This window comes from Magnolia sinica, chromosome 1 (genome assembly GCF_029962835.1).
Source record: "Magnolia sinica isolate HGM2019 chromosome 1, MsV1, whole genome shotgun sequence".
Classification (NCBI taxonomy): Eukaryota; Viridiplantae; Streptophyta; class Magnoliopsida; order Magnoliales; family Magnoliaceae; genus Magnolia; species Magnolia sinica.
Window position 1 is genome coordinate 5,306,971 of NC_080573.1, and position 144,179 is coordinate 5,451,149.

General features: G+C 39.8%; 9 protein-coding genes, 1 long non-coding RNA gene, 1 other non-coding gene and 1 pseudogene across 39 annotated transcripts in view; 6 read left to right on the forward strand and 6 right to left on the reverse strand.

The window, feature by feature from the left end:
• Positions 1–2,272, forward strand: part of LOC131237406 (DAG protein, chloroplastic-like) — a 4,155-nt gene extending 1,883 nt beyond the window's left edge. Inside the window, exons 2-5 of the mRNA XM_058235145.1 lie at positions 1,240–1,337; positions 1,428–1,493; positions 1,592–1,768; positions 1,855–2,272. Coding sequence (XP_058091128.1) covers positions 1,240–1,337; positions 1,428–1,493; positions 1,592–1,767 — 340 coding nt within the window. The 3' untranslated portion in view covers position 1,768; positions 1,855–2,272. The remainder of the gene's footprint in view (positions 1–1,239; positions 1,338–1,427; positions 1,494–1,591; positions 1,769–1,854) is intronic.
• Positions 2,273–24,094: 21,822 nt separating this feature from the next.
• Positions 24,095–25,814, forward strand: LOC131237413 (uncharacterized). The gene is made up of 2 exons (XM_058235154.1): positions 24,095–24,645; positions 25,495–25,814. Exons 1-2 carry the CDS (start codon positions 24,192–24,194, stop codon positions 25,545–25,547), a joined length of 507 nt encoding a protein of 168 aa, XP_058091137.1. The 5' UTR covers positions 24,095–24,191; the 3' UTR covers positions 25,548–25,814.
• Positions 25,815–30,414: 4,600 nt separating this feature from the next.
• Positions 30,415–43,564, forward strand: LOC131237417 (xanthotoxin 5-hydroxylase CYP82C4-like; annotated as a pseudogene).
• LOC131237425 (protein ALTERED SEED GERMINATION 2-like) lies at positions 32,707–39,774 on the forward strand. 29 transcript variants are annotated; one of them, XR_009167235.1, is made up of 8 exons: positions 32,707–33,008; positions 33,154–33,299; positions 33,424–33,591; positions 35,991–36,064; positions 36,790–36,885; positions 37,069–37,147; positions 37,281–37,479; positions 38,537–39,411. XR_009167235.1 is itself a non-coding variant. In XM_058235235.1 (8 exons), exons 3-7 carry the CDS (start codon positions 33,187–33,189, stop codon positions 37,124–37,126), a joined length of 504 nt encoding a protein of 167 aa, XP_058091218.1. In that variant the 5' UTR covers positions 32,707–32,863; positions 32,965–33,025; positions 33,154–33,186; the 3' UTR covers positions 37,127–37,147; positions 37,281–37,762. The 29 variants fall into 29 exon arrangements, 14 of the variants coding, with proteins under 14 accessions (XP_058091218.1, XP_058091181.1, XP_058091214.1 ...); XM_058235235.1 differs by lacking the exon at positions 38,537–39,411 and having other exon boundaries at positions 32,707–32,863; positions 32,965–33,025; positions 33,429–33,591; positions 37,281–37,762; XR_009167274.1 differs by lacking the exons at positions 36,790–36,885; positions 37,069–37,147; positions 38,537–39,411 and adding exons at positions 33,669–33,778; positions 34,795–35,160; positions 35,451–35,648 and having other exon boundaries at positions 32,708–33,008; positions 37,281–37,762.
• LOC131237519 (uncharacterized) lies at positions 34,124–35,736 on the reverse strand. Its single transcript, XR_009167296.1, has 2 exons — positions 35,620–35,736; positions 34,124–34,332 (listed from the first exon to the last, which is right to left on the reverse strand). It is a non-coding gene; the product is annotated as an uncharacterized LOC131237519 (long non-coding RNA).
• A 5,779-nt stretch (positions 43,565–49,343) lies between the features above and the next one.
• LOC131245368 (F-box/LRR-repeat protein At3g48880-like) lies at positions 49,344–50,012 on the forward strand. Its single transcript, XM_058245164.1, has 2 exons — positions 49,344–49,759; positions 49,879–50,012. The coding sequence occupies exons 1-2, from the start codon at positions 49,374–49,376 to the stop codon at positions 49,988–49,990; spliced, it is 498 nt and encodes a 165-aa protein (XP_058101147.1). The 5' UTR covers positions 49,344–49,373; the 3' UTR covers positions 49,991–50,012.
• A 2,574-nt stretch (positions 50,013–52,586) lies between these two features.
• TRNAS-AGA (transfer RNA serine (anticodon AGA)) lies at positions 52,587–52,668 on the reverse strand. The gene has a single exon. It is a non-coding gene; the product is annotated as a tRNA-Ser (tRNA).
• A 5,795-nt stretch (positions 52,669–58,463) lies between these two features.
• LOC131224650 (probable proteasome inhibitor) lies at positions 58,464–78,181 on the reverse strand. The gene is made up of 9 exons (XM_058219956.1): positions 77,995–78,181; positions 75,190–75,376; positions 74,916–75,071; positions 71,967–72,059; positions 62,166–62,246; positions 62,045–62,079; positions 61,897–61,957; positions 61,731–61,808; positions 58,464–58,575 (listed from the first exon to the last, which is right to left on the reverse strand). The coding sequence occupies exons 1-9, from the start codon at positions 78,179–78,181 to the stop codon at positions 58,464–58,466; spliced, it is 990 nt and encodes a 329-aa protein (XP_058075939.1).
• Positions 64,143–65,964, forward strand: LOC131237534 (uncharacterized). Its single transcript, XM_058235356.1, has 2 exons — positions 64,143–65,140; positions 65,443–65,964. The coding sequence occupies exons 1-2, from the start codon at positions 64,420–64,422 to the stop codon at positions 65,475–65,477; spliced, it is 756 nt and encodes a 251-aa protein (XP_058091339.1). The 5' UTR covers positions 64,143–64,419; the 3' UTR covers positions 65,478–65,964.
• A 1,488-nt stretch (positions 78,182–79,669) lies between the features above and the next one.
• Positions 79,670–104,589, reverse strand: LOC131224715 (probable proteasome inhibitor). Its single transcript, XM_058220045.1, has 12 exons — positions 104,274–104,589; positions 102,051–102,237; positions 101,766–101,921; positions 101,444–101,573; positions 101,270–101,359; positions 99,076–99,209; positions 98,801–98,893; positions 83,611–83,691; positions 83,490–83,524; positions 83,342–83,402; positions 83,176–83,253; positions 79,670–80,019 (listed from the first exon to the last, which is right to left on the reverse strand). The coding sequence occupies exons 1-12, from the start codon at positions 104,455–104,457 to the stop codon at positions 79,905–79,907; spliced, it is 1,344 nt and encodes a 447-aa protein (XP_058076028.1). The 5' UTR covers positions 104,458–104,589; the 3' UTR covers positions 79,670–79,904.
• A 2,549-nt stretch (positions 104,590–107,138) lies between these two features.
• On the reverse strand, positions 107,139–120,490 carry LOC131237523 (probable proteasome inhibitor). The gene is made up of 9 exons (XM_058235350.1): positions 120,187–120,490; positions 119,839–120,025; positions 119,558–119,713; positions 115,072–115,164; positions 110,308–110,388; positions 110,187–110,221; positions 110,030–110,099; positions 109,864–109,941; positions 107,139–107,439 (listed from the first exon to the last, which is right to left on the reverse strand). The coding sequence occupies exons 1-9, from the start codon at positions 120,356–120,358 to the stop codon at positions 107,370–107,372; spliced, it is 942 nt and encodes a 313-aa protein (XP_058091333.1). The 5' UTR covers positions 120,359–120,490; the 3' UTR covers positions 107,139–107,369.
• A 9,671-nt stretch (positions 120,491–130,161) lies between these two features.
• LOC131224771 (uncharacterized) lies at positions 130,162–130,500 on the reverse strand. Its single transcript, XM_058220163.1, has one exon. It carries the CDS (start codon positions 130,498–130,500, stop codon positions 130,162–130,164), a length of 339 nt encoding a protein of 112 aa, XP_058076146.1.
• Between the last annotated feature and the right edge of the window lie 13,679 nt (positions 130,501–144,179).

Sequence of the window (144,179 nt, forward strand, 5' to 3'; positions counted from 1 at the left end):
ATCATATCCCAGAATTTACACCGATTAAACAACATTTGACTTCTCTATTTGAATGGGACCACTGATCATATTTATAGCCATCTCTTTTATAACCACAAATTAGATGGTTAGAATCATTTTATCAGTGTGGCTTTAGTCGATCTTCTGTCAGTGTGAATGCTGAATGTCTCGCCTGTGTTGCCATTTAGGACGACTGGTATGCATTGCCATATTGGTGCCCGCATGTTGACATGATCTCATGATTAGTACCATCCATCTTCTAGACGTTACTCTATATGGACCACCAAAAGAATCTTAGGGTGAATGGATGATTCTACCATCCCAAGTGTAGATGAGTATGGAACACTGAAATGAACATTTTCAGTGGTTCACATTCCACATGGAAAACCGAAGAGCAGGATTACTGTTGAAGCATGATTCTTGCAACATAGCTCATTTATTGGCGCACTGGAAAGATGGAGGGTTCCTAATCAACTGACCATCTCTGCATGTGAGACCCAAGGAGCCACACATGCTGGCAATCCCAAGTAATGACATAGGCAAAACGAACTCTTGTGGGGAGTAGCTTTTATGTTTTTACTATCATGAGCAATTTGATACTCTGGTTGAGTACATGATGCCATGCTCATACAGATCATCATCTAAGCCTTATCACAACTAGTCGGGATTGGCCGTGTGAATCATGTTCTGCCATTCCATGCTCATACAGGTAAAAATTGCTAATAGTGTCATACATGAACCTTAAAATTAGACTACTGAAATAATGCAACCCACTGTAGATGGAGAATATACCCAAAATCAGATTGATTAGAGGATCCTGATCTTAGATAGGTGGATAAATCTTCATTCAATCTGGATTGTTGGCTATTGTCTATTGAGCTTTCCATTAGATAATTTCCACTAATCAGTCAATTACCACCATCTTTTCAGTAGATTTTTGGTTTACAGCCCATATATGGTAGCCAAAAATTGGGGCTGTTCACTTGAGGCACATGTTTTCCATGTGCACCATTTTAATCTGCATGTATATGAAGTATACCCCCACAACCATGATTTGGTTCTTGCAGATCATGTACCCTTATTTTCAGATACAGTTTGTTCTGGACGATAATGTTGCCATTTGAAAAGGAAGAGACCTTTTGGGGAAGGAGACGGTCTCAAGCTGAAAGTTGGGGGTAGTTACTGAAATTTATTTGATAGTTGGGTCTTCATTTCTGATGGAAGTTATATCCATTGCAGTATGGAAGAAGCCAAGAAGAACATGTATGCTTTTAGTACCACCACTTACACTGGATTTCAATGCACTGTATCTGAAGAAGTATCAGAGAAATTCAAGGGTAAGTGAACATCATTTGGCATTCTATTCCCAAGATTTCTTGTTTACATGTTAGAGTTTTTTGAGAATTTATTTATGGTCGTTTTCACAGGATTGCCTGGAGTTCTTTGGGTATTGCCAGATTCATACATCGATGTGAAAAACAAGGACTATGGAGGTTTGTTATTTTCTGCGTGCATAGAGAATGTTTTCTAGTTAAAATAATTAATAGATCAGTGAGTGTTCTCTCCCTCTGTTGTTTTTGCCTTCTTTCAGGAGATAAGTATATTAATGGGGAGATAATTCCCTGCAAATACCCAACTTATCAACCGAAGCAGCGCAGCAATTCCAAATACGAGAGCAGAAGATATGAAAGGAGGAGGGATGGCCCTCCACCAGAGCGAAGAAAAGCCAGACAAGAGGTGCCTCGGTCAAGCTCACCCTCTGAATGAGGTTGGTTTCCAGTCATGTTATGGTTTCCGCATCTTATCCACAGAAATGCAGCTTTGACTGTTTTTCCTTTTTTGTAACATTTTCAGGTTACGGGATATTTTCTTTTGAGGCTGTTGGAACCTACGTACTTTTATGATTCATTGCTAGTTCATGTGATTTGAGATAGAACTGTCATGGTGGGCCATTTAACTGGAGATTAGGATATGATGTAGGGTAGTATTGTTGTTAAGTGTTTGTTCATATTTATCTTCTATGACATTCAGTTTTGTTCTCCATAGTGTTTCCATTTGGAGAAAAAAGATGTTTTCTATGAGTAAGTTTTGTCGTGAAACTTTTTCTACCCACATATTTAATACATGATTTAACCATGTAATGAACTGCCTTATGCATGATTCCCAGCTCTGTTAAGCCGTAAGAGTCTAAGACTTGTGATTTGTTGCTAATCCAACTCTGTTCGTATTGTTATATTAGTTTTCATGTTAATGAGAATGTTACATTGAATCATGTAATTTTATTTTCGTATCATTGTGCGCACATAGAAATAATTCGGTAAAAGTCATATCACGATTCTTGTTTTCAGAAATTGTCGAACTCGTTTCTGTTTATGATCCTTTTGGGTGTGGATGTGGGTGTGGATATTCATCTTGGCCCTTTTTAATTTTAGTAAAAGAAGGTTAAGTGGAAACAAGTTTCATTACCACTGCTGGTATTAAGTTGAGGTGGTGTATGCTAAGAAACCAGATGGGGAGGCATCACCTAAACATGCTGGTAGAAGCTCTTTCAAGTGCATTAGCGAGTGCATTAGGGATTTAAGATTAGGAAGAAGCTGTGGGGATTACAAAGTATGGATTTAAACAACAAGAAAACTCCTTATTCATGAATAACTAGCAGTTGTGTTGAATTTAACAGTTGACTTTGTGAAGGTCCATGGTTGGAGAATTGCTCATCCATGGCGGGGAATAATCCGTTGTTACAAGCACTTCTCATGATGCTTGGTAGAGCTGTCAACGGGTTGGATACTATGGTACCCATATCTGGGCTAACTGTGTTCGGGTCTTGCTGGATCCTGGTTCAGGTCTAGTTCTTGAAGGCCTGGACCCAGATCTGATCAGTTTGGGTACCCATCGAGTACCCCATCAGGTCCATGGACTTAGGTTTTGAGTTGTGTTCTGAGTCAAATAAGAGCATTTACATGTTTAGGCCCACCCAATGGATGGCCATGATCGCACACATGTGCCACTTCAACACATGCATGGCATGCTAACAGGGCACTCTAACATGTGTCTTGGGAAACTTCATTCTGTTGCTATAACAATCAATGTATATGGACCAACGTCCCCCACCTTCATGGGGATGTTGCCCAAAGCTTTTAAATGGTGCACACGGGTGACCTATTGTCAATCTGAACTGTTCACTCATACAACTAGTAACAAGCCATGGTGCAAAAATCATCCCAATCTAGTGATCTTAATCTTCTGATCAAGAGCAAAAAAATTGGATATATATATGGAAAAGGTACTATGCGCTCGAGCTGATGGGACCGCCCCATGAGGTCGAGCTGTGTGGGCCCCACTGTGATGCGTTTCGAACATCTACCCCATCAGTCAGATGCACCATTCCATCGTAGGCCTAGGTTTCAAAAATCAAGTCAATCCGTGACTTGCGTGGGCCACACCACATACAGAAGTGGGGAGGGGCCGTGCACCATTAAAACATTCATAATCATTTTTTGGGCCCACCGAGATGTGGTTTGAAAATCCAGCCCATCCATTATGTGTGTCCCACTTGGATGAGGGTTCAGACCAAGTTTCAGCAGCATTCAAAACTCAGGTGGGCCCCACCAAGTGCTTTTATATGTTTTTGGCATGTCTTCACATGATTTTAGATGGTATGGCCCACCTGAGTTCCGTATACGGTTGATTTTTGGGATATCCCATAATTTAGAGGGAAACCATCAAATGCACGGTGTTGATGGTTGACACGCATCACGGTGGGGCCCACACAGCTCAACCTCACGGGAGCTTGTTGTAAGGTCGAGCGCATAGTACCTTTTCCCACACACACACACACACATATATATATATGATTCTAACCATGTGACATATAGCTCATAAACAATGGATGATTGTAACAAATATGTCCCATTTTAAGGTTCAAGATCATCCTAACCGCGTGATTCTTGCGAAATAATGTTTTGGAACGACATTACGTAAATCCCGTGTGCCATTTAAAAGATGTGGGGTGGTTGTGGGGATGTTAACAAAACCCATACATAAGGCGTTGCGTCTACCACAAGTTAGAGTCTAACCAGTGGATAAACCTTTCATGTGCGTACAACATCTAACCTAATATTGGATCTAGACTGTTGATCTGATGGATGCTTGGACAGACCTTCCAGAGCTAAGACTATGATTGGTGACCTTCAAATTGTGAATAAGAAAAGGGAAAATAATCCAAATTCAATTGTAAAAGAGCCAAAATTGGATGGATAGGTTCTTCCCATCTGAGAGATTTGTGGAGATGGCCCATTAATTAACTGTTTGAAACCACATACGAACTGAAAAACCAATATAGCAATTATTAAAACAATCTTGAATGTCTGTCTGATTTTGCTCCGTGAATTTGGACTGATAACTTCTTTTTACGGTTTGTTGAATGGGTAGGATTTGTCCAATCAGCACATTTTGGGATATGTCCATTCACAATGGAGCCCACAACTTGTGCACGCATGTAGACCATGAGACCCCCATAGGCAGGTCAATATGTGCCTTTGTGCTCCTATTTTTATTTTATTTTATTTTATGTTTTTTTCACTTCTTCCTTTATAATTGAAAGGATGTTTGCCTATCAGGGATATGGACGGGCTGTGTGGACAATTGGCTTTTAAGCCCACCGATTGTTGGGACGGCTTCTGGTCCTAATGACCCATGGGTCACTAAAATATGGTCGAGCCTGGCCCACAAAAAGCAATGGTCCTATTAATTTCATATTAGTTTGAACTACCTCCAAATTGCTTTTTGGTGGAATACATCGGTGTAGATGTGTATCTGGGAAGCACTAAACCTGAACATTGGGTGGGTAGGTTGGTCATTTGGAATAGGAAAATAGAAAACAGTAACCCGCCTGTAACATTTAATCAAACACGTCATGTGCTTCAAATTAGGTCGTGATGGTTTGGGCATGAATCTCTAAATATGGACTGAGAACTGGGCCAGGTTTAAATTTTAGGTATAAGACCGGGCTTGAAATTTATGTGTCCGGTCAGACTGGGCCAATGATAAATAGCCTGCTCTGGCATGGCCCATTGGCCCAGACCAATCATTAAGTATGCCCCCATCATACAAAAAGAATGGACGGTTCAAAGACACCTATGAGAGATTCCCATTCACCATATACGTGTAGTTTGAGGACACTTGTTGGACTTGGGTCATGTTTTGGTAATCCAAACCATTTTCATGTCGAAATATTTTATAATTTTAAACATCTAATACCTACCCCCAATCTGATGGTCAGATAATTTGAACATTTGATTTAAATTACATGTGCCCCATGCATGTAATTTCTAAAGTATGTTTTAAATGCCTGCGTGTCATCCATCACAATCTGTCAGAGTATCAAAGTTCTCATCTAGAGGGTAAAGGAGGCCGGTTCTTCTACAAGTCCATGTAGGGTAAGGGGTCGTTGTTTGGCACCATAAAGTAACCAGGGCTTTTAAATCCAGGGGGTTTGAAATCCAAGGTGAGACCTTGGATTACATCTAAAATCATTCCCATAGTTGCATGTGTGACATGTGTATCACCAGACTATTAATTTATTGGACACATTACCCACTAATGATATCCTAAAATAATTAGATTATCAATTGCATCACTATAATTACTTTAATATGATGATCAGCACCATCCAAACATTGTCCATGTAAATCAACAGTTAAAAATCATTGGTTATTCATTCAGACATGATCTTGTGCTTGTGGCCCATACAAGACTTGGAATTTCATCATTTTTTGGCAACGTATATATTTCAGCGGGCTTATTACAACCATTGTGTCAAAAATTACATAAGTTCACTAATTAGAGATATTAAAGTTGATTTAGTAATTAAATTCAAACCCCTACAAATATTCTATGAATAACTACTTTTGGATTAAAGTTGATTCTCCATCTAGGGTGCCAAACACAAAAAGAGGATTTCAAATCCACGCTCCCAAACAGGCCCTAAGGTGGAGCTTGGGCCCACCAGTGTCCAGAAGGGTTGCCCCATTGCAAAAGTTGGAAACCGAAAAATCAGGCTCATCCAACTATGAATTTGGAGATATTAAGTGTTTGTGAATTGTTTTCTTTGGTGTGGCCCACGTTATCATTGAATAAGCCCCATTTTTTTAGCATTTCATCATCATGGTGGGTTGCATGTTTTTGCATGCCATCAAAAGAATCTATTAGACGCCAGAACAAAAGACGCCCAAATTCAAGCCATTACAAAAATTGGGTGGTATGATTCGTTTGATGTGGATGTTCAGACCCCCAGGAAGACTCACACCAGATGCACGGTTCGGATCTTAAGTACAGGCCCATCACGTGTGGGCCCCACAGAGCAAACGCATGTGATCATTCCCCCATCAAGTATAAGTCGCTTCTGAAGGACACAAATCCCCTACACGGCTAAACCGCTCGTACGCACGTGAGGCCCACCATTTTCTGTGTGTGACATCCAGTCCGTTCATCAGGTGGGCCTTCTTAGTTGTTAAACTAGATTAAAAACTCAGGTGGGCCATGCAGTGTGGAACAATGTAAAATCACTCCTAAAACCTCTAACTAGAAGCAGTCCATCCTCGTGAGGCCAACCTAATGAACGAACTCGATGGAATATACACAATTTGTAAGCCCCACAGACAACCTGTGGTTGGTTTTCCTACCTCCATTGTTCCCTATGGTGTGGCCCACCTCAATCGTGGATCATGATGAATTTTAGGGGAAGGGAATAAGATCAAATGGCGCTGCTTCCAACAGCTGTTGTAGAAGATACGGGTCCGCATCTTGGACTCTCTAAAAAGCTATTAACAGGTACACCGGCAACGCTACGTTACCACACAAACGTTAAATAAATATCTTAGCTGCATTTAGTTGCATGGAAACATTTACATACATATAATTGCATTTGGAATTGTTGGCATCCACATCACTCATCTGGACCGTCCATTCGATCCAGTCGAGTCTTCACCTGCTGTCTTGTTAAAATCACATTCATCCATTGGTTCCAAGCATACATAAATGGATAGACAAGATCATTTGTATAAAATAGATACAGTCGTGGATGTCCACGATTTCCTTGATATGTACATAATATTGAACAGAGTAGACTGGACGCAATGAACGGCTCGGATAGGCGATGTGGACACCATCGAGTCCAAATGCATTTAGGTGTATACAAGTGTTTCCATAAAGTGAGCACACTCAAGTAATTTCTCAATATCTTAAGCACGTTTGGCATCACTAATACCTACTCATTAAAAAAAAAATGCAATTTGGAGATGAGATAAAAACAACACAACCCAATGCAATTTTTTTAATTTTTTTATTTTAAAATGCATAAGAAACAAGGTTTGAAAGATATAAAAGAAGAGTGTGAGTAGGCCATGGCCTAGACACGTATAAAGCATTTCAATCATTGGGTATTTTAGGGCATGATTAGAGAAGCCTGGCTAAGAGAAGAGAGCTATTGCTAATTAAAATATTTTATCAGACATTCTTATTTTTATGTTCCTTCCGAACTCGAGCTGATTAATTAAATAACAAATGGTAGTGGATGGTTTTCTCGAGATGCCTGTGACTCGATCAGCCGCATTGCGGAGATGCCCTCACTTTTTGAATAGAAGTCCAAAAAAGGTTTCACCATTTTGGTTTAGGGTATGTTTGGATGTGTTGATAAGCAGCGATTCATTTGTTCATTTATGTTGGCATGTGTAGTTGCACGTGTGGAGTGGATAATGGTTAATTTTGTTCCATTTCTTCATTTTGCGGGCTTGCTTTGGAAATGTGGATTTGAGTGTATTCTACTACAGTTAGAATCCGAAAGTCATTTTGTTGTGTTTCGAAATCTCCTTGATCTCAAATGTATTTGAAATACATAATTTTGTTGTGTTTTGAAATCTCTTCCTTTACTTTGATTTAAAATCCAATGTTTTTTTTGGCTTTTTTTTTTTCTTCTTTCTTAGGTACGTGAGTCACACATGCAACAAAGGTGCTATTAAGTTACTAATCCAATGTACACATGACACATTAATAATATTCCAAAATAATTAAATTATTGGATGCATTATTAAAATCACATTAATAGAATGATATAAATAGTCTAAAAATTAGCCATGTAAATCGATGGTTTAAAAAATGTTAGCTAATTGTTCATTAATAGTCCTATGCTTGTGGCCCACTAAGGTTTAGAATTTTGGCATTTTTTGCTAAAGTGTATACTCCAATGAACTTTTTACAATTATTTTGTCAAATATCACATATGTATGTTAATTTAGATATTAAAATTAATTTAATAATCATATTCAAATTTTTACAAATATCCTGTAGAATTTCTATACATTCCTAATTTTGAATTTTATTGTATTTTTTAATACAAATTGTCCAACACAATAATTAAAGATTCAAAATCACCTTGATTTTGTGATTTGGTTTCCAATGCATTCCAAATACATTCTTGCAAATGGGCTGTGATAGACATGTATAACCCTTTTTCATTCTCTTTAGCTCAACAAATTCCATTTGACTATTTTTGATGTGACGGTCCATCTCCCCAACTAGCCTTAGGTCGCTATTGGGGAAACACACTCACTACTACTATTGTTGCATGTAATAAAAGTAGTTTTGGTAGGTAAGATATACTAAGCAATCCTTTTTAGTTAAGGTTTTGGTTAAAAGAGTATTCAACTTTGTTTTATAAGTGCTTTTGCATCATATTTCATACTTAAGCACATAATGAAATGAGGACTGATCCTAACAATCTTTTTTAGAATAAGGTTTTATTTTTTCATGACCTTGTTGGTGGGACTCATCGGGGTTTGTATATTGAAATTCAACTCGACGAAAAGGGTCACTCATCAAGAAAATGGGATGTCAAAAAAAAAATAAAAAAGCCAATCCATCCATCATGTGGGCCACCAAGTGAAGTTTGAAGTTTCACAGTGGATGTCCATTGCTATTTATGTGTGGCCGAGATTTCCGCATTTTCAAACCATGCCCATCACAAGCTGAAGATTCAGGTACAGCATAGCTGTAGTTGTACTTTGAGATCATGATTCAAAACGTCCTGTATTATATTCATATATGAATTTTTAATCTCCATATCACATTGTAAATTTTATAGGCCAAAAAATATTGAAAATTGCTGTGTATAGTAATATTATATCTATTCGTTTTTAAAATAAATAAATCATCCTAATATGACTTGATAAAGGAGGTCAATATGTATTTTTTTCTTTTTTAATTTTTTTCTTGTAAATTTTCTTTGATGCATGGTTTGCATTGATTGATTATATATGTAAGTCAATTTGTGTTTTTATTTTTTAAATAAATAAATAAATTTAATAGGGTTTTGGTAAGCGGCCAACACAGTGGGTTTGTTCTCTACAAGTATGGAATTAAGTCCACTTCAAAAAGATATGGAACACCTTATATTGTAAAATTTTAAAAATAAAAATAAATAAAATAAATAATCCTTATATGAATTGATAAAAGAGGTCAATATGTATTTTTTTTTCTTGTAATTTTTCTTTGATGGATGGTTCATATTGATTGATCATGTAGGTCAATTCGTTCAGTTGTTTCAAAAAATGAAATCGTAGCCACCCATATTTTAAATAAATAAATAATCCTTATACAAAGGAGGTCAATATGTATATATATATTTTTTTATTGTGATTTTTCTTTGATGGACGGTTCGTATTGAGGTATCATGTAGGTCAATTCATATGCGTCGATATGAAAAACGAAATCGTAGCCACCCATATTTTTAAACCATACTCTAGATGCTTAGGGATAGTATCTTAATTTGGGTTGTTGTAGCTACTTTGCCATTTTTATTTTTTTATTTTTGGGAGATAGTCATTTGGTTAGAGATAGGTCCTAAGATTCCTTTCCTAGGGACATGATCTGTTGCATGAGATGGGACCTTTTATCTACTGGGCCCTATGGTTGATGCACTTAACGAATATTCACGTGGGCTTGTTGATCAGCTAACGGTTTGGATTCAATGGATACAAGCTCTCTCTACTGTATAGGATCATTAGAATTTTCAATTTCTTAGGATGGGCCCAGTAGATCAGCGATCATGATTTGGTAGGAGATAAGAGCGATCAAACCGTTGATCAAACAGGAACTAACAAAAGGTAAATAAGGAAGGAAATCAATCAATTACAACCGTCGATATCTTAGATATGAACGGTTGATTTGTTTTGAATTTACGTCAATGAGATGTAACCTAAAAGTGACGCTGATCAGGTAATCCTAGCAACTGATTAGACTGAAGACCGTAATTGGGTGGTTAGGAGAAGGTCTAACTAACTCCAATCGGTGTCCAAATTGGTGAAATGTTTGTGATATGATCTGACCACAGAAGGGCCCACCAGATGAACGGCCCAATGGATTGTTGGTCAGTCCGATGGTTGGGATATGATCCGTCCACAAAAGGGTCCAACAGATGAACGGTTCCGGATCGTTGCTTAGATATTGGCATGCCATGTCAAATAATTACCTCCATTCCAAAATCCATAATGAGAAAAGCTCCATTGCTAGTGGGCATTGGTCAGTTGGATAGTCCAATCGATTGATCTGAACCGTCCATTAAGTGAAGAACGCATTTCAAGGGCAACCATATTCTTAAATAAACTGATCACATGATCAAATCCGTCACTAATTTGGTCTTACTTTTGTAGCCATCCTTTTTTATTATGCCATGGATGGATGGTTACGATTGCCTAAAAGAAAGTGATTCTTTACAATTATAAGCAACCCATGATGGGATCTAACAAATATTGATTGGACCTATTTTGTCTAATCAATCTTGACCATTGATATTAAATGCTACTGATAAGATGGTCAAGATTATCACATTGGTCTGATGCTTAAATGGTTGCCCATGAAATGAGCATTGAACCTAACGAACGGTCTAGATGAATGGATTAGATTGTCTAATTGTCCTAATGCGACTAGGAGCACTATAACTGATACTGCTCTAAGAGCACTGAAGCATTTCTCATCCATAATTATCCGTGATTTCAGAGCTTTGTTAAGTCCGCACGCGTGTGCAGTACAGCTCATATGTACACGCCAAACATATGACATCATGGCACGTAGGGCCCAGATCCAATGCATCCATAAGGTTCATCCGTTCTTTTACATGTTTTCCAAAAACTAAATTTGATTAATACATCAGGTGGGCCCTAGTACTGGAAACAGGTGCCCCTGTTCGAGAACTTCAGCCAAATCTTTCACAGTGGTACATTTGTATTGGAAAATGTGGCCCCCCTTATCACTGGATCAACACTATTCTTGGGCTGAGCCATCAATATAGTGCTTCCCTTTTAATGGATGGATTGGATCTCATATTTACCAGCCATGTTTACCCGTGTGGCGCGTACATGAGATGTATCTCACACGCGTGTGGGATTACGAAAGCTCCAAAATTTTTATTCATGAATGCATTTTAGTTTTACTCATTGGCTCGATCGCATCCCGACGTTTTGATGATCCAAACCGTTTGTACTATGCTTCTCACTTTCTACGGTGGATATACAACAAACAGAAGCTCTCTCAATTATTTTCAACCCTTTAATAATTTGGTTCTTCTGGTTTGAATATGGACAGTCACGGTAGCATCTATATGATCATAGGGTTGAAAGAATCAATCTAAATCAAGGGCTGGAGTTCTTCGAGGAATCTCCGATCCAAGGGGAATCCTATCACATACACCATTTGGGTCATTTAAAAAAACCCAAATCAAGCGGCTAGATTCCCGATGTTTCTTTATTGCAGTACGTCGGGATGTACTCAAATTGCAAGAATTCTATATTTGGTAGGACATAATGAAATCGGATTGCGTACTGAGTTACTCTGTTGGCTCAGTATGAATGTATGTGATTTATCCACTCCGTTCATCCGTTTTCCCAACTCATTTTAAGGTTTATTACAAAACTTAAGTGTATATAAATCTCAAGTGCACCACACTACAGTAAACAGTGACAATAATGATTTCCATTATTGAAACCTTCCTTTGTAGGCCTACGGTGATATTTTTAACCTCCAACATGTTAATAAGATCACGTAGGCATGGCTGAAGGGAAAACACAAATATCAACTTGATCCAAAACTTCTTTGGCCCTCAAGAATTTTTGAATAGTATACATTCAATTCGCACGGTTTCATGTGGTGTGGTCCAGAACTTTTTATATCCTTCATTTTTGGATTCAACGTATAAAATTATCTGATAAAATAGATGGGCGGTGTGGATATATATATATATATATATATATATATATGATCACGGTGGGTCCGACAGAGTTTACTCAGTACCCTTTTAGCGTACTGAGTTACTCAGTGCGCAATCCGCTCCCGGACATAATGCACTGGATCTTAGTCCATGCGTAGCCATTCCCACTCAAAAGGTTGGGCCCACCATTTTGAATGTGGCATGCGGATTCAGTGGATCGATTCTGCCAATCAGATTCTATCCTCGATTCTAGGCTTGATCAAAAAATTCAGCCAGATCCACAGCTTTAGTGGGCCACACCACAGGCAATAATGGGGATGGGATGCCAACTGTAGGTTTGTTTTGGGGGCCAACACGGTGTATATATTTCATCAAACCCGTTAATCAGGTGTAACTAATCATACTGAAGTGAATATAGAAGAAATTAACATGGTCCAAAACTTAGGCGGGCCACACCTGGTGAATTTAGAGGTTTTAGGAGTAATTTTACATTTTTCCCATTGGGGTGGCCCAAAGAAAATTTTTGCGGGTTGATATTTTGAATGTACAGTAAAAATAAGGTTTGACACCTGATGGACGGAATGGATTTATATATATAAATATGGTGGGACCCACAGAGGTTGGTGATAGACAATTCCAGTCCACCAAAAAGCACTCCATTTAATAATAAATATTATATAAAGTCCGTCAAAGCCGTGCATTGGATACCATTTACCAACTCTTACTGTGCTTACGTTGGACGAGCCACATATGGACCATGATCCGAAGGTGTTCAGACCTTGAGCCCACCATCTGCAAGGGAGCTGTGTGGTCCACTTCAAAGGTATTTAAATCTGGTTGGTTCTTCACGGATGGGGCCGTGATTCAATACGGCTGGCTTGGATCTGTTAACCCATCGCATGCGGGACCTAGACAATCAAGGAAGCGAATTCCCTGGTGGCAGGCATTGTAGCCAACCGTGATGTATGTGTAATATTCTGGATTTTCACTATTTTAGATTTTCAAAAAAATTCTTAAATTTTTTTTATTAATTAACTTATAATATCACTTAATGACCATTAGCACTGAATGTTAGTTTATATAGGGGCGGTACCAGTAAAGAACCGTACAAGTCCGTTTAATCAACTGTAGGAAGCCAACGAATCCGTCCGATCATTTGAACAACAAGTTTAGCCCCATGATTTACTCACTTTGGGCCCAAATCTAACAGACCCATCGCTAATAAATCAGGACAATCATAACTAAATTAAAGATTCAACCGAAACCCAGTCAGACAAGGCCCGGATCTTGATTAATAGACCAAATGAACCCTGTTACTCTTTTAGCCTAAAACCAACGGCTTAGAGTAATCATGACCAAATCTTCACTTTCATTAGTTATAAATAAGCCACACCATGAACATAGTTAATTCAAACCCTAATCATTACTCACAAGAAATCTCACTACCAAATTCATTCCGGAAATGCCCCGATTTTCCAAACAAGCTCTAGATCGCTCGTTAGTGGGCCACTAATTTCAAAATTATAAAGTAATGTCCGTCTTACTGGGCTTGACGTCCATCGCTAGAGTCGGACCTGGGTACTACCCAGAACTGCTAAACTTGAGCTAAAGGATGAGTGCATGACAAGTGCAAATACCTCAAAGAAAGGAGATGAAACTTAAGTGAATTGGGTCATCCACTCTTATGCAATGTTGAGGATTTCGGACCGTCGGTTTGCGACCAAACTTCACACGTGGAGTGAGGATATTTTCCTACTCATATCTGTATAGCCGCGGCCCCGATCGACCATCGGCGACCATTGAACAGACTTCTCATCATATCTGTCGATCGACGCATCCAAATGGCGGGCCGATCATATCCATACGTAGATCATCATTAGGGCTAACTATCTTACGGTGTATATTGACTTGTGTACCCCATAGTGGGACGCGAATTTCCTGCGAAAGCCTTTCACAGGAAGTTCCTGCGCAAGAATGCTGTGTGGGGCCCACCATCATGTTTTTGGGAAATGTAATCCGTTCATCCGTTTGGTGAGCTCATTTTAGGAAAATTGAATAAAAACGAAGTGGATCCAAAACTAAAGTGGGCCACACGAGAGGAAAAGAAATACCTACCGTTGAAAGCTTCCTGGGCTCCACCTTGATGTTTATATGCCATTCAAACCGTTTATAAGGTTATTAACACAAGGATGAAGTGAAAATATAAAAAAATTAGCCTGAAACAAAGCTTTTATGGTCATAAGAATGTTTCAACGGTTCTAACTGAACCCCTACTGTTTCCTCTCGTGTGGCCACTTGAGTCTTGGATCCACCTAGTTTTTTGTATCTTGTCCTAAAATGAGCTCACAAAACGGATAAACGGATTACATTTCCCAAAAACATGATGGTGGGCCCCACACAGCATTCTTGCGCAGGAACTTCCTGCGAAAGGCTTTCGCAGGAAATCCGCGTCCCCCATAGTGGGCCCTAGAGGCTAGAAAAACCCTCTCATAGGGTTAGTATAGTAAAAAAAAACTCAATACTTAGGGCCATTGACATCAAATCTAACATTATAAAAGGGTCCTATTTGGGACACCCCTATTCACATACAATTTTTCATCTTCAAAGGGGAGAAAGAGAGAAAGAGGGAGAGAGTAAAGAGAGAAGAGAGAAAGGAGAGAAAGTGTAAGGGCCGTAAATAATTTAATTAATAAATATATATATATATATATATAATCTTATCTTTATTATTATTTATTTATTTTAAATCTACCTTATCTCCTATCTTATCTAAATCTTTAACTCGTTTAGTTTAAATATACCTCTAAACACTCCTCGCATCTCTCAAGATAAAAAGAGTTCTAGTCAAACTAAAATATTAAGAAAAAGGCTACCTGCGACAACAGAGAAAGGGAAAAAGAAAATTTTGAAGTGCTTACATCGGGTATGTATATCGTCATCATTCTAGTATTTTTATATATCTAATATAAATTGATTCGGTGAATGCAATGAACGATGTGGATTGGTTACACATTCATTGTATTAGATTATGGGTGGAGGCCCTTTAAAGGTGAGGTGAACCTAAAATTATGTAATTATGGTTGGTGCGCGTCTGATCAAATTAGATTTGGTCTGTACGGATCATATGATCCCTAAGGCCGAAATATACAAAGGCCCTAATATTCAGATCAATCTAACCATCAGATGGGCCACATTAGTTAGACGTATAAGTGTTTGATAAAGGAATCTTGGATATTTTGCGCAAGTGTTACTATCACTTGGCGTAGAAGGTCAAGATGGGCCATAGGTGAATGTTTGGTTAGATCCACACCACTCCTCAAATGCATAGAGGTAAAACATGACAAGACCTCAAGAATCTGAATGATCTGACCATTCGATGGACCACCCTGATCAAGTAATTATCATTCAATTTTAAAATCTTATAAGGGAGAAAAAAATAGAATATAAATTTGAATTATTTAATTATTTTAGATCTGGCCACTAGGATGTTAATTAAAGGTGGGCCCCACCATGTAATACAAATATATGAATAATAATACCGTTGATATAATTGATAGGACCCCGACATTCAAATCAACATAATTACATTGCAGAGTCAATACTACCAAACTCAGGTGAGTGACCCAACTTGTCTCATAATTCATTAAAATTAAAATAAATCATTGTGATTGTTTGATTTATTTACTGGTTTGAATATTTTGATATGATGATTGTACGATAAATTTATATGTGAATATTTTAATTGAGACAACTATGCCAAATAGGAAAAATACGCATTTACTTATCATCTCTCATTTATTGCATTGCATAATGCATGGTCGATCCTAGGGGCCCTCCCTGGAAGAAATGTCGATCCTGGTAGAGCGTTACCAGATGCGGGCTATGCCCAAGCCTACCGAAAGGTGGAAGCCTACCCAACGGGTGGATGCGGGTTGACGACCTCCAACCTAAGCAGATGGACGATCACCCCATCTGATGCATTCATACCTCATTTTACATTCATATCTTTGTACATGTATTTTTGCATTATTTTAATTATTATGATTATGAACCATGCTGGGTTATATCACTAAGCCTGGCCAGCTTATATTTTTTTATTGATGGAAAAACCATACAGAGGAGCCATTAGCAGATGACGTGGCGCAAGAACCGGAAGGATCTACTGTACCTGAACACGACCGACCTGAATCATGGCCATACTTATCTGAGGATGAAGTGGCTGCATTAGAAAATTTTTAATTATATGTTTTATTTTATTAGCACAGCTTAATTAACACATAATACATACTGGTATTTATTTTGCGACTTTAAGGAATTATTTAGCTTTATTTCTTTGGACCAATATTAGCATGGAATAAATATTATTATAGTATAATGGTATAATAAATGAATAATTTTAAGGTTTATTTTATTTTAAGGATTATTAAGATTTATAAATGCTTAGTTGATTGGTGTTATGTATTTTGTATGTGTGATTGAGATTATGGTGGACTTTATATTAAATGTAAATATCACATGCGATTAAACTGATTAAAGAATTAAATTGATATACTTTGTGTATAAGTTACGAACCAAAACTCGGGTCTGAGGGTGCACACTCTGTACCCGGATTTTGGGGCGTGACAGAAAGAGAGAGTGAAGGAGAGCAAGGGTGGACCATAGATCGAGGTGGGCCCAAGGGAACTCAATCTTACAACTCTCTATCCCTTCTCCAAAGGAAAAACTTACACCACAATCACAAGAATCCTTTCGTTGATCGCCTAGGTAAGATCCCTCATCTTTTTTTCTTAAAACTCTTGTGTTGAGAAGGGATTGACATTGATTTCTAACATGCAAATGTGTACTTCAGGGATTCCGGCCGATCAATCTCAAATCCACCCTCCTAGGTCGTTTCCAAAATCTCAACGATCCATAGGTGCGGACTATTATCCTTAGGTGGTCTAGCACCAACTATACTATGAGCCTAATGATTTTGATTGCTTAAATGATGTATTTGGAAATTCTAGAGAAAACCTAGGAATTATAGGTTTAGTTTAAAATTGCACGGAATGGTATATTTGTTTAGTTCTCACATGATGTTGTTCTTGCCTCTCACATGATTTGCTACAATGGTTGAATATATGTCCATGTCTTGCTTAATTCCTCATATGATGTGCCCTATAACATGTATGATTCATTGATTGTTATGCATTTTGGTTCTAAGGGATGTAGGAAATGCTTAACTTCCTCACCAACCCACACCACACACACACACCTTGTTCGTGATATTGTTAGCTTTGCTTGCTAAGAGAAATTGGAATTGTATGTTGAGAAAAATGAGAACATGATATTGTTTATGCTAGTTGATACATTGATAGTTGGCATGTTATGGATCACCATCCAAACCTTTGGGTTGGTCAGGAATATGAGGAAGTGAAGGTGGTCCTGCTAGTAGGACTATCCTGAGGCTAAACCCATTGATTTGGGCGAGGGCGTGCAGGCGACAGTAGTTAGACTATATGGGTCGCTTATACCCAATATCGTCTGTCACGTGCTTGCCTGACTCGTGTGGTCTAACCTATTTACTGACCAACCTTGATTGTTAACCATGTTTGCTCACATATGTATGGAACCTGGAACACCCTACAACATTGTAGCCCATTGATAATCAAATTGAAACTGATCCACCGCCTCGTGAGCCAGGCATGGTGGAATGAGACACTGTGTTCGAGCTGTCGACCTACGCTGGGATGCCGCGCCTCCCCATAGTGACCGCGAGCGATCCCTTTCTCTCGGCACTCCCCATATGCTTGAAGTCGGGGATGAGGAACCCAACGGGATCAAGAACCGCGGGGTCTCGGCCTCACACGTTGGGGGGCCTTAGTCTTACTACCAGCTCAGGGCATTGATACGTGGGGTGTATCAGATTTCCCAACCTACTGGATGAATGGACTTAATTAAAAACTCGGCTAATACGACCACATTGCATCGCACTAGTTAGGGGTGGCGACTCGGCAGTTGAGGTCGCTCTGAGGGAGTGTTGGTCATACGCGATCGTTAGATGGAGTCTCTCGAGGGAGAGTTGTGGTGAGGGCATGCATCATATCATTTGTCATGCATGCACATTAATAAGATTAGCTAGGTGTTTATGATTGATTGTTTTTCATTAAATTCATATTATAGCTAATGCTTGTTACAACTTAAGACTAATAGCACCCGCTGAGTTGATCACTCACTCTCACTTTGGGATGGTGTTTTAAAATACCAACCATACTCTTCCATAGGTGCAGGTGATGCAGAGCAGGAGGAGCCTAGTAGCACGAGTCTTGAGGAGGAGGACAAGCTATCCTACTTCCAGCTGATGGACGGCTCTCCACCGACCTAGTAGACAGATTTGAATCGCTGAGCAGTGGGCTCAGCTTTATTCTTTTTGACATATTATTCTTTTTGTAGTTTTGTTGGGCAATGCCTTGTGCGACTTGTTTATATTTTTGGACCAGTATATATACTAGATCTCTTTCATTTCAGTAGACTCGTGTGTTTATGCTTCATGTTCCAGGAAATTCTAGGTTGCGCATTTAAACTTAATTTAAGTGCATATTAATGAAAAACTAGTTATAAGTGATCCCGGGAATTCGGGAGTCGAGTGTATGCACGACCCCTGATTTCCAGGACGTTACAATATGTCTCTTATTTAGGCCGCCCATCTATTTTACCAGCTCATTTTATGCCATGAACCCAAAAATGAAGCAAATCCAAAGCTCAAATGGATCATATCACAAGAAACAATGGAGATTGAATGGTCATCATTAATAACTTATCAGAGGCCACCAAAATTTTAGATCTAGCTGATATTTATGTTTTCCAAGGTTTGTATGACCTTATGAATAAGTTGGATGGAAAATGGGAAGCGGATTGGCTGGTGTTTTCGCACTAGCTAGCTTTCCCTGCATCTAGGTCTATATGACCTTAATGAATCGGCTAGATGGAAAGCTATATAGCTGATGCATTGACATCAGCAAGTTTCGTGGTTTTTATCATGAGGTATGTGTTATATCCAAACTGTCCATCCATTTAGGGAACTCGTTTTAAGGCTTGAGATGAAAAATAAGACAGATCTAAATATTAAGTGGACCACACTGCAAAAAGCAGTGGGGGATTGAACATCAACCATTGAAACCCTTCGTAGGGTCATAGAAGTTTTGGATCAATATGAAATTTGTTTTTCCTTTTCATTTAGGTATTTGTGACCTTATGAACAGATTAGATGGAAAATAAATGTTATGGTGGGCCCTATGAATTTTTTAATGGTGAAAATCATTATCTCTGCTGCAATTTATGATGTGGTCCACATGATCTTTGGATATAATTAATTTTTTGAATAATACTCTAAAATGATCTCTAAAAATAGATGAATAGTGTAGATATAATAAATACATCAATATAGGCCCCACGTAACTTTGATCTCCTGTGAACCGTTCGTACAACTGGGAGCTCGAGGAGCGTCAGCGCTCGTCTTCGCCCGACACGTACCTACATTACACCAGCCAATCCGCTTCCTGGAAAATGAGCATACGGTGTGGACCCAAGGAGGTTTCAACGATGGGTGTCTATATCCTAACTTTTTACTGGGGTATGGTCCAAGTTGATGTTTTCGATTTTTTGGAGTAACGACTTTTTGTTATTAGCTTGTTAGTACACCGCACTGTGTTCACACTACACTGTCAGCCGCCCCCACTAAGGAATTGATCCCAAGATCTCAGTGTAACTCATGACTTAAAATGACCTGGAAAACGACCTGGAAAACACACGAACAGCGTGATATAAAACAAATACATCAGGGTGGGCCCGACGGTGCCTGCCATCACCATCAGGGATTTCCCTGGTGTCACCGGGGAATCCGCTTCCCGGGATCAACGGACGGTTGGAAATTTGGGTATAATTAAAATCTGTAGTACGACCATTCATAAGAAGGAAACGCTGATATTTTCCGCTTTCAAAGTAAGAAATGATAAAGATTGGATGACTAGGATCTTCCAATCTAGTGGAGAGATTAAGGCGCATGATCCATCCTCGTTGGGGCCATAATATCAACGGTCTTGAGAACTCGAGGTCATATCACTAAACCATCCGACCTTTTATTCAAACTGAGGTTCCTAAGATATTAAGATAGATGCAGGAAGCCTGTGCAACAGAGGCTCTTTAGGGCCCACTGTGATGTGTGTGTGTGACATCCACCCGTCCATGATTTGATCACGTGAGACAAAAAATCAGCCGATCCAGTGGCCGGCTGATGTGATATATTTTTATTTTTATTTGTTTGTAATCATCAAAGATCTTCTATACGGTGGGACTGTCGTATCAATGGTCCGGATTACTTAACCATGGCCCCACATGCACAGAAGTAGGATGAGGGCACCACCTACACTCCAAGTGGATGTATGCCGGGCGGGATCACTGACCGTGGGGCTAACCTTCATCTATGTAGCTTATATCCATGCCGTCCATCCGTTTTAAAAACGAATTTTAGGGCCTGACCCCAAAAATGAAGCAGATATAAATCTCAGGTGGACCATAATACAGGAAACAGTGGTAGTCGACCATTAAAAGATTCTCGTGGGGCACGAAAGCTTGGGAACAAGCTGATATTTGTGTGGTCTCTTCATCCAGGCCTTTGTAACCTTATCAACAGGTTGGATGGCAAATAAACAATCCGGTGGCCTCATGAAATTTGTAATGGTGGGGATTCAATTAAGACTGTTTCCTGTGGTATGGTCCACCTAAGATTTGAATCTGCTTCATTTTGGGGGTCATGACCTAAAATGAGCTTTCAAAATGGATGGACGGTGTGGATGTAAGGCACATACATCACAGTGGGCCCCACATCTAGGGATCCACCCGAACGGTGCTCATGTTTGCCAATCCTCCTTTCGCAGGTACAACCAGCCAATCTACACGCTGTAACACGTGCCAAAACCACAGGCCAGATGAGATCAGAGCCATCCATCAGGTTTGCCCCATCATGTACACGCCCTAGCCTAAAAGTCTAGCAACACTCATCAGGTGTAACACACTGTAGGAAACAGATGGACGAGGAAAGATCTTGCTATAGCCGTTCGTTCCTTCCATAAATTATGGCCCACCTAATCAACGGACCAGCCTTAGTGAATGGGACGGCTCAGATTTCGTAAAAGTATATATACCATATAGTCACGGGAGTCCTGGGCCATGCCAGAACAAGAAAAACATCCAACAGTGAGAGGGTTGGAATATAGTCCGAGCATTTTCCAAAGGGCAGCAGGGTAGGACCCACGGAGAGGCTGGTGAGGCCCACAGGGATATTTGAAGGGGTGCTTTTGGCGTCTTTTCTACATCAGCCAAGCATAGGAATTCCCTTCATCTGCTTCACTTCTTCTCGCTGCCTGCCAAATGCCATTCTGACACGATTCCTTCCTATCCGTCCCTCTCTCCTTCTCCATGCAAAACCCCAAACTCCCAACTCCAAACAGCTATCTTGCCAAATATCTAATTACTTATGTAGAATTACATAAATACCCCTGTCCCTTTCTTGCTTTTAATTAGATCTAATTACCCCGACATTCTCAAAGGAATAACCAAATTGCCCTTTCAGTGATGGAACCGCAAGCCTTACACGTGAGAGTTGTGAACATGTGTGAAAGATAGTAGCCGCTCCTCAAGAAAGTCGTTTATCTTAGTAGATCCACACGCATGACCGTTGTAGTTGGATGCTCTTTTCAGCACACGATGTTTTTGACATAGTAATCAAATTATCCTTTCCAAGGATAAAGATCCCTCTACCCTGTATGTGAAAGTGAAGATAATGTGAACCCTTAGATCTGGTGCGTGGCCCACCAATTCATTCACACCATTGTTCTATTTTGGTGTGGCCCACCACCCTCACAGCTGGTGGTAGCTCACACAGCCAATGGCAATTCGCCGAATGTTTTCGGTGCCGTCCCTTCGCTAGGCACTCTCAAAGCAATACTCAAGTAGCTACGCCTTTACTCCGTCAAAGGAGAGGAATTTCCTACAATTAGGGACCCGTGCGACTAAAAGCTTGGTATGGCCCACCATGATGTGTGTGATGTCCAATCCACGTGGATTGTGCACCAGCCCACGCGAAGAATCGAGCCCAAAACGGACGCGGATTAGCTACTGACAGGTTGAGTAGCGAGACGTGTTATTGAAGTGACGTCACCAAGTTCTGTGGACCCCACCATGATATATGTTTTGTATCCACACCGTTTATCCATTTGGAGATATCATATTAGGGCATGATCCAAAGAATGAGTCAGATCCAACGCTCGAGTGGACCCCACCATAGAAAATAGTGGGGAGAGTGACACCCACCTTTAAAAAGTTCCAAGGGCCACGATTGTTTTCGATCAACCTGATATTTGTGTTTTCCCTTCTTTCGTGTCAGCGTTAACATATTAACAGTTTCGATCTCAAATAAACATCACGGTGGACCTTAAGAAGGTTTCAACGGTGGCCGTCAGTCTCCCCTCTATTTTCTGTGGTGGGTCCACTCCAGCGTTGGATCTGCCTCATTCTTTGGATCATGCCCTAGAATGATCTCTCCAAATGTATGGACAGTGTGGATGTAACACATACATCATGGTAGGCCCCACGTAACTTGGTGACGTCACTTCAGTAACGAGTCACGATACTCGACCTGTCAGTAGCTAATCCGCGCCCGCCGAAAACTCAAGCTGATCCTTTAAGTGGGCCACACGAAATGGATGGGTGTATGCCCACCGTTGAAAACTTACTGAGCTTATATGCCATCTAAACCATTCATGAGATGATACCATGGGCGCGGCTTCAGTGGATTCCAGATCTACCGAGGTGGGTGGATCCCTGACAGTAGTTTCCACTGTTATGCATATGACTACATCCACGCCGTCCATCTGATTTTACAGCTCATTTTTGGGCATGAAACAAAAAATGAAGCAGATCCAGATTTCAGGTAGACCACACACAGGAAAAAGTAGTGATTGGTCATTAAAAACTTCCTGTGGGCGACATGTTTTGGATCAAGCTGATATTTGAGTGGTCCCTTCATCCAGATATTTGTGACCTTATCGACAGGTTGGATGGAAAATAAACATCCCACGGAGACCAAGATATTTTTAACGGTGGATATTCAATCACCACTGTTTCTTGTGGTGTGACTCACCTAAGTTTTGGATATACTTCGCTTTTTGTCTAATAACCTAAAATTATCTTTCAAAAATAATAGACGGCATGCATATAATTAAAACACATTAATGTGGGTCCCACAGTGATCACTCACAGAACCCTGGTACTGATCGATGAAGAAAATAATTCCCGAGACGTGCAAGCGTATTTTTGACATTTACTCCAGTCAATCTTCCTAAAACCTTAATTAAAGAGACGGTCTTAAGTTCAACTGGTTGTTTCATAACTTACTGTACGCCCAGAAAATAACCTCAAATTTTCATGTTATTTAATATCCAAACCGTTCAATAGTTTCAAATCATTATGAAGATCAAATTAGTAAAAAATAAGTAACATTCACATACTAAATAAACCACATCAGTGTATTATTATTTATCAATGGGTATAATTTATTTTCAATAGTATAGGCCACTGTTGTATTAGATGGGTCTGATTTCTCAAAAGACAATCCTGATATAAAGAAAACCTATTGGAAGGATTGGACACATGATAGAAGTTATTTTCTGAGGTATATAAAATTATTGTACAACCCGTTGGACTGGAAAACTTCTTATTTTTCCACCAACCATGGGCATTCATGTAATTTCTCCTACCGAAACCCATTTTAAAGAGTTTCTGATCTGTCGACTGCCTTTTAATCTTCTTTCTTCCTATTCTCACACCGCCGTTCTCTCCCCAAAACCCTCGTTAAACCCTCTCTCTCTCTCTATCTCTGCTGTTTTCAGCGAGAATGGAAAAACCCATCTCCGCAGTTCTGATTTTTCTATGTTTTCTCTCACTCATTTCTCTCTCGAGCTCTCTTTCTACAATCCACGACATCCTCCGAAGCAACGGCCTGCCTGCAGGGCTCCTCCCAAAAGCTGTGAAATCCTTCACCCTCAACGAATCGGGCGCTCTTGAGGTCTTCCTTGACCGCCCTTGTCTCACCAAGTACGAGAACAGCATCTTCTTTGATGCCGTCGTCCGTGGAAATCTCAGCTACGCCGCCCTCACCGACCTCGTCGGACTTTCGCAGTTAGAGCTCTTTCTGTGGCTGCCTGTGAAGGACATCATCGTCGACGACCCCAATTCCGGCCTCATACTTTTCGACATCGGTGTTGCCCATAAGCAACTCTCGCTTTCGCTCTTCGAAGATCCGCCAGATTGCAAGCCGGAGGGAGAAGCGGGGTTGGGTCTCAGATCAGGTGAATTGACTTGAAGAGATTGGATTCTTTTAAGTCTTTGATGCTGTTGGAATTTGGGTTTTTCTTCTGGAGGGATTTGAGATGTGATTTTTTCTGTGAGTTTTTAGGGTTTTCCTTTGGAGTTTCTTAACCTAGCAAGATCTGACTCTATTTTTTAGGTTTCTGTAGCTGCCAAGATCCCTTTAAAAAAAAAAAAAAAAAATCTTTTGAAAAAGTTATCTAGATTTTGTTTCTTTTTTTGGGTCTTTTTTTTTTTTTTAAATTTTTACAAAGGGATCAAGATCGGATTTTTATGTTTTTATTTAAAATGTTTTTTAATGTTTTTAAAATTTTTATTTTATTTTATTTTTAATTTTTTTGGCCTTTTTCTAAGGTTCTTGAAACAATCAAGATCGTGTTTTTTTTTCTCTCTCTCTCTGGAAGGGTGTTTGGTATTTGGGTTGTAATGGTTTTCTTTTTGGATATTTCCACCCCCACAATTTGATAGTTCCACCCATATAAGGTAATTTTGTCATAAGGAGATTTTTCTACTGTAATGACCACATTACCCTCGTGGATGTGCAACGAATTTCGTCCCCTTCAAGCTTTTTTATTGCTCAATTGAAATTTGCATTAGTCGCATCTTGAATTGAGATTCCTATCTTCTTCTTTTTTAAATGATTTTTATATTTGTATTTTTTTTTTTTTTTTTTGTGGCTTTTATACTATTTCTATGTGCTTTTCTTCCAATCTGCTGTACGAATCCATCTGCTTCTTGTTTGTTCTTCTTTTCTTTTTCAGATTCTATTTGGGCATGTTTGGGAGCTTACTGAGTTTTTTTAATTTACTGAGAAGTTGCGTGGAATGCAGGGTTTTTGTGGAATAATGGAAGGAAAGAGAAGGGATTTGCAGAGCAGAGATAGATTGAGATATGGTTTGAATTTGTTTGTTTTTTTTTCATTTTCTCTCTTTCTTTCTTTTTTCTTTTTTTTTTCTTCTTCCATCAAGGTTTTGAAATCATATTAGGTCTGTAAATGTGAAGTTTGAGTGAACTTTCCCTAATCTAGTAAAGAAAAAAAAAAAAACATGGTCTTGAATTTTCTTTTTCTAAAAGGGTAATGAAACATCATGACATGTGCAACCAAACGCAACCAAATACATATGAAGAGATGGAGATGGGTTTCTTTCTATACATGCGTTTGTTTGTGTTTGTCTCTCGATGGCATCTTCATGGCCAAATGCCAGATCGAACAGTCCGTACGGGGCACCGAGATTGGCCCACTCATCAAGTCAGTTCTAGGGCTAGCAATGAATTGGGCTTGTCCACTAAACGGGCCTAGATATTTGATCCGAACCCAAACAACCCATAATGCATAACCATTCGGCTCAACGGGCATGTTTAGTTGCAATCGGGTTCGTCAAGCTCAACCCAAGCCATGTCATTTTTTCCGAGCCCATGATTAGCTATATGGACCAATGTCGTTGCGTAGGGTTCAACTTAGCCCGACCCATTTACCTAATCAGGGCTTATTTTCTAACCCAAACCCAACACGTTGCCCGTCCGAGTCTACTCGACTTGTGTAGTTCCTGGTCCGGTTCAATGCACCCTTTTCTTGGTTGATCAGGGACACGGAAATGTCGAGCAGCTGGATGGCTAGGATCCTTCGTTGGGTATGGACCTTTTCTCATGGGCATCTCATGGCAATTCCCCGGGCCCGGGTAAAACTCCATACCCTTTGTTCGAAAGGGGCTGGGTCTGGACCCAAATTAGCCCAGCCCGGTGTTCAAGCCCTACTGTATATAGCATGTAATTTGTAGATTAGCCCTACTGTATATAGCATGTAATTTGTAGATTAGTATTGATACTCTGGTAGATTGTTGTGTCTGATACACAGACACTCATAGATTACTTACAAATTACATACTTTGTGTACAAAAATTTCAAATTAGATTGCTCAATTTATAACCCCAGTTTAGGTAAATCGTTTCTTAAAAAAAAAAAAAAAACACTTATTTGATTAGCTAACTCTATGATTGGTAGACATTGAACGGTTAAAAATGAAAAGATCTAACTGTCCTAATTCAACCAGTGTCCATAAATCAATGGTGTCGCTTCATCAGGAGAAAAATATCCATCGATTAGTTTATATTATTTCATGCGTGGGTGGAGTTTAGTGAATTATACAAAGGTGGGCCCTCATCATGTCATAGATGGGCCATCGTCGCCATTGAGACATGTCATCTACTCGTGATGAAGCCTCCCTAATGTGGTCCCTCATCATTTCATAGATGGGCCATCGTCGCACATTGAGACTGTCAACTACTGATAAAAACCTTCCTAATCTCAGGTTTACCATATTCATTGGTGCCACCTTGGCATGTAGGCAAGATCTGGGCCATTCACCATGTGGATCATGTGGAGGTTGGAATTGAATGCGGATATAAGTGTGGCCGACCGGATTGCCCACTGATAGCGCTGGGTGGGGTCACCTAATTAATAGCCATGATGCGGCACACATGCTAGAAAAAAGATGATTTAGATTTTGGAGTGTTCTAGCAAGTTACTTTCGCTTTCCCCAATACGGAATCATCACGTGCATTCAGACGCATGTAATTACCATAGGTTCGAGCTCTGTAGGTCCCACCCATGATATGTGTATATGGAATCCAAACCGCGCATCTGGTGAGACTCCCCATGGCACTGCTCCATCCAAATAATCATCCCTATCAAACACTCAGGTGGGACACATCATACCTACTGCCTATATATTCAAATTTTGTTTTTTAAAATAACTTGGGCCGTTTTGGTTTGCCCCTTAGTCCTGGTGGGGCCTGATGTCCGCGTTGTTCTCTTTTGTTGCTGCTCACCTGAATTATGATCAGGTTGCATCTAAATGGACGGGTTGAATGGAACTCACATTGTAATTACAACACATGAGAGCTGGATTCCCTTGAGTGGGACACTTGTTAGAGATATGGGTGGACCACACATGCATTAGTGACCTGGAGATCTGAGTGGCTGACAAATGCACTTGGGATCCTGGCCATTCATTTGTATCACACACTCTCTGCACGTCTATACATGAAAAAACTAGCTTAGCATAGTGTTATGCATGTATATTGAATCTGGATGGATTGTTTGGACAATTTTAAACGTTTTTTTTTTTTTTTAAATTTATTCTCTTTTTTTTTTTTTGAACAAATTCAGTGTTGGACATTATTCAACATTTAGTTTCTTCTGCACGTTTAACCTAGCTAATAATGTGACTGGCATATTTTTGGTCAAAGTATTTTTAGAGTATACCCTAATTGAAAAATGAGCAATGTACTCTTTACCTAATGAATGATGATGGACCTCTAACATGTGCCCAAATCTTTTAGCCGTTAGGTATATCCTATGGGTTGTCCCGTCGCATTGTGGACTTGCAGCCATTGTGGACTTAGGCACGTAAATTGGACAAATCTACTTTGATATTCTTTTGATGCCAAGATTTTAGCTTTCTCATTATTGATTGCTGCCACTCACAGATTTAAAAAAGAATGAAAGTTACGGTAGATTGACAGCATAATATATATATATATATATATATATATATATATATATGTATATATATATATATATATATATATGATAAAAGTACCCTCAAATAGTCTAAAACGATTCCGATATATTTTGAAGGCTCAAAAAGTTCATAACACTTGCCGGAGTCAAGTTAGTATGGTGGTAGACTCAAAAGAGTTTTAACACAATATCAAAGGTTAAGTACTCATGAGTGATGGCTGCATGAAAGAACTTAAAAGATTGACAATATTCTTGAATTTGAACCCAAAATGATTTAGATCCAAGGCTCAAGTGGACCACAAAGTGGAGATTGAATTCTTGTGAATCCAATCTGTGCTTTAAAAAAAAAAAACAGGCACACATACCCCCCACACACTCGTGCCATAGTGGGATTTCACCACCTACCGATACTCAACCCTTGAACAGGTGTTGAAACTCCTTAAGAGTCTACCAACGGAGCAAGAGGAGTAAGGATCCCATTGGACCTGCCTAATTTTTAGACTCGTGTCCTGAAATGATCTGAAAAAATGGAAGTACAGCGTGGACAAAACCCATACATAACGGTGGGCCCCACAGAGCCCCGGTTCCCAGGATGAATAGCAATGAATATCATGGACATAGTCCCATTCATGGCTGTCAAGGTCTAGAGACCTCATGCCTGCTTCCCAATTTAATGAGCCACTACTCGTCTTGAATTTTGGTCTGGAAGCACATGGGCCATCCTAGTACTGGTCGTTACCTGGCCCCAATGTGTCAATGTGGCATGTTTGTGCATGAGACCGCCCATTTATCAGGTGCACCCCGTGCCGCTGCACTTGTCAGGTGAACCACACGTATGTCAGTCATCTATGAACATCCATCACATATGCAAAGATCTCTCTCTCTCTCTCTCTCTCTATTCCAGAGTCATCATTTTCTTAGTCATGTTTGGACAAAATGGTGTTGGCAGATGATCGTATCCGTCCATTTGATGGGCCAGTCTTAATGAGCTAAAATACAAAAATCATTCGGACAACTAGAAGTTCCGTCCACATCAGCTTTGAAAAATCTCAGAGACTCTTGTAAAGTGCGCACAGTGCGCACCAGCTGTAATGGTCGTAAATTCAAAGCTTAAATCGCCCGTCAGCCGACACAGGCGGCGTCTTCATGTGAGAGAACGAATGCCTGCCAAACAGGGTCACGACAATACGCTGGGCCCCACATGATAGCTACCGCTCCACGCATGTTTTGGATGGCACACATGTTAAAGATTCAGACCATTCATCAGAAAGGGTACATTTCGAACGTGCTATGGACTGTAAATTATGCTTGTCCGCTAATCAACAAGACTGGATTTTTATGAGAAAAAAAATGGGTGGTTAGAAAGGAAATCCAACGGTCCAAATTGTACAGACACGTAGCTCACGTGTGAGCGGATCAGGTGCGGCCGTGACGCATCTTAAATTATGTATTTTATATCCACGCTGTCCACCCGTTTTGCAAGATCATTTTAGGGTATAAGCAAAAGAATGAAGCAAATCCAATACTCAGGTGGGCCATAACATAGGAAACAGTGGTGATTGACCATTAATGGGCCACGAGCTGATATCGTCCACCTGAGATTTGGATCTTTTTCATTTTTGGGTTGATGCCGTAAAACGATTTAGCAAAATGGATAGACGGTGTGGGTGATGGGCTCCACGGTGAGGGCTGCACCGTCTTGGGTGAGCCCAAGCCACACCCAATCCACTTCCGTATGCTAATTACTGTCCTGATTACAGAAAGAGTTCATCTTGTCTTGCATAACCGTCATTCACTTCTCAGCATCAGAAACATTTAATACTTCCTAAAATGAAGACAAATCTCATCATCCATAATAAAAGTGAATGCAATATCCAAGGCATCTTTATATTTAACTATTAATTTACAATCTTTCATTGAATATCTTTTAAGAAATAGACCAGATATGATATGGGTTTAGGTATTCAATTACTAAACCCAAGCCAGTAAGGACCCATGCCAAGCAAAACCAGATCTTGATTACACCAGGTATGGGTACAATAGGACCCAAACCAAATATGATCCGTTGAAAGTCCCAGTCGGTAACCATTCTTGGGGAATGACTGATGTGGGACCCATAATTTCAAAGTATGGACTGGGCCCACTTGTACTTACCAAGGCCCAAACGTAAATAACCCAGAATGGTCCGAATGATTTTTAAAAAGGTAGTACACCGAAGCATCAAACCAACCACCTGACCTTACGGAGGTTCCGATTCACGTGATGTATGCAATGACGTTGCACCTAAACCATGTCTTTATATATACTCTTATCAGCCACGGTGTCTTCCGGTACTTCCTGAGGGAAAACAAAGCTAAAATGGATATGAGTTATCTTGCAATGGTCGTAGCTATGATCATCTTCCTTCTTTTCAAACTACTGAAGAAGAAAGACAATACTAGTGAGAAAGAAGCACCTGAACCAGCGGGCTGTTGGCCGATATAGGGTCACATTCCAATCCTAGCTAGTGCAACCCCGACCCACCAGATGATGAGTACACTTGCCGACCGATACGGCCCAGTGATCACCCTCCATCTTGGACAGAAACGTGCCCTCTTGATAAGCAATTGGGAGCTGGCTAAGGAATGCTTAGCCACCAATGATCATGCCTTGGCCGGCCGGCCCAACACTATGTCCGGTAGACATGTGGGTTACAACTTTGCAAGCTTTGCACTGGCCACAAATTGTCCACATTGGCATGACACTCGCAAGATTGTAGTCCATGAATTTTTTTCGGGCCGACGGCTAGAGTCCGTCCAGCATGTTTGGACTTCAGAGGTGGACGTGGGTGAAGGGCTTGTATGGTCTATGGGCAGATAGAGAGGATCAAGCGGTGGTGGCTGTGGAGATGAAGGATTTGTTTTGGCGATTGTCCGCTAATGTGATCACACGTATGACAGCTGGAAAAAGATTGTTTGGGCCCCACAGCGATGACGAAGAAGCACAAGAGTTCCGGCATGTGGTTGGACGGCTTCTCTATCTCCTCACCGTTCCTAACATCGGGGACCTCTTGTCATTCCTTCGATGGTTCGACTTGCAAGGCTATGAGAGGGCCTCAATGGAAACTGCTAGGGAAATGGATGCCATAATGCAGAGATGGATGGACGAGCACAGTCTGTACACCGATGGTAATGCAGGCTATAGTGAAAATCAAGATTTCTTTGACGTGCGGCTCTCTATGCGGGAAGGCGGCAATCTTCCTAACTATTACTTGGCCGACACCTTCATCAAGGCGACAATGCTTGTAAGCTTTCTTGATTACATTTCTATCTTTTGAAAATCATCCATGTGAGATGCTAATGCGTGTGCTGTTAGGCATGGACATGGATAATTACAATATGAAGAAGGAAATCGGCTTCAATACATGCTATGGACCTGCTCTCAGCATCATGAAATTTCGTAAATGATCGCCAAGAGGACACTACACCAAAATATCAATTTTGGAATGAAACGTGATTTTGGTTCTGAAATGGCTAAAACAAAAACAAATAAGAATAAAATAATATTCCAACTCCCTCTCCCCCCCCCTCTGATCCCTCGATCCCTCCCTCCCTCCCTTTCAATCTATATCCCTCTCTCTCTCTCTCTCCTGCTCCCTCACGCCTGAAACAGCTTAAACAAAAACAAATAAGAATAAAATAATATTCCAACTCCCCCCCCCCCCCCCTCCTCTCTCTCTCTCCTCTGCTCCCTCGCTCCCTCCCTTTCAATCTATATCCCTCTCTCTCTCCCTCTCCCTCACAACATAGCATAGCCGACGATGATGTCGTCGAGCTAAATTATCTACATCAAGAGAGAGAGAGAGAGAGCTCTGAAAACCCTACTTATTGGACTCTCAAAAAACCCTAGCTCAAGCTCTAGATCCTACATTTTGCTTGCGGGAAGCAAAAGGATGATGACCGATTTAAACATGGAAAAGGTCGATCGCCGATCAAAAAGTTATAGGTTTTCTTATCTTCCAGATCTGCAAATCATTGAAATTTCAGTGTTTCTGTTCGAATCGGTTGTGGAAATCGATAATAAGTTTAGTGAAGGTTCAGATCTCGTTTTATTAATCACGATTCAATCTCAGCTCTCTGAATCGTAGCTCATTTTCTGATCTTCATGTCTTCATAAGCCCTAGATCTGGAAATCCACAGATTACCAGAGGATATAATACTGGAATTTGGTTCCGTTTCCTGTAAATCTGTAACCGGATAAGGATTTTAGGTGAAATAGGTTCAGATCTTAGTACTGGAACAAGATCTATTGTTTTTTTTTTTTTTCCCAAAAATTTTGAGTCTCCCTGTTATCTAGATCTGTAGATAAACGGATTAGGGCTTTCCTAAAAAATCTCTCATTGTAAAGAGCTCAAAGGATTGAAAAATCTGCTCCAGTGCCATCATATCTTTAGCTCTGATTGTTGTCATTCTAAGCTTTTAGATCAGATCTGTAAAATTTAAATTAAAAAAAAAAAAGAAAAAAAGAAAAAAAAGAAGAAGAAGAAGATGAAACCATGTTCTATGTATTTCCTAATCATTTATCTGACTTAGTTGTATGCCAACAATGCAATTTCTAGGTGCCTGTGCATCATCCACCATGTTCTTGCCAGAGTATCAAGCTTTGGATTGTGATCATGTTTCTGTTCTTGCTGATTTTGTGAGTAGATAATGGGTCTGAATCCTCATTTGGGAGTCAAAGCAGGCCTTGCAAACGAGTTGTGGCCCAACTGACAAGCAAACTGTCCATCATCCTTGCAGCTACCACCTGATGCCAGGATCTTGATGGATGGAGGATATTAAAGGTGTTAAGATGGCATTGGTAGTGTGTATTGATTTCTACAACTGTGGACAGTTAAATGGATTATAATACTGTTTCATTTGTTCAGCTTCCATTTTATCTGCTTGCTTATTCACTGGCTATATGAAACTTGTCTTTGTAACTTGCAGGTGGTGAGAGTAGCATGAGATACAGAGCAGGCGATGTTGCGAAGCAAATGGATCTTGATCCTCTCCTCAGTGGAGCAGAACCAAGCCCATCACAACCCATTCTTTTGCGAACTGGTGCTCCCCATGACAGTCATACTTCTAGCAGGGTCCGCATTTTGTGTTATCCTGAATTTAAATCTAATTAGCAACTTCAGCTGGCTATAATTTGTCTATCGACAAAGTATTTTCACTAATATGTTTATTTATTTATTTATTTATTTTTCCCCCCAGCTTAGGAAGAGCTATGAATTGGTTCAAGCTGCTGAAAAATCCTTGGAAGGGCCAAACTACTCATATGGAATTGAAGCATGTAGTGAAGTACTTGATGGAAATGGTCCAGAAATTGGAACCAAACTTAAGCATGACTGCTTAAGTACTCGAGCAGCATTGTTTCTCAAGGTTCGTTAGAAACCCAAGTTGCTAATTGTAAAAACCCAATACGTTCAACGTTTACCAAATTTGATCATTCTTTCCAGAGGAAGTGGAAAATGATGTTCATATGGCTATTAGAGATTGCAACAGAGCTCGAGCTATTGATTCTTCTTCGTTCAGGGCACATTTCTACATGGCTGATGCACTTACACAGGTTTTTGTTGTGTTGCAGTAGCATTTTGATTCATGTCACTACACCAAAATCATGATTTTGGAATGGAGAGGGATTTGGTTTAAATGCATGGAAGCATTCCCCCCAACCTAGGCCTTGTGTTTCCACACCAGCAACAGATTTCTGTAGCTATAAACCAATTCACTGGAAGGCTGCCAATTTCATTGTCCAATGCTTCAAGTCTTGAATTAGTTGATTTTAGCTCCAACAGTTTTAGTGGACATGTGCCTTTGAATCTAGGAAGTCTTTCGGGTCTCTACCATTTCAATATCAAGAAAAATCAGCTTGGAAGCAGAGAAGGTGATGACCCGAGCTTCCTCAATTCACTTACCAACTGCACCCGTCTAAAAGCTATAGGTGCAACTACTAATAATCTGGAGGGTGAATTGCCCAGCTCCATTGCTAATCTCTCGACACAGCTAAAGATTCTGTTTTTAGGAGGAAACAAGACTAGTTCACTATAAACACTATGAATTCTTTTCTATTATGCCAGTTTTATATTTGTCTTGACTGTTGTATTCAAGCCTCATTCCTCGCTCTTTACATAACCAGTTAGTTTGTCAATTTGCATTGCTTATTTGACTTTATTTTTTATTTTTATTTTGTAATTTTCAAAGATGAGTTGAAATAAATCAAAGAAGAACCGATGTGGCAGTGGAGTTGCCAGGATGCAAAATTGGCAAAACATGTAGCCGTCATTTCAGACTCTGTATTTATTCAACTGTATTAGTAGTTTCTGTCATCCATTTTCAATTGTTGGGTGAAATCTGGTTAGCTAGATTTCCTTTTCTTGTTCTCTAAATTACAAATAAGCTGCCTTTGTTTCTCATAGCGATGTTGCAACCATTAACCTCATCTTACGATACCTTGTGGTGACTAGGCTTTAGTAGCTGTTGATGTGTATTCCTGCAGATTCTTCAATTTATCGAGCCATCTCCTTCAGGGATTGCTTAGTCCATTGAGCCTTTGACCGAAGCTTTTGTTTCCAATTGTCACAGAACAAAGTGAAGAGGTCAGAGATGCTTCCTGAAGAAACAATTTTGTAGTTGCATTATAATAGGACTGATGTTCAGAAATTTGGACAGTAAGCTTGCTGTCATTGCTTTATGCCTGCTTGCAAAGCATACAACTTCGTTGGGTGGGATAATAGATGGATGATATGAAGATGTGTCTTAATTCATCACTGTAAAGATGTGAATAATTCCTTCTGTCTGTATAGTTTGTTTTCATTGAAAAGCTGGATTCTGTGCTGTTAAGATGTATTGGTCCATCATTCATGAGTCTGAAGACATAATGCACTTGCTGCACTGGAAAGAAATTGTCAGATATTCACAGGCATGCCATTTGCCCTAAAGTTAAAAATTGTCAGATATTCATAGGCATGCCATTTGCCCTAAAGTTATCTCATTCCTGTAAAACATCAATTTTAAGTCCCTTCTACAATACATCAGATCATCTTCATTTGAATCAGGTTGGGGTTCCAAATGCAGTTCAAAATCCTGAAAATAATACAGAAGTGGTTTCCACTAACAGCATAGTCTCCAGTCTTTTTACTCAAAGAAACTTTTCTGATGAAGAAGTACAGTCTTTATAAACATGGAACCATTTGAAACAGTTAATTAGTCAAGCTGAAGCTTTACCTCATGCTGTTGAGGCTATCAAAGAAGCTGGAGCTGCATGGGAAAGCCTTATGATTTCAGTTCAAGAGGAAAGACAGCTTGGTTCTGTGAATGGAAGCCTGAGTCACAAGAAGAAAGAGGAACAGTGCCCATATTCTCTTCATAAAAGCCTGCGTCACAAGAAGAAAGACAACTCAGTTTTACTTTGTTGGCGTCTTGGACACAGTCTGAAGGTCAAATTCCAATGTCTTAAACTGCTTTAATCCTATTTGCTACCTCTAAAGTTCTATTTTTGAAGTCTTTTTATCTGTATTCTAGCATATTTTGCAGATTATTTTTAGTTTTTCATACTTAAGGTCAGGTGGATTCTCCTCTATGTTCACAAATCATGTTTCAAAGTTCTTAAAATCTCTACTATGGCACTCTTTCTTCTTTGAAAATTTTTAGCTACCATGTGGCAACAAATGCATGCTAATCTCATGCTCTCTTCTCCTTCCTGTTTTGGAGCAGCATTCTTGATATAATCTTCACCAGCTTGCTAGCTTTTCCTCTCTTGTCATTTCTTTTAATTGAAGTTGATAACGCTGGTGAAGCTTTTGCAAAGAAGCTCAACTCAGGCCTCAAAGTCACTTGTCCATGGAGAGGAAATGTGAGTTTGGACTGTTTCATTATTTTTTAGTGTAATATTTTCTGTTCACGGTCTTAGTTTTGTGTTATTGAACAAATAATAGCACTAACCTACATAACTTTATAACTCACAAACGCGACTCGGAGAGATTTTGAGCCGAGTTGCTGGGAAAAACTGTTCATAGTAAAAGGAGGACAGGATGATTTGAACTTTCCACCTTTGTTACAAGGAGCAGAGTCTTCAGCTAGGAAACAATGCAATTTAAGCTGTCTATTGTTAGACATTTTGTATCTCACACACACACACACATATATATATATATATATATATATATATATATATATATCGATGCTTTAAATATTGCCAACTACTTTCCAGTTAATTACTTTAACTATTAAATAGTCGATTTTAAATATACAGTCTCTAGGGCCAGAGCATTTTATTTTTTTTACTTTTCTAAATTTGGTGGTATTCTCTTTAATTTAGTGATTCAGTTACCCAACGAGGTTTGGGTGAATGGTCTTCACCGTAGGTTTGCTCTCTATAGGTGAGGGTTCGATTCCCCTCCTTGGCTTTACCCGATACATGTGGTTGTGGGTGATTGCATGTATCTGCAGGGATTAGTCTCACTTCAAAAAAGAGGTGGGGACACCCTGTGTCTTCAAAAAAAAAAAAAAATTAGTAATTCCGTATGCTTTATTATAAATCCTTTGACAGGCAATAGTTTTCCATTACGGTTCTATAAGTCTGATTACAGAACCATGCAAGTCAGCCCATGTTGCTACAGCGAAAGCTGCAAAGGATGCTGGCGTGTTTCTGTCTTATGATAGAATACTTTCCAGGTGATTCTGTTTAATTGTTTTTTCATCCATATCTTTGATTGTGTTTATAAGTGTGTTTTTAAGAAGGAAAAAAAAGGAAAAAAAGAAAAGAGAGAAGATTTTGCTTATAGCTATGAATGTTGTGATTTCTTTCAATTGATTGATTACTCATATTGTGTTTTCACTGACACATTTTGTCATTAGATTTGTTGAAGGATTAATTATGTTGATATTCTTGAAATGGAGCAATGCCGTGGAATAGTTGTTGCATCAGCTGTATTTGGTACTGATATGAGCATTAGAAGTCTTCTTTATTTATTTATTTTATTCTTGTTAATATGTGTTCCTTGTATTGCTTGGTTGTCTTCAAGCGAGTGTAAATTTTCTTCTTTCCTCATGAATATGTCATTTACCAGGAAACTATGACATAATACAACAGCCAAGAAATATTAGTGAGGCTGCAAAGAGATGCTTGCTTTTATATGTTTGTGGATGAAGAGACGGAAGCATATATAAAGAATTCTAGTGCACTTGACAGCACTAACAGGGTGGGACTATGGAGATTTGTTGTCGTTCACAACCTTCCTTAATGCTGATCCAAGACGGACTGGAAAGGTGAGTTCTTTTGTGCACTCATTTTATTTCTTTTAGACTCCAGATTAGATTGTGGTCTAGAAGCAGTCTAGTTGCATACAAAGCATGCAATTGCTGAATATAGTTAATTACTAAATCTTTATAGCGTGACTGTATGCAGCAGCAATGTATTTAGTAATCATGCAAGATTGAAAAATCATATTGGATGTTTCCCAATACGGTACTAGATTGGCTGGTTATTTATAACTGCTGTATAAAAGGAGGGAATCATGCAATAAGTGGGAAAGTAATATAATCTTTCAAATTTATTTATTTATTTATTTATTTTTTATTTAATTTTTAACTTATTGCCTCTAAAGGGTAATGGTGCTTCAAATGATTTCTAACACTAGAATGCTATAGCTCAAGCATAAACTGAATTGTCCCTGTTCATATCAGTGGCGTCATCCTCTGGCGATGTGTCTTAGGAAGTCTTTGTTTGGACAATTTATTCCTTATCTTCTCTTATTTAGATCATTGGGCTTACCATGATCCTGAACCTATTTATTTATTTCATTACCATATTTCAACCATATAATGATCTAATCCAAAATTAATGAAAATCGTTTAGTGAGATTACATGGTCATGTCTCAGGAAAGATGGGTTTTGATTGGTTTCTGATGGATATTTCTACGTTAATTAGCATTGAGGTCAATTTGCATGTCAATACAAAATATTTTGTTTGCTTTGAAGCATGAAACTTTTTCACCCTCGACTTACTCTTGTTCTTAAAAAGCAATGGATACTACTCTTTCAGTAGTGTTGGGAATTGGACCCATCTCTGTTTCTTGATGTGGATTTTGTTGAAGGGCAACATAGAAGCATGATGACGGAGCCTCTAAGTTTCGGTACTCCATTCAAATTCCATTTTCCAATGTCTTAATGGATGACTCCCCTTCTTTTTACTTATAGTAAAACGTTTAGTACTCCATGAAATGAAAGTGAGTCTAGAGCATTGTTCTGAGTATGGTTACTGACTGACTGTCCTTTGTGTTGTTCTCTCATTGTAATTGAGCTTTTATTATGTCATCATTGGAGGTGTCCGTGCCTTTGATTTTATCACTTTGGGTTATATAGTAGATTGGCCAGTCAGCATTGTCTAGTCAGCAAGATTTGGTTTGCAGTGCATTATCTGCATGGGTGCTCAGGATATGGAGAGGCAGTCCCTTAATGTTTTTAGGATGCGGTTTCTTGGGGTAGAGGCTTGTCATTCTTTTCTTGTTTGTAGCAGCTCTGATCTTCACCATAGAGTTATTCATGCAGCACAAACAAAGTCATTTCTTAATTATGTGAGCGTCATTATAGTCTGTGGTGTATGCCAACCCTTCATGGGTGGGCTCTCTCCTAACCTTCTGAGAATGATTTTTTGCAGCACACAGATTGTATTTAGCTATTGCTATGTTATTAACATACGGAATGTGGAGTCTATAGTCGAAATTTGTGGAATGTGGAGTCACACAATAAAAACAAAGTTAAGGATTCACACCTGAAACTTACAAAAGGTAGCTATTTTTATTTTCTATAGCTGAAATGGATCATGTTAGGGTCCACAATGTTTCTACATTCAAATGCAACCAGCCACAAGTGGGCTCTTGGAGGTAAACTTACCTCTTACAATCATCATAAATAGTATTTATTTTTCCTTTTTTCTACAAATCAATTTTATTTTATTTTTCTTGAAGAATTACATTGAACTTTAGATTCAGTTAAAAGAAGTAGCCATTTTGGGTAGTTAACTTCATTTCCTAGCATTCTGTTTACATAGCTTTTGATGAGCTTTTGGATAGCTCTTTGGATGAGGTATTTGCAATTCTCTATGTTTGATCAAGCGTTGCTAGATAACTCTTTGGATGTAATATGGAAAACATGATTAGTTTCTCATGACTGTGATTATTTCCTGGTATTTTGTTTCCAAAACGCCTTGTGTTCATGACTGTCCTTGATCATTATACAAACACACCACCTGCACTGAAGGTATAATTTCTGTATGATTTAGTTTGTGGTGTCTGGAACCTGGAGTTTTTTGATAAACAAGTTATATGAGATTGGTGGTTTAATTGGTGGAAATGTGATTTTTGGTTATGTTTTTAAACAAACAGACTCTAGTGGCAAGCGGCTCAAAGTTGCAGGACTTGGAGAAGAGAACGAGGACTCAAAAGCAGAGGTGGAAGCAAGTTCAGGCAACGATAACAAGCTGGTCAAACAAATTGCTCAATCTTCAGAGGCAGCAAAGCAAGATTACATCCATGTGAGAACGAGAAGGGGTCAAGCTACTGATAGTCAGTCTGGCTGAGAGGGTAGGCATTTTTTCTTCTCTTTGTGCCTTTTTCTGGAATACCCAACAATGGTTTTTGAAATGTTTGGGATTATAACTGATGGTTTTTGAAAACATCTGTGCTAGTTCTGATGGTGGACATTTTTAAAAATTTCCACTTTGACTTTCTTGGCTTGCTTTTTTGAAATTCGATCCAACTTTATCCAGGTTGTCAATGCGGTATCTTATTGCATATGGTTTGATACCAGAATTTATTGGACGGTTTCCAATACTCGTTAGTTTGTCAGCTCTAAACGAGGACCAACTTGTTCAGGTAGTTATCTTTGGCATGAGCTCTGCTGTGTGTGTGTTTATGTGGATCTCCGTGAATTCAGGTAGGTATATGAACCTTTATAAACTTTTATAGTGATGTGATGTTATGACTTTGTGATGCATTCTGAATTGTGAGTGGTTGAAACAGCCCTAGGCTTAAGGAGCATATGCAATATTGCATCAATACAGATTGGCCCAATTGGGAATGGAGCATACCCCAAATATCAATCTGACAGAATGATTCCAACCATTCAGTTGGATGCTACAATCCTGAAATCCCTCTCTGCATTGTTTTCCAACGGCAAAACTTGCTTCTAAGGCACGTAATTCATCAAGTGAATACATGCGATTGATGGCAGATGGTGGAACATTTGAACTTGGCATTGTTGAACTTTTAGTGTCAAACTTATCTATCATGGAATAGTTCTAATAGGATATAATAGTCACTGAAATTCCTCTATCATGTGCATGGAAATAATGTGTGGCTATTTGAGATAAATGAACTGCTTAAATTAAAGATGGTAGTTTGGAATCCTCATGATTCATTTGTTGTGTATTTCAGGTTATGTGAAGGTGGGGAGCTCTTAGATAGAATACTTTCCAGGTGATTCTTTGCTGATTATGTTTATTAAATTCCGTCATCATGGTTTCATTTTATTTTTTTTGTTTTGCTTCTATTATGTTTCTGGTTATTTTAATCAAAATTCTCTAGGATTAGACTTTTAGGACTGTAACAGCCTGTTACCTCTCATGACTTCTATTATTCCTTCCCAATCCAAATTGCTTGAAACTTCTGTTTATACATATATAATACTTGGTTTTGGTTGTAGCAGTTAATTGCATGTATTAGGAGAAAAGGTTTCCTCGGTTCCTTACTACCAAGCAGTTGCTAGAACTAAAGAGGAAAGGTAGCCCACTAGTTGGAATTTCTGATATAACGTGTGACGTTGGAGGTTCAATAGAATTTATTAACCAGACCGCTTCATTGGAGAGGCCTTTCAAAGAAAAGGAAAGAAAAGAGAAATTCAATATCCTGCATTGTTATCTAGGTAATGAAGCATATGAATTTTGTACCTTAAACAAGCTTGCTCTTCTTTTATTTAGGAGCCTTAATATGTATTCATGGATACCTTGGAATAATCACATAACATTGTTTAGGAATAGAGCTTGTTCCTGATAAAGCCATTTACTTGATTTGTCCGTGTCTAGAACATTTCTGCTTGCTGATCTTTGGCAGTATTTGTGTAAAACATTTATTCCCATTATGTCTGCAAATATCTTGCCCCAGGTTTTCTAACTGCTTTTTTTTTTTTTTTTTTGAAAGGTACTGAATTTTATTAAGAAGGCACAAAGGCCAAAAGGAAAACAGGAACAAAAACAGAAGGAAGAAAGTTGTACAACAAACCGAAGAAACCCACAACCAAAGTTAAACTGACATCCTCTCTCTCACGGAACAAAAAACCCTGTTGAGATCCCCTAAAGTTGAACTGGATTTATCACCAAAACATCGGCTACTATTTTTAGTAGTTTATACAATTGGTCCATGTAATGTTGCAAGTGGTGCATCAATTTCTCTCACATACATTGCTGCTGAAAGGATCATTCCTGGGTAACTTGATTTACACACCCTGTGATTTTAGCAGCCCATATAAATAAGAACTATCAGAGAAAGGATTCTTATTGTTAGGTAATCATCTTAAAGGATTAAAAGCATGCGTAAGTGCTCAATTGGTTGCTGTAGCAAAGGAGCATGCTGCCTATGGCAAATCACATAATCAAAAGTCTTTTTTCATAATGATTCCGAGAGTATGGCTGGATCATTTTCATAAGATAATGAAAGTTTTTCTTTCCTTATTTGATAAGTTATTTGGAGCTTTTTGTAAATTTGATTTTGCAATGAAACATTTTCAAGCACATTATTTTCTCATCTTTGGACTATTTTGATGGAATGCAATAAAGTTCTATTAATTTATTTCCCTTAATCTTAAATTTTGTGCTTATCAGGGTTTAAAATTGTTCTTAAAATTGTCCTAAAATTAGGGTTTAAAATTGTTCTTAAAATTCCATCCTAAAATTTGACCGTTAACAACATTAAGAACGATTTAAAACCGTTCCTAAAATTTCGTTTCTAAAATTTGGGACGGTACCCAAAACGGTTCTAAACCGTTCCTGTTTTTTTGCGACGCCTCATTTAGGGACGGTTTTAAGCGTTCCTGAAGCATTTAGGAACGGTTTTCAACCGTTCCTAAATGATGATTTTGGTGTGATGGGATTGCTAAGTCCACTAGTCCGCTGAGTGGATTTGTCAACCCCATCTCGGTGGACTGAACAAATGATTACAAATGTTTTGATGGAAGGATAACTCCTCTCAACTTTTGTATGTGGTGTGGTCCACTTAAATCATGGATTGACTTGAGTTTTAAGCTCGTTGCCCACCATGGGATGGTGCATTTGACTGATGGGGTAGATATACTTTGACACGCATCACGGTGGGGCCCACACAGCTCGACTTCATGGAAAGTTCCTATGAGCTTGACGGCATAAAACCATTTCCCACACACACACACACACACACACACACACACACACACACACACACACACACATATATATATATATATATATATATATATATCAATGGAACTTGTCATGAACAATATTAATAACTAATTGAATTTGTGGTCCAGATCTTGATCATCGCAGGGACCGAAACGACATCAATCGAGCTGACGTAGGCACTCTCTTTGCCAGTGAACAACCACCATGTGTTGAAGAAAGCCCAAGCTGAGTTGGACAAGCAAGTGGGCCACGAGAGGGTGGTTCGTCCATCAGACATCAGAAAATTACCTTACCTGAAAGCCATTGTCAAAGAAACCCTGCGCTTGTACCCGGTGGAACCACTCCTAGTGCCCCACGAGGCCACCGAAGATTGTACAGTGGGGGGGGTTCCACGTCCAAGCTGGGACCCACCTCCTGGTGAACGTGTGGAAGATACATAGGGACCCACGTGTGTGGTCAGATCCTCTGGAGTTCCATCCAGAAAGGTTCCTAGAACGACATGTGGAAGTGGATGTGTGGGGCCACGATTTCCAGCTCATCCCTTTCGGTTCCGGGCGAAGGTCGTGTGTTGGAAGCATCTTGGCCGTACAAGTAATGGAACTTGCTTTGGAACGCTTGTTGCATGGCATTGATTGGTCCACACCTTTTGATGGCCCAGTGGACATGAGTGAGGGTTCTGCCTTCAGTCTCCTTAAACTAAAACCTCTACAACTTCTCATCTCCCCTAGACTCCCTCCTACACTGTATGAGTAAGTTGCAAACAGTTATACTTCCTTTGGGTTTGCTTGGATTTGTGCAAAAACATTATTTCTTAGAAAACCTCATTTCTAAAAAATTATGGAAAAGAAAACTATATATTTTATCATATTTGTTGTTATTTAGTCTAATTAATAATAATAATAATAATAGTAGTAGTAGTAGCTATTGGCACATCCTACATTAACAAGTGATGAATATGGAATAGATGATGGCACTTGTGGGACAAAATAAAAGATGAATAGGTATGGCTTGTTTATTTTTATGGCGCCAACGTGAGCACTCCTGCATTTTTTATTTTTTATTTTTTCGCTACAATTAAAAAGTCAGAGGTGGTGTCTGTTTCGCGGAAACAGTGATCGGCTGAATCCAGCTTTATTATTGGTCCGTGTCATTGTAAGTGCCACGTCACCACTTTTACTACATATATATTAAAAAAATTACATTTCACGGAAAGTCTAGCGGAAACATTAGACGGTTTCCATTTGAAAATCGGATCGCGTGATGTGTACAGTACACTCTTATCATACTGAGTAAACTCAGTTGGGCCCACCTTGTATGTACGTGGTCTATCCACACCGGCCATTGGTTTTTTCATCTAATTTAAGGGATTGAGCCCAAAATTGAAGTATATCCAAATATCAAGTGGATCGTAACACAGTAAACAGTGGGGATAATGATTTCCACCGTTGAAACCTTTCTAGGCCTGCAGTCATGTTTGTTTGTCATTCAACCTGTTCATAAGTTCATACAGACATGGATGAATGGAAAACACAAATATAAAATTGATCCAAAACTTTTGTAGCCCCCCAAGATAGTTTCAACGGTAAACATTCAATTCAACTGTTTCCTATGGTGAGTCCATTTGAATGTTTTATATGCTTCATTTTTTGCCTCAAGCCTAAAATTATCAGGTAAAATTGATAGACAGAGCCGATAAAATACATAAATCATGGTAGACCCTGCAGTATACTCAGTACGTTAAGTTACTCACCATGCAATCCGCTTCTTTCCATTAACACCCATATCCATAGTTCAACTGGCTGAAGGGAGATACTTGTTTCAACACTTGAGGTCTTGGTATCGATCCCCGACTTTGGTAAGGCGGTGACAGTGAGCCCATCTTGATTTATATAATGTATATCAACTCCGTCCGTCAGTTTTTTCATCTCATTTTGGATAGGTGCCAAAAATTGAAGTCAATTCAAGTTTTAGGGGGACCACACCACAGGAAACAATGGTGATTGAATAGAGTCATATTATATGTTTACGATTCTACCAATGCGTATTCCCTTCATGAAGCTCCTTGTGGCCTTATCAACTGGTTGATGATAGATAAACATTACGCTGGACCCTAGGAAGTTTTTAATGGTGGGTGTTCAATCACTACTGTTTCCTGTGGTGTGGTATACATGAGATTTGGATCTGAATAATCTTTGGGCTTATGTTATAAAATGATCTGACAAAATGGATGGACGGAGTGGATATACAAAATATACATCAAGATGGGCCCCACAGCCTGACCAATTCAGTATTACCCCCGACCTGACCGAATCCGCTCCCCCGATTTTAGTAGGTACTACCTAACGAATGGCCCAGATCTCGACCTCCTGTGAAATCTGACGTGGGACCAGGCCCCACATGTTAGCTTCCATTTGGGGCCGAGCATTCTATCAAAACCACCCCATCGAGCGGCATCCCTGTCCATTCATTTTAGTCTACCATTTTAGTGTCCACAGATCAGATGATAGGATTGTCTAGTCGGAGTAATTATTTTAGACATAAACCATCCGTGCTGCCAGGGACTATGAGGGGCCCACCGTGGTGTATGTATTTATCTACGCCATCCATCTATTTTAATAGATCATTTTAAAGGAAGAACCCAAAAAGGATTCAGATTCAAGGCTTTAGTGGGCCACAGAACAGGAAACAGTGGGGATTGAACGCTTACCGTTAAAAACTTCTTGGGGGCACGGAAGTCTTTGATCAAGTTGATATTGATATTTGTGTTTTCCCTGCATCCACGTCTATGTGGCCTTATGAACAGGTGGACGGCCCACGTGAGCCTTGGATCTTCCTCCCTTTTGGGCTCATGTCTGAAAATGATATGTTAAAATAGATGGACGGCGTGGATAAAATACATAGATCACGGTGGGCCCCACGGAGCCCCTGCCAGGACGGACTCGGTAGAGGCAGGGGTAGTACGCAATCTGCGTCCTGCGGGGATGCGCGGGTGGATGGACCCGAATCAACCTGCCATGTGTCCTGTCGAGAGATACATCGCTACCCTATTACGGTTCTACCGGCCGCGGATTGCCAGTGATCCCAAAAACAGGAAACTCCAGCTTTCTGAAGTTTGGTGGGGCCACTGTGATTTTTGTGAGAAATCCAATCCATCCATCCTTTTTACCATCTTATTTTAAATTATAAGACCAAAAATGAGACAGATCCTAAACTCAAGTGGGTCACACTATTGTGACAACTGGACAGTGAAATTTTCACCGTTGAAACTTTCCTAGAGTCTACCATGATGTTTATATGCCATCTAAAGTGTTCATAAGGTCATTTCTATTTAGATAAACTGTAAACACAAAAATAATAGTCTGATCCAAAACTTTTGTGGCCCCACGAATGTTTCAATGGTAGGATTCAATCCATACTGTTTACTATCGTGTGGCCACTTAGTTTTTTCACTGCCTATTTTTCGTCTCACGTTCTACAATGGGCTGACAAAACAGATGGACGGGATGGATTTCTAACAAACCTTATGGTGGATCCCAATTTCCAGTGAGGGGGTCGCAGGCAATCGCATCCGGTTAATCCGGCTCCACCGTATCATCTCCAATGCGGCAACGTGTCATCCATCTGATCTATGGAAGCGGATTGCGTACTGAGTAACTCAGTACCCTTAGTGTACTGAGTAAACCATGTGGGGTCCACCGTTATTTATTTATTTCATCACTCCGTTAATAAATTGTAACAAATAATTTTAAGTCTTTGTGCCAAACAGGAAGAATATCCAAACCTCTACACCAAGGGAAACAGTTTGATTGAACCTCTACCATTGAAAAATTCATGGAGGTCACGGAAGTTTTGGATCAAGCTGATGTTTGTGTTTTCTCTTCATCCATGTCTTTTTTATCTTAAGAACAGGTTGGATGACAAATAAACATCAGTGTGGGTCCTGAAAAGTTTTCAATGGTAGAAATCATTATTCTATACTGTTTCATGTGTTATGGCACTCCCGAGCTTTGGATTTACTTAAACTTTTGTACCAACCCCTAAAATTAGGGAAAAAAATAGATAGACAGTGTTGATAAACCACATGCATTCACAGTGGGCCCACTGAGTTTACTCAGTACGATAAAAGCGTACTAAGTAGCTCAGTATGCAATCCGATTTCCTGATGTATAGCTGGCGATGGAAGCGGATTGCTTACTGAGTAACTCGGTATCCTTAGTGTATTGAGTAAACTATGTAAGGTCTATTTTTATTTATTTATTTTATTTATTCCGTTAATCTATGTTAACAGATAATTTTAGGCTTAATTCCAAAATTGAAGCAAATTAATATCTCAAGTGGAGCACACCACAGGAAACAGTTTCATTGTACCTCTACCATTGAAAATTTTTTAGAGGCTAATGAAGTTTTAGATCAAGCTGGTGTTTGTGTTTTCTCTTCATCCATGTCTTTTTTATCTCATGAACAAGTTGGTTGACAAATAAAAATTACTTTGAGTACTAAGAAGGTTTCAACAGTGGAAATCATTATTCCAAACTCTTTCTTGTGTAATGGTCTACTTGAGCTTTGGATTTACTTCAATTTTGGGATCAACCCCTAAAATTAGCAGTAAAAATGGATGGACAATGTGGATAAATCACATACATTCACAGTGGGCCCAACTAAGTTTACTCAGCACGATAAAAGCGTACTGAGTAACTCAGTACGCAATCCGATTTCGCTGGCGAGATACTCTGTTAGAATCTGGCGCTTGATATGCACGCACTCAGAAATTGTACACGTGGCACACTTCAACCCAAATCAACCGACTAAATTGTATAACAAATTGTCGCTAATTCACGGTCACAAAATCAGATTATTTGAACGGTTCGGACCACTGGCTATTGTAACACTTGTTTATTGAATTTGGACCGTTGGATTATTTTTTTTTTGGCTTTTAACAGCTTAGTCAGATAACCAAACAAGCGTATATTTTGGTTGATGATACATCAAAACTGGGGCTTTTGGACAGTTTAATTAGAGCTACTTACATGCCAAGCATGCAAGTTCAAATAGCTGTGTATCACTGGTCACTTTTGCCAGAGTATCATAGCTTTTATTGTATACCACCGACAATCAGACTTGTATGCGGAGCGGCTTCCGTGTTACCAGGTAACACCGCAGTAGGGGTAAGGTAACACCGTAGCAGGTAATTCCTTGAACGTGGGGCCCACCTTGATGTATGTGTTGTATATCCACGACGTCCATCAGTTTTTCCATATTATTTTAGTGCATGGTCCCAAAAAATAAGTGGATCTAATTCTCAAGTAGACTACACATTAGGGATTCAATTTACACCATTAAAATTTTCTTGTGGGCCACAAAAGATTTGGATTAATCTGATATTTGTTTTTTCCATTCATCCATGTCTATTTGACCTTATAAATAGATTTGATGGAAAATAAAGATTACGCTGGGTCCTAGGGTGTTTTTAAAGGTGGGCGTTCAATGTTTCCTGTGTTGTTATATACTTAAGATTTATTTCTGCTTCATTTTTGGTACCGTAACCTATAATAATCTTTAAAAACTTTTGGACGGCATGGATATATAACACATATATCAAGGTGGGCCCCACGATCAGAGAAACACCCACTACGGTGTTATCCGGGTGACACCTGATCCGCTCTGGTCATATGATACTCATGCTCAATATGACGCTTGATACGCAGCCACTCAGAAATTGTACACGTGGCATACACCAGCCGACGTTGGTGCTGTACCGTACACGAGGCAATCCGAATCCTATTGAACCACGGTATCCTAATATCACATGCATGCATCCCTTTATCACACGCTCGTGAAGCCCAAACACCTCGCGAATGTGGGTATGATATCCAAACCGTTCATCTGGCAGGAACAATGGATCATATCCGAAATTCACCCAGATCGGATAATCCTAACCTTTGATAACTGGAGTTTCGAGAGAAAGCAAAGGAGACGATAAAGAGTAGACCATTGATGGGGCTCCTCCAATTGACTTGGAGCTATGGCCCCTCCATGATCATCAACATCTGATGAAAGGTCCAGATGTTGTAATGATGTGACATGGTACATGCACGTGGCATGACATATTAGTAGCGGGAGCGTCGACAGAACCTGTTTACGCAGTTCGTATAACACTCGAGCTATGTGAGTCGTCCATGTTGTATATGTGAAATCCATTCCGTCCATCTCGTGAGAACCATTACTTGCAATGTCAAAAATAAGATAAGCCCTGCGAGAAACTCAGATGGGCCACACCAATGGGAAAAAGGTAAATTTGCTCTTAAAATTACTAAGTTCACACAGTGTGGGCCACCTGATTTTTCTATCAGGCTGATTTTTGTATCTTCTCTGCTGAGTTATACCTGATTAACGGCTTTGATGAAATATATACAACATAGTGGCCCAACATACAAACCAACCGTTGGCATTCAATCCCCATTGTTCCATCTGCTATGTGGCCCATCTGAAATGTGGGTCTCACAGATTTTCATCCTTAAGGGTATAACATGAACGAAAGAACCAATAGACGGAGTGGATTTTACATATATAACATGGTGGGCCCCACAGACTTGCCTATTTTACACAGTGTAAAATAAGTGCGGTAGAGGATGCCTATATTACTTAGGGTTCCACTCCGAGAGAGAGAGAGAGAGAGAGAGAGAGAGAGAGATTTTTTTAACAAGGAGTCTCTTTTAATAACATTACTTCATGGAGGTGTCAAAAAAAGCCAACAAAAACCAACGGTCATGGGATGCTCTACCCGAAGATGTTGTGGCCATCATACTTGCAAAGGTGGGAACGCAAGATCTCATATTCAATATTCCTTTCACATGCAAAGCATGGTACAAAGCTAGTTTGAATCCACTATCTTGGCAGACCCTTGATTTTAGCGATTGGAATAGTATTTCTTTCATCAAACGCGCTAATAGTAGAAGGCTAAATATCATGAACGTTGGAAAAAATGATATAGATTCCGAAGCAACGTTTGATCGATTGCTCAGATTCGCGGTCAACCGAAGCCGAGGTTGTGTTACTACCGTTATCTACCCAAATTCTATGGTTGTTCCCAATGGCATAGATTGCATTAGAAGAAGGTAATTTCAATCTCTTCCAAAATTTGGATGGTCCAATAAAATCTTGTTCCCTAAAAATATCTATCTTTTTTTATTTTTCTAATTGAATGATGATGGAATTTTGCAATGGTTGTATGCAGATGCCCTAAGATTAAGATGTTTCAACTGAAAGATATACCTGACGGACCTGCATGTTGGGATGGACGAGCAACTAGGGTTGATGACCTACAAGACATGTCCAAGAAAATGTAACACAAGCTTTAATGGGGAAGAATGTGTCATGATCTTGGGTTGAATTGTAATTGTTTATTCGTTTAGCTTCCTTCTTCAAAAAATTCTAAAGATTATAAGGCCTGTTTGGATGGTTTATTGTGAACTTCATTGTCCATCATTCTTTATGCTAAGAAATGGCATTTGAAACCGGTCTTTAAGGGCTCGTTTGGATACCACCAAATAAATTACCTTTTCTACTTATAGCAGCAAATAACTTATTCGAGATTAGTACGTAAGTTTGGTTAACGATAGCATAAGTAGCTTATCTTAAGTAACTTAGGGCTTGTTTGGGAGCATGAATTCAGAACCCCTTGGATTTGATATCCTCCTATTGTGTTTGGCACCTAGATTGGGAATCAACTTTAATTCAAAAGTAGTTATGCATGTTAGGTTTGAATTTAATTACTAATCAACTTTAATATCTTTAATTAGTGACATATTTAGTGTTTGACACAATAGTTATAATAAGCCTGCTAAAATATATGCTTTGCCCAAAAATGTTGAAATTCTAAGTCTCGGATGAGCCACAAGAACAAGGTCATGTCCGAGTGACTAACCAACGATTTTAACCATTAATTTACATTGACAATGTTTGGATGTTGCTGATCATCATATTAAAGTAATTAATGATGATGCCATTGATAATCTAATTGTTTTTTTATATCATTAGTGGGCTATGTGCCCAATAGAATAATAGTATGGTGACACACATGTTATACATGCAACTATTGATGTAATCCAAGCTCTCATTGTGGATTTTAAACCTCCTCTTTGAGGAGATTTGAAACCCCCCATTAACTTTATGTTGCCAAACAACAAGGGTATTTGAAACCTCCTCAAATCCCTCCAAATCCATGGTGCCAAATGACCCCTTACAATTCAAAAGCCCCCTAAATGACCATGCACAAAGCCATTGCTTGGTGGACTTGTACTAATTTTGATTATTGACATTTTTTTCAATTTTTCATAATAATTGTGTTGTCTAATGATTCCTCTTTTGTTAACTATTTTAATTACATGTTTAGTTTTATTTTAGGATAAATTTCATATTTATGTGCCTCTTCTCCAAATTACTGTTAAGGAGGGAAATTAAAATTTTTAGATTTTTCCAACAGTGTGCAGCTCACTTAATAATTGTATAGGTCTGATCTTTTCAGGCTTCCTATCATTCCAATGGTGTGGCCCTGACCATGGAGACCTTTGTCCATGCAATTCATTCAATTTGCCTACATGTATTAGTATGAATATAATAATACAGCATATCCAAATCTCAAGTGGAATAGGTGAAACGCCTACCATTAAAAAGCCCTAGGGACCGTTGTAATGTTTATTTACCATTCAACCTGGTGATAAGTTGACACAAGCTTGAATGAAGGAATATATATATATATATATATATATATATATATATATGGAAACTTCTCATGAGGTTGAGTTGTGTGGGGTCCATTGTGATGTGTGTCAAACATTTACCTGATCAGTCAGATGCACCAATCCATGGTGGGCCTCGGGCTTAAAAATTAAGTCAATCGATGACTTTCGTGGGCCATACCATGCACAAAAGTTGAGAGGGGTAACCCTCCTATTAAAACATTCATAATTATTTGTTGGGCCCACCAAGGTGTGGTTCACAAATCCAGCCCATTCATTATGTGTGTCCCACTTGGATGAGGGGTTAGACCAAATTTTAGATGCATCCAAATTTTAGTTGGGCCCCACCAAGTGTTTTATATGTTTTTAGCATGTCTTCACATGATTTTAGATGGTGTGGCCCACTTGAGATCCATATACGACTGATTTTTAGGATATCCCATAATTTAAAAGGGACCCATCAAATGCACAGTGTTGATGTTTGACACGCATCACAATGGGGCCCACACAGCTTGACCTCATGGGAAGTTCCCATGAGCTTGACACCATAGAACCATTTCCCTTTACCATATATATTTTTTTTTAATTCATGCTTTAAAATGAGATGGTAAATTGGATATAGACTTGCGCTTCTTTCCATGGGAAGATAGATGAGCCCACCATGATGTTTGTGAGATATCCACCTGGTCCATATATTTTGCTAGATCATGTTAGAGCATGGGTTCAAAAATCAGCAGGTCCAAAACTCAAGTGGGCCGCACAACAAGTAGTGAGGATTAATGAACATCAACCATTGAAACGTTCAACAAGGGACTGAAGTTTTGGATCAGTCTAATATTTCTTTGTTTTTCAGTTCATCCATGAATGATATGAATGGTATGGATAGGCATTTCCCAACCCATTTCTCACGTGGTGTGGCCCACTTGAGTTTTGGATCTGCCTAATGCTTAGGCCCATGTCCTAATATAATATGGAAAAATGGATGAACAGGGTAGATTTCTTACATCCCAGTCGCCTCCACCCAACTTCCTTTCGCAGGCAATTTGGGTCCTACATTTAAAAAATTGTGGGCCCAACCTAACTTCCTTTCGTAGGCAATATGGGTCCTACATTATATATATATATATGGCGCCCACCTAGCTTCCTTTCACTGGCAATTTGGGTGATACATAAAAGACATAAAAATAAAAATCTAAAAGAGATTCGTGGGCGGCAGGATTCGAACCTGCGCGGGCAAAGCCCACATGATTTCTAGTCATGCCCGATAACCACTCCGGCACGCCCACGAAGTCAAGACATTTAATGTTGAATACTTATATGAAACCTTAAAACCTAATTGGTCGGTCGAGATGAAAAGTCCCACTGTTAAAATCACTGGGTGCACCATGCTGTCCATTTTCCATCGATCCATTCACCTGGAGCGCCACGCCAGGATGAAAGGTTTCCGGAACATCACCACATTTCCAGACTCATGCATGATTTTACACGGTTTCCTACTGTGTGCCCAGCTAAAGTCTTGGATTGAACTGATTTTTGGTATCCATGGTGGAAATGTGGCCCAGCACCTGATGGATGGGGTAGATCTGTTTCATGTTTGTCTCATGGACCGCTCAGTCAGCGAAAGTCAGGCAATCCATTTTCTAATATATAGATGAGTACACTCATGTTACCATTAACTCGGCCGAGTTAACACGATTTCCTTATGATCTGACTCATCTGATACATTACTTCCACCATACCATTGTGATCGTTCATCACCATCTATTGATTAATTGATTTATGATGTCTTGTACAAGTGGGCCTTAATGGTACACATATGTCAATACCATACAAACAGTGGGGTCCACTGCAGATGGCAGTGTTTGTTGAACAAAAGTCATCAACCAATACCAACGATCCAAAATGCAGCCAGTGATTAGGACAATCTACAATTGCACGGCATGTAATATGGATGGAGAGGGTGGATGGCCCACCAGGAATTAATACAAGGTTGCAGTGATCATGGCCCACCAGGAATTAATAATATCCTGACAAATCAAATTAATATTAGCCATCTAACTAGGGGGTTATGAAATGGATGGCTAAACATTATAAAATGGTAGTTCATATGAAACTTTAAATCCTAACCGTCCTAATCCGAGTTCCATTGTAGATGGGCCATAACCCAAAATGCAGGCTCACATGCTTGTAATTGACGGCCATCGAACAAGTTAAAGAGAAAAATTCGGTCCATGGTCCGACTTTGACCTAGTTTTCTCGAGGAAGGAATAGTTACATTCCACCCCTCTTAGGGTTTTATTTAGGTAGCATAGGTCATTTTCTTTTCCTTTTTCACTGCGTGTACAAAACCAAAGGCTTACCTTTCACAGAAGCTGTTAGTGGTCCGGGTTCAAGTCCAGGCTTAGGTGGATTCCTGACTACGGGCCCTGCGCGTTAATTCCGCATTGTCTATTTTGACAGCTCATTTTAAGGCATGATTCCAAAAATGAAGCAGATCGAAGCTCAGATGGAACACACCACAGGAAACAGGGTGATTGAAAAACTTCTTGGGGACCACCAGAATGTTTGTTTGCCATCCAACCTGTTGATAAGGTCACAAAGACCTGGATGAAGGGACCACACAATATCAGCCTGACCCAAAACTTTTGTGGCCCACAAGAAGTTTTTAATGGTCAATCATCACTGTTTCTTATGATTTCAATGTGGTTCATTTCTTGGATCATGCCCTAAAATGATCTGTCAAAATGGATAGACGGCATGGATGTAAGGCACATACATCATGGTGGATCCCACTGGGATCCAAGGAGGATGCGTCCCTAGGCTTGCAAAGGCCTTTGGTCAAAGTTAGGTGCCTCCAATGGCCCAAATGCGATGGACCATAGCTGATGGAATGATAACTGGTCAAGCAATTTCTGCACCCACACATCCGGATATCGTGAGATGGGCCCACCAAAAATGCAATCCATCCTGGCACAAATTAACACGGTGGGGTCCAAGACCCAAGTCCAAGGAAGTTTAGCATTCTAATCTACTAATAGCAATGCATGTAAAATCCAAGCTTTTTATTAGGTGGGCCACAATTTTATTTAATATGGTGGAGACACGATATTTAGATTTTCCTAAATTAGTAATAAGGTTGTGATCACCCTCAAGAAATTCAGTGTCGAAAATGTGTGGGGGTAAAATGATCTCTTATACCATCTATTTACTTTCTGCACTAACCAAACTCATTTGAAAATCTACCAAGTGTGGCCCACTTAATGGAGAGCTTCGATCTTGCACATGTATCCCTTAATAGCAGGTTTGCTTATCCCTGGCCAGCGAAACTTGTAATGATACCGATACTTCGAATACTGCCTACAACCACCATTACAGCACCTAAACCTAGACAATAAAGAAGCTCCAGCAGAGCTCCATTACAGCTCGAACAACCACCATGTAAGCCTTATTGATCCACCATTACTGGGTGGTTGGGTCCCAGCTTCTATAAAGAGGGGTTTCTGGCTGGCTCTCTCTCTCTACAATGGCATGGGGCACCTCTCTCTCTCTCTCTCTCTCTCTCTCTCTCCCTCCCCTCCCAGTGGTTGGTTAGGCGGTAGAGTTATGAGTCCTTTTTTCTTGCATTCAAATCGGGATAAGGCCCAATTAGGTGAGGTTGTGACAATAAGGAACACCTTAATGTATTTTTTTTGGTACATCGACGCCCTCCATTAATTTTGTTAACTCATTTTACGGATTGGGCCCAAAAATGAAGGAAGACGAGCCAAACCACAGGAAATATTAGTGATTGTACATCCTCCATTAAAAACTTCCTAGGGACCATAGTAATGTTTATTTTCCATCCAACCTATTGATAAAGTCTCACTGACTTGGATGAAGGGAAAACATAAATATCAACTTGATCCAAAACTTTTGTACTGCAAGAAGTTTTATGGGTGGGCATTCAATCACCATTGTTTCCTATCATGATTCTAAATAAATGTTCTTACTTATTTATTTTGTATACTTAAAGAAGATATTATTGATGTATTTTTTTTATTGGTTCTATTGTTAATATTTTTTGTTTCCTTCCAATGCTTATATTAAGTTATTGCTCTATATTATAGGTATTTAAAATTTGATGTCCACTTTTATGGTCCACTTGATAAATGTTTTAGCTTAAGAAATGGCTCAAATATTTATCTGAATGGGTTTAACAAAATGATATAATCAATGCTAAGTTTTCATACGTGATAGTAATATTTTGAAACAATTCCTACTCCAAGCTATGCTTGGTGTGAATATACAATTTTTTAACTGTAGGCCTATAATTGACTTCCACGTTACCTAAGCATAAAAACCAACTTACTTATAAGTGAGTTAAAGCTTGCATCCAAACAGCATTGCCTCCTGAGGAACTTTCACCTTAAGTCACTAACAACTTCGAAAACTTACAGGCATCCAATTACCCTTAAGAATTATCAAATTCATTAAAAGGATATCATCAAATAAAGGAAATTTGGAACAGAAATCAGGTATGAGAGATTACTGAAATTGTAGCTAAAGAAGAGAGAAAAAGATACCTGAAGAAGGTAGTGTTGTTGGGTCGGAGAAAGCGGAAGTGCTGGTGGCGATGAGTGTATAACCGGAAGAGAGAAAAAACGCACGGACGGCGAATGCGATTTTGTCATGCGGCTTCTGAAATGAAGGTCGGGATGCTCTTATCACCGCCATGACTGATGTTGCTGTCCCCATCTCCTGTGATTTCGTTTCTAGAGCTCCTCTAGCAAGAGAGGGAGGTAATGCAGGAATGGAGGGAAGATTTTTCTACATTTTGAAGGCGACGGATTGTGGTTGTAGGGGAATTTTTATGTATCGAGACTATATTCCCCGCTTTGTGTAATACACCAAGCTCTTTGAGTGGAGGCGGATTCCATGCTCAAACTGCCAATGGCCATGTCGCTACGAGATAGTGCTCTATGGCCCCACCATGATATATGTGTTTTATCCACACCGTCCATCCATTTTGGATCATTATTCTAGGTCAAAAATTCAGCTTGATTTAAATCTCAGGTGGACCACGCCATAGAAAACAATGGTAATTGAATACACCCACCATAATGTTTATTTGCCATCTAATCTGTTGACAAGGTCATACAGAATTGGATGAAGGGAAAACAAAAATATCAACTTGATCCAAAACTTTTGTAGCCCTAGATGTTTTTTTAATTATGGGCGCTCAATCACTATTGTTTTATGTAGTGTGGTCCACCTGAGATTTGGATCCGCCTCATTTTTTTAGATATATCTTAAAATGAGCTGTTAAAATGGAATGATGGAGTGGATAAAACATGAACCATGGGGGATTTTTCTACATTTGAAGGCAATGGATTGCAGTTGCATGAGAATTTCTATGTATCGGAATCTATTCCTGCGTTGCGGAAAACACCAAGCTCAAGCTCTTTGAGTGGATGCAGATTCCATACTCAAACCGCCGATGGCCATGTCGCTACTAGACAGTAGTCTATGGCCCCATCATGATGTATGTGTTTTATCCATGCAGTCCATCTATTTGATCATTATTTTACTCGAAAAGTGAGCCTGATTTAAATCTCAGGTGGACTACACCACATAAAACAATAGTAATTGAATACACACCATTAAAAACTTCTTAACCCCACCATCGTGTTTATTTGCCATCCAATCTAATCTGTTGGTGAAGTCATACATCATTGGATGAAGGGAAAACAAATATATCAGCTTGATCCAAAACTTTTGTAGCCCCAGGTGTTTTAAATTATGGGTGTTCAATCACCCCAGTTGCATGTGGTGTGATCTACCTAAGATTTAGATCTGCCTCATTTTTTTTTGGGATCATATCCTTTTTTCTTTTTTTATTTTACACACACCCCACACACTCACGCTGGTGGATCATACCCTAAAATGAGCTGTCAAAATAGAACGATGGAGTAGATAAAACACAGACCATGGTGAGTCCGGTCTGAGCCTTTTGAAAGTTTTTGTACCCAACATGCATGCTGTGCGGCTTGAAAGTAAACGGTGAGCCCCACGTAGCTTCCAACCGCAGACTGCGGATCAACGGGATGGAGATTGCTTTTTGAAAGTTCACACTGCCAGCTAAATAGTGGTCTGGGGCCACAGTGATGTATGTGTTTTATGCATGATGTATTTGTTTTATGCATGCCGTCCACCCCACCCATTTTGCCGGCTCATTTTAGGGCATGAGTCCAAAAACAAGGCAGATCAAAATCTCAGGTGTTCTAAACATAGGAAATCACTAAACATTGGAAACAGTAGTGATTGAACCACCCACCATTACTTGTCGAGGGCCACAAAGGTTTTGGATCAAGCTGATATCTGTACTTTCCCCTCAATCCCTATCTTTGTGACCTAGTCAACAGGTTGTATGACAAATAAACATTAAAGTGGACTTAGGAAGTTTTTAATGGTGGGCATTCAATCACTGTTGTTTTCCTACCTGATATTCGCCTAACTTTTGGGTTCATGCCCTGAAATAATCCACCTGATATTTGAATCTGCCTGATTATTGGGTTCATGCCATGTGTATAAAACACATACATCACGGTGGGCACCCCAGTCGTGACACCACATTGCTATATGGTGCATGAGTTTTGTGCGAGAGCTAACATGGTGTATACATTCATCAAACGTACAGCGTGATGGATTAGCGCCAGAAACTTTGATACTTTGATGGGGTATGATGAACAATACGTAGGCACTCACAAATTACTTAAAAGAGCTTGATACAAGTCATGCAACTATTTCAAATTAAATTGTCTAATTTATGTGCTCCAATTTGGATGTATCATAAACCAAAAATTACAGTTATTTTAACTATTTTACAATCGGCATTTATCAAACCATAAAAAATGAAAAAGTATCCAATGATCTTATTTTCAACAAACAAGAGGAAGGGCTACAGACGTGTGTGCCTTAACGTACCCTTCTTAAAAACCCTCAAATCCATTATCATCAGAAACATAGAATCCAAAGTAATATATACATGTGGGAAAAAAAAAAAAAACCACAAGCATCAGGTTTCCAACTGGACAAAAACATTTTACAAACGTCTAGGGTGCATGTTAGGTGAAAAAGCAGTACATCTAAATAAATCTGAGCTGCCAAAGTGTTCCAAGTCCAGATGAGTTCCTCCCCCAGGACACCGAGGATTCCTACAAATCAAGAGAGAAGATCAATAGAAAGATTATTTAAAATAAATAAATAAATAACACCACATATGTAGCAAGCATCAAACAAAGGAGTAAAAGAGGTTTTTCTCAGCAATGAGAGGACCAAAATGTCAGGAATTTTGGAGGTGGTGGGTAACATTTCTACTGTCCGTTTCTGAAATATTCAAATCTTTCAGATAATAAGATGGAGGGCCTCACCACATGCATACCACTTTGGCATTTGCCATGAATCCCACATTTCAAGACCGTGAGAAAGCAACATTGCATTTCTCACTAACAAACATGGTATAAAAAGTGGTAATGTTGCAGCTGTAAAGGCCATTATGTAAAGGAAACAATGTCCCCCATTACAGGATACAGGGGAGAATCAGTCCATTATTGAAATATGGGACCATATCAGCCCATAACAGTTTGACACAGGCTGATACGCCATTACAGACCAATATGACCATTAAAGGCCCATTTTGAATTATTTTTTTCAAATTCTTTCATTTTTTTTCCCACTTCTTTATTCATTTGGACCAATGAAGCTTAGAAATTAAGTATAAACTAAATGTAGGCCTGTCTTGAGAATCAAAACACAAATTTGAATAGATTTGATGAACCAAAGCGGAAAGGGACCATTTTGGGAAATATCAGAAGGGTAAAATATGATTGTTTTTTCTTTTTATTTACATGTAACAGGCCCTAATCCACCAAATTCTGCTTGACTTCTGTTCAACTAGGGCCCATTTGATCAACTTTTAGTGGATCAAGTTCACACTGCTCGACAAACAACATTCTTACCAAAGAATGACCAATTAGACCATCAAATACTAATACAAAACCACCCAAAAAAAAAAAAAAAAAGAGAGGAGCAGAAGGAGAATACATGTTACGCATCCTCACATTTTTTTTGAATTTTACCAATAATCTTTTAGATTTTTCCCCAAAGAAAGGCTGCATCATATCAGCCATCATAGTACCTTGCTAACAATTACTAAATAACAGGCAAGCCTTATATTAGTAAGTATATGGCCTGGCTTCAGTACACACCTACATCCCCACATCCAAAGACCTCGGGAAAGAACCCAACAGATATTTCAGAAGTTTTGACTTCTAGAATTCAAATCCAATCTCGGAATGAAAGTTTTATAGATTTAAAATTCCTGCACGCAATCCCTGGATACTCGGATATGTGTCAGCAGAAACTCTCAGTATATGCTGTGTACACAATCTTTCTTTATCCCATATGTATATAAGCCAAAAATTATGGAAAAAAAAAATACAAAGAAGAAGCTTTCATATTGTTTTTCTCAAGTAGCCTAGCTGGGGTCATAGTTTTAAAAACCTGAAAACTTGATTCAAAGTTCATCTGGGTTTGATCGACCCGAAGACTCAACATGACTCTACTCAATAGTTAATACTTATAAATTAAAATTATTAGGAATACTAATGTATATAAACAGTTACATATGGTACAAGTATTATAAATAAGAAGACAAGTTGCACAGCTCGTTGGTTGTGAATTGGGAGCATCTGTGGCACATCGAGTACAGGTTGCTGGTTTGACCCCAACCTCTGCTGCTTTTTAATTTTAATAATAGAAAAAGCAGTTTGAAAATGCAAGTAACGCGGCCCAAGTCGCCACGAGTTGTATCAAGTAGACCGAGTTAGAGAGTCGAGTTGACAAGTCTTCCCAAGTGAAGGCAGAATCACTCTCAAAATCGAGTTTCCTAACGAGTGGACTCGAAATCTTGGCGGCCCGAGTTTCAAGCTGAATCACTCTCAAAATCGAGTTTCCTAATGACTGGGCTTGAAATCTAGCCAGGCCGATGTTTGAGCTGAGCCACTGAGTTCCAGAACTACAGCTGGGGTCCCAAAATGAACAGTTTTTGATATCTTGGGTCAATAATTTAGGAGAGCGTAGAGATTAAGGGGGCGTTTGGCGCATGTTATTAGATGGGATTAGGTGGGATGGAATTGCATTTGGTCCTGTGCAAATTCCATCCGGCATTTGCAGAGGATGGGAAGGGTTGGGATTAGGTGGGATGGAATTGCATTTGGTCCCATGCGGAATTTCCGTGGATTTTGAAATCCACTACACATATGGGCCCCACATTGATGCATGTGTTTTATCCATGCTACCCATCCATATATGCCCTTTACACATGACGTTCTGGTTATATACGTGTACAAGTAACCGACATCCATTGTGAATTTGGTTCATTGACTACAATTCCATGGTCCACCAAACGGGTTTTGCTTAATCCAGTGTTTTTCCCATGGCAAGAATTTTATCCCAAACATGGGATCGAATGGCCAAAATACCATGGTATTTCCAGACATGCAATCATTCTGCAATAATGGTGTTAATCCCATCTAATACAATTCCATACCATTTAATCCCATGGACCAAACAGGCCCTAAGGATGTTGCTCATAGAACTACAGCTGGGTTGATAAAGTAGACATGTGCCTTTGGAGTTTTATGTGATTGCCACACACAAATGATATCGAAGGGAAAATTTTGTAATAGCTAGAAGACCACCCATGTTTTTATGGGATAGAAGTTGGACAGTCGAGTAAAAATGTGCTCATAGGATGAACATAGCTGACATGAGGATGTTGAGATGAATGACAGCAAGACATTGATAGCATTAGAGATGAATGCAAAGGTAAATAAAGAGTAGCACTAATAGGTATTAAGACGAAGGAAAGTAGAGTCAGATGGTTTGGTCAAGTGCAACAGAGACCAAAAACTGTGGCAGTTAGGAGGGAGTGGGTGCAAGTTGGTGGGAGTTGAAGGCTCTAAAAGGGCAAGGGGAAGGCTCCAACGGACGTGGTTAAAGGTAGTAAGGAAAGACTTGAGGACCCATGGTTTAAACTAAGGATACGGTCTATGATAGAGTAGTATGGTAGAATAAGATTTGTGTGGCTGACCCCAATTAGTTGGGATAAGGCTTGGATGATGATGGTGGTGGCAGTGTAAGCTGAGGGCAAAACAATCACCGCATTGTGCCACTCAGATCACAGGAGGCCATAACCACCAGCAAAGGCTCAAGCTGAACTGAAATTGCTTCAACAAATTGAAAGGCAATTTTTAAAATTAATAATAATAATAAATAAAAATCATAGCATGTGAAGCAACAGAGATACCTGACAAAGCGGCTAGGCTCAAATCCAGGGACACCGGGAGGACCATAGGGATCGAAGTGACTGCCTGGCGGAATACCACTGTATTGACCAACCATTCCAAAAATAAATCAGCAGACTTTCATTAATTTTCCAAAACTAGATGAATGTAGAAGAAAGGTTTACTCACGGATCAAGACCGCCACCAGGCTGTTCTCCACCTATTCCACCCCAGCGTGGATCATTAGGCCCTGCAAGCACCAGCAGAACATATGGTAAGCAAATCAAAAGTTAAAAAGCTTCTCTAACAGGTCTATCTCAAAATGGTATGTACGTACCCATAAGCATGCCCCCACCAAAGCCAGATCCACCCCTGGAAGAAGTTGAAAATAGATAAAATGATTCAAAAGAATAAAAGCAATTAAGGACCATAAAAAAGACTAATCGACAGCAAAGAACCTGGTACGATAAAATCCGGCACCCGGCCCTGGGTGGAGATCATCGATTACAGTAGGAAGAGAAACAGGAGGATATTTGATGCTGTGTAAGCACAACAAAAAGTTTATACACATTAAAAATAAAAAATAAAAAAATGCGCACATTCAATAGCTCTATTACACATTTAATAGCTCTGTTGATATCTATCCTCAGCATAAAATTGCAAACTTACATTAGTTCATCATGAAATCAAACCATCAAAGATCAAACTACTTCACTTATTTGAGAATATGGCCAATTGAGCTAACAATTTTTTGTTCATTCAAGTATCTGTTTTTGCATTAGCGTGCTCTATGCCTTGGAGCCAAGAGACAAAAACTAATATAAAAGCAAAGTACCTGAATGAACAAAATATTGTTAGCTCAATTGGCGAGACACGCGCTTCTAAAATAGGAAAGCTAAAGATGCAGTCAAAGCCCAGCCCACATATGTGAGGTGATCCAAAGGGGCCCCACTGATCAATGTGTGGCCAATCTCTGTTAAGAAAACAGATTCTGTGCTTTAAAAATAAAAATAAAAAAATAAAAAAACAATTTTATAGTATAATATGCAGAATATTCCATACGAATTGTGTATATGTCATTATATACACTACTGATGGGTGTACACACCCCCAACAATTTATACACGTTATTTTAAGCATCTTTGGAATTATTTCCTATCTCATAGGGTTTGCACCAATACTGGAGGACTAAATTCTCAACCAGCTGCTATTTGTAGGACATGTAAACTACTACTTGCAGCTTTATATATGGGCTAGCCCATATGGCCATATCTATGGAACAGTCTATGAGAATGCTGAATTGAATGTATGGAATTTCCTTTTCTTCTTTGTCTTCTTTTTCTTCTTCTTCGTTATGACAAGTAATGACTTAGTAAACCAAAGGAAAGGAGCTTACAAGAGGTGAGATCACACTAAGAAAAAGATATAACCTAAAACCTTTTTGTCTAAGCATATATCCAAGAACTTTGCTTTTCCATTTCTGCAAAAACTGGCATCATTACAAACCCCAGTTTCGTAGCAAACAAAGTTCAGGTCTGGAGAGTATCCTAGATGTTGTTTGTCAAACCCCTGGAATAAGAAACAAAAATTGCAAGGTAGCACATGTGGCAAATTTGTATGGATGCCATGTTCAAGTGGATACCAAAATAACATGATAACTTTTCAACCTTTTAGAGGCTTTTAGTTGCAATGAAAGTTTTGTCACAAACAAGCTGTCCGACACTATTACTGTTAGACACCTCACATACCTTGTATATCTTGTTACCTTGTATATCTTATTTCTATAGGTAGGAGATACTGCGTTTACTACTTTCCTTGTATAGATGGTTGTAATCTCTATATATTCAACCCCATTGGGTTGTCTCAAATACACAGAAAATCTTTTGCATCTCTCAGTTTTCATGGTATCAGAGCGAGGTTGATCCGAAACCGTCCCTGCGTCTTCCGTTCATCACCTCTGTTGCGTCTGGCAAGTGCCTCTGCTCATCCGACCGCCCCTGCGTCGTCCGGCCGCCTAAACCACGCCGTCCGACCACCCCTGCGGCATCGTCTGGCCATCCCTGCTGCGTTCGGACATTGTTCGTGCACATCCGACCTCCCCTGCGTCGTCCGGCTGTCCCTGTTGCATCATCATGCGACCCTTTTGCTTCAGATCTGCTCGTCCGACCCTGCTGCGTCGTCCGATCGTCCCCACTCGCCTCTGCTCACCTCTGCGCCTCTGTCCCTGTGCTCCTCTGCTCATCCCTGCTCGTCCGACCAGCCTTTGCTCGTCCGGCAGCCCCTCCTCGGCCTCTGCTCGTCCAAATCCAGGTTCAGATCCAACGCACTCTACTTGTCCAGATCCTGTTCGGCCAGATTCAACCCCTGCTCATCCAGATCCAGATCCAGATCCTTTGCTGTACGGTACATCTGAAACTTTCTTGAGTGTATTCCATTACTTCAGATCAATCAATGGATAAGGACTCATCACGTACAGAAGCCCCACGTTGTAGTTTTGATGGTACCAACTATTCTCTATAGGCCATCCATTTTAAGAACTTCCTCAAGGGTCGTGGTTTGTGGGGACTACTGGATGGATCTGTTACTATCCCCACAGATGCCGCCAAATTAGATGATTGGGAAATAAACAATAGACGGATTATTACTTGGATTCTCGATTCGGTCGATCGGTCCATTGCTGTTGGACTCACGCCTCATCGCACTGCTAAGGCGATGTGGGAACATCTCCAGTCGATTTATCAACAGAGTAATGCGGCCCGGTTATTCCGTCTGGAACAGGATCTTGTTACCCTTACTCAGGGTAACGACAGTATTCAATCATTTTATTTCAAAATTGTCACAATTTGGACAGAGATGACTATGATGGATCCAACATTTCCTCATGACTTTAAAATATTCCAAACTATGCGCGAGAGTGCGCAAGTTCGTCAATTCCTTATGAAGCTACGTCCGGAATTTGAGCATTGTCGGGCTGCTCTCTTGAACCGTAGCCCTACTCCTTCACTGAATTCGGTTATTAATGATTTATTGGCTGAAGAACAACGACTGAAAGTTCTCTCAACTCCGGGCTCATCTGATATGGTGCTTGCTGTGTCCACAACTCCACCAACACGTGGTTCTGGTTCCTCTCCCTTGACTTGTCGCGGGTGCAACAAGGTGGGACATGTTGTCGCTCAATGCAAGGAATGGTGTGCTTATTGTCGACGGACTGGTCATGGTATTCAGGACTACCGTACACGAGCTTATGCATCTTCTTTCGGCCGTGGCCATGGTGGCCGTGGTCGTGCTCTTTCTGCTACGGCTGCCACTATTTCTTCCGAGACATCTGTTAATGAGTCTGCATCTACTACTTCTGCTAAAAGTCTTTCATCTCCATTGACTCCTGCGATGCTCCAACAAATTGTTCAGGCCCTTTCTGCCACCGGTATGTCAGGTATATCCCCATCTTTTATATGGTTCTTCGATTCGGGTGCTTCCAATCATATGACCGGTGATGTATCCCATCTTCGTGACATTCGTCCCTATACCGGCAATCAGGCTATTTCTACTGCAGATGGCACTAGACTACCTATTCAATCCGTTGGATCATTGACTTTCTCTCCTTCTGCCCATCGCCAGTTCACTCTTCGTGATGTGTTTCATGTCTCTAACCTCTCCTCCAATTTAATTTCAGTTGGTCAACTCACTTCCAATAACTGCTTAGTCATATTTCTTCCCAACTGTTGTTTTGTGCAGGATCTGGCAACGGGGAAGGTACTTGGGAAGGGTAGGCGGCATGGTCGTCTGTACGTGCTTGATTTTGATCCATCTGTCACCCCGGCTCGTTGTTTCTTTTCTCCATCTTCATCAGATATTACTTCAGCAAATAAAATGTGGAAACTGTGGCACTTTCGCCTGGGTCATCCACATTCGGATCGGTTACTTCAGTTAATTTCATCTGGCATGTTAGGGAATATTTCTCTTAATAAAAATGATTTGGATTATTCTTGTTCTTCCTGTTGTCTTTCAAAAAGTAAGTGTATTCCCTTTTCTTTAAGTACTACAAAAACATCTTCTATGTTTGAACTTGTGCATACAGATGTCTGGGGTCCATCACCAATTATGTCCCTCTCTGGGTTACGATACTATGTTATATTCATTGATGATTTCACACGGTACACTTGGATTTACTTTCTGCAATCAAAGTCATAGATTTTTGAAAAATTCAAGTTATTTCACTCTATGGTGGAGACTCAGTTTCGGGTTCCAGTTCAAACTCTCCGCTCTGACTCAGGGGGGGAATATCTCTTAACCGAATTTCGTACCTTTCTTCAAGGTCATGGAATTATTCATCAAACCACCTATTCTGATACTCCACAACAAAATGGGGTGGCTGAACGGAAAAATCGTCATATTGTTGAAACTGCCAACACTCTGATGACAGCTATGAGTGTTCCTAGTTCTTTCTAGGCGGAAGCCATGTTACATTCAATCTACTTGATTAACCGGATGCCAACCAAAGTTTTGAATGGTAAATCTCCCTACTTTGTTCTCACCGGCTTACCTCTTGCATATTCCACACTCCGTGTGTTTGGTTGTATTTGTTATGTTCACCTGGCTTCACGTGAACGTAATAAACTATCTCCAAAATCGGTCAAATGTATGTACTTGGGATTTGGGGAAACTCAAAAAGGTTTTTGATGTTATGATCCTGTTTCTCGTCGTGTTCGGGTTTCACGACATGTTGTTTTTCTTGAACATATTGCCTTTCATTCATCTCTTCCTCCTCCGCACACTCCAAACTCTTCTGGTCTAACCACCTTTCCTGAAATTCCGTTTGCCTTGAGTACTCTCCCTCATCCATTGCAGGTATACTCACGTCGACCACGTACAGATCCACCACCTATTACTTAACCCGAACCTACTGTACCTGTTGCGGATCCTAAACCTACCTCGATACGTCGTTCTGCTCGTGAACATCGAGCGCCTGATCGCTTGATATGCTCTATGTCTACCATGAATGCTACTCTGGATACTGTCTCTATTCCTACTTCATATTCTCAGGCAGCCACTCATGATTGTTGGAAGAAGGCTATGGCAGAAGAACTTGCGGCATTGGATGATAACCATACGTGGGAGATTGTCCCTCGACCCAGTGACCAACAGCTAATTGGTAGCAAATGGCTTTATTCTGTAAAGCTCAAGTCTGATGGATCATTGGATCGATACAAGGCTCGACTTGTCGCTCAGGGATACAAACAGGAATATGGAATTGATTACGATGAGACTTTCGCTCCTGTGGCCAAGATGAAAACTGTTCGTACTCTTCTGGCTATATCTTCTGTTCGCTTATGGCCACTCTCTCAGATGGATGTGAAAAATGCCTTTCTTCATGGAGACCTCCAAGAAACCGTATATTTGAAACCTCCTCCTGGCTCTTTAATTCCTGACAATAAGGTATGCCGCCTAAAGAAAGCTCTGTACGGCCTCAAACAGGCACCGCGGGCATGGTTCCAACGCTTTCACAATGTGGTTACGGGTGCTGGCTTTACTCAAAGTGGTCATGACCCATCCTTATTTTTGCGCACCACTGCTCATGGCATTGTTATTGTTCTGGTTTATGTTGATGACCTCCTACTGACTGGTAGCGATGCTACTGGCATTTCGGCTTTAAAGGAAGTTCTGCAATCATTATTCAAGATGAAAGACCTCGACCATCTTACATATTTTCTTGGACTTGAATTTTCACGTTCCAACCGTGGGATTCTGGTCAGCCAGCGTAAATATACTAAGGATCTTCTCGCCTTAGCATCACTGACGGATTAGAAGATGGTTCAGACTCCTTTAGAACTTAACGTTCACTATGGTTGCGATGATGGTGATCTACTTGCACAGCCCGATTTATACCGCCGTCTGGTTGGGAGTCTGGTTTACCTAACTATGACTCGCCCTGATATTGCTTACACTGTCCAAGTCGTCAGTCAATTTGTTTCTACTCCTCGGACTCTTCATATGACTGCTGTGTTGCGCATCCTACGGTACCTTCGTGGAACTCTAGATCGATCTCTGTTCTTCTCCTCCACGGCGACTCTAGACCTTCGTACTTATTCGGATGCTGATTGGGCCGGATGCGCTCTCACGCGAAGATCTACCACTGGCTACTGTGTTTTTCTCGACACTTCTCTCATCTCTTGGAAGTGTAAGAAGCAGGCCACTGTTTCCAAATCGAGTACAAAAGCCGAGTATCGGGCGATGTCCGCTGCGTGTAGTGAGCTTGTCTAGTTACGTGGACTTATTTCAGACTTAGGCATTCCTCTACAGAATCCTACTCCATTCCATGTCGATAATCTCAATGCCATTCAGATCGCCTCTAACCCAGTTTTTCATGAACGAACGAAGCATATTGAAGTTGACTGTCACTTTATTCGTGAGAAATTTCAAGCTGGGCTCATTTCTCTTCCACATGTGGCATCCCATGATCAGATTGCTGACATTCTCACCAAATCCCTCACGTCTGCACGTCACTCGTTTCTTGTTGGCAAACTATTACTTGTCGATGACCAGCATTAGTTTGAGGGGGGATGTTAGACACCTCACATATCTTGTATATCTTGTTACCTTGTATATCTTATTTCTATAGGTAGGAGATACTGCGTTTACTACTTTCCTTGTATAGATGGTTGTAACCTCTATATATTCAACCCCATTGGGTTGTCTCAAATACACAGAAAATCTTCTGCATCTCTCAGTTTTCAATTACTTCATTCCTACTTTGTCAAGCCAATTTTTATACAAGAACCAAGAAAGAGATGGATAGCTTATTCCTAATTGCCAATCGTTATTAAGGATAGGATGATAGGTTGTTATTACAACAAAAAAAAAAAAGGTCTAAAAGTTTTCTATGACAAATGTATGTGCCATAGTCCATCTTCAAATGCTCAATATGTACCATCATCAATCTTTAAGCACCCCACATGTGCAAATGTGGGCACGCACCACTAGTGCTACATGGGAAAATGTGCACCTTCACACTCTCCACATGTGCCACCATTCATTTTCTGTTTCCTTATTCCAAGTGTTTGACAAACGGCATCCAAGACCGACTCTCTAGTCAGACTATCCGGGCCCAATTTGCTTGCTACTAAACATGCCATTTTTGTTGGAACAAGCCAGCAGTTAATAATTAGGAACAAGTTATCCATCTTTTTCTTGGTTCACGTGCAAAAATTGGCTTGACAATCTAGGAAAATGATGTTTGCCCCAAAACTTGTCTAAGATAGAACTTTGCTGCCTTACAACCATGCAGCCCCTCAAGGCCATTTTTGTTAGAACAAGCCAACTGTCGATAATTAGGAACAAGTTATCCATCTTTTTCTTGGTTCCTATGCAAAAATTGGCTTGAAAAACTAAGAAAAGGATGTTTGCCCCAAAACTTGTCTAAGATAGAACTTTGTTGCCTTGCAACCAAGCAGCCCCTCAAGGGTAAGAGAAAAGGCTATATCTAAAGAAGCCACTATATCTCTATTTTGCACAATGATGACCACATACCAGAATGGCCTGACTCACAATTCACCCACTAAAGGACATTTGTTGAATCCTCTTCAACATCGATCTGGGATGGGAACAACTCCCCACAAAGCTTCAATCCGAGTGAGTGAGGGCTCTTCCCTCGCCATCATTTATCCATTTGCCCAAATAACACAAGTTTTATGACCTCTCGATCATCTCTCACTATTCCATCAATTTTCAACAGGCCTAGATATCTAATGAAAAGGCCATCAAAGTTGAGATGAAAGTTGCTACCTCCTGTGCGACCACTTACCCCCTAAGGTAACCACTTTTTTTTAGAGGTACCTCCTAAACAAACCACTTTCCCTAAATAATTAGAAATTTAGAAATGCGGGAAAAAAATAAAATAAAATAAATTGATAGCCATCCCCTAGAGGCCATTTGTTATTTAAGACCTTTGGGTTCTAGGAATTTAAGATCCTAGAATTTCTGAAGGTCTAGTGTTTGGCGCATGAAAGTTCATGGAACTTCGAATTCCTCTTAGCAAAAAGTTCCAAAAGACAATTTCAATTCCTCAAAAAAGGTGTCACTTCATTTCCAAGGACTTGCATTGCTCTTCAAGCTCCATACAACTCTAATATGTGAAATCAATGTACCTAACTAGAAAACCCCCCACGCATTTCCTGTCCCAAGTGTGTGATCCAGATTATGGTTAATTTGCAATTGGATCGCTATTTTTACAAATCCAAAATTAAAATTCTAAGTTAATGTAAACCCATCTATACTACATATACCAAGGGTAGCTTTTGAACATTTTTGCACCCGTAATTAGCTTCCCTAGGCAGAAAACTTTGAAATTACTGAAAACACATGGAAGCCATTTAAAACGTAGTCGCGGGTATCTTTGGACCTGGAAAATGTGCTTGCCCAATTTAAGGTTCAGATTTCACCCACAAAAAGCCTTTAAATGACTCGGATTGTATTGCCAAAAAGCATAGGGTATTTTTGTAATATCCATTATTTCATGCAACCAGCTCACTCTCCTCTTCTTTACGTGTAGCCCGCCCTAACGGTGGTGCTAGGAAGCCATGCAACAAAGGTAGCAAGGGGCCCACAATGATGATTGTATGAAATCCGCCGCGTACATCTACAATGCCACTTTTTTTTTGAAAATTAGACGGTGTTAGATCATCCAGCAAGGGACATTTTTAGAGGAATTGCAATCAAAGGAGGGATCCTCATGATGGATGGTTTAGATCAATTATCAGATTATTTCTAGTATAATCAACATGGATCATTCATTTTCCTAGCCATTTATTAGATGGTTAGAATAATCTGACCAGCTGGTAGGAATTTCTTAGAGGGATGTGCAAGCAAAGGTGGCAGCAACATGTGGATAATGGTCTAGATCAATGACAGTAATCCAACCTTTTCTAGCAGAAAAGGTGGATCTACCATTGCACTAGCCATTGACTAGACGATTAGGATCATCTAACCAAACTGATTTTTCTTGAAACGAGTAGGCAATTGGAGGAACTAAATAATGGATTGCCTAGATCAACTATCCAATGTTTCCAGTATAGTAAATATGGACCATCCATTTCCTCATACATTGATTGGATGGTTAGGATCACCCAATTGAACTAATGTTTAGAAGGATGGGAAATCAAAAGGTGGAACCCACATGATGGAGGGTCCAGATCAATGACCAAAACTTCCCTAATATAAACAATATTGACCTTGCATTTTCTAGCCACTGAATGGTTGGTTAGGACCATCCGATCAAAGCGATTGATCCTATAGTGTCAATACTCTCGTAACTTACAGTGACTAATGTGACCTCTGTGGGGCCCGTAATGATGTGTGAATGAAATCCATTCCATCCATCAGGTACAATGCTTCAAGTTCAGCTTGAAGCACAAGAATCAAGCCAATCAGATACTGGTAGGGCCCACATGAGGGAACAACATAAAATCATGCCTAAAACTGTTAAATTCACCGGGTGTGGTGCACAAAAATCAGGCCAAGTAGATACTGGTAGGGCCCACATGAGGGAACAACATGAAATCATGCGTAATGTGTTGTGCCCATTAGATGTGTGCCTTCATCATGATGGGCACCTTTTGATGAATGGATTGGATTGCATAGACACAACACATTGGCCATAGTCCCCACAAACATTCATGAAGGTTTTGTCGGTTAGGCATCCCCTCCGAATTATTCCCCACACCTAACTTCCTGCTCAAGCTGATTTTTAGCCCCATGGCTGGACATCTAAGGGTGCAACTCATGGTCAGGGTGTATGTGATGCACTCATCATGGTAGGTCCCATAAAATGTGACACAGTATCAAAATTATAGGATCATTGCCCATCTGTATTTAAGTGTGTTGCAGGGATGAGAATGTTGAGATGGATATGTAAGAAGGCCAGGAAGAGTAAAGTTAAGAGTGAGGTCATCTGAAGCAGCATAAGACTAGCCCCAATAACAGATAAAATGATGGAAGGCAGATTGGTATAGCTTCCTCATTTTCCAATATTTTTGTCCTGAGATAACATTTTCCAAGATTTTTTTCCAGTGTCATGATGTACTAGGAAGAACACTTGGGTTAACTGACTCCATGAATCTTGTTTTCGGGTTAACAGTAACCCATACAAAGTGCCTCTGTAGAATTCTGGTACTCGTAACCTTATTCTTGCAACTTAGGTTGCTAAATGAGTGCATGTAACTCTGACGAATTATGAATTAACAACTAAAAGTTAGAAATTATACCCTGAAGAATATGGTCGATCCTCGGGGAAAACTCCCACACCAGGTTGGTTCGGGCTACGATCTAATCCTTTACCTTTTTGAGTTGCTACCCACCTGTGTAATAAAAACTGCACTGTTCAGTTACTTGGAGAAATGCCAACTAAACATCAAACAAAGGGTTAGAAGCTTGCATACAGTACAACAGTTCCGACTTAAAAATCTTTCTAACTGGATGAATAAAGTGCTAACATAGACTCAACGTCACAAAGCTAAACATCAAAGGGTAGAAAGGTTACAATAAACCTGATTTGTTTGGTAATGGAGAGAGTTTCAGCTGCCGCCTTCGATGGAAACTCCTGATTCCGTGATAAATTTGAGAGAGATTCATGGCTCTCGATGGAAGGTAGGATTCGGAATAGAAATGGTGTTTCTAGAAGGGCCAAATCGTGAAGGTATGGTGGTGGCTGAGAGAGAAGATGCAGGTGGTCAATGGTGTATGGTCCTCGAGAAGGATAAACTCCCAAGAGGTCCCCTGCGGGCTGAGAGAGTCTGCCTTGATGGCCCCAGTAATAAAGGTCAAATAGTAGTTGTCTACAATGAGGATTGAGGAAGGAGGAAGTTTGTGGAAGATGGAATACATGGAGGAAGTAGTTCTTGGTGAGGGAAACAAAGGGAAAGCTCCCACACACCAAACCCTAGCCCCTCCAAATGTTGCTCGAGCAATTCACGACGGTGGATGGATTCCAGCAAGGAGAGGTGCGAAGAAGGTAAAAGGTCTTGGTATCAAATCAACCCTATGGAGTTCTTTGAGTTGTTCATGGATAGATTTCTAGCTGATTGGAAAGTAATAAACTTCTCTAGGGTGTTTGGCCATTTCAAGAGGGTCATGGATGTCTCTATCCCCAGGCTTAGAGGGTCTTCACCATTAGGGGTTTCACCTTTGTGAGGTTTGAGAAGGACTCGGACCTTTCAATCGCTATCGAGGGGCTTAATGACAAGAAATTTTATAGTATAGCCTTAAGGGTTAAAGTGGCTCAGTTTGGCCAACCAGAGTCTAATAAGGAGAAGTTTGGGCCATCGGGGGCCCTCGCCGGGGATGCTTCCACGGAGATCGTCCGTAAGGCTCTTGGGGTTGCCCCCAGGTCCTTCAAAGGAGCCCTTTTGGGTAGTCACCCTCCAAAAACCCATTCCAGAACCCACAGGGACTCGCTTCTGTCCCCCCAGTCATCTCCCCCTCTTCTTCCTCCCCGTCCCACCAACTGTTCAGTGTCCAAGTCAGACCCATCCCAAACTGAGGTTCTTATTTTGCCTTTTGTTGTCTCCAAAGCAAGTGAAGGCCTACAGTGGAGTCTAGTGGTCTCCATGAACCCCGGCTTTGCCTTAAAAGATTTGGAAATTTGGTTAGGGTTTTACTGTGATTTACGTCCAGAAGATTTCCTCATTTGTCCCGTTGATCAATTGTCACTCTAGGTTTCATTTCGACCATTGGAAAACTCGGAGAAAATATTATTCTTACGGTAGATTCATCGTGTTGGGTTGGTGGCCAAAATTGTTAGGTGATTAGATTGGTCCCTGTCTAAGTACTTAGATGCATGGTTTCACTTTCCAGGGGTTCCCTTAGAGCTTTGGTCCTTTGATGAGTCAACTAAGAGATGGGAAGAGCCCTGTTTGGATGCATAGTAGAGCTGATGCTTTCTCAATGTAAATCCTATGATGTCATTTCTTTCCTTCCCTGTGGATCTTATCCCTCTGAGCTACACAAGCCCATTGTGGTCCTATGAGGCCTGTCCGAAAATATCGACCTTTGCCTGGCAAGTTGGTAGGAGTTGCATCTCCCTATTACAACCTTTAGAAGAGGAGCTTTTTTTTTCTTCCAAATGTCTATCTCCTCTGCTTTCAAGATGCAGAATTTGTCTGTCACCTTCTCCTGCACTATCCCTTCTATACTGCAGTTTGGTCTGAGATTCTACTTTAGGCGGAAGTCTCCTGGGTGGTCCCTTATTCAATTGAAGCTCGCATCATATTTATGACATTGGAGGTGGTGGGAAACTTGGAAAAGAAAATGTGGAGGCTTGGTCTACTTGCCGCCTTCTGGGCCATCTGGTTAGAAAGGAATAATCATTGTTTCAAGGATGTGAAAAGTTCAGTCAGTGGAGTTCTGTGTAGAGTTTTCCAGTCCATCAAGAATTGGGCTCTGGATTAATGTTTGTGAGTTGGGTTTGAGCTATGTGCTCGTCTATTCTTCTCTGTTTTTTTTTTCTTTTCTTTTCTTTTTGTTGGTCTTGTTCGTTCCTGTTTTTGGTTGTTGTAATTTGGATGTTTTCTTTCTTTCTTGGCTTTTGCCTTTTAATAATATTCATCATAGGTCTGGCACAAACTTTCTTCATGTCTGGCACTCCCCTGGCCTAGACAAAGACTCAAGCCTGTTGTGGAGATTGTCAGGTCTGGCTTCTCGATGGGGAATATAGCATGAGAGGAACCTGCACTACTTTTAGAATGTCTCTAACTCTTCCTCCTCTGTTGCTCTTCACATAGTCAGGGATGTGCGGGAATCGTCCGTTGGTCTTCCTCTAAAAGAAAGATCTATTATGTCTACTATCCTGGGCTAATTGTGTTTGCAAAGGTCCTGTCACCTTGGAGCTGAGTGTTGTTACTGTTTCGACTAGTATAGCTTTCTCTAGGTATTTTTCTTTTGTTTTTGTTTTGCTTTCAGTCTTTGTTTCTGCCTTGCTTTGGGCTTCACTTAGTTTGTTTTGTTCCTTTGGCTTTAATATAAATTTCATTCTTCAAAAAAAAAAAAACAATAATATTCATCATCCTTCAAAAAACCAAAAAACAAAACAAAACAAAAAGACAAGACTGCCTGCCAATTTTCCCTTTCTTGCACACGGGTGAGTGCACGTGTGCGGTTTGCAGGATGACTGCCTGAACAACATTCATACAATATGTGTACCATCGAATTTCTATTACCTGGAAGTTGAAGGAGTTGAACACTTGGACTTCAGATTATTCTCCAATTTATCCAGAAGATCCGATTGCAATTTCTCAACCAGCGCTGGGAAATTCTTATACATCTTGCTGTAGTTAGTTGGCCTGTTACCTTCATCTGACACATAATCTTTCACTCTATAAAAGAACCATCTATTAATTTCACAATCTGAGCTTCTAAAACTACTAAATACTCAAAAAAGAATCTATAAAAATAAAAAAACAGAAAACATATTTAAGAAAGAAGTCACATTACTTAATTCGTAGTTTATACGGTTCTTTTTGGTCATCCTCGAGCGGTAAAGCGTCAATCACGAGCTTATCACCGATCACCAAGCATTTTACCAATACTGATATCTTGGTGCCTTTCTCTGTCTTTGTGTATATGAATCCATAACAATCATCAAGTTCATTCCAGCCATCAATTCCAACCTCACCTTGCTCTAAGGAAACAGGAAAAGATAATGAAATCAGATTTTTCAATGGAAGTATAACAATTTTAGCAAATGCGAAGTTTGCAAGCCTAGGAACACAGCTGTATCCCTGTGGGGCCCACCATGATGTATGTGCCTTACTTCCACGCTATCCATCCATTTTGACAGCTCATTGTGAAGCAGATCCAAGCTCAGGTGGAACACACAGCAGGAAACAGGGTGATTGAATAACCACCATTAAAAACTTCTTGGGAACCACCAGAATGTTTATTTTCCATCTAACCTGTTGATAAGATCACAAAGACCTGGATGAAGGGACCACACAAATATCAGCCTGACCCAAAACTTTTGTGGCCCACAAGAAGTTTTTAAAGGTCAATCACCACTGTTTCCAATAATTTCAATCTGGTTCATTTCTTGGATCATGCCCTAAAATGATCTGTCAAAATGGATAGACAGCATAGATGTAAGGCACATACATCATGGTGGGCCCCATAGTGATACATCTGCATCCCTAGGCTTGCAAACCACGCATTTGCTAAAATTGCAAAGGCCTTTGGTCAAAATTAAGTGGCCTCCAATGGCCCAAATGCAAGGGACCATAGCTGATGGAATGATAACTGGTCAAGCAATTTCTGCACCCAGACATCCGGATATCGTGAGATGGGCCCACCAAAAACGCAATCCATCCTGGCACAAATAACACCTAAAGGTGGGGTCCAAGACCCAAGTCCAAGGAAGTTTATCATTCTAATCTACTAATAGCAATGCATGTAAAATCCAAGCTTTTTATTAGGTGCGGGGGTTAAATGATCTCTCATACTATCTATTTACTTTCTGCACCAACCAAACTCATTTGAAAATCTACCGTGTGGCCCACTTATTGGAGAGCTTCGATCTTGCACATGTATCCCTTAATAGCGGGTTTGCTTACCCCCGGCCAGCAAAACTTGTAGCGATACCGATACTATGAACACTGCCTACAACCACCGTTACAGCACCTAACCCTAGATAATAAAGAAGCTCTAGCAGACCATACAGCAGATCAGCCAATCCAACACCATTAAGCAGCAAAGCTCTGTTACAGCTCCAACAACCACCATGTAAGCCTCATTGATCCACCATTACTGGGTGGTTGGGTCCCAGCTTCTATAAAGAGGGGTTTCTGGCTGGCTCTCTCTCTCTCTACGATGGCATGGGGCGCCTCTCTCTCTCTCTCTCTCTCTCTCTCTCTCTCTCTCTCTCTCTCTCTCTCTCTCTCTCTCTCTCTCTCCCTGTAGTTGGTTAGGTGGTAGAGTTACGAGTCCTTTTTTCTTGCATTTAAATTGGGATAGGGCTGATTGGGTGAGGTTGTGACAATAAGGAACACCTTAATGTATTTTTTTGGTACATCAACGCCCTCCATCAATTTTGTTAGCTCATTTTAGGGATTGGGCCAAAAAATGAAGGAAAACCAAATCTCAGGTGAGCCAAACCACAGGAACTATTAGTGATTGAACATCCTCCATTAAAAACTTCCTAGGGACCATAGTAATGTTCATTTTCCATCCAACCTATTGATAAAGTCTCACTAACCTGGATAAAGGGAAAACATAAATATCAACTTGATCCAAAACTTTTGTACCACATGAAGTTTTATGGGTGGGCATTCAATCACCATTGTTTCCTATCATGTGGCTAACATGTGATTTGGATTTTCTTTGTTTTTGAGCCCATGCCCTATAATGAGATTTTAAAGTTTGATGGACAGTGTGGTTATATAGACGTACATCAAGGTGGGCCCCAAGGTCATGACCGAATCACATTCATGATCTCTCTCTCTCTCTCTCTCTCTCTCTCTCTCTCTCTCTCTCTCTCTCTCTCTCTCTCTCTCTCTCTCTCTAAGTTGAATGTGGACCATTGTTCTTTATAATTTTTAAGTTTTGTTTCTTTAACTATTTCATAAGCTAATAAATGGGGTTTTAGAGGCAAGGCCCATCTATTTCAAGAATCATATGATCATTGAACCAAGGAATGTAGTTTTTCAGTTTGGTGAGAATGATTCTAAATAAATGTTTTTACTTACTTTGTATAGTTAAAGAAGATGTTATTGATGTACTTTTTTATTGGGTTTACTATTAATATTTTTCGTTTTCCTCTTATATTAAGTTATTGCTCCACGTTATAGGAATTTTGAATTTGATGTTTACTTTTATGATCCACTTGATGATTAGTTTAGTTTAAGAATTGACTCAAATATTTATCTAAATGGGCTTAACAAAATAATATATTTAATGATAAGTTTTCATATGTGATTGTAACATTTTGGAACGATTTCTACTCCTAGCTATGCCTGGTGTGAATATACAAAATTCTTATCTGTAAGCTTGTAAGTTGTAACTGACTTCCACATTACCTAAACACAAAAATCTAACTTACTTGTAAGTGACTTAAAACTTACATCCAAATAGAATTATCCCTACGGAACTTTCACCTAGAGTCACTAACAACTTAAAAAATTTACAGGCATCTAACCCTAAGAATTATCAAATTCATTAAAATGATATCATCAAATAAAGGAAATTTAGAACAGAAATCAGGTACGAGAGATTACTGAAATTGTAGCTAAAGAAGAGAGAAAAAGATACCTGAAGAGGGTGGTGTTGTTGGGTGGGAGAAAGCGGAAGTGCCGGTGGCGATGAGTGTATAACCGGAAGAGAGAAAAGACGCATGGACGGCGAAAGCGATTTTGTCATGCGGCTTCCGAAATGAAGGTCGAGATGCTCTTATCACCACCATGACTGATGTTGCTGTCCCCATCTCCTTTGATTTCATTTCTAGAGCTCCTCTAGCAAGAGAGGGAGGTAATGCAGGAATGGAGGGAAGATTTTTCTACATTTGAAGGCGACAAATTGTGGTTGTATGGGAATTTTTATGTATCGAGAATATATTCCCCACTTTGCGTAATACACCAAGCTCTTTGAGTGGAAGCGGATTCCATGCTCAAACTGCCAATGGCCATGTCGCTACTAGACAGTGCTCTATGGCCCCACCATTATATATGTGTTTTATCCACACCGTCAAAAAGTAAGCTTGATTTAAATCTCAGGTGGACCACACCACATAAAACAATAGTAATTGAATACACACCATTAAAAACTTCTTAACCCCACCATAAGGTTTATTTGCCATCTAATCTGTTGGTGAAGTCATACATCATTGGATGAAGGGAAAACAAAAATATCAGCTTGATCCAAAACTTTTGTAGTCCTAGGTGTTTTAAATTATGGGTGTTCAATCACCATGGTTTTATGTGGAGGGATCTACCTAAGATTTAGATCTGCCTCATTTTTTGGGATCATACCCTAAAATGAGCTGCCAAAATAGAACGATGGAGTAGATAAAACACAAACCATGCTGAGTCCAGTCTGAGCCTTTTGAAAGTTTATGTACCCAACATGCATGTTGTGTGGCTTGAAAGTAAACGGTGAGCCCCACGTAGCTTCCAACCGCAGACTGCGGACCAACGGGATGGACATTGCTTTTTGAAAGTTCACACTACCAGCTGAACAGTGGTCTGGGGCCACAGTGATGTGTGTGTTTTATTCATGATGTATTTGATTTATGCATGCCGTCCACCCCACTCATTTTTTCCGGCTCATTTTAGGGCATGAGTCCAAAAACAAGGCAGAACAAAATCTCAGGTGGACTAAACACAGGAAACAGTAGTGATTGAACCGCCCACCATTACTTCTCAAGGGCCACAAAGGTTTTGGATCAAGCTGATATTTGTACTTTCCCCTCAATCCCTATCTTTGTGACCTAGTCAACAGGTTATATGACAAATAAACATTAAAGTGGACTCAGGAAGTTTTTAATGGTGGGCATTCAATCACTGTTGTTTTCCAACCTGATATCTGCCTAACTTTTGGGTTCATGGCCTGTAATAATCCACCTGATATTTGAATCTGCCTGATTATTGGGTTCATGCCATGTGTATAAAACACATACATCACGGTGGGCCCCCTAGTCGTGACACCACATTGCTATATGGTGCATGAGTTTTCTGCGTGAGCTAACATGGTGTATACATTCATCAAACGCACAGCGTGATGGATTAGCGCCAGAAACTTTGATACTTTGATGGGGTATGCTGAATAATACGTAGGCACTCACAAATTACTTAAAAGAGCTTGATACAAGTCAGGCAACTATTTCAAATTAAATTGTCTAATTTATGTGCTCCAATTTGGATATATCATAAACCAAAAATTACAGTTATTTTAACTATTTTACAATCGGCATTTATCAAACCATAAAAAATGAAAAAGTATCCAATGATCTTATTTTCAACAAACAAGAGGAAGGGCTACAGACGTGTGTGCCTTAACGTACCCTTCTTAAAAACCCTCAAATCCATTGTCACCAGAAACATAGAATCCAAAGTAATATATACATGTGGGAAAAAAAAAAAAACCCACAAGCATCAGGTTTCCAACTGGACAAAAACATTTTACAAACGTCTCAAAATAGGGTGTAAGGTGAAGCAGCAGTACATCTAAAATCTGAATAAACCTGAGCTGCCAAAGTGTTCCAAGCCCGGACTAAATAAACCTGAGCTGCCAAAGTGTTCCAAGTCCGGATGAGTTCCTTCCCCAGGACGCCGAGGATTCCTACAAATCAAGAGAGAAGATCAATAGAAAGATTATTTAAAATAAATAAATAAATAACACCACATATGTAGCAAGCATCAAACAAAGGAGTAAAAGAGGTTTTTCTCAGCAATGGGAGGACCAAAATGTCAGGAATTTTGGAGGTGGTGGGTAACATTTCTACTGCCCGTTTCTGAAATATTCAAATCTTTCAGATAATAAGATGGAGGGCCTCACCACATGCATACCACTTTGGCATTTGCCGTGAATCCTACTCTTCAAGACCATGAGAAAGCAACATTGCATTTCTCACTAACAAACATGGTATAAAAAGTGGTAATGTTACAGCTGTAAAGGCCATTATGTAAAGGAAACAATGTCAACCATTACAGGATACAGGGGAGAATCAGTCCATTGTTGAAATATGGGACCGTATCAGCCCATAACAGTTGACACAGGCTGATACACCATTACAGGCCAATATGACCATTAAAGGCCCATTTTGAATTTTTTTTTCAAATTCTTTCTTCTTTTTTTTTTTTTATTTCCACTTCTTTATTCATTTGGACCAATGAAGGAAGCTTAGAAATTAAGTATAAACTAAATGTAGGCCTGTTTTGAGAATCAAAACACAAATTTGAATAGATTCGATGAACCAAAGCGGAAAGGGACCATTTTGGGAAATATCAGAAGTGGTAAAATATGATTGTTTTTTCTTTTTATTTACATGTAACAGGCCCTAATCCACCAAATTCTGCTTGACTTCTGTTCAACTAGGGCCCATTTGATCAACTTTCAGTGGTTCAAGTTAACACTGCTCGACAAACAACATTCTTACCAAAGAATGACCAATTAGACCATCAAATACATATACAAAACCACCCGGAAAAAAAAAAGGAGCAGAAGGAGAATACATGTTACGCATCCTCACATTTTTTTGAATTTTACCAATTATCTTTTAGATTTTCCCCCAAAGAAAGTCTGCATCATATCAGCCATCATAGTACCTTGCTAACAATTACTAAATAACAGGCAAGCCTTATATTAGTAAGTATATGGCCTGGCTTCAGTACACACCTACATCCCCACATCCAAAGACCTTGGGAAAGAACCCAACAGATATTTCAGAAGTTTTGACTTCTAGAATTCAAATCCAATCTCGGAATGAAAGTTTTATAGATTTAAAATTCCTGCACGCAATCCCTGGACACTCGGATATGTGTCAGCAGAAACTCTCAGTATATGCTGTGTACACAATCTTTCTTTATCCCATATGTATATAAGCCAAAAATTATGGAAAAATAAAAAATAAAAATACAAAGAAGAAGCTTTCATATTGTTTTTCTCAAGTAGCCTAGTTGGGGTCATAGTTTAAAAAACCTGAAAACTTGACTCAAAGTTCATCTGGGTTGGATCAACCCGAAGACTCAACACGACTCTACACAATAGTTGATACTAATAAATTAAAATTATTAGGAATACTAATGTATATAAACAGTTATATATAGTACAAGTATTATAAATAAGAAGACAAGTTGCACAGCTTGTTGGTTGTGAATTGGGAGCATCTGTGGCACATCGAGTACAGGTTGCTGGTTTGACCCCAACCACCGCTGCTTTTTAATTTTAATAATAGAAAAAGCAGTTTGAAAATGCAAGTAACTCAGCCCAAGTCTCCATGAGTTGTATCAAGTAGACCGAGTTAGAGAGTCAAGTCGACAAGTCTTCCCAAGTGAAGGCTGAATCACTCTCAAAATCGAGTTTCCTAACGAGTGGACTCGAAATCTTGCCAGCCCGAGTTTCAAGCTGAATCATTCTCAAAATCGAGTTTCCTAATGACTGGGCTTGAAATCTAGCCAGGCCAATGTTTGAGCTGGGCCACTGAGTTCTAGAACTACAGCTGGGGTCCCAAAATGAACAGTTTTTGATATCTTGGGTCAATAATTTAGGAGAGCATAGAGATTAAGGGGGTGTTTGGCGCATGGTATTAGATGGGATTAGGTGGGATGGAATTGCATTTGGTCCCGTGCAAATTCCATCCAGCATTTGGGGAGGATAGGACGGGTTGGGATTAGGTGGTATGGAATTGCATTTGGTCCCATGCGGAATGTCTGTGGATTTTGAAATCCACTACACATGTGGGCCCCACATTGATGCATGTGTTTTATCCATGCTGCCCATCCATATATGCCCTTTACACATGACGTTTTCGTTATATACGTGCACAAGTGACCGACATCCATTGTGAATTTGGTTCATTGACTACAATTCCATGGTCCACCAAACGGGTTTTGCTTAATTCATTGTTTTTCCCATGTCAAGAATTTTATCCCAAGCATGTGATTGAATGGCCAAAATATCATGACATTTCTAGGCATACAATCATTGTGCAATAATGGTGTTAATAACATCTAATACAATTCCATACCATTTAATCCCAAGGACCAAACAAGCCCTAAGGATGTTGCTCATAGAACTATAGCTGGCTGGATAAAGTAGACGTGTGCCTTTGGAGTTTTATGTGATTGCCACACACAAATGAAATCGAAGGGGAAATTTTGTAATAGCTAGAAGACCACCCTTGCTTTTATGGGATAGAAGTTGGACAGTCGAGTAACAATGTGCTCATAGGATGAACATAGCTGACATGTGGATGTTGAGATGAATGACAGTAAGACATTGATAGAATTAGAGATGAATGCAAAGGTAAATAAAGAGTAGCACTAATAGGTATGAAGACGAGGGAAAGTAGAGTCAGATGGTTTGGTCAAGTGCAACAGAGACCAAAAACTGTGCCAGTTAGGAGGGAGTGGGTGCAAGTTGGTGGGAGTTGAAGACACTAAAAAGGCAAGGGGAAGGCTCCAATGGACGTGGGTGAAGGTAGTAAGGAAAGACTTGAGGACCCATGGTTTAAACTAAGGATACGGTCTATGATAGAGTGGTATGGTAGAGTAAGATTTGTGTGGCTGACCCCAATTAGTTGGGATAGGGCTTGGATGATGATGGTGGTGGCAATGTAAGCTGAGGGCAAGACAATCACCGCATTCTGCCACTCAGATCACAGGAGGCCACAACCACCAGCAAAGGCTCAAGCTGAACTGAAATGGCTTCAAGAAATTGAAAGGCAATTTAAAAAATAAAAATAAAAAATCATAGCATGTGAAGCAACAGAGATACCTGACAAAGCGGATAGGCTCAAATCCAGGGACATCAGGAGGACCATAGGGATCGAAGCGACTGCCCGGCGGAATACCACTGTATTGACCAACCATTTCAAAAATAAATCAGCGGACTTTCATTCATTTTCCAAAACTAGATGAATGTAGAAGAAAGGTTTACTCACGGATCAAGACTGCCGCCAGGCTGTTCTCCGCCTATTCCACCCCAGCGTGGATCATTAGGCCCTGCAAGCACCAACAAAAAATATGGTAAGCAAATCACAAGTTAAAAAGCTTCTCTAACAGGTCTATCTCAAAATGGTATGTACATACCCAAAAGCATGCCCCCACCAGAGCCAGATCCACCCCTGGAAGAAGTTGAAAATAGATAAAATGATTCAAAGGAATAAAAGCAATTAAGGACCATAAAAAAGACTAATCGACAGCAAAGAACCTGGTACGATAAAATCCGGCACCCGGCCCTGGGTGGAGATCATCGATTATAGTAGGAAGAGAAACAGGAGGATATTTGATGCTGTGTAAGCACAACAAACAGTTTATACACATCAAAAAAAAGTAAAATGCGTGCATTCAATAACTCTATTACACATTTAATAGCTCTGTTAATATCTATCCTCAGCATAAAATTGCAAACTTACATTAGTTCATCATGAAATCAAACCATCATGATCAAACTACTTCACTTATTTGAGCATATGGTCAATTGAGCTAACGATTTTTTGTTCATTCAAGTATTTGTTTTTGCATTAGTGTGCTCTATGCCTTGGAGCCAAGAGACAAAAACTAATATAAAAGCAAAGTACCTGAATGAACAAAATATTGTTAGCTCAATTGGCGAGACACGCGCTTCTAACATGGGAAAGCTAAAGATGCAGTCAAAGCCCAGCCCACATATGTGAGGTGATCCAAAGTGGGCCCCACTGATCAATGTGTGGCCAATCTCTGTTAAGAAAACAGATTCTGTCCTTTAAAAAAAAAAATAGTTGTATGGTATGATATGCAGAATATTCCATACGAATTGTATATTCGTCATTATATACACTACTGATGGGTGTACACACCCCCAACAATTTATACACGTTGTTTTTGTTAGACACCTCACATACCTTGTATATCTTGTTACCTTGTATATCTTGTTTCTATAGGTAGGGGATTCTGCGTTTACTACTTTCCTTGTATAGATGGTTGTAATCTCTATATATTCAACCCCATTGGGTTGTCTCAAATACACAGAAAATCTTCTGCATCTCTCAGTTTTCATGGTATCAGAGCGAGGTTGATCCGAAACCGTCCCTGCGTCGTCCGTTCATCACCTCTGCTGCGTCTGGCAAGTGCCTCTGCTCATCCGACCGCCCCTGCGTCGTCCGGCCGCCTAAACCACGCCGTCCGACCGCCCCTGCTGCATCGTCCGGCCATCCCTGCTGCGTTCGATCATTGTTCCTGCTCATCCGACCTCCCCTGCGTCGTCCGGCTGTCCCTGTTGCGTCATCCTGCGACCCTTCTGCTTCAGATCTGCTCGTCCGACCCTGCTGCGTCGTCCGGTCGTCCCTACTCGCCTCTGCTCACCTCTGCGCCTCTGTCCCTGTGCTCCTCTGTTCATCCCTGCTCGTCCGGCCAGCCCTTGCTCGTCCGGCCAGCCCCTGCTCGGCCTCTGCTCGTCCAAATCCAGATTCATATTCGACGCACTCTGCTCGTCCAAATCCTGTTCGTCCAGATTCAACTTCTGCTCATCCACATCCAGATCCAGATCCCTTGCTGTACGGTACATCTGAAACTTTCTTCTGTGTATTCCATTACTTCAGATCAATCAATGGATAAGGACTCATCACGTACAGAAGCCCCACGTTGTAGTTTTGATGGTACCAACTATTCTCTATGGGCCATCCATTTTAAGAACTTCCTCAAGGGTCGTGGTTTGTGGGGACTACTGGATGGATCTGTTCCTATCCCCACAGATGCCGCCAAATTAGATGATTGGGAAATAAACAATGGACGGATTATTACCTGAATTCTCAATTCGGTCGATCGGTCCATTGTTGTTAGACTCACGCCTCATCGCACTGCTAAGGCGATGTGGGAACATATCCAGTCGATTTATCAACAGAGTAATGCGGCCTGGTTATACCTATAGAGAATGCTAGTGTATTGTATTTATTGTGTGTCCTTTTAGTGTAAGTGCATGTGCATGTGTGTCCTTTTAGTGTAAGTGCATGTGCACACTTCCCTATTCCCCTGCAGTGTACTATATGCTTTATCATAATAAAATATTAGGTGTTAGGGCAAGCAAGCCTAACACATCATCTCTGCCAAACTCTCCTCCTCCTCTCTCAATATTCTCATCTCTTCTTCACATTATCCTCATCAAATCCTTCTCTACTTGGTATCAGAGCAAAGTTCCAGGCATTCCGCATCCAACAGGTTGAGAGGCGACACGTCACCTTGCTGACGTCAGCAGCCGTACGGCTGACGTCAGCGTTGTACGGACGCATGGACTCTGTTTGAGCTAAAAGTTTAGGGGTTTGATAGATCTTGACTTTAGAAGATTTGTCATGATTTTTTCAGAATTTATTGGACCTCATTTCATGGTATTTTGGGCGAAATAGAGAAATTCGAAAATCGGTTCCAGATTCCGTTTTTCTTCGATCTACCTCAAATCGGTAAGCTTTTCTTCGGTTTCTTTGCTCAAGATGGACCGAAATCTTCCTCCCAAGCTATCCATGGTGGATTTTTTACTTAAGATCAATGTTTGAGAGGTTTTTAACCTCAAATAGGCGTGCGGCTGGGCCGTTTTTCACTCGGTCAGGCCCTATTTGACTGCGTTTCATGGTATTTTGGATGATTGATATTTGTTTGAGGCTTATCTCTTGTTATGTTGAAGGATTGAGTGAGATAGAGTTGTTTGAATCAATCTTTCTTGGCAAAGGGGGTCTCTTGGCATAGGTTTATTTCTCTTGGACTCTATTATGGCTGACAAAGGGCCCTCATCTCTTGGCATAGGGTCTCTTGTATCCAACCCTTTGCAGATTACCTCCATTAAGTTGAATGGTGACAACTATCTTCAATGGGCACAATCTTTAAAAGTATTTTTAGGAGCCCGTGACAAGTTGTCGTATATTTTGGATGATTCCCCAAGCTCTACAGATGTTACCTACAAGTCTTGGACAAAAGAGAATTATCAAGTTATTGCATGGTTGTTGAATAACATGGATTCCTCGATTAGCCACTCAGTGATGTTTTTATCCTCGGCTAAAGGCATTTGGGATACGCTCCATGATATGTTCTCGGAATCTCAGAATTTTTCACGGGTATTCCAGCTTATTCAAGAAATTGGTCGGTTTCAACAAAACTCCAGATCCTTAAAAGACTACTATTCGATGCTTCGGGGTATGTGGGATGAGTTGGATATGTATCAGCCTCTTCCTTCCAAATGTAAAGAGGATCATGAACATGCTCATAAGCAACGGGATGATACTCGTATCATGCAGTTCCTCGCTGGATTGAGTTCTGATTATCTTCATGTTCGCGATCAGGTTGTTATGCAGGATCCTCTTCCCCCATTGACGACAGTCTATGCCATGTGTCATCGTGCTATGATCTCTACTCTTCCTTCTCATTCATTTGTGCCACCCGAGCATTCGGCACATCTTGTTGGCGATCAGTCCTCCCTTGGTCTTCGGGCACCATCCTTGAGCTCAGGGCGCATTTCTGATTTTGGTGGTCGTTGTAGAGGCCGCGAGGGAGATCGCAGTCGCGGCGGCCGTAATCTTCGTGGTCGTGGTGGACGTGGACGAGGACATGGTGGTTCCCGCATTTGTTCACATTGCAGTGGAACTAATCACACTATTGATTATTGCTGGCAGCTACATGGTCGTCCTACGTATGCCGCTGCTTCTGTTACTTCCATTGTTGCTTCTGAGACACAGTCTTCCACCCCGACAGCTGAGCAGTCTACTTCAGGGGAGTCTCTTATTATTTCTCAGGCGGCATATGATGCCCTTATGCAGCTTCACATTCGCGATATTCCTGAGCCTTCTCACGTAGCTTCGGCCCAGTCAAGTACCGCCTTTCTTACGTCATCCTCTCCTACCTCCTGGGTCATCGACTCTGGAGCTTCCTCCTATATGACTGGTAAGTTGCAATTCTTTTCTTCTTATTCTTCTTCTTCTCCCACTCAGTATGTCACAGTCGCAGATGGAACCCAATCTCCCATCTCTGGGATTGGTTCCATCCCTCTCTCTTCTTCCTTGTCTTTGTCCTCCGTATTGCATGTGCCTCGTTTTCCATTAAACTTATTGTCTGTTAGCTCTCTTACTAGATCACTCAATTGTTCAATCACCTTCTTTCCTTCTTATTGTTTGTTTCAGGACCTACAGACAAAGAGAGTGATTGGTGGAGGCATGAGCGAGGAGGCGTTTATCTTCTCGATGATACACCTGTTGCCGCTTCTAGTACCCTTTCTCTAGATCAAGAGTCCATGACTCGGTGGCATTGCCGCTTAGGCCACCCATCCATTGCTAGATTGAGACTTTTGTTTCCCTCCTTACCTGTCACTAAACCATTATGCTGTGATATTTGTGAATTGTCTAAACATCATCGTGCTACGTTTCCTCCTAGCTCTTCTGGGAGGAAATCTCAACCTTTTCTTCTGGTTCACTCGGATGTTTGGGGACCAGCTCCGGTTACCTCGACTTTTGGATTTAGATATTTTGTTACCTTTATTGATGATTATTCCCGCATGACTTGGATTTATCTTTTGAATTCTAAAAGTGAAGTGTTTGATGCGTTTAAAGTGTTTTATCATGAAGTGTGCACTCAATTTCATTGTTCCATCAAATCCCTCCATTCTGATAATGGGGGAGAATACATGTCTACTGCCTTTCTGTCCTTCTTGCAGGAACGTGGTATTTTATCTAGGACGTCATGTGCTCGCACTCCTCAACAAAATGGTATTGCAGAACGAAAGAATCGTCATCTTCTTGAAGTTGCTCGCACCCTTCTACTTGGTATGCATCTACCCAAACATTTTTGGGGTGATGCTCTTTTAACTGCTACTTTTCTTATTAATCGTATACTCTCACGTATTCTGTCTTATAAATCTTCATTTACTATATTGTATCCTCATGATAATCCATTTCCTCTGCCACCTAAAGTTTTTGGTTGTACATGCTTTGTTCAAATTTTGGATGGGAGTAATGATAAACTTAGTCCCAGGGCGATTAAATGTGTCTTTATAGGGTATACTCGGAGTCAGAAAGGTTATAAATGCTTTGACCCATTGACTCGCAAGAAATATGTCTCTGCCGATGTCACCTTCTTTGAGGATCTGTCTTTTTTCTCCTCTCTAGGCCGATCCCTCTGTGATCCTCTTGCGCGTCAGGGGGAGTATGACTCTTATCCTCTTTCCACTAGTGATCATGGGAAAACTCATCTCCCCTCTATTCAACATCCTGTTGGTGATATGGTTGAGCCTAAGCCTCTGCGGGTGTATCAGCGTCGAGATAAATCTTCACAAGTTCAGTCATCTACCCTTCCGCTTACTTTGGATGTTGGTTCAGGTGACTCTCCTAACTCGAGTTTAGATCTTCCCATTGCCTTGCGCAAAGGGTCACGATCTTGTACTCAACACCCCATTAGTAATTTCGTTTCATATGATCATCTTTCACCGTCTTTTTAGTCGTTTGCAGCTTCCCTTTCATCACAGACTATTCCTAGATCTCTCTCACATGCTCTTCAGAGTCCTGATTGGACAAAGGCGATGATGGAAGAAATGTCTGCTCTTGAGAAGAATCATACCTGGGATCTTGTGCCACTTCCTTAGGCCATAAGCCTGTTGGCTGTCGATGGGTTTATACAATCAAGTTTCTTCCAGATGGCTCAATTGATCGCTATAAAGCCCGTCTTGTTGCTAAAGGTTACACCCAGACTCATGGTGTGGATTACTTCGAGACATTTTCTCCAGTGGCTAAGCTTAATTCAATTCACGTTGTGCTCTCCTTGGCCGTTAATTTATCATGGCCCTTGTTTCAGCTTGATGTTAAGAATGCATTTCTCCATGGGGATCTTACATGGGAAGTTTATATGCATCAACCTCCTGGCTTTGTTGTTTCTCGCAACCCTGCACTTGTATGTCGGTTGAAGAAGGCTCTTTATGGACTCAAACAATCTCCACGTGCATGGTTCGAAAAATTTAGTCAGGCTCTCTTGGAGTTTGGCTTTGTTCGTAGTCATGTTGATCATTCTCTCTTTATATGTCGTCGATCAATGGGCATCATGGTTCTCATTGTCTGTGTGGATGATATTGTTTTGTCCGGTAGTGATTCTGCTGGAATGAGGGAGGTCAAAGATTTTTTGAAGACCAAGTTTGAAATCAAGAATCTTGGTCCTCTTCGCTACTTCCTCGGAATTGAAGTTGCTCGCTCATCATCCAAATTGGTCTTGTCACAACGAAAATATGCGCTCGATCTTCTCATGGAGACCGGCATGTTAGGATGCAAGCCTGCTACCACTCCCATAGATACTTCACAGAAGCTTCGACCAGATGATGGTACTCTCCTTACTGATCCCGAGATGTATCGACGACTTGTAGGCCGGCTTATTTACTTGACTATTACTCGCCCAGATCTCTCATTTGCAGTGGGGGTTGTTAGCCAATTCATGCAAGCTCCCTGTACTTCTCATCTCACGGCTGTCTACCGCATACTTCGGTATTTAAAATCAGCCCCGGGTCTTGGCCTCTACTTTCAGTTGCATGGTCATCTTCATCTTTCTGGCTATTCCGATGCTGATTGTGCAGGTAGTACTTTTGATCGCCGCTCTACATCCGGCTTCTGTATCTTCCTAGGTGGCAATCTTATAACCTAGAAGAGCAAAAAGCAGCCAGTTGTTGCCCGGTCCTCGGCTGAAGCTGAATATCGTGCTATAGCTCATGCGACATGTGAACTTGTGTACCTTCGCAATCTTCTTGAAGAACTTGACTATCCTCCTTCGGGTCCTATTCTTCTTCACTGTGACAATGAAGCGGCATCCATATTGCTCGTAACCCAGTTTTCCATGAGCGAACCAAGCATATTGAGGTTGACTGTCACTTTATTCGGGAGAAAGTCGCTTCTAATGAAATTGTCACTCCTTTTGTTCGATCTGGGGATCAACTTGCTGATGTTCTTACAAAGTCCTTGAGTCGAGATGCTCTTCATCGTGTTCGTGACAAGTTGGGCATGATCAACATCTATGCTCCAACTTGAGGGGGAGTATAGAGAATGCTAGTGTATTGTATTTATTGTGTGTCCTTTTAGTGTAAGTGCATGTGCATGTGTGTCCTTTTAGTGTAAGTGCATGTGCACACTTCCCTATTCCCCTGCAGTGTACTATATGCTTTATCATAATAAAATATTAGGTGTTAGGGCAAGCAAGCCTAACACATCATCTCTCCCAAACTCTCCTCCTCCTCCTCTCTCAATATTCTCATCTCTTCATCTCTTCTTCACATTATCCTCATCAAATCCTTCTGTACTATACCGTCTGGAACAGGAACTTGTTACCCTTACTCAGGGTAACGACAATATTCAATCATTTTACTCCAAAATTGTCACAATTTGGACAGAGATGACTATGATGGATCCAACATTTCCTCATGACTTTAAAACATTCTAAACTATGCGCAAGAGTGCGCAAGTTCGTCAATTCCTTATGAAGCTACGTCCGGAATTTGAGCATTGTCGGGCTGCTCTCTTGAACCGTAGCCCTACTCCTTCATTGAATTCGGTTATTAATGATTTATTGGCTGAGGAACAACGACTGAAAGTTCTCTCAACTCCGGGCTCATCTGATATGGTGCTTGCTGTGTCCACAACTCCACCAACATGTGGTTCTGGTTCCTCTCCCTTGACTTGTCAGGGGTGCAACAAGGTGGGTCATGTTGTTGCTCAATGCAATGAATGGTGTGCTTATTGTCGACGAACTGGTCATGGTATTCAGGACTGACGTACACGAGCTTATGCATCTTCTTTCGGCCGTGGACGTGGTGGCTGTGGTCGTGGCCATGGTCGTGCTCTTTCTGCTACGGCTGCCACTATTTCTTCCGATCCATCTGTTAGTGAGTCTGCATCTACTACTTCTGCTGAAGGTCTTTCATCTCCATTGACTCCTGCGATGCTCCAACAAATTGTTCAGGCCCTTTCTGCCGCCGGTATGTCAAGTATATCCCCATCTTTTACATGGTTCTTCAATTCGGGTGCTTCCAATCATATGATCGGTGATGTATCCCATCTTCGTGACATTCGTCCCTATACCGGCAATCAGGCTATTTCTACTGCGAATGGTACTAGACTACCTATTCAGTCTGTTGGATCATTGACTTTCTCTCCTTCTGTTCATCGCCAGTTCACTCTTCGTGATGTGTTTCATGTCCCTAACCTCTCCTCCAATTTAATTTCAATTGGTCAACTCACTTCCAATAACTGCTTAGTCAAATTTCTTCCCAACCGTTGTTTTGTGCAGGATCTGGCAACGGAGAAGGTACTTGGGAAGGGTAGGCGGCATGGTTGTCTGTACGTGCTTGACTTTGATCCATCTGTCACCCCGGCTCGTTGTTTCTTTTCTCCATCTTCATCAGATATTACTTCAGCAAATAAAATGTGGAAACTGTGGCACTTTCGCCTGGGTCATCCACATTCGGATCGGTTACTTCAGTTAATTTCATCTGGCATGTTAGGGAATATTTCTCTTAATAAAAATGATTTGGATTATTCTTGTTCTTCCTGTTGTCTTTCAAAAAGTAAGTGTATTCCCTTTTCTTTAAGTACTACAAAATCATCTTCTATGTTTGAACTTGTGTAAACAGATGTCTGGGGTCCATCACCAATTATGTCCCTCTCTGGGTTACGATACTATGTTATATTCATTGATGATTTCACACAGTACACTTGGATTTACTTTCTACAATCAAAGTCACAGGTTTTTGAAAAATTCAAGTTATTTCACTCTATGGTGGAGACTCAGTTTCGGGTTCCAGTTCAAACTCTCCGCTCTGACTCAGGGGGGGAATATCACTCAACCAATTTCGTACCTTTCTTCAAGGTCATGGGATTATTCATCAAACCACCTATTCTGATACTCCACAACAAAATGGGGTGGCTGAACGGAAAAATCGTCATATTATTGAAACTGCCAACACTCTGTTGACAGTTATGAGTGTTCCTCGTTCTTTCTGGGCGGAAGCCATGTTACATTCAGTCTACTTGATTAACCGGATGCCAACCAAAGTTCTGAATGGTAAATCTCCCTACTTTGTTCTCACCGGCTTACCTCCTGCATATTCCACACTCCGTGTGTTTGGTTGTATTTGTTATGTTCACCTGGCTTCACGTGAACGTAATAAAATATCTCCAAAATCGGTCAAATGTATGTACTTGGGATTTGGGGAAACTCAAAAGGGTTTTCGATGTTATGATCATGTTTCTCGTCGTGTTCGGGTTTCACGACATGTTGTTTTTCTTGAACATATTGCCTTTAATTTATCTCTTCCTCCTCCGCACACTCCAAACTCTTCTGGTCTAACCACCTGCCCTGAAATTTCGTTTGCCTCAAGTACTCTCCCTCGTCCATTATAGGTATACCCATATCAACCACGTACAGATCCACCACCTATTACTCAACCCGAACCTACTGTACCTGTTGCGGATCTTGAACCTACCTCGATACGTCATTCTACTCGTGAACATCGAGCACCTGATCGCTTGATATGCTCTATGTCTGCCATGAATGCTACTCTGGATACTGTTTCTATTCCTACTTCATATTCTCAGGCAGCCACTCATGATTGTTGGAAGAAGGCTATGGCAGAAGAACTTGCGGCATTGGATGATAACCATACGTGGGAGATTGTCCCTCGACTCGCTAACCAACAGCTAATTGGTAGCAAATGGATTTATTCTGTAAAGCTCAAGTCTGATGGATCATTAGATCGATACAACTCTCAACTTGTCGCTCAGGGATATAAACAGGAATACGGAATTGATTACGATGAGACTTTCGCTCCTGTGGCCAAGATGAAAACTGTTCGTACTCTTCTGGCTATATCTTCTGTTCGCTCATGGCCACTCTCTCAGATGGATGTGAAAAATGCCTTTCTTCATGAAGACCTCCAAGAAACCGTATATTTGAAACATCCTCCTGGCTCTTTAATTCCTGACAATAAGGTATGTCGCCTAAAGAAAGCCCTGTACGGCCTCAAACAGGCACCGCGGGCATGGTTCCAACGCTTTCACAATGTGGTTACGGGTGCTGGCTTTACTCAAAGTGGTCATGACCCATCCTTATTTTTGCGCACCACTGCTCACGGCATTGTTATTGTTCTGGTTTATGTTGATGACCTCCTACTGATTGGTAGCGATGCTACTGGCATTTCGGCTTTAAAGGAAGTTCTGCAATCATCATTCAAGATGAAAGACCTCGGCCATCTTACATATTTTCTTGGACTTGAATTTTCACGTTCCAACCGTGGGATTCTGGTCAGCCAACGTAAATATACTAAAGATCTTCTCGCCTTAGCATCACTGACGGATCAGAAGATGGTTCAGACTCCTTTAGAACTTAACGTTCACTATGGTCGTGATGATGGTGATCTACTTGCACAACCCGATTTATACCACCGTCTGGTTGGGAGTCTGGTTTACTTAACTATGACTCGTCCTGATATTGCCTACGCTGTCCAAGTCGTCAGTCAGTTTGTTTCTGCTCCTCGGACTCTTCATATGACTGTGGTGTTGTGCATCCTACGGTACCTTCGTGGAACTCTAGATCGATCTCTGTTCTTCTCCTCCATGGCAACTCTAGACCTTCGTGCTTATTCGGATGCTAATTGGGCCGGATGCGCTCTCACGCGAAGATTTACCACTGGCTACTGTGTTTTTCTCGGCACTTCTCTCATCTCTTGGAAGTGTAAGAAGCAGGCCACTGTTTCCAAATCAAGTACAAAAGCCGAGTATCGAGCGATGTCCGCTGCGTGTAGTGAGCTTGTCTGGTTACGTGGACTTATTTCAGACTTGGGCATTCCTCTACAGAATCCTACTCCATTCCATGTCGATAATCTCAATGCCATTCAGATTGCCTCTAACCCAGTTTTTCATGAACGAACGAAGCATATTGAAGTTGACTGTCACTTTATTCGTGAGAAATTTCAGTCTGGGCTCATTTCTCTTCCACATGTGGCATCCCATGATCAAATTGCTGACATTCTCACCAAGTCTCTCACGTCTGCACGTCACTCGTTTCTTGTTGGCAAACTATTACTTGTCGATGACCAGCATTAGTTTGAGGGGGGATGTTAGACACCTCACATACCTTGTATATCTTGTTACCTTGTATATCTTGTTTCTATAGGTAGGGGATTCTGCGTTTACTACTTTCCTTGTATAGATGGTTGTAATCTCTATATATTCAACCCCATTGGGTTGTCTCAAATACACAGAAAATCTTCTGCATCTCTCAGTTTTCAATTTTAAGCATCTTTGGAATTATTTCCTATTTTATAGGGTTTGTACCAATACTGGAGGACTAAATTCTCAACCAGTTGCTATTTGTAGGATGTGTAAACTACTACTTGCAGCTTTATATATGGGATAGCCCATATGGCCATATCTATGTAACAGTCTATGAGAATGTTGAATTGAATGTATGGAATTTCCTTTTCTTCTTTATCTTCTTTTTCTTCTTCTTCATTATGACAAGTAATGACTTAGTAAACGAAAGGAAAGGAGCTTACAAGAGGTGAGATCACACTAAGAAAAAGATATAACCTAAAACCTTTTTGTCTAAGCATAGATCCAAGAACTTTGCTTTTCCATTTCTGCAAAAACCGGCATCATTACAAACCCCAGTTTCATAGCAAACAAAGTTCAGGTCTGGAGAGTATCCTAGATGTTGTTTGTCAAACCCCCGAAATAAGAAACAGAAATTGCACGGTAGCACATGTGGCAAATTTGTATGGATGCCATGTTCAAGTGGATACCAAAATAACATGATAACTTTTCAACCTTTTAGAGGCTTTTAGTTGCAATAAAAGTTTTGTCACAAACAAGCTGTCCGACACTATTACTCCATTCCTACTTTGTCAAGCCAATTTTTATACAAGAACCAAGAAAGAGATGGATAGCTTATTCCTAATTGCCAATCATTATTAAGGATAGGATGATAGGTTATTATTATTATTATTATTATTTTATATATATATATATATATATATATATATAAAAGGTCTAAAAGTTTTCTATGACACATTTATGTGCCATAGTCCATCTTCAAATGCTCCATATGTACCATCATCAATCTTTAAGCACCCCACATGTGCCAATGTGGGCATGCACCACTAGTGCTACATGGGAAAATGTGCACCTTCACACTCTCCACATGTGCCACCATTCATTTTCTATTTCCTTATTCCAAGTGTTTGACAAACGGCATCCAAGACCGACTCTCTAGTCAGACTATCCGGGCCCAATTTGCTTGCTACCAAACATGCCATTTTTGTTGGAACAAGCCAGCAGTCGATAATTAGGAACAAGTTATCCATCTTTTTCTTGGTTCCCATGCAAAAATTGGCTTGACAAGCTAGGAAAATGACGTTTGCCCCAAAACTTGTCTAAGATAGAACTTTGCTACCTTGCAACCATGCAGCCCCTCAAGGCCATTTTTCTTAGAACAAGCCAACTGTCGATAATTAGGAACAAGTTATCCATCTTTTTCTTGGTTCCTGTGCAAAAATTGGCTTGAAAAACTAGGAGAAGGATGTTTGCCCCAAAACTTGTCTAAGATAGAACTTTGTTGCCTTGCAACCAAGCAGCCCCTCAAGGGTAAGAGAAAAGGCTATATCTCTATTTTGCACAATGATGACCTCATACCACAATGGCTTGACTCACAATTCACCCACTAAATGACATTTGTTGAATCCTCTTCAACGTCGATTTGGGATGGGAACAACTCCTCACAAAGCTTCAATCCCAATGAGTGAGGGCTCTTCCCTCGGCATCATTTATCCATTTTCCCAAATAACACAAGTTTTATGACCTCTCGATCATCTCTAACTATTCCATCAATTTTCAACAAGCCCAGATATCTAATGAAAAGACCATCAAAGTTGAGATGAAAGTTGCTACCTCCTGTGCGACCACTTACCCCCTAAGGTAACCACTTTTTTTTAGAGGTTCCTCCTAAACAAACCACTTTCCCTAAATAATTAGAAATTTAGAATTGCAGGGGAATAAAAAAAAAAACATTGATAGCCATCCCCTAGAGGCCATTTGGTATTTAAGACCTTTGGGTTCTAGGAATTTAAGATCCTAGAATTTCTGAGGGTCTAGTGTTTGGCGCATGAAAGTTCATGGAACTTCAAATTCCTCTTAGCAAAAAGTTCCAAAAGACAATTTCAATTCCTCAAAAAAGGTGTCACTTCATTTCCAAGGACTTGCATTGCTCTTCAAGCTCCATACAACTCTAATATGTGAAATCAATGTACCTAACTAGAAAACCCCCCACGCATTTCCTGTCCCAAGTGTGTGATCCAGATTATGGTTAATTTGCAATTGGATCGCTATTTTTACAAATCCAAAATTAAAATTCTAAGTTAATGTAAACCCATCTATACTACATATAACAAGGGTAGCTTTTGAACATTTTTGCACCCGTAATTAGCTTCCCTAGGCGGAAAACTTTGAAATTACTGAAAACACATGGAAGCCATTTAAAACGTAGTCGCGGGTATCTATGGACCTGGAAAATGTGATTGCCCAATGTAAGGTTCAGATTTCAACCACAAAAAGCCTTTAAATGACTCGGATTGTATTGCCAAAAAGCATAGGGTATTTTTGTAATATCCATTATTTCATGCAACCAGCTCACTCTCCTCTTCTTTACGTGTAGCCCGCCTTAACGGTGGTGCTAGGAAGCCATGCATCAAAGGTAGCAAGGGGCCCACAATGATGATTGTATGAAATCCACCAAGTATATCTACAGTGCCACTTTTTTTTAAAATTAGACGGTGTTAGATCATCCAGCCAGGGACATTTTTAGAGGAATTGCAATCAAAGGAGGGATCCTCATGATGCATGGTTTAGATCAATTATCAGATTATTTCTAGTATAATCAACATGGATCATTCATTTTCCTAGCCATTTATTAGATGAATAATCTGACCAGCTGGTAGGAATTTTTTAGAGGGATGTGCAAGCAAAGGTGGCAGCAACATGTGGATAATGGTCTAGATCAATGACAGTAATCCAACCTTTTCTAGCAGAAAAGGTGGATCTTCCATTGCACTAGCCATTGACTAGACGATTAGGATCATCTAACCAAACTGATTTTTCTTGAAACGAGTAGGCAATTGGAGGAACTAAATAATGGATTGCCTAGATCAACTATCCAACCTTTCCAATATAGTAAATATGGACCGTCCATTTCCTCATACATTGATTGGATGGTTAGGATCACCCAATTGAACTAATGTTTAGAAGGATGGGAAATCAAAAGGTGGAACCCACATGATGGAGGGTCCAGATCAATGACCAAAACTCCCTAATATAAACAATATTGACCTTGCATTTTCTAGCCACTGAATGGTTGGTTAGGACCATCCAATCAAAGCGATTGATCCTATAGTGTCAACACTCTCGTAACTTACAGTGACTAATGTGACCTCTGTGGGGCCCGTAATGATGTGTGAATGAAATCCATTCCATCCATCAGGTACAATGCTTCAAGTTCAGCTTGAAGCACAAAAATCAAGCCAATCAGATACTGGTAGGGCCCACATGAGGGAACAACATAAAATCATGCCTAAAACTGTTAAATTCACCGGGTGTGGTGCACAAAAATCAGGCCAAGTAGATACTGGTAGGGCCCACATGAGGGAACAACATAAAATCATGCGTAATGTGTTGTGCCCATTAGATGTGTGCCTTCATCATGATGGGCACCTTTTGATGAATGGATTGGATTGCATAGACACAACACATTGGCCATAGTCCCCAAAAACATTCATGAAGGTTTTGTTGGTTAGGCATCCCCTCCGAATTATTCCCCACACCTAACTTCCTGCTCAAGCTGATTTTTAGCCCCATGGCTGGACATCTAAGGGTGCAACTCATGGTCAGGGTGTATATGATGCACTCATCATGGTAGGTCCCATAAAATGTGACACAGTATCAAAATTATAGGATCATTGCCCATCTGTATTTAAGTGTGTTGCAGGGATGAGAATGTTGAGATGGATATGTAAGAAGGCCAGGAAGGGTAAAGTTAAGAGTGAGGTCATCTGAAGCAGCATAAGACTAGCCCCAATAACAGATAAAATGATGGAAGACAGATTGGTATAGCTTCCTCATTTTCCAATATTTTTGTCCTGAGATAACATTTTCCAAGATTTTTTTCCAGTGTCATGATGTACTAGGAAGAACACTTGGGTTAACTGACTCCATGAATCTTGTTTTCGGGTTAACAGTAACCCATACAAAGTGCCTCTGTAGAATTCTGGTACTCGTAACCTTATTCTTGCAACTTAGGTTGCTAAATGAGTGCATGTAACTCTCAAGAATTATGAATTAACAACTAAAATATAATGTTAGAAATTATACCCTGAAGAATCTGGTCGATCCTCGGGGAAAACTCCCACACCAGGTTGGTTCGGGCTACGATCTAATCCTTTACCTTTTTGAGTTGCTACCCACCTGTGTAATAAAAACTGCACTGTTCAGTTACTTGGAGAAATGCCAACTAAACATCAAACAAAGGGTTAGAAGCTTGCATACAGTACAACAGTTCCGACTTAAAAATCTTTCTAACTGGTTGAATAAAGTGCTAACATAGACTCAACGTCACAAAGCTAAACATCAAAGGGTAGAAAGGTTACAATAAACCTGATTTGTTTGGTAATGGAGAGAGTTTCAGCTGCCGCCTTCGATGGAAACTCCTGATTCCGTGATAAATTTGAGAGAGATTCATGACTCTCGATGGAAGGTAAGATTCGGAATAGAAAGGGTGTTTCTAGAAGGGCCAAATCATGAAGGTATGGTGGTGGCTGAGAGAGAAGATGCAGGTGGTCAATGGTGTATGGTCCTCGAGAAGGATAAACTCCCAAGAGGTCCCCTGCGGGCTGAGAGAGTCTTCCTTGATGGCCCCAGCGATAAAGGTCAAATAGTAGTTGTCTACAATGAGGATTGAGGAAGGAGGAAGTTTGTGGAAAATGGAATACATGGAGGAAGTAGTTCTTGGTGAGGGAAACAAAGGTAAAGCTCCCACACACCAAACCCTAGCCCCTCCAAATGTTGCTCGAGCAATTCACGACGGTGGATGGATTCCAGCAAGGAGAGGTGCGAAGAAGGTAAAAGGTCTTGGTATCAAATCAAACCCTATGGAGTTCTTTGCGTTGTTCATGGATAGATTTCTAGCCGATTGGAAAGTAATAAACTTCTCTAGGGTGTTTGGCCATTTCAAGAGGGTCGTGGTCCTCGTGGATGTCTCTATCCCCAAGCTTAGAGGGTCTTCACCATTAGGGGTTTCACCTTTGTGAGGTTTGAGAAGGACTCGAACCTTTCAATCGTTATCGAGGCGCTTAATGACAAGAAATTTTATAGTATAGCCTTAAGGGTCCAAGTGGCTCAGTTTGGCCAACCAGAGTCAAATAAGGAGAAGTTTGGGCCATCGGGGGCCCTCGCCGAGGACGCTTCCACGGAGATCGTCAGTAAGGCTCTTGGGGTTGCCCCCGGGTCCTTCAAAGGAGCCCTTTTGGGTAGTCACCCTCCAACAACCCATTCCAGAACCCACAGGGACTCGCCTCTGTCTCCCCAGTCATCTCCCCCTCTTCTTCCTCCCCGTCCCACCAACTGTTCAGTGTCCAAGTCAGACCCGTCCCAAACTGAGGTTCTTATCTTGCCTTTTGTTGTCTCCAAAGCAAGTGAAGGCCTACAGTGGAGTCTAGTGGTCTCCATGAACCCCGGCTTTTCCTTAAAAGATTTGGAAATTTGGTTAGGGTTTTACTGTGATTTACGTCCAGAAGATTTCCTCATTTGTCCCGTTGATCAATTGTCACTCTAGGTTTCATTTCGACCATTGGAAAACTCGGAGAAAATATTATTCTTACGGTAGATTCATCGTGTTGGGTTGGTGGCCAAAATTGTTAGGTGATTAGATTGGTCCCTGTCTAAGTACTTAGATGCATGGTTTCACTTTCCAGGGGTTCCCTTAGAGCTTTGGTCCTTTGATGAGTCAACTAAGAGATGGGAAGAGCCCTGTTTGGATGCATAGTAGAGCTGATGCTTTCTCAATGTAAATCCTATGATGTCATTTCTTTCCTTCCCTGTGGATCTTATCCCTCTGAGCTACACAAGCCCATTGTGGTCCTATGAGGCCTGTCCGAAAATATCGACCTTTGCCTGGCAAATTGGTAGGAGTTGCATCTCCCTATTACAACCTTTAGAAGAGGAGCTTTTTTTTTCTTCCAAATGTCTATCTCCTCTGCTTTCAAGATGCAGAATTTGTCTGTCACCTTCTCCTGCACTATCCCTTCTATACTGCAGTTTGGTCTGAGATTCTACTTTAGGCGGAAGTCTCCTGGGTGGTCCCTTATTCAATTGAAGCTCGCATCATATTTATGACATTGGAGGTGGTGGGAAACTTGGAAAAGAAAATGTGGAGGCTTGGTCTACTTGCCGCCTTCTGGGCCATCTGGTTAGAAAGGAATAATCATTGTTTCAAGGATGTGAAAAGTTCAGTCAGTGGAGTTCTGTGTAGAGTTTTCCAGTCCATCAAGAATTGGGCTCTGGATTAATGTTTGTGAGTTGGGTTTGAGCTATGTGCTCGTCTATTCTTCTCTGTTTTTTTTTTCTTTTCTTTTCTTTTTGTTGGTCTTGTTCGTTCCTGTTTTTGGTTGTTGTAATTTGGATGTTTTCTTTCTTTCTTGGCTTTTGCCTTTTAATAATATTCATCATAGGTCTGGCACAAACTTTCTTCATGTCTGGCACTCCCCTGGCCTAGACAAAGACTCAAGCCTGTTGTGGAGATTGTCAGGTCTGGCTTCTCGATGGGGAATATAGCATGAGAGGAACCTGCACTACTTTTAGAATGTCTCTAACTCTCCCTCCTCTGTTGCTCTTCACATAGTCAGGGATGTGCGGGAATCCTCCATTGGTCTTCCTCTAAAAGAAAGATCTATTATGTCTACTATCCTGGGCTAATTGTGTTTGCGAAGGTCCTGTCACCTTGTAGCTGAGTGTTGTTACTGTTTCGACTAGTATAGCTTTCTCTAGGTATTTTTCTTTTGTTTTTGTTTTGCTTTCAGTCTTTGTTTCTGCCTTGCTTTGGGCTTCACTTAGTTTGTTTTGTTCCTTTGGCTTTAATATAAATTTCATTCTTCAAAATAAAAAAAAAAAACAATAATATTCATCATCTTTCAAAAAACCAAAAAAAACAAAACAAAACAAAAAGACAAGACTGCCTGCCAATTTTCCCTTTCTTGCACACGGGTGAGTGCACATGTGCGGTTTGCAGGGTGACTGCCCGAACAACATTCATACAATATGTGTACCATCGAATTTCTATTACCTGGAAGTTGAAGGAGTTGAACACTTGGACTTCAGATTATTCTCCAATTTATCCAGAAGATCCGATTGCAATTTCTCAACCAACGCTGGGAAATTCTTATACATCTTGCTGTAGTTAGTCGGACTGTTACCTTCATCTGACACATAATCTTTCACTCTATAAAAGAACCATCAATTAATTTCACAATCTAAGCTTCTAAAACTACTAAATACTCAAAAAAGAATCTATAAAAATAAATAAAAATAAAAATGACAGAAAACATATTTAAGAAAGAAGTCCCATTACTTAATTCGTAGGTTATACGGTTCTTTTTGGTCATCCTCGAGCGGTAAAGCGTCAATCACGAGCTTATCACCGATCACCAAGCATTTTACCAATACTGATATCTTGGTGCCTTTCTCTGTCTTTGTGTATATGAATCCATAACAATCGTCAAGTTCATTCCAGCCATCAATTCCAACCTCACCTTGCTCTAAGGAAACAGGAAAAGATCATGAAATCAGATTTTTCAATGGAAGTATAACAATTTTAGCAAATGCGTGGTTTGCAAGCCTAGGAACGCAGCTGTATCCCTGTGGGGCCCACCATGATGTATGTGCCTTACTTCCACGCTGTCCATCCATTTTGACAGCTCATTGTAGTGCATGATCCAAAAAATGAACCAGATCCAAGCTCAGGTGGAACACACAACAGGATACAGGGTGATTGAATAACCACCATTAAAAACTTCTTGGGAACCACCAGAATGTTTATTTTCCATCTAACCTGTTGATAAGGTCACAAAGACCTAGATGAAGGGACCACACAAATATCAGCCTGACCCAAAACTTTTGTGGCCCACAAGAAGTTTTTAAAGGTCAATCACCACTGTTTCCAATAATTTCAATCTGGTTCATTTCTTGGATCATGCCCTAAAATGATCTGTCAAAATGGATAGACAGCATGGATGTAAGGCACATACATCATGGTGAGCCCCACAGTGATACATCTGCATCCCTAGGCTTGCAAACCACGCATTTGCTAAAATTGCAAAGGCCTTTGGTCAAAATTAAGTGGCCTCCAATGGCCCAAATGCAAGGGACCATAGCTGATGGAATGATAACTGGTCAACCAATTTCTGCACTCAAACATCCGGATATCTTGAGATGGGCCCACCAAAAACGCAATCCATCCTGCCACAAATAACACCTAAAGGTGGGGTCCAAGACCAAAGTCCAAGGAAGTTTATCATTCTAATCTACTAATAGCAATGCATGTAAAATCCAAGCTTTTTATTAGGTGGGCCACAATTTTATTTAATATGGTGGAGACACAATATTTAGATTTTCCCTAAATTAGTAACAAGGTTGTAATCACCCTCAAGAAATTCAGTGTAGAAAACGTGTTGGGTTAAATGATCTCTCATACTATCTATTTACTTTCTGCACCAACCAAACTCATTTGAAAATCTACCAAGTGTGGCCCACTTAATGGAGAGCTTCGATCTTGCACATGTATCCCTTAATAGCGGGTTTGCTTACCCCCAGCCAGCAAAACTTGTAGCGATACCGATACTATGAACACTGCCTACAACCACCGTTACAGCACCTAACCCTAGATAATAAAGAAGCTCCAGCAGACCATACAGCAGATCAGCCAATCCAACACCATTAAGCAGCAGAGCTCCATTACAACTCCAACAACCACCATGTAAGCCTCATTGATCCACCATTACTGGGTGGTTGGGTCCCAGCTTCTATAAAGAGGGGTTTCTCACTCTCTCTCTCTCTCTCTCTCTCTCTCTCTCTCTCTCTCTCTCTCTCTCTCTCTCTCTCTCTCTCTCTCTCTCGCGTGTTTTAGAGGCAAGGCCCATCTATTTCAAGAATTATATGATCATTGAACCAAGGAATGTAGTTTTTCAGTTTGGTAAGAATGATTCTAAATAAATGTTTTTACTTATTTACTTTGTATACTTAAAGAAGATATTATTGATGTATTTTTTTTTATTGGGTCTATTGTTAATATTTTTCGTTTCCTTCCAATGCTTATATTAAGTTATTGCTCTACATTATAGGTATTTTGAATTTGATGTCCACGTTTATGATCCACTTGATGATTGTTTTAGCTTAAGAAATGGCTCAAATATTTATCTGAATGGGTTTAACAAAATGATATATCTGATGCTTAGTTTTCATATGTGATTGTAATATTTTGAAACAATTCCTACTCCAAGCTATGCTTGGTGTGAATATACAAATTTTTGCCTGTAGGCCTGTAATTGACTTCCACGTTACCTAAGCATAAAAACCAACTTACTTATAAGTGACTTAAAGCTTACATCCAAACAGCATTACCTCCTGAGGAACTTTCACCTAAGTCACTAACAACTTAGAAAACTTACAGGCATCCAATTACCCCTAAGAATTATCAAATTCGTTGAAAGGGTATCATCAAATAAAGGAAATTTAGAACAGAAATCAGGTATGAGAGATTACTGAAATTGTAGCTAAAGAAGAGAGAAAAAGATACCGGGAGAGGGTAGTGTTGTTGGGTGGGAGAAAACGGAAGTGCCGGTGGCGATGAGTGTATAACCGGAAGGGAGAAAAGACGCATGGACGGCGAATGCAATTTTGTCATGCGGCTTCCGAAATGAAGGTCGAGATGCTCTTATCACCGCCATGACTGATGTTGCTGTTGCTGTTGCTGTCCCCATCTTCTTTGATTTCCTGTCTAGAGCTCCTCTAGAAAGAGAGGGAGGTAATGCAGGAATGGAGGGAAGATTTTTCTACATTTAAAGGCGATGGATTGTGGTTGTATGGGAATTTCTATACATCGGAATCTTTTGTTTTTTTTTACTGTCAGTTCACACTTTCCACCCCCAGTAGGGATCGATACCAAGACCTCAGTGTTCAAACGAGGTATCTTTCACTCAGTGGTACGGGTGCCTATGTATCGGAATCAAGTATCGGAATATGTTCCCCGCTTTGCGTAAAACACCAAGCTCTTTGAGTGGAGGCGGATTCCATGCTCGACTGCTAATGGCCATGTCGCTACTAGACAGTACTCTATGGGCCACACCATGATGTTTGTGTTTTATCCACACCCTAAATCCATTTTGGATCATTATTCTAGGTCAGAAAGTGAGGTTGATTTAAATCTCAGGTGGACCTAATCACAGAAAACAATGGTAATTGAATACACACCATTAGAAACTTCCTAAGGCCCGTCATAATGTTTATTTGTCATCTAATTTGTTTACGAGGTCACACAGATTTGGATAAAGGGAAAACAAAAATATCAACTTGATCCAAAACTTTTGTGGTCCCAAGATATTTTTAATTATGGGCAGTCAATCACTATTGTTTTATTGGGTGTGGTATACGGTGGAGTGGATAAAACACAGACCATGGGGGGATTTTTCTACATTTGAAGGCGATAGATTACAATGCATGAGAATTTATTTCTATTGGAATCTATTACCCACTTGTATAAAACACCGAGCTCTTTCAGTGGAGACGGATTCCATGCTCAAACAAACAATGGTCATGTCACCACTACATGGTGCTTTATGGGCCCTACCATGATGTATGTTTTTTATCCACGCCATCCATCCATTTTGGATCATTATTTTAGGTTGAAAAGTGAGCTATATTTAAAACCTAAGTGGATCACACCACATAAGACAAAACAATGGTAATTGAATACACACTATTAAAAACTTCCTAAGGCCCACCATAATGTTTATTTTCCATCTAATCAGCTGATGAGGTCATACAGAATTGGATGAGGGAAAAACAAAAATATCAGCTTCATCCAAAACTTTTGTAGCCTCAAGATGTTTTTAACTATGGGCATTCAATCATCACTGTTTCATGTGGTGTGATTTACCTGAGATTTAGATCTGCCTCATTTTCGGGAATCATACCTGAAATGAGCTGTCAAAATGAAATGAGGAGTGGATAAAACACAGACCATGGTGAGGCCGGTCTGAGCCTTTTGAAAGTTTATGTACCCAACATGCATGCTATGCGGCTTGAAAGTAAACGGTGAGCCCCATCTAGCTTCCAACCACAGACTGCGGACCAACATGATGGAGATTGCTTTTTGAAAGTTCACACTACCAGCTGAACAGTGGTCTGGGGGCCACAATGATGTATGTGTTTTATGCATGCTGTCCACCCATTTTGCCGGCTCATTTTAGGGCATGAGTAAAAAAATGAGTCAGATCAAAATCTCAAGTGGACTAAACACAGGAAAACAGTAGTGATTGAACCACCCACCATTAAAAACTTCTTGTGGGCCACAAAGGTTTTGGATCAAGTTAATATTTGTGCTTTCCCTTCACATCCCTATCTTTGTGACCTAGTCAACAGGTTACATGGCAAAAAAATATTATAGTGGGAGTGGGGCTATGAAGTTTTTAATGGTGGGCATTCAATCACAGTTGTTTTCCTACGGCCTGCTCCAACTGATATTTGAATCTGCCTAACTTTTGGGTTCATGCGCTAAAGTAATCCACCTGATATTTGAATCTACATCATTTTTGGGTTCATGCCCTAAAATAATCCACCTGATATTTGAATCTAAATCATTTTTGGTTTCATGCCCTAAAATAATGATCCAAAATGGAACATGGCGAATGACTTTGAATCTGCCTAACTTTTGGGTTCGTGCGCTAAAATAATCCACCTGATATTTGAATCTACATCATTTTTGGGTTCAAGCCCTACAATAATCCACCTGATATTTGAATCTAAATCATTTTTGGTTTCATGCCCTAAAATAATGATCCAAAATGGAACATGGCGAATGACATGTCAGTTCGCAATCCGTGTCCCAGAGAACCCGCATACAAACAATCCAGACCTCTGTGACCTTACGAACATGGGAAGGTTTCAACTATCAATGTCCCTGTGGTGGGGTCCACTTGAGCTCTGAATATCTATATATATATATATATATATATATATATATATATATATATATATATATATATATATATATATATATATATGCTTCAATTTTCAGCTCATACCTTAAAACGAGCTGGCAAAATAGATGCACCGTGTGTATAAAACACGTACATCACGGTGGGCCCCCCAGTCGTGACACCACATTGCTATATGGTGCATGAGTTTTGTGCGTGGGCTAACGTGGTGTGTACATTCATCAAACGTATAGCGTGATGGATTAGCAGCAGAAACTTTGATACTTTGATGGGGTATGTTGAACAATACGTGGGCCCTCGCAAATTACTTGAAAGAGTTTGATACAAGTCATGCAACTATTTCAAATTAAATTGTCCATTTATGTGCTCCAATTTGGATGTATCATAAACCAAAAATTACAATTATTTTAACTATTTTACAATCGACATCTATCAAACCATAAAAATGGAAAAGTATCCAATTATCTTATTTTCAACAAACAAGAGGAAGGGCTACGGACGTGTGTGCCTTGATGTACCCTTCTTAAAAACCCTCAATCCATTATCACCGGAAACATAGAATCCGAAGTAATATATACATGCGGGGCAAAAAAAAAACAAGCATCAGGTCTCCAACTGGACATAAAAACATTTTACAAACGTCTCAAAGTAGGGTGTTAGGTGAAGCAGCAGTACATCTAAATAAAATCTGAGCTGCCAAAGTGTTCCAAGTCCGGATGAGTTCCACCCCCAGGACGCCGAGGATTCCTACAAATCAAGAGAGAAGATCAATAGAAAGATTATTTAAAATAAATAAATAAATAACACCACATATGTAGCAAGCATCAAACAAAGGAATAAAAGAGGTTTTTCTCAGCAATCGGAGGAACAAAACGTCCAGAATTTTGGAGGTGGTGGGTAACATTTCTACTGCCCGTTTCTGAAATATTCAAATCTTTCAGATAATAAGATGGAGGGCCTCACCACATGCATACCACTTTGGCATTTGCCGTGAATCCTACTCTTCAAGACCATGAGAAAGCAACATTGCATTTCTCACTAACAAACATAGTATAAAAAGTGGTAGTGTTACAGCTGTAAAGGCCATTATGTAAAGGAAACAATGTCACCCATTACAGAATACGGGGGAGAATCAGTCCATTATTGAAATATGGGACCGTATCAGCCCATAACAGTTGACACAGGCTGATATGCCATTACACGCCAATATGACCATTAAAGGCCCATTTTGAAATATTATTTTCAAATTCTTCATTTTTTTTTTCCACTTCTTTTATACATTTGGAACATTGAAGGAAGCTTAGAAATTAAGTATAAACTAAATGTACGCCTGTTTTCAGAATCAAAACACAAATTTGAAGAGATTCAATGAACCAAAGCGGAAAGGGACCATTTTGGGAAATATCAGAAGGGAAACTATGATTGTTTTTTTTTTTTTTTGAAAGATGACAATATTGTATTAAGAAACAAAAAGATTACAGAAAAAAAGAGAGAGAGTCCGCTGAGAAAGCAGACTCAACTAGACTCCAATAAAAAGAAAATCATAGCCCTTCAAGGATTCTACGTGAATAGCCCATTCTATCATTAACCGCTTTGCCTTGGAGACTCAACCAGACTCCAACCTCTGCTGCCTTTTAATTTTAACTTACAAAAAAAAAAAACAGTTTGAAAATGCAAGTAACTCGGCCCAAGTCGCCACAAGTTGTAACAAGTAGACTGAGTTAGCGAGTCGACTCGACAAGTCTTCCCAAGTGAAGGCTGAATCACTCTCAAAATCGAGTTTCCTAACGAGTGGGCTCGAAATCTTGCTAGCCCGAGTTTCAAGCTGAATCACTCTCAAAATCGAGTTTCCTAATGACTGGGCTTGAAATCTAGCCGGGCCGATGTTTGAGCTGAGCCACCAAGTTCTAGAACTACAGCTGGGGTCCCAAAATGAACAATTTTTGATATCTTGGGTCAATAATTTAGGAAAGCAGAGAGATGGGTTGTTTGGCGCATGGTATTAGATGGGATTAGGTGGGATGGAATTGCATTTGGTCCCGTGCACATTCCATCTGGCATTTGGGGTGGATGGGAAGGGTTGGGATTGGGGGGGGGGGGATGGAATTGCATTTGGTCCCATACGGAATTTCCGTGGATTTTGAAATCCACAACACATGTGAGCCCCACATTGATGCATGTGTTTTATCCATGCTGCCCATCCATATACACCCTTTACACATGGCGTTCTGGTTATATACGTGTACAAGTGATTGACATCCGTTGTGAATTTGGTTTGTTGACTACAATTACAGGGTCCACCAAACGGGTTTTGCTTAATCCAGTGTTTTTCCCATGGCGAGAATTTTATCCCAAACATGGGATCAAATGGCCAAAATACCATGGTATTTCCAGACACGCAATCATTGTGCAATAATGGTGTTAATCCCATCAACCAAACAGGCCCTAAGGATGTTGCTCATAGAACTACAGCTGGGTGGATAAAGTAGACATGTGCTCTGGAGTTTTATGTGATTGCCACACACAAATGAAATCGAAGGGAAAATTTTGTAATAGCTAGAAGACCACCCATGCTTTTATGGGATAGAAGTTGGACAGTCGAGGAACAATGTGCTCATAGGATGAACATAGCCGACATGAGGATGTGGAGACGGATGAGCAGCAAGACATTGATAGAATTAGAGATGAATGCAAAGGTAAATAAAGAGTGGCACTAATAGGTATTAAGAGGGAACGTAGAGTCAGATGGTTTGGTCAAGTGCAACAGAGACCAAAAACTGTGCCAGTTAGGAGGGAGTGGGTGCAAGTTGGTGGGAGTTGAAGACTCTAAAAGGGCAAGGGGAAGGCTCCAATGGACGTGGGTGAAGTTAGTAAGGAAAGACTTGAGGACCCATGGTTTAAACTAAGGATACGGTCTATGATAGAGTAGTATGGTAGAATAAGATTTGCGTGGCTGACCCCAATTAGTTGGGATAAGGCTTGGATGATGATGGTGGTGGCAGTGTAAGCCGAGGGCAAAACAATCACCGCATTGTGCCACTCAGATCACAGGAGGCCATAACCACCAGCAAAGGCTCAAGCTGAACTGAAATGGCTTCAAGAAATTGAAAGGCAATTTAAAAAAATAAAAAAAAAAAAAAAAAATCATAGCATGTGAAGCAACAGAGATACCTGACAAAGCGGCCAGGCTCAAATCCAGGGACACCAGGAGGACCATACGGATCGAAGCGACTGCCCGGCGGAATACCACTGTATTGACCAGCCATTTCAAAAATAAATCAGCGAACTTTCATTAATTTTCCAAAACTAGATGAATGTAGAAGAAAGGTTTACTCACGGAGCAAGACCGCCGCCAGGGAAACCAGGCTGTTCTCCGCCTATTCCACCCCAGCGTGGATCATTAGGCCCTGCAAGCACCAGCAGAACATATGGTAAGCAAATCAAAAGTTAAAAAGCTTCTCTAACACGTCTATCTCAAAATGGTATGTACATACCCAAAAGCATGCCCCCACCAGAGCCAAATCCACCCCTGGAAGAAATTGAAAATAGATAAAATGATTCAAAAGAATAAAAGCAATTAAGGACCATAAAAAAGACTAATCGACAGCAAAGAACCTGGTAGGATAAAATCCGGCACCCAGCCGTGGGTGGAGATCATCGATTCCAGTAGGAAGAAAAACAGGAGGATATTCGATGCTGTGTAAACACAACAAACAGTTTATACACATTCAAAATATATGTGTGTGTGTGTGTGTGTGCGCGCGCATTCAATAGCTCTATTACACATTTAATAGCTCTGTTAATATCTATCCTCAGCATAAAATTGCAAACTTACATTAGCTCATCATGAAATCAAACTATCAAGATCAAACTACTTCACTTATTTGAGCATATAGCCAATTGAGCTAACAATTTTTTGCTCATTCAAGTATCTATTTTTGCATTAGTGTGCTCTATGCCTTGGAGCCAAGAGACAAAAACTAATATAGAAGCAAAGTACCTGAATGAACAAAATATTGTTAGCTCAATTGGTGAGACACCCACTTCTAACATAGGAAAGCTAAAGATGCAGTCAAAGCCCAGCCCACATATTTGAGGTGATCCAGAGTGGGCCCCACTGATCAATGTGTGGCCAATCTCTGTTAAGAAAACAGTTTCTGTGCTATAAAAATTTAAAAAAAAAAAAAAAAAAACAAAAAAAAAAAAACATTTGTATTGTATAATATGCAGAATATTCCATACGAATTGTGTATATGTCATTATATACACTACTGATGGGTGTACACAGCCCCAACAATTTATACACGTTATTTTAAGCATCTTTGGAATTATTTCCTATTTTATAGGGTTTGCACCAATACTGTAGGACTTAATTCTCAACCAGCTGCTATTTTTAAGATGTGGAAACTACTACTTGGAGCTTTAAATATGGGCTAGCCCATATGGCCATATCTATGGAACAGTCTATGAGAATGTTGAATTGAATGTGTGGAATTTCCCTTTCTTCTTTATCTTCTTTTTCTTCTTCTTCGTTATGACAAGTAATGACTTAAACCAAAGGAAAGGAGCTTACGAGAGGTGAGATCACACTAAGAAAAAGATATAACCTAAAACCTTTTTGTCTAAGCATATATCCAAGAACTTTGCTTTTCCATTTCTGCAAAAACCGGCATCATTACAAACCCCAGTTTAGTAGCAAACAAAGTTCAGGTCGGGAGAGTATCCTAGATGTTGTTTGTCAAACCCCCGGAATAAGAAACAGAAATTGCAGGGTAGCACATGTGGCAAATTTGTATGGATGCCATGTTCAAGTGGATACCAAAATAACATGATAACTTTTCAACCTTTTAGAGCCCTTTAGTTGCAATCAAAGTTCTGTCACAAACAAGCTGTCCGACACTATTACTCCATTCCTACTTTGTCAAGCCAATTTTTATAAAAGAACCAAGAAAGAGATGGATAGATTGTTCCTAATTGCCAATTGTTATTAAGGATAGGATGATAGGTTGTTATTACAACAAAAAAAAAAAAAAGGTCTAAAAGTTTTCTACAACACATATGTGCCATAGTCCATCTTCAAATGCTCCATATGTACCATCATCAATCTTTAAGAACCCCGCATGTGCCAATGTAGGCATGCACCACTAGTACTACATGGGAAAATGTGCACCTTCACACTCTCCACATGTGCCACCATCCATTTTCTGTTTCCTTATTCCAATTGTTTGACAAACGGCATCCAAGACCAACCCTCTAGTCAGACTATTCGGGCCCATTTTGCTTGCTACCAAACATGCCATTTTTGTTGGAACAAGCCAGCAGTCGATAATTAGGAACAAGTTATCCATCTTTTTCTTGGTCCTCGTGCAAAAATTGGCTTGACAAGCTAGGAAAAGGATGTTTGCCCCAAAACTTGTCTAAGATAGAACTTTGCTACCTTACAACCAAGCAGCCCTCAAGGCCATTTTTGTTAGAACAAGCCAATTGTCGATAATTAGGAACAAGTTATCCATCCTTTCTTGGTTCCCATGCAAAAATTGGCTAGAAAAACTAGGAAAAGGATGTTTGCCCCAAAACTTGTCTAAGATAGAACTCTGTTGCCTTGCAACCAAGCAGCCCCTCAAGGGTAAGAGGAAAGGCTATATCTAAAGAAGCCACTATATCTCTATTTTGCTCAATGATGACCTCCATACCGCAATGGTCTGACTCACTATTTACCCACTAAATGACATTTGTTGAATCCTCTTCAATGTCAATCTGGGATGGGAACAACTCCTCACAAAGCTTCAATACCAGTGAGTGAGGGCTCTTCCCTCAGCATCATTTATCCATTTGCCCAAATAACACAAGTTTTATGACCTCTTGATCATCTCTAACTATTCCATCAATTTTCAACAGGCCCAGATATCTAATGAAAAGGCCATCAAAGTTGAGATGAAAGTTGCTACCTCCTTTGCGACCACTTAACCCCCTAAGGTAACCACTTTTTTTTAGAGGTACTTCCTAAACAAACCACTTTCCCTAACTAATTAGAAATTTAGAAATGCGGGGAAAAAAAAAAAAAACATTGATAGCCATCCCCTAGAGGCCATTTGGTATTCAAGACCTTTGGGTTCTAGGAATTTAAGATCCTAGAATTTCTGAAGGTCTAGTGTTTGGCGCATGAAAGTTCATGGAACTTCAAATTCCTCTTAGCAAAAAGTTCCAAAAGACAATTTCAATTCCTCAGAAAATGTGTCACTTCATTTCCAAGGACTTGCATCGCTCTTCAAGCTCCATACACCTCCAATATTGGAAATCAATGTACCTAACTAGAAAACCCCATGCATTTCCTGTCCCAACTCCCAAGTGTGTGATCCAGATTATGGTTCATTTGCAATTGGATCCCTATTTTTACCAATCCAAAATTACAATTCCAAGTTAATGTAAATCCATCTATACTACACATAACGAGGGTAGCTTTTGAACATTTTTGCACCCGTAATTAGCTTCCCTAGGCGGAAAACTTTGAAATTACTGAAAACACATGGAAGCCATTTAAAACGTAGTCGTGGGTATTTTTGGACCTGAAAAATGTGGTTGCCCAATGTAAGGTTCAGATTTCACTCACGAAAAAGCCTTTAAATGACTCAGATTGTATTGCCAAAAAACATAGGGTATTTTTGTAATATCCATTATTTCATGCAACCAGCTTACTCTCCTCTTCTTTACATGTAGCCCACCCTAACAGTGGTTCTGGGAAGCCATGCAACAAAGGTTGCAAGGGGCCCACAATGATGATTGTATGAAATCTACCCCGTACATCTACAGTGCCACTTTTTAAAAAAATTAGACGGTGTTAGATCATCCAACCAGGGACATTTTTAGAGGAATTGCAATCAAAGGAGGGATCCTCATGATGGATGGTTTAGATCAATTATCAGATTATTTGTAGTATAATCAACAAGGATCATTCATTTTCCTAGCCATTTATTAGATGGTTAGAATAATCCGACCAGCTGGTAGGATTTTTTTTGGAGGGATGTGCAAGCAAAGGTGGCACCAACATGTGGAAAATGGTCTAGATCAATGACAGTAATCCAACCTTTTCTAGCAGGAAAGGTGGATCTTCCATTGCACTAGCCATTGACTAGACGATTAGGATCACCTAACCAAATTGATTTTTCTTGAAACGAGTAGGCAATTGGAGGAACTAAATAATGGATTGCCTAGATCAACTATCCAACCTTTCTAGTGTAGTAAATATGGACCATCCATTTCCTCATATACTGATTGGATGGTTAGGATCACCCAATTGAACTAATGTTTAGAAGGATGGGAAATCAAAAGGTGGAACCCACGTGATGGAGAGTCCAGATCAATGACCAAAACTTCCCTAATATAAACAATATTGACCTTGCATTTTCTAGCTACTGAATGGTTGGTTAGGACCTTCCAATCAAAGCGATTGATCCTATAGTGTCAATACTCTCGTAACTTACAGTGACTAATGTGACCTCTGTGGGGCCCGTAATGACGTGTGCATGAAATCCATTCCATCCATCAGGTACAATGCTTCAAGTTCAGCTTGAAGCACAAAAATCAAGCCAATCAGATACTGGTAGAGCCCACATGAGGGAACAACATAAAATCATGCCTGAAACCGTTAAATTCACCGGGTGAGGTGCACATGAGTTTGGAATGGCCTGATTTTTAGATGTGTGCCTTCATCATGATGGGCACCTTTTGATGAATGGATTGGATTGCATAGACACAACACATTGGCCATAGTCCCCACAAACATTCATGAAGGTTTTGTTGGTTAGGCATCCCCTCCAAATTATTCCCCACACCTAACTTCCTGCTCAAGCTGATTTTTAGCCCTATGGCTGGACATCTAAGGGTGCAACTCATGGTCAGGGTGCATATGATGCACTCATCATGGTAAGCCCCATAAAATGTGACACAGTATCAAAATTATAGGATCATTGCCCATCTGTATTTGAGTGTGTTGCAGGGATGAGAATGTTGAGATGGATATGTAAGAAGGCCAGGAAGGGTAAAGTTAAGAGTGAGGTCATCTGAAGCAGCATAAGACTAGCCCCAGTAACAGATAAAATGATGGAAGGCAGATTGGTATAGCTTCCTCATTTTCCAATATTTTTGTCCTGAGATAACATTTTCCAAAAAAAATTTCCAGTGTCATGATGTACTAGGAAGAACACTTGGGTTAACTAAATACATGAATCTTGTTTTCGGGTTAACAGTAACCCATACGAAGTGCCTCTGTAGAATTCTGGTACTCATAACCTTATTCTTGCAACTTAGGTTGCTAAATGAGTGCATGTAACTCTCAAGAATTATGAATTAACAACTAAAATATAATGTTAGAAATTATACCCTGAAGAATATGGTCGATCCTCAGGGAAAACTCCCACAGCAGGTTGGTTCGGCCTACGATCTAATCCTTCACCTTTTTGAGTTGCTTCCAACCTGTGTAATAAAAACTGCACTGTTCAGTTACTTGGAGAAATGCCAACTAAACATGAAACAAAGGGTTAAAAGCTTGCATACAGTACAACAGTTCCAACTGAAAAATCTTTCTAACTGGATGAATAAAGTGCCAACATAGACTCAAGGTCACAAAGCTAAACATCAAAGGGTAGAAAGCTTGCACTCAGTAGTCTGTACAACAGTTCCCACTTTGTAAAAATCATATGATTTACTATTTGAATCATATGAATTGAAACGTATCGTGTAAATACCAAACAAATTGGAACCCAAAGTTGAAAATCTGAAATAATTGTAAGATCATCATACAAGAATCATCGAATGTGTAAGTAGGTACATTTGTTCTTCCTGCTTTTTACCCGTCTGCTTTCAAAACATTTAGAAGGCCCTCCCCTCTTAAAATCCTCATTGTCTTGAGAGAGAGAGAGAGAGAACGGGGGGAGAGCTGAGGATTTTGACATTAAAAGACCCAAAACAGAAAATATCAAAATATCTTTTTCATAGGTCAATGTAATCGAATTTTGCTTCTTCTAACGTGATTCTACACTCAAGAAAGGTAGCAAGAACATATTATGAAAGGCTTCTTATATGTTTTCAAGGTAAATTTCTTGAAGGAGAAAAAGGAGAGACAAGAATCCTTCAACACTATCACAATAAGGTACTGTATACAAGTTCTAACATGCCAATATCATGATGTGGCATATTGAATCATTGATGGAAGATGGATGATTGATGAACCTTGTTTGTTTTTTTTTTCCTGACTTATTTATATTTTTCAGATTTGTTTCAACTTTTAAGAAAGTTAGAAATAATAACAATCTTGACAACATTGACTTCCAACTTAGAATAATAGTACACAACAGTTCCAACTTAAAATCTCCCTATATGTACTACAATGTCAGCTTCACACAACAAAAACATCCATTCATTTTCTTTCTGTTTCCTATTTAGCGTAATGTAAATCATGCTAGCTTTCAAGAGCTATAGAATATTGTGAGAATCCTCCATCAGATAGGAAAATAAATGATATCATCCGTTTTCAATTGTTGGAGGCTTCTTGTTTATTGTCATTACTAAAAAGAAATTATGCTGGACAGCCTCAATAGAATGAATCACACACTTCAGGTAAAGCTGCTCTAAAATTCAAATGTAGCATTCATACCCATCCAAATTAGGTACATCCCACCTTCTACCACAAATTCTTTTTATTTACATGACTAATTAACTTCATGTCGGAAAACAATAAGGACAAACAAAACTAAAATTCCATCATTGATGTAATAGGTTCCTGCTCCAAGCCCTATCCAACATTTCATTTAACACTTCATTGCAATATATCATTTTATGTTGCAAGATGATGCCAATATTTGGTTTTTGTTTTTCCATGTAGTTGCAAGCATGTTCACATGATGAAAATTGACCTTAAATTCATGAGAACATAGGAACCTAAACAAACACGTTAGATGTGTTGTGCCTAATACTACACTCTCCATATGAAAATGTTTTACAGTGTCTTTAAAATGTTGGATTAAAGCACAATGTTAAATTAATAAATTTGTGTCAGAGCGTGCTAGAGGTCTGGAAGAAAAATGAGCAGTTCCGGCTGAAATGGAAGAATCACTCAATTTCCAAAAAGGAGAAATTTTCAGAAAACTCTAAACAAAAACAAAAAGAGAGATCCCAATGGGAACTCCCGATTTAAACAAAAACAAACAGTGTGTAGTCAACCTGATTTGTTTGGTAATGGAGAGAGTTTCAGCTGCCGCCTTCAATGGAAACTCCTGATTCCGTGATAAAGTTTGAGAGAGAATCATGGCTCTCGATGGAAGGTAAGATTCAGAATGGAGAAATGGTGTTTCTAGAAGGGCCAAATCATGAAGGTACGGTGGTGGCCGAGAGAGAAGATGCAGGTGGTCAATGGTGTATGGTCCACGAGAAGGATGAACTCCCAAGAGGTCCCCTGCGGGCTGAGAGAGTCTTCCTTGATGGCGCCAACGATAAAGGTCAAATAGTAGCTGTCCACAATGAGGAAGGAGGAGGTTTGTGGAAGATGGAATACATGGAGGAAGTAGTTCCTAGTGAGGGCAACAAAGGTAAAGCTCCCACACACCAAACCCTAGCCCCTCCAAATGTTGCTCAAGCAATCCATGACAGTGGATGGATTCCAGCGGGGAGAGGTGGGAAGAAGGTAAAAGGTGTTGGTATCAAATCAAACCCTATGGAATTCCTTACATTGTTCATGGATAGATTTCTAGCCGATTGGAAAGTAATGAACTTCTCTAGGGTGTTTGGCCATTTCGAGAGGGTCATGGATGTCTCTATCCCCAAGCTTAGAGGGTCTTCACCATTAGGGGTTTCACCTTTGTGAGGTTTGAGAAGGACTCGGACCTTTCAATCGCTATCGAGGGGCTTAATGACAAGAAATTTAATAGTATAGCCTTAAGGGTCCAAGTGGCTCAGTTTGGCCAACAAGAGTCTAATAAGGAGAAGTTTGGGCCATCGGGGGCCCTCGCCAAGGATGCTTCCACGAAGGTCGTCAGTAAGGCTCTTGGGGTTGCCCCCGGGTCCTTCAAAGGAGCCCTTTTGGGTAGTCACCCTCCAACGACCCATTCCAGAACCCCCAAGGACTCGCCTCTGTCTCCCCGGTCATCTCCCCCTCTTCCTCCTCCTCGTCCCACCCACTGTTCAGTGTCCAAGTCAGACCCGTCCCAAATTGAGGTTCTTATCTTGCCTTTTGTTGTCTCCAAAGCAAGTGAGAGCCTACAGTGAAGTCTAGTGGTCTCCATGAACCCCGGCTTTTCCTTAAAAGATTTGAAATTTTGGTTAGGGTTTTACTGTGATTTACGTCCAAAAGATTTCCTCATTCGTCCTGTAGATCAATTGTCACTCTAGGTTTCATTTCGACCATTGGAAAACTCAAAGAAAATATTATTCTCAGGGTAGATTCATCATGTTGGGTTGGTGGCCAAAATTGTTAGGTGATTAGATTGGTCCCCGTCTGGGTATTTAGATGCATGGTTCCATTTTCCAGGGGTTCCCTTAGAGCTTTGGTCCTTCGATGAGTCAACTAAGAGATGGGAAGAGCTCTGTTTGGACGCCTAGTAGAGCTGACGCTTTCTCAATGTAAAATTCCTACTATGTCATTTCTTTCCTCCCCTGTAGATCTTATCCCTCTGACACAAGCCAGTTGTGGTCCTATGAGGCCCGTCCGAAAATATCGACCTTCACCTAGCTAGTCGGTAGGAGTCGCATTCTCCATATTGACAACCTTCGGAAGAGGAGTTTTTTTTCTTCCAAATGTCTATCTCCTCTGCTTTCAAGATGCAGAATTTGTCTGTCACCTTCTCCTGCACTATCCCTTCTATACTGCAGTTTGGCCTAAGATTCTACTTTAGGTGGAAGTCTCCTAGGTGGTCCCTTGTTCAATTGAAGCTCACATCATATTTGTGACATTAGAGGCGGTGGGAAACTTGGAAAAGAAAATGTGGAGGCTTGGTCTACTTGCCGCCTCCTGAGCCATCTGGTTAGAAAGGAATAATCATTGTTTCAAGGATGTGAAAAGTTCAGTTGGAGTTCTGTGTAGAGTTTTCCAGTCCATCAAGAATTGGGCTCTGGATTAATGTTTGTGAGTTGGGTTTGAGCTATGTGCTCATCCATTCTTCTCTGTTTTTTTTTTCCTTTTCTTTTCTTTTTGTTGGTCTTGTCTGTTCCTGTTTTTGGTTGTTGTAATTTGGATGTTTTCTTTCTTTCTTGGCTTTTGCCTTTTAATAATATTCATCATAGGTCTGGCAAAAACTTTCTTCATGTCTGGCACTCCCCTGGCCTAGACAAAGACTCAAGCCTGTTGTGGAGATTGTCAGGTCTAGCTTCTCGATGGGGAATATAGCATGAGAGGAACCTGCACTACTTTTAGAATGTCTCTAACTCTTCCTCCTCTGTTGCTCTTCACATAGTCAGGGATGTGCGGGAATCGTCTGTCAGTCTTCCTCTGAAAGATAGATCCATTATGTCCACTATCCTGGGCTAATTGTGTTTGTGAAGGTCCTGTCACCTTGGAGCTGACTGTTGTTTCTGTTTAGCTTTCTCTAGGTATTTTTCTTTTGTTTTTGTTTTGCTTTCAGTCTTTGTCTCTGCCTTGCTTTGGGCTTCACTTAGTTTGTTTTGTTCCTTTGGCTTTAATATAAATTTCATTCTTCAATATATAAATATATATTCATCATCTTTCAAAAAACAAAAAAACAAAACAAAACAAAAAGACAAGACTGCCTGCCAATTTTCCCTTTATTGCACACGGGTGAGTGCACGTGTGTGGTTTGCAGGGGGAGACTGCCTGAACAACATTCATACAATATGTGTACCATCGAATTTCTATTACCTGGAAGTTGAAGGAGTTGAACATTTGGACTTTGGATTGTTCTCCAATTTATCGAGAAGATCCAATTGCAATTTCTCAACCAGCACTGGGAAATTCTTATACATCTCGCTGTAGTTAGTCGGACTGCTACCTTCATCTGACACATAATCGTTCACACTACAAAAGAACCATCTATTAATTTCACAATCTGAGCTTCTAAAACTACTAAATACTCAAAAAAGAGTCTTAAAAAAAAAAAAAAAGAAAGAAAGAAAACATATTTAAGAAAGAAGTCCCATTACTTAATTTGTAGGTTATACGGTTCTTTTTGGTCATCCTCGAGCGGTAAAGCGTCAATCACGAGCTTATCACCGATCACCAAGCATTTTACCAATACTGATTTCTTGGTGCCTTTCTCTGTCTTTGTGTACATGAATCCATAACAATCGTCAAGTTCATTCCAGCCATCAATTCCAACCTCACCTTGCTCTAAGGAAACAAGAAAAGATAATGAAATCAGATTTTTCAAGGGAAGTATAATAATTATTTATTAAAACCAGACAAAAGGGTAGCAAAGAAGATTTATATAACAGAATTCAGGTATGAAAGATTACAGAAATTGTAGCTGAAGAAAAGAGAAGAAAGGATACCTAAAGAGGGTGGTGTTGTTGGGTGGGAGAAGGCGGAAGTGCCGGTGGCGGTGAGGGTATAACCGGAAGAGAGAAAAGAGGCGTGGACGGCGAATGCGATCTTGTCGTGTGGCTTCAGGAATGAAGGTCGAGATGCTCTTATCACAGCCATTACTGACGTCTCTGTCGCCATCTCCTTCGATTTCGTTTCTAGGGTTTTTCAGGAGAGGGAGAAAGGATTGCAGGGGATTTTCTACACTTGAAGCGGTGGATTTCAGTCACAGGGGAATTTCGACAGATAAGAATCTATTCTCCGCGGCACGAAAAACGCCCAACCTCTTTGAGCCCACCATGTTGTATATGCGAAATCCAGTCCGTCCATCGTGTGCGATTCTCGATGCTAGTGCTAGTGGTCAAAATTCATCTAATTCCACAGTTCAGGGGGGCCACAACACAAGAAAATATGGAATGAGAGGCAGGTATCTTTCATCAAACCAATTCATCCGTTGTGACTAACAACTTCCTGAGACAGTAAGCTAGGTGGGGTACACCGTTATGCTTGCGCGAAATCCACCCCGTCCATCCGTTTTTATACACCATGTTAAGACATAAACGAAAAACGAGGCAGATCCGAAACTTAAGCGGGCTGCACGACAGGAAACAATGAGGATTGAACGTCCACAGTTGAAACATTCACTGGGCCACAAAAGTTTTCGATCGGGTTAATATACTTGTATTTTCGATCCATCTCTTTTTATGCCATATCCTAATAGATCTAAAAAAAATGGACGGAGTGGATTTCTTACAAACATCACCAGCATAAAGGTAAAGAGGTTTTAGGGGCAGTTTTACATTCTTACCGTTAGTGTGGCCGATCTGAGTATTTATTGGACGGATGATACTTTAAGGTGAAGTTAGGGTTTATCACCTGATGGACGGGATGGATTTCAAACATACAATATGGTGGACCCGTGGGCTGGTGTTGGAGACGACTGGAATGATACTTTCTTCGACGCACCGTGAGAATGTTATGAAGGCACCGCAATCCTCGGCAACACTTGTTTTACGATACAAACAAGAATGAACTTTACGTGGCACTCCGTGGGTACAATAAGTCGATGAACCTACAGCTGAGGTGGCCACACCAGACCGAACGATGTGCGTGAGCTAACGCCGAGCGTACATCTCATCAAGCCCCTTCATCAGTCTAGGACACGTGGACGGCAAAAAATATTAAATAAGGTTGATTTTACAAATTCGGTGTAAATGTCATATGTCATGTAAATGTCATATGTCATGTAAATTGCCAATTTGTATAATTTCACCTGTTTGAAAATTTGAGGGTATTCTTGCTTCCCAAAACGGTCCAAAATAATTGGGGTAAATTTGTGAGCCCCACCATCATGTATATAACGTATCCGCATCGTACATCTATTTCACTGGAACATTTTAAGGCATGAGGTGAAAAATGAAACAAATTTAACATTCAAGTGGCCCTGACCAAAGTAAACAGTGGCCCCAAAAAGTTTTTAATGGTGAGTGTTTGATTATATTTTTACTGTGTGGTCCACTTGAACTTTGAATCTATCTCATTTTCTGGCTCATGCCCTAAATTCAGTTGCCATGACGGATGAACGGTGTAAATAGTCTACATACATCACAGTGGGCCCCACATATATTTCGCACATCTTTAATTTTAACCTCATAAAAAGTAAGAGTCGAACCTATGACCGGGAAGGAAATAATTATTGCCCCGTTCCCAATGTATTTACCTGTACTCTAGGAAATCAAACATACCCTAAATGTGAAATGAAATTGGGGTAATGAAATGGGAGTAAATGGGTAGCTCAAATGTGTTTGAGTGAAAGTAAATGAAATGCATTTTAAATCTAAAAATTATGTATATATATTAGAAATGGTAGTAAATGCGAGAAATTGGAATATATTAAAAATTTTCAATATATTCACAGGAACACATGTGATATTCCAAAATAGCTTTAATATTCTAAATTTGTGTGTGTGTGTATTTGATAGAATAATTATAATAAGCCCATTGAGAAATATAATTTAGTAAAATTTAAGGAAATTTTAAACCTTTAAGTAGGTAAAATGTAAGGATTACAAACAAGTAGTTTATCAATATTTTTTAATCATTAATTTATTTAAATCGCTAACCTTTAAATGGTTTGGATCATTTGATTCATGTAATTTTAGCAACATAGCCAATAATTGGATGATTTTGAATTATCATTAATGTGCCACATGGATGGTAAATATGTGCATAGTGAACCTTTGTTTACTCATTCGACTCACCAAAGGAGCTCAAAAAGGCACTTAACCTTATTTACTTTCAAATCTTCAAATGTAGAAAATTCCATTTACATGCTTATTTACTTCCATTCTCTCAATTACCTCTATTTTTTATTTTTTATTTTTTAATATACACGCACACAATTACCTCTATTTACTCCCATCCAACTGCCTCTAAAAGAATGGGGAATAAATGGTTTTTTCATTCATGTTTGGATGAGTGTAAATGAAATGTTTGAAATTTAAATATTATGCTTGGATAGGAGTAGATGAGAGAAATTGGAAAGCATTGGAAATTTTCAATACATTCACTAGAACGTATGTTACATCCCCAATCAACTTTAATATTTCAAAATAATGTACATATATGATATGTAACTAAATAATTGTAATAAGCTCATCGAAATATATACTTTAGTTAAAAATGAGAAATTTTTGAGCCTTGGGGTGGGCGACAAATGTAAGAATCACAAAAAAGTAACTTGCCAACTTTTTTTAACCATCCATTTAGATGGGCAATAGTTGGATGGTTTGATTATTCCATAGGCGTGATTTCAGTGTAGTCGATAATTAATTACATTGTTTGGAGTATCATCAGTGTGCTTTGTGTGGGATGGACATATGTGTAGCGGCACATTTATTTACTCACGTGACTCTCCAAAGGAGCTGGAAAAGACATTTCACCCCCCTTTACTTCCAAATCCTCCCTGGGATTGAGGATTTCACTTACCGGCTCATTTACCCAAATTTCATTATATTTTTCTGCATTTACTCCCATCCAACCACACTTAACTGTCATCTATATTAATTTACTCCCATCCAAACACATAACTGTCATCTATATCAATTTAATCCCAATTTTTCTCATTTATCTTTATTTACAAATGACCCTTAAAGGTTTCTGACACATTTTTACATTATTCAATGTATGTGGTACACTTACTTTCCTTCACACCAATCTTTTTGTATCTACTGTTAATATAAATGGCCTCTTTTAATTCAATCAAAATTGTATATATCACACCAATCCTTGGTATTCACCGTTAATACAATGCGCCTCTTCAAATTCAGGCAAAGTTGTACTTACAATGTCAGTCCATGACATGTCATCAACTTAAAAGCTCAATTAGTAGTACTTACTCATGTGTATGTGCATAGTAGACATGTGCATGTTAACACGTGTCCATAATTTTTAGTGCTTTAACATTGATGTACATGCATATTTGAGTCGTTCAAATTTAGACAATTGTCCACTTGGCGTATTGGAACATGTCATCCATGTGCACTAATAGGTGTAATCCATTTATTTATTGAAAAAAATAAAAAAGAGAAAACAATCATATACTCTATACACTATACAAGAGCATACCGTATGCTCTCTCAACCCTCTACACCGAAGACTACCCAACCCCCTACCACATGCTATACAAAGGTAGACCTTACCCTTCCTGATAGCAGCACTAATCCAATACCATCCAAAGTTATAGAAGGCCTCAAGTCAGGGTCGAGAGATCCAATCTAGAAAGAAAGGTCATGTTTGAATATCTGTTATTATTCATTTTGGCGAACGCATCTGTCACTGCATTACCTTCCCATAGAATATTGAAGATTTTGAGGTTCATAGTGTGGTGCAAACCTCTTAACTTCATCAATCATGTACTAGATATCCCAAGGGCCTTCTACATGAATGGAAGCCGCTTCTGCAATAACTCCAGATTCCGTTTCAACAAAGTTGGATGACATCTACCATCACTGAGCTTTTGCTACGATGTTGAAAACCTGCCCAAAGTACTTCATGGAAAGCAAAAAAGAATTTTCCCTTAGTTAATTATTAATCTACCAAAACTATAAACCATCATTAACAATTAGTTCCACCCCATTATCACGAGAGATATCAAATGCATGGTCCAATGATAATATATCCATGACTAATTATCAAAATGCATTGGTCAGGGGGGTTAACAAACATGGACAACTGCGAAACGATAAAAAGGTACTTGTAACTTAAAAAGTTTCATGCATATCATCATGCATTTGGTTCAAATTAGATTGTCCAACTAATGTGCCTCAATTTAGATCTATAGTGGGCTAAAGATTACAATTACTTTAACTATTTATTTATAAAAAGAATAAGAAGTGAAATTATCTAAAGATCTTACTTTCAACAAACAATTGGCAACCAATGAGATATTAGGCTCATGCAATGAGTTACATTTTTGTAATGAAACCTTGAGACTGAGATACACAATTTAGCTGGTATATTTTAAGCTAATGCTTGCGATGTGTATCATTTTGAAGTGCCTTCTTATCAAGTGTCATAGGTAGTTGGAGTTTCAAATAACTCTTAGTGCATTAGTGTTACTATAGTTCCCATCGCCTGCTTGCTAATTCGTTCTTACACAAGTCATTATTACAACCATTGTTTTCTAATTCTAACCTATAACATAATTTTGTCCAAGGGAGCCCCATTTAGCTTGGAGATATGTATTGTGACGGTTACTGGATAACTGCGTACCTATTTTGATGTAGTAGTTATGTAAGTACACAACCATCTCTTATAAAGGAATACCTGCAAATTTTGGATCCATCTTTAGTAATTGAAAACTAGCATATTGGAATTAATATATCAGGGGGGGGAGAGAGAGAGAGAGAGAGAGAGAGAGAGACATCATCAATAGAGAAGGCAAGATAAAAAATTAAAATAAAAATGGGTTCCATTAGATCATATAATTTGTAGTGTAGATTCTTAGCAAGGAGAAGATTAATCCTTTGATTATGGAGATGTGAGACGCATTATGGAAGATCCATCAACATCTCCATCATGTTTTGCTGCCAATGAATTAAGAGATTATGAATAAACCACAGTCTAACATGACCATTGTTTTCCGATTGGCCCCTCCCCTAGGTCTTCCCCAAGTATGTAGTTTCCGACTTCTTGACCAAGCCGTGCTATCTTTATGCCCCTCTCACTGGCTATCGAAATGGAAGGGACTCTGTATTGAAATATCGCTCTCAAATAGGAAGGCTAGTGTGGATGTGGGTCAACTCCATTAGATTATGGGTAAATGCTTGCACCCTCAACATAAAAACTTACATTTCAAAAAATAAAAATACATCAGAAAATTTGATCAATTGTTTTTCCTCCATTTATCCCACTTCTAACCTATTTGTGAAGTTGTTTGTACTAAGCCTGGCAATGATCAGGCTTAGGTTTTTTTACTAGTCGGGCTAGGCCTTTAGCTGTCGTTGTCCACTTATTACTTTAATAGCCATGGACTAGATGGATAGGATTTTTTTAATGGGTATGATTCTTGAACCATTTATGCTAGGCCTTGCATATATATATGGAGGGACTGGATTTACACATCACCTTGCCATGTGTACTGGCGAGAGATTCGTAGTCTTTTGTTCCATCATTTCATCAAAAATGGGAATAGTATAATCGTTAAAAACAGCAAACATCGAGCATAGCACATGTGCAACTTCTAAATCCATTAGTTTTTTTTTTTAATACGACAAGCGGGTGTCCTTGCCCCTTTAAAGTAAGTGTATTTCCTGTGGATGTATGCGAACACTTGTCAACCACGTACATTGGGTAATTTACAAGACGGGAACTTGAAATCAGATCTATGGAAAGCAAATTGACGATCAAAGTCATTCACTCAAACTCACGAGGAGTTTCTCAGCTCATTAGTTATGGGTCTACAATATGCAAGTCGGCTTACCCTGCGTTACTTGGGCTTGATTGAGCTTAATCCAAAGGCACATGGCTAGCCCAAATGATCTTGAACGCCCTAAAATCAGGCAGATTGGGTTGATGGGCCAGGCAAATGTGTTCATTACTATATTGTTGATCCATTTGCTTAGTGGTCATTTTCCCGCATAATGTAGATGGGTTGATCTGGTAGCAACCCAGAACTTCACCAACGGTCTAGATTCTGTGCACCTGTGGCCGACCTCGTGATCAGATCAGGCCTGATTTTTGAGACATGACACAACTGTTCCCCAGTTCCACCTGTGGCTGTGAGGTGAGTACTGTTTCCAAGTGCACTCTAGCCCGTTCACTGGACATTTCTTCAAAAACCATTTCAATAAAAGTTGTAGATGCTTTGAGTTCACGGGCCAAGGTAGCATATGATAACGAGAGATCCTAGCCATTCATTAGTGGACATCTTTTTCCCAAACATCTAATCTTCCCTTAAAAGGCATGGCCCACCTAGTGTGTCCACAAGGAGTGTATTAAATCAAATTAAACCCACCAAATTGTGGAACCCACCACCAAAAAATCAAATTGGTTTACCAACCCTAGCCTCTGCTTTCTTAAACACTTCTGTCTGAAATAATTCTATTGAATTTTTTTAACCGTCCAATATATTTCCAGCAATCTTATTATTAGATAACCGAATACGAATGATTTTTTGGTACATGATGCACCTAAACTGATACCCATAATTTCACTGGTTTACTTTGAAGTAACTATATTCCACGTATGCAATTTCCTAATAATTTATAACTGCCCACACATTATCCATCATGCTCCACCAGAGTACCGAAAGTATTTCTCCTAAAATAAGCTCCAAAAAATCAACGGTTGTTAGAAAATTGGGTGGCCATCATAATCATGAGAACGTCTCATTTGCAGCTAGCTGTAAATGAACTCAACGCGCAACTAGTTGCATATGGGGCCAACATGTTGAAAGTGTGAGCGGATTGGGTGCGGCACTGGTCTCACCTAAGACGATGGGGCCCACCTTGATGCATGTATTCTATATCCATGCCGTCCACCCGTTTCGCCTCTTGCCTTAAAATTAAGGGGATCCAATTCACAGGTGGACCACACTATAGTAAACAGTGGTGATTGAAGGTTTTAGATTAAGTTGATATTTGTCTTTTCTCTTCGATCTAGGTTTATTTGACCTTATCCAATGGTTGGATGACAAGTAAACATTTCGTAAACATTACAGTGGGCCCTATGAAGTTTTTAACGGTAGGGCGTTTAATCACCACTGTTTCCTACATCAGGGCCCACCTGAGATTTGGATCTTCTTTATTTTTGAGTCCATTCCCTAAAATGATATGGCAAAACAGATGGACAGATGGATATAGAATAAATACATCAAGGTGGGCTCCATGGTTTGGGCCATTCCTGTTGAAGGAATGGCATCTGAGCCGTCCAATAAGATCATCCCACCATGAAAATAGGATGCTAAAAATACTGCCCAATCTAAGCATTACGTGAGGTCCACCTGATAGTTAGATGGACCTGATTATTGGGGTGTGCCATGGGAAGATGAATCTGCTGAACGGATTGGATGGAATGCATACACTTCAACAGGTCCGTCCAACCAGCAATTAGTCGCGAGACATTCTCCGTGATTATTGCTCTTTCAATAAACAGAACAGACCTCAATGGGCAGGGGGTTGGCCGAGCCCGCAAAGTGAAACTTAAGCCCAACTCATGATAGGCCGAAACAGACTGGCCCAAGTCCAGCCCATGATGGTTATTCAAGGTCCCAGCCCAAGCTTAGCATATCACTTTTATGTAAGGTCTGGGTTGTTCATTAAGCGTTTACCATCACATATGACAAAAATGCCTCCTAAAATCTTTAATGGCTGGGTCAAGCCAAACGATAATCCATTTAGGCAAGGCTTTGTGGGGCCCACCCAAATATATGGATTTTTATCTATGTTGTCCATCCATTTTTCTAGATTACTATGGTTATGAACCCAAAAATGAGGCATATCTAAGGCTCAAGTGGGCCACATAGTGAGGATTACACTCCCACCATTAAAAACTTCCTGTGAGCGGTGGAAGTTTTGGATCAATATGATATTTGTTTTTTTCCCATCATCTCGGTTTATATGACCTTATGAATAGGCTATATGAAAAGTAAATATCACGGTGACCCCTAGAAAGGTTTCAATGAAGAATTTCATTATCATTGCTTCTTCTTGTGATGCAGTCCACTTGAGTATTAGATCTGCCTAATGCTTAGATTCATACCCTAAAATGATTTGGAAAAAAAGTAAAATGGAGAGACATTATAGATAAAAACCCATACATCACGGTGGGCCCCATAGAGACCTTGTCTGGACGCATTAAGCATTTAATGCGTCAATGCCGGGGCAGGAAGCAGTCCACTTCCCAAGCCAATATGATTAGTTCTTTAAATAGTTGATGGTTGAATTCAAAATTTTCATTATTTTGTAAGTATAATAGTGCAAGAAGAAGACCGGGCTCTAAATTATCTAGAGCTAGATAGATTTAAAATGAAAAAGAACTGAATGGATTTGCTTTTATGTGTATTTCAAGAATCTAACTGCTCTTTCTTTTTATTTATTTATTTATAAACAGGGAAGAAAGGTGCACAACCTCAATGTATTACAAAGACTAAGTCCACCATGGTTATTAAATAGGCTTATTTTTCAGGCTGGGTCCAACCCTAGCACTTGGGCCTTGTATTCCGGCTTAATTCTGACCCATTTACAGCCTTAAAAAAGGAGAAAGGGACAAATGATGTGACACATGCCACTCTTTCCACACATTGCATTAATAAAAGGAGAAAAAAAAAAGTAGAATTGAAAAAGAAGTCTTGACATTTTTAGAGGATCTCCTTAGATTTGGATCGATTATAAAAGATTTATGACTCGGATGAGCCTTGTGGAACTTGGGTGACTCACAACTGCAACTCATCTGAGTCAACTCAGACTTGCTCCGAACGATTGGCTCAACGTCATAACTGAGAGCTGAAAATAGGTGAATGAGTCAGTCCAAGTTGTCGAATGTTAAAACCATGTTAGGCTGATAAGTCCCTTTAGATCATGTTCACTTAAGGGTGTGTTTGGATGCACTATAAAATTAAATTTTAATTATTAGTCCAGGAAAGTAATAATAGCCAAACGGAGCATTACATCATGAATCTAGAAACCATAGACTAAAAAAGTTAAATAAAAAAGACCATTTGGTTCTAGCAATTCAAGAGATCGTATGAATGCCTGTAAGTTCGGCATTTGGAGAAAGAAATTCGCCTATTAAGTCACAAACAAATCTACCAGAAAATTTCATGAGAAGGGGGTGAGTAAGTCACCTCCTGTTGCTTACAGCTGGAAGTTTTCCAGCTTAGAAATTTACAGGTATCCAAACGACCCCTTATGACCATCCATTCGCTCGATCAGACTATTTCAGTTTAATGGCCCATGCCCAAAAATATACTCAAACAGCATTTCTTCACTGCGAGCACCATACTTGCAAAAAGTGTAGAGGAAAGGAATAAAGATTTGTGCATACACCGAAGATTCAATGTATATAATAGACCTCTCTATTGATCACACTCAGGCATTCCCTACCAGCTTCAAGAAGACAGGCTGGCCCATTGAGATAGACCCATGTAACATGACTGAGTGGAAATACCCACTCATCATCATGCCATGATCAAGATTAGATTGGAGTGACAAAATCATATACACCAAATATTCAGAGTATAATCTATAGAAAAATTCACAACCATATGAAAAACAGACAATATGAGGGAACCAATGACAAAAAAATAAAAAATAAAAAAATCAGTTATATATATCCTGTATTGTTAATGAGTAAAACCCATGTCTCACAAAATCAAGGGGTGTGATATTTTTTAAAATTTCACCCGTAATCCGCACGCATGCATATACACGCGATTTCAATGACTAGACCTTATTCTCCTCGTTTCTCCGTCTGGTGACCCGAATGTAACAAAAGACAGTGGCGAAGATAGCCGTCGCAAGCCCGCCAATGATCACACCGCCACCGGCGATTGACTTGTCCGTATGATGATGCTTGCCCAACCGTCGATTTCCGGGTGCCTCGGCGACTCCTGGCTCAATTTCCATCTCATGACCGATGGTTGCACTTGATGTGGGTGGGGCCGAGATAATGGGCTCTTTGGACCCGACCGGGGGCTGAAACTTCTGATTGGGTTCATGTTCCACAGCTAAGGACTTGAAAACATGGGCTAATAGCAAGCAAAGGAGAAGAAATCTGGCCATTGGTGTATGTGGGCCTTTGAGACGCCTTTGGTTTTGAAGCTTAGAGAGTCTGTAGAGAATAGAGAGAGGTTGGTTCTGAAGATTAGAGATGCTATTCGTAGACAATGGAGAGAGAGGTAGTCATATATATAGGTAGCGTTTGGGATTTGATTATGGGTTTTTTATTTTTATTTTTTAATTTAAGAGGGTCACGCGGTCTTGTGGCTGTGGGAAGCTTCTTGGTGTTGAGGAGCTTGGTATTTCCTCTCTCGCTCTCTCTCTCTCTCTCTCGAGATCAGAAGTTCTTACGTGCAGCTAGTTGTAGACGATAACGTGCACCTAGTTGAATTTGGGGCCCACGAATAGTATATTTATGACATCCAATTCATCTATCAAGGTTGTCACATAATGAAAATAAGATAGTAAAAAAATCAAGCTTAATCTAATATTTTGTGGGCCACTTGGTAGAAAATAATGGACAACCACTCAAAAACCTTGATTTCACATATTAGCCCATTTTATGGTTGTATCAGCATGATTCTATTAGTATCCTATTTTCACTATGGATCAATCATATGGACTAGTTGGATGCTTCAGATACACAATGTTGGGCCCCACATCTTTCATCTGGTTGCATTTACAATTAGATGTGGATGAGACCCTTCATTTTTCATTATTGGGTGATACCTGGGGGTGGTTAGTTTTAGCAGGCAAGGCCGTGTTTGGGCGCCACCAAAACCTCATTTAGGAAATACATCAATGGCTAGAATTGAACATAAAAGTGTGGCCCACTGAGGCATCCAAGAGGCCTTAAATTTCACTAGAACAGATCTTGTCATGATCAACGGTTCAGATTTTCGCACACATGGTGCTTATAAGTACTCGTGTGAGAAGGGGTTCAATAGCCAGATGTCAAACGCACTGAGAAAAGAGAGGGGCAGCTTTTACGTACGCCAGCTGTATATTTAATTAAAGTAAAAAATGGGTGGCATCCAAACACACCTGCAAAGGTATGAATTACTATGGTGCAGCAATCTGTATATGTGTGGTCCATGGATTAGTGATCCAGACCATTGAAAAAATGGGTCCCGTTTCTTATGCACTGATTATCCAACAGATTGGATGATCCTGACCATCTGATTAGTGGGATATGAATAGTTTGAAAAGGTAAAACTACCATCCACATTCAATGGAACATAGATCAAAGACCGAAGGATTGGATCTTACCATCTAGCCGGGCCATCGGAACAAAGATCTGTTTCTCCGAAAGGTGGACCCCACATGTATGGAATCCTTCGCATCAGCCGACCATACTGAAGCGGGGGGATTGGATTATTGATAACCTACATGCGCTTGGATGGTAACTTGTGCTATTCCATCTTTCTTTAATCCTATATCATGGCGCTTTTGTAGAGTATCAGCCATTCAAACGGTGGGCCCACCACCACGGAATCATCTTGCAAAAAATCAGACTGGTCCACTTACCAGGCGAGCCACATTATTGGAATCAATGGGCAACAAACGTTCTGACTCAACATACTGGAGTGGGCCATCTAATGAGTGGATCAGCCTCAACTTAGAGATGGATAATCTTCATAGTGGGACCTACTATTTTCATGGTACGGATTTCCTACACAAGTGGTGTGTTGTCAGAAAAATGGATTATGGTACAGCTACTAGACTGTAGGTGATAAATTCTATTTTTATGGAAAATGAAGTAGGTACACGTAGATCTAATACTTAGAAAAATGACCAAAAATAAAAATGCCCAACTGGGTCACTAAAATAAGGGACCGGATCTGTCTGTTTTCATATGGATTGATGACAGAAAGAAAATAAAAAATACAACTGGGTCTTTGAAATAAGAGACAGGATCTCGTCTGGTTTCTGTGTATTGCCAAAACGCGTTTGAGATTGGTGAGTGGATTAGCCAACTAGGAGAGACCCGGCACCACCCAAGACGGTGGGGCCGTTACCGTGGGATTACTACCGTGGGCCTACTTTGATGTATGTATTATGTATTAATGTCTTCTATCCTTTTTTTCCGGATCATTTTAGGGCATTATACGAAAATTGAAGCAAATTTAATTATCAGGTGGACCATACCATAATAAACAATGGTGATTGACCGTCCTAACATTAAAAGCTTCTTAGGGCACAACTTAATGTTTAAGTAGTGTTTATTTACCATCCAATCTGTTGATAGGGTCACATAAGCTTGATCCAAAACTTTTGTGGCCCATTAATAGTCAATCACTACTGTTTCTCATGGTAAGGTCTACTTGATAATGGAATCAACTTCATTTTTGGAATAATGCCTTAAAATGATATGGAAAACGAATGGATGGAGTGGATGCATAATATATACATCAAGGTGGGGCCCCACACAAGATGGTGTGGCCCTCACCATGGGTGGCATGGATATTAATCTCCATACAATAGGATTGAACATCATGACATTAAAAACTTCTTAGGGCATACTTTGACGTTTTTATGGTGTTTATTTGCCATCCAATATGTTAATAAGGCCACGTAGCTTCTCTGGACTCCTCATGTAGACTTCTCAAATCCATGAGGAAAAAAAACAATAAAAATAGAAATAAAATTCTAAATAAATTCGTAATTTGATTGATTGATTCCAATAAATGAGTTTGCAACCTTTTAAATAGGGATACCAAGCAATAGAAAAGAAATCAGAAACAAACTATAACTACAACTCTCTAAAATTCGTAACTTACTAAAAATAGTAAATTTATTTTTACAGTAAGTGTCTTATATGGCTTAAGCACGTTATTCTCCTAATTATTCTAAGCACTTTTCATGTTGGACACTACTCCTAAAGCCCAACGGATGAGGTGTTATAATCAAACTAAAACTTATTATTTATAGTAAAAACGGAATTAAATATGAAATTTGGTTGGATGGAATCTCGCAAATTCGGCGTGGGCAACCCGGCTATGCTAGGTTGGTTGGCTAAATTAGCTCGTCCTACCTCAAAATCATATATGTTACATCGAGTAACTTATTCCAGCTTGTAAGATATGCCTGTTTTAAGGTTCCGATGGTTTTGATGACTTCTGCCTCTGATCAGGCCTTCTCTGGTCCATCTTGGACATGAAAGTGTCCGCGACCTGGTCTACATCACATAAGCTTGGATGAAGGGGAAAAAAATATCAACATGATGTAGAGCTTCTGTGGGTCATTAATGGTCAATCACCACTGTTTCCCATGATACGGTCCACCTGATAATTAGATTTGCTTTATTTTTTGGAATAATGACCTAAAATGATATGGAAAAACGAATGAGCAATATAGACACATAATGCATAAATCAAGGTGGGCCCACTATAAGGGCCACACGTCTTGGGTGAGTTTGGTGTCTCACCTAATAGGCTCCCTTGGGTGGGAAGAAAAAAATGCCCATTAAGGAAGTTCCTCCTAGCCTTATGTGAAATGACTAGTTTATCCTTCAATATGTTTAGATTTAACTAATATCAATGCTATCATTTATGTTGGAGATCCATGATTGGTTGAAAGTTTATCCCTCATAATTTTCTTACGAATGTAGAGAACACGTTTAACTTTAACTAATAACAATACTACCCATTTATTTTGGAGATCCATGATCAGTTGAAAGACGCCCAAGATCACTAGTTGAGATCTACAGAGATAGAAAGCTTTTGGGTCATTGCCCATAAGAATGATAGCTGAGTCAAAGGCTCAAATAATTCGACCATAGGCTCACTTTATGGTGGTGTTAATGGTTCGCTTGAATTAGTTAGGTCGAAGGTAGATCTAAACCCTACCCATTAATTATCTAGGTTGGGTTTGAATTGAGACAATGTCAAAATTAGTTAACAGATTCATTTATAGATAGGCTTTAGTGTACGAGGGATCATAACCTAGCCATTCAAAGTAATTTGAAGAATAGGCCTCACCTCATCAATGGTCTACGAAGACTTAAACCCATCATGCTAACACTACAACAAAATACGGTTTAGCCGACTGATGGGCTTAACCTTTGCCCGCAGCCCGTTTTAACAACTGCGGGTAAAGGGTCCCTTGCTATTAAAAAAAAAACCCTAAAGCCGTATCTCCCTCTTTCTCTGCCTCTCCCTTGCGCCGTATCTCCCTCTCCCTGCCTCTCCCTCTCCACTGCATCTCGCTCTCCTTCCCTCTCCCTCTCCCTATCGCACGCTCTCCTTCTCCCTCTCCCTCTCACTCTCGCGTGCTCTCCCTCTCCATCTCCCTCCTTCTCTCTGCCTCTCCGGCCCACTCCCTCTTGCGCGCTCTCCCTCTCCCTCTCCCTCTCCCTCTCCGCTCGCTGTCCTCTCACTCTTTGAAGTTTCAAGTGTTCCTTCATCTCCACGGCGGAGATCGGAGGAGTTGGTAAAAAACAAAAAAAAACCCTAGATCTCTTTCGCTCGCTTTCTGTGAGATCTCGATCTTCCTTCGATTCCATCGTAAGCAGGTGATTTTCCCATCTCTGCCCTAATTTTTCTATTTTCTGCACTGGATCTTCTGTAGATGCGTTTTCTTGATGCGATTTCCAACTTGAGGCTATTTTCTGTGCACTGAGGGTTTCTGTATTTGATTTTGCAGAATTGACAACTGGAAACGTGAACATATACGGCAGTTCCTGAGAGAGAAGGTGAAGCTGGTGCATCAGCAAGCTACGATTTGAATCTCAGGTTCTGTTTCTCCTCTGTTAATTGCTATATAGGAGTCTCTATCCTATTTGATTTAGTTTCAATAATTAGATTTACTCAAAATTTCAAATTTGCAATAATTAGATTGTTGACTTGAAAGATGTGTTGCTGTAGGGGAATAATCTCCGACTATTGATTCTTTTCTCGTGTAAAGACTCTGCTAGTTTTGGTTTTGATTTGGCTATTCTCGTTGTGTGGGAATTCTCTTTGGACAAAAAAACAAAGTCTTAAAATTTTAGGTGTCGGGTCTTGGTTGCCAGACCTGCAACCTCTTGATTGATGCGGCTTCCTTCATACAAGACAGCGCCTTGGAGATTTGCTTCTCCCTGACATACCCTTCAATCTGGCCGAGTCAAGGTATTTTTTCCTTTTGGGCAATGCTCATGTGTCTTCTTGTTTGTAGTTTTTGATGCTATCTCAACGCCTCTTTAATGAAGCTTGTTGTTATGTTTCAAAAAAAAAAAAAAAAAAAACATGGAAAAGGTTTAATAATTGCTCTGGGAAGGCCATGTTCCTACTGTAATTTAGATTTAGCTCTACCAAGCATTGCCTAAAATAAAAGCCATTGTGGGCTTCTATCCTTCAATCCTTCAGCTCATGGGAGTGAATTTGGTGGTTCTATGCTTGTCATGAGCAGTGGGTTTTAACTGGGTTTAATGGTTCCTCTGTTTTTGTTTTTTTTTTTTTTCATGCTTCTTAACTGGTACTTCTGTATGTAATAAGTGATGAAATTTGGACAAAATTCTCATCATCTGATATGTAACCGAAGTTGAATTTTGGAAGTATTGCATTTATGTAGAGCAATAGATGACTATTCCCAGGGATCTTTTAGGGTTATATTCCTTTTTGCCTTCTCATTGCATCTATCAGTTGGCATTGATGTTTTGTTTGGAGCTGAACCTTTCTGATTGTCTTGCATTAGTGTGGATCTGATACTTGATGCGGTAGGAAAGTCCATAATAATGATTTAAATGATTGAGTGATTGAACTGATATTTGGAATAAAATGTCTATGAACTTGTGCACATTTGATGAACTTGTGCACATTTGATGTAACAAGACCGTCCAGTGTATAGACTGCTCATTGTGAAAATTAATTTCTGCAGTTCATTTTCCATTGGATCAGCTCTTTTTTTTTTCTGAAAGATCCAATGGATCAGCTCTTATTTTATTTTATTTTTCCTGAAAGATCCAATGGATCGACTCATTCTCTTCCTTTTTATTAAAACTTCCCAGATCGGATGATTCTAACCCTTGAATCAGTGGCCTACAAATAAATTGCTAGGGATAACAATGGTACAAAATAAAATCCATGGATGAGCTGGATGGGATTGTCTAATATGTAAAATCTGAGGGTCATTATCTTTCCACGGTAGGTCCATCTTATCAACTGTTTGGATCATTTGAGGTTCATTTGCATGAAGATGCTGATATGGGGCTAGAAAAGTTTTGGATCCCTTCGTCCAGGTCTGTTTGACCTAATCAATAGGTTGGATGGCAAATAAAGATTACAGTGGGCCCTAATCTCAAGATGCCTTTGTCTACTACTTGTCTAAACCATATTAAACCTGAACTTTCCATTCGCTGAATTTTGGTGTTTCTATTATTTTACCATTCTCAATGACTTGCAATGGTCATCCTTTAATCACCCATTATGAAGGATGGGTCACTTTAGTTCGTGATAGAAACAGAAAAAGGCCTATAATTAAATAACGGCTATTATTTTCAAAACGATGTCCACTTTTTCCTCAATGGTGACTTTTATGTTATGGAACACTGCCCTGTTTTTCACCATTGTTTGGAAATCATGAATTGGCTTCACATATTCGCCTTGCTTAGTCTTGTAAACTAAGCAAGTTATGGTTGTGCCAGCTCACACCATGCAAACTAAAATTTCTGTCTCATAAAGAATTGCCACTGCTACCGCTACCCTTGCTAGAACCAACGGCAAGTGAATGCACGACGTACGCATGCCATGAGCTTGTTAGCTTCGGCCCATGATCTAAAAGGAAATAGTAACAAGATAAAGAACTATCTTATAAGGAAAACCTCATACAAAAATTTTATATGTTGTAGGCAATTAATTCAAACTAAACCATTCTGAATGACTTGCAACAATTTAGAAAAAATAGAAAACAAAAATCAACTTCCCCCTCCAGTCTGATCATCTTTGTTTCGGGATGCTTTGGATATTTTTGATATTAGACACTGATTATTTCTGTTGTTGGTTTGGTTGATTTTGAAATCTGGGTTTTTTTAGGGGAATGAGAGGGGAAACTGGCTTCAGAACCTCAAATATGGTGTTTTTGGGCTTGGAAACAGGCAGTATGAGCATTTTAATAAGGTTCGGGGAAAAAAAAGACATTAAATATTACGGGCTTTTAGTCAACACTTCTTTTACCTTTTGGCTGCTGCTGACATTTGGTTTATGCTGTGTTTTAAAAAATAGATAGCTAAGGTGGTGGATGACTTGATTGCAGAACAGGGTATGTGTTTTGGATAGCCTGATTCCCTTTTCTTTTTCTTTATTATTTTTTTCTACATTTGGACGATATGGGCTTGTTGAGGTCATTGAAATTGATTAAGTGATATGTGACTTTGTCATCTTTGTATGTATTGCTAAATACCTACCTATTTCCATGAATTAGTTACAAAATCCCATCTTAACCAATGAACTTGCCTCTATCAATGGTATCTGCCTTACATTTGCTGGATTAATTTTATGGTTTACTTCAATTGATGAATTCATGACCCATTGTAATTGGTTGGAAACTTTGTGTCCTTTTCTGTTGAAATAAAAATTGCAGCACTGATTCAATTGGGATTTTGATCAATTTAGTGATTTGTTACAGATTAATAAATATGATTTGTATTAAGTGCCATTCATTTCTCCTCATTATGTTACCTGTTAACGTCATGAGGAAAATGTGTCTTTTTAACCGATATAGGGCAGGGTCTTGTTCATTAGCTTCGTATTTTTTTGTTTTTAATATTATGTTTACTGAGTTTTGGTGATGCTGCTATGCTCACCCCTCTCCAGATGCACCTTTATGTGCAGCACGTGTGCTAAAAAATTAGGATTCAGTATGGTGCATTCATATTGGTCCACAATTATATGTTGAATGGGCACTTTGGCAAGTGTATTTTTAGCCATACAATCCTTATGTTGTATGCATTCATCTGCATGGTGGGGATCACCTTATGCATTGTTGGATATCCCACGCACTTGCCAGGTTGGCACTTGTGCTGTGTAAAGATGTGTTTGCAGGTGATTTTGCTTGCTCATTGATATTTTAAGTTAGATAGTCTTTAAAATGTTTCTGTATAATGTGCATAACAGTACATTCAAATTACACTACAAAAGAGGTGTTGTATTTATGGAGTTCTAGAAAGCTTGACCATTATCTAGAAACAATTGCATGTGAAATATGTGAGTGCTCATGTGAGTCACAATAGGAAAATTTATGCAAATCCAGTGCTCATGTGAGTCACAATAGGAAAATACAAATTTGGGCGGTATGCTTTATATGTATTACATTTTTTTTCTTAAATTATTATTGTGACTTGTTAATTTATAATTGTGACTTGTGATTGTGATTTGTAAGTTAGATAATTAGTTACCCGTTTGAGGATTTCTATGTGGCCATACATAGATATGGTGTGTTTTCTATGTGGCCATACATTGAAATTTCAGGTCATTCAATTGACCCTGGTGTTTTGAAAACCTTAGATTGATTATCTACTTGGTAGTTTGGTTTGATGTTTGTGTTTTACTGGTCCTTCAATTTAACAATGTTAGAATTGTCTACAGTCTGTTTAATATTGATTAATATCGTGTTCTCCAAACATTGTGGATCTCATGTTGAAAGCTATCTATCAGGTGGATGGTAACTTATGATCGGATGCCATCATTTCTCATACACATAAGCACATGTACACACATGTATATTGAAAATGATCAAGTGCAAACATTTTCAATACCACAAACTTAGGTACAAATGACTTGTGTGGGCTCCCCTTAACATTACTTCGGGAATTTGGCATGCAACCCAATTTCAATTTGTTCCTTGCTACAATACCTTGTTTTGGCATGCAACCCTTTGGCACTTAGCAAACTAGATTTCTGAAAAAGACAAATACGAGTAAAGACTTGCAGTTACTCTTTTGTTCAGCTGAGAAAACTGAAAGGGCATTTATTCAGCTGAAAAAACTGAAAAGGCATTTATTCATCAATTGTTAGGGACTGCCAATTCCAGCACTAGTAAAGACTTGCAGTTACTCTGTTGATAATTTATCTTCCGAGATTTTGATTGTTTTGGATCTTCCAGTTTCACATTTTAGATAACTAGCCTGGTTTTTGGGATAGGTTATCTACAATGGGGCCAACTGATTTTCGTATGTTCCACATCCTCATCTGCATGTGAAGATGTACATGTGAGCTAGCAAACATCCACTATTTTTTTTTTTATCTTTAAGTAGTTCTAAGTTCTTTTTTGTTATCTTCTCCACATGTTTCATTTACTACAATTTGCAAGCAGGTATTGTATTTATCGAGCTTTTCATTTCTTTCAGAGCTGTCCCGCATCTATTTCAAAGCTAGTCAGCGAGTGCATGGGGAGCCCATTGGAAGATGTCAGTGGCATGGTGTCTTCTTTGTTGTCATTTGGGGCATATGGAATGAGAAAAATAAGAGAAAATTTCAAGGGAAACAATTCCCAGTCTGTGGCATCCTTTGTAGGATCAATGGAGGCCTAGATTGGGCGACGACCATCCAGCACTTTAGAGGATTCTCAAGGAGGATGATCTATCAGGGCATGCACTAGCAATGGTAAGCAATTTTTTTAGGTGGTAATTATTTAGACATTATAGGGAACTATACTATGAAACTATTATGTTCCTTAGTGTTGTATTGTTATTCGTGAATTGTAGGTGTTCTTCTTTCTTACTTTCCATAGAAACCAAAATCAAGCCTATCCAAAACATGGAGGGCCACAAGGATGCCTAAGTAGAGTATCTTAATATCACATGGTGGACTAACCAATTGCCAAAATGTCTAAGTTAATATCTGAATGCCAATGGCCTTTTGAGGAAGGGGAAAAAAAATTTGAGTTGAATTGAGTTTTTTCTCCAGCTTTTCCTGTTTGTGTTTTTGTATATTGAGTTGAAGTGATTTGATCATTCCTCAATGCCGGGGTATTGAACATGCTAACTCTTTTAAACAGGCCCAGAAGAAGCTGTCGGCGATTGGATCGTGGGAGAACACAAAGAAGGCTTCTGTGGAAGCTCAGTTGAAAAAGATAAGAGGTAAGAAAGTTATGCTTTTGCATTAGATGTAGAGGAATGATCCAATACTAAACATTCATAGCTAAGTAAGTTAATCAAGCCTTCAATCTTCTTACTCGAGGGGCACTTGTACAAGATCTGGGCCATTCATTTATTTTGACCCAATGCAGATGGGCCATGTCGCTGAAAAATAGTCCAATTTCACTTTTATGCATTTATGATCTTCTTCTTTTATTTTTCATTTTCTTTCTTTCATTTCTTTCTTTTTAATCTGTAGATGGGAAATGCTGCAGCTGCATTTGGTGGAGGCTTGCCTCTTGGAATGACAAGAGTGAGAGAGGCAATGAGAAACAGAGGAGTTCAGAAACCAGAGCCAGGTAACAGCCTCATCGAGCTACATCCAACAATTTAGCTTGAATCAGAATTTTCAAGGACTGTTGTGGATGCATTTCTTTCTTGTGTAGCATTTTCTATATATGTTGTTAGACTTCCCTCTTCTCTTTCCGTACTTTTCTCTCCCAACTTTTCTTTTCTTTTCTTTTATTTTTTTCATTTTCTTTCTCCACCTGATTTGAAAATAGAAAGGGAATTCATATATATTACTCTCCTTCCACTGATAGACAATTCACTTTCTAGAATAAAATGGTAAATTCAATAGAGCTATTGCATCTATTTGTTTTTTTTTTTTGGCACCATTTAAAAATTGGCAGTGACTCATCCACCTTACATATCAGATTGATTTACAGCTATACACACCATCCATATTGTGGATCTCATTGTTGATGGAGCATTTCTAAAATCAGACATTTCTAAATTACACTGATCAAGCAATCCTAACCATCCAATTAATGTATATCATATGGATAGATGGTTAAAAATAAAAGTGAATGGTCCAAATTTGGAAGGACAAATCTGATGGTTAATGTTATCTTCTCAGTGAAGATTTTTTATTATGCACTTGTGCTCCATCCATAGATTTGGATGGTCTGGATTGCCATACAAGCATGCCATGTGTATGTCTAAAGTCTCACCACCAATTTCTAAATGGTGCAAAACTAACTCTTGACTCCCCTTGCTCAAGACCTGACCGATGACTCTCTTTTTTTTTCTTTTTAAATTTATGGGCAGTGAAAATTATAATGATGGAGAAATTCCAAGTATCGCATGGTAGCTTATGCTGAGGGTTAAAATATTTCAATGGAGACGTATCCTATGGCAGTAGGATTGCGCCTACAACTAACCGACCGGTAAAAAATGGAAACAAATCTGTTGGGATAGTGCCCTTCATGGTGATGCTAGTTTTTTGAATTGGCCACTTGGATTCTGATTCACCCTAAGCAGAGTAGCAGACCTCCTTGAGTAGTAAACCTTGATGATGGTGATGCTGGTTCTAATTGAAAATAAGTTGGTCCATTTGTTCCACTCAAACATCTTTCTTTGGCAGTCCAGCAGACTATGAAACTGAACCTTTTCTGGGTCAAACAATTTGAGCTTGTTTTAGTTCTTTCATTTAAGCAGAGCAAGTTCGATTGGATCTTGCTTGCAACCAGATGAATGCATAATATTTCTCAATTGGTTTTGATTAAATTATTGTTTGGTTTTATCTGAATTTTGCTGGATCTGAATTGGCATCAACCAATTCTCATTTTACCTTTGATTTGTTGTAGGAAAAATCAATGAACTGGAATTATCAAATGATAATGCTGAGAGTTCAGCGGATTTTTGTTCCGTAGACTCGGATTGGTCTTCTCCTGATAAGAGATCCATTTCATCAACTAATGTGTATAAGGTGAACTCCCAAGGAAGCTCAACAAGAACTCCAAATTCTGAGTTGTCTACAAGGTGGAGGCATACCCGCAATTTCTCACCCGCTGCAAGCCAGTTAACACTCTACAAGGTAGAGAATCTCTTACAGCCTGTTTGAAGGCAAGTAGAGTGAACCTCAATGGCAGCTACACAGCTCACCAAAGATCGACAGAAGAAACCAGTCCCTTGGAAACAATGGCAATCATTGGCAATGAGGAGATCATTGACATTAACCAAGGTATTAGCTGCTTAGATTGGTGTATAATTAAAAAAAAAAAAAAAAACTAGGATACATGTGGGTCACCTTTTCTTTTTCTTTTTTTCTTTTTTTTTTAATACTTTTTGATAAGAAAGATTTTCTCTATTGCTACGGATTTTAGGTAGCCGTGATCTCTATAGCTACGGATTTAAACCGTAACAAGATTTAAAGGGGTGAGATCCCATGGCTACGGTCGTACTGTGAGATAGTCATCTTTAGCTACGGATTTTATCCGTAGCTTTTGACCTATAGTCTGGTAGTGTAGCAAAAAACTGATAATTTAGCGGCGTCCAGCACAACTGTTAGTAAAGGTCCTGACCGCCGGTAAAGCCTTTACCGACTGAGGCTTTACCGGCTGTTAACTAACCGCGGGCAAAGGATTTGCCCGCAGTTTTCTGGGCCGGCAAAGGCCAGTTTTCTTGTAGTGTAAGGAGATCGAGTAATATCCATGCTGCGTTGGATATCTACATAGTCTAAAGCACGTTAATAAACCTTCGTATCTCTAAATACAAGATGTGAAGGATTCTTAGGCTTTTCTGTCTCACTAGTTATTCTGGTAATATAAAGAAAATATGCAAAAATCAGAAATTATTTCATTAATTTTTAAATGATATTTGTATTTGATTGTTGATTTTTCTATTTCATTTATTAATAGTAAATTATAATAATAACATTTTTGCATTATTTAAATATTAAATTATTACTAAAATACACTAATATTACTATTTGGATAAAGATTTCTACAATAATACTACGGAAATTTGTAATGACTACAAATTTCATTACTTGCCTTTAGTCTATATTTGTATTTGACCAATGATTCTCATGTTTGATTTTACAATAATAAATTTATAATAATGGTACTCTCCCTTTCAATTACTAGAATAATTGGTGAAACAAATAAGCACTTAAAACTTTAATTATTGGATCTCACTTGAATTTGTGTTGGATGCATGGCGGGCTGCACCAAGTTGAAGTCAGTTTATTTTATGTTGAACCAATTTAAACCCATTTAAAAAGATTGGCCTTGGACAGCTCATCTCATTATATTGGCTCATCCAAAACTAAAATTGAATCAACTCACCGGCTCAAAAACTTAAATAAAAAATAAAAAATAAAAAAGGCTGTTTGGCTTTAGCATTTTAGGGGATTGCTTGGATACCTATAAGTTCTATAAGTGAAAAGTATTTTTTTGGTAGTGCTTAGGTAAGGAAATTGACCAGTAAGTCACTTACAAATAATACTACAAAGGAAATTAATTTTTATGGGAAGGAGTGAGCAATTCATTACCTATAAGTGACTTACACCTTAAAAGTCACTTGCCACTTGAAAATTTACAGGCATCCAAACGGCCCCTTTCGGCCATGTATTTCAATTTGATGGTCCATTCCCAAAATCTACCTAAACATCGTTTCTTCATCGTGAACACCACACTTCCAAGAGGTGCAAAGGAAAAAAAGAAAGAAAAAAGAAAGAAAGAAAAAGAAAGATGTGTATACACTGAAAATTCAATGTATATAATACACCCATCTATTGATCACAATCAGGCAATCCCATCAGCTTCCAAAGGAGAGGCCAACCCATATTAAAGATAGATCCATGTACCATGCTTGAGTGGAAAGACACTCATCACCATGCCATGAT

Bases quoted from the DNA above. Each gene is read 5' to 3' on its own strand.
- LOC131237425 (XM_058235178.1), top strand. The intron at 33,300-33,423 runs GTCCGCATTTTG...TTTTCCCCCCAG, and splicing joins ACAGTCATACTTCTAGCAGG to CTTAGGAAGAGCTATGAATT. The intron at 33,592-35,990 runs GTTCGTTAGAAA...TTTTAATTGAAG, and splicing joins GAGCAGCATTGTTTCTCAAG to TTGATAACGCTGGTGAAGCT.
- LOC131237534 (XM_058235356.1), top strand. From the start codon at position 64,420: ATGTGGGAACATCTCCAGTCGATTTATCAACAGAGTAATGCGGCCCGG. The intron at 65,141-65,442 runs GTATATCCCCAT...TGTTTTGTGCAG, and splicing joins TTCTGCCACCGGTATGTCAG to GATCTGGCAACGGGGAAGGT.
- LOC131224771 (XM_058220163.1), bottom strand. From the start codon at position 130,500: ATGGCCAGATTTCTTCTCCTTTGCTTGCTATTAGCCCATGTTTTCAAG.
- LOC131237413 (XM_058235154.1), top strand. From the start codon at position 24,192: ATGGAAAAACCCATCTCCGCAGTTCTGATTTTTCTATGTTTTCTCTCA. The intron at 24,646-25,494 runs GTGAATTGACTT...CGTGGAATGCAG, and splicing joins GGGGTTGGGTCTCAGATCAG to GGTTTTTGTGGAATAATGGA.
- LOC131245368 (XM_058245164.1), top strand. From the start codon at position 49,374: ATGGAGGTGTCAAAAAAAGCCAACAAAAACCAACGGTCATGGGATGCT. The intron at 49,760-49,878 runs GTAATTTCAATC...GGTTGTATGCAG, and splicing joins ATAGATTGCATTAGAAGAAG to ATGCCCTAAGATTAAGATGT.
- LOC131237523 (XM_058235350.1), bottom strand. From the start codon at position 120,358: ATGGCGACAGAGACGTCAGTAATGGCTGTGATAAGAGCATCTCGACCT. The intron at 110,222-110,307 runs GTTCTTTGCTGT...AATTTCTTCCAG, and splicing joins GCCGGATTTTATCCTACCAG to GGGTGGATTTGGCTCTGGTG. The intron at 109,942-110,029 runs GTGAGTAAACCT...TGGTCAATACAG, and splicing joins CCTGGCGGCGGTCTTGCTCC to TGGTATTCCGCCGGGCAGTC.
- LOC131224715 (XM_058220045.1), bottom strand. From the start codon at position 104,457: ATGGGGACAGCAACAGCAACAGCAACATCAGTCATGGCGGTGATAAGA. The intron at 98,894-99,075 runs GTAACCTTTCTA...TTTATTACACAG, and splicing joins CCAAACAAATCAGGTTTATT to GTGGGTAGCAACTCAAAAAG. The intron at 83,254-83,341 runs GTGAGTAAACCT...TGGTCAATACAG, and splicing joins CCTGGCGGCAGTCTTGATCC to TGGTATTCCGCCGGGCAGTC.
- LOC131224650 (XM_058219956.1), bottom strand. From the start codon at position 78,181: ATGAAATCAAAGGAGATGGGGACAGCAACATCAGTCATGGTGGTGATA. The intron at 62,247-71,966 runs GTATAATTTCTA...GTGCTTACACAG, and splicing joins GATCGACCATATTCTTCAGG to CATCAAATATCCTCCTGTTT. The intron at 62,080-62,165 runs GTTCTTTGCTGT...AACTTCTTCCAG, and splicing joins GCCGGATTTTATCGTACCAG to GGGTGGATCTGGCTTTGGTG.